The sequence below is a fragment of the Meriones unguiculatus genome, chromosome 20, assembly GCF_030254825.1.
Source record: "Meriones unguiculatus strain TT.TT164.6M chromosome 20, Bangor_MerUng_6.1, whole genome shotgun sequence".
In the NCBI taxonomy this organism is placed as follows: domain Eukaryota; kingdom Metazoa; phylum Chordata; class Mammalia; order Rodentia; family Muridae; genus Meriones; species Meriones unguiculatus.
In genome coordinates this window covers 17,177,453-17,321,631 of record NC_083367.1, presented here as the reverse complement: position 1 = coordinate 17,321,631, position 144,179 = coordinate 17,177,453, and positions in this window count along the sequence as shown.

Here is a 144,179-nt window from a genome sequence, read left to right as displayed (position 1 = left end):
AATTGGAGCAAATAGGGAAATCCAGTCTTCATAAAAGGTTAAAGGGATGCCTCCTAAAACATACAGGACTGTTGATTTGAATGACAGATAATTAGTGACATATCAGGCTCCAGGTAATATCTAGAGGATATTCTAAAGATTGATTCTGGATTCACAGACCAATCTTCCTTAATGAGAAAGCTGGTGCTGGAGAGAGAAGAAAGATGAAGGTAAACTACTATAGGATGTTTTTAAATAAGTTTACTTATAATGTTTTAAGAAAAGTGACAGCATATAAATAAATTGAAAAATATTTGAATTTTTATAATCACTTGAAAAGAGCACAAATGTCAAAGTAACATCAAAGGTTCTGAAGCATGCCGGAATTCTGCTTATTTTACTTTCCAAATTTTGGGTTCTTTGCAAAGAGTCTATATGACAAGCTGCATGACTATGGGAACGGTTTGCATTGGAACGATGACTTATTGAAGCCTTTAATTAGCTCAGGAGACTGCTAATGAGCCCTCTACACTAGGGCTGCCAAATATAAAGAAGCCACTTGATTTATATGTGCCTAAAAGACAAGGGATTATAACTGGTGCATTAACACAGACGGCAAGGTTGTAGCTTATTTCTCTAAACAATCAAGCACTGTGTCTTGGAGTTGGCTATCAGGCTGAAGGAAAGTTGCTGCAAATTGTCTGTTAATCAAAAGGCAGAAAATCTTCTGGGAAGCCAATGGCATCAGTCTCCACATCAGGACTTCAGTACTGTAGAAAAAAGGCATAATTGACTGACAGGCAGCCAATTACAATTAATAGCTCACTTATTAGGAAAAAAAAAAGTCTGTTATGGTTCCTGTTAATTGTTAACATCATACAGTTTAGAATTACTTAGCAGAAGGATATCCAGGCATGAGTGCTAACTTGGTCATGTTAGTTGAGAAAGGAAGATCCATTTTATTTAGGAAGATTCTCTGGGTTGAGAATGCCTGGCAGCACAAAGTAAAAGAAAGAGAGAGAGAGAGAGAAAAAAAAAAGAAAACTAAGATGAAGATTTGCACACACTGACTCCTTTCTGTTTCCTGAGTTGGGGCTGTGATGTGACTAGTTATTTCAAGCTCTTGCTGCCTTGACTTGCCCACCACAAACCATTGTGCCTTGAATTATTGGCTAAAATAAACTGTTTCTCCAGAAGATGGTTTGCTAGAGCATTTTATCACAGCAACCTGAAGAGAAACTAAGATACCATCTGAATCTAATGTCCTTCTTGCCACTCAGTGCGGTTCTGGTGGCTGCATAAATAAATGACTGCTTAGAACTAGTAAACGGGGCTTGCCCATGAAGAAATGGCATCTAGAGTGAGTTATGCCAGTCACTGAGAAAGCAGCATGTGTGCTTAGAAGAACTATAATCACTGGCCAACAATAAGCTGGTTCTGCAGTGGTATTTCCCCATAAAACTACTGGAGCATGTCCTTTACCTCAGAACTTTAGGTGAAAAGCCCAGAGTTAATGGAATAAGAAAAGAAGGGGAATTAATTACATACACAGATTCCGGTTTTACATTTCAATGGCCATCATAGGCACCATTCAGAAATAATAAAAGGAAACTATGCAGCTGACACCATGGCAACATTATAAAGAGAATCCCCAGCTGTCAGATATTCTCCCTGACTCTCTGAAAATTATTCCATCCTACTGAGAGGAAAACACATAGGAAGTGAAGAGAGAGAAAGGAAAGCAGATCCCATCCATCTTTTATTTCCAAGACTCTTTCACAGAAAAGAAAAACACAGATCAATCCATTTGTCAAAAAGGTAACTTTGGTGATTATTTAATTTGCACATCACCCAATTCATTGTTGAAAAAGTGAAGTGTTAAAATGACTTTTTGGAGTGGTGTAACTCTAAGTTAAAAGAAGTTTGCCATCAGTTAATAAAGTTGGATGTGCATTGCCAACAGAATAATATTCAGATAAAATTTGCAGTCCTCCTATAAGTATGCTAGCCCCTAACAGTGATGGGCATGGAAAGTGTTTTTTCTACTCTGTTTACCAGATTGAAGAAAGAGAAATTGTATGAACGAAGCAAAATTTTCATGAGAATGAAGAGAGTAATGTGTACTCTCTTGGTATCAGGAAGGTGGATTCTTGGCAGATGACATTGGCCCAACTACATATTATTGGAAACTTGACCGAGGGAAAAGAAATAACTTCATGACATGTCCAGAGCCACGTTTCAAGAAATGTTGATGGAATTCTTGGATAAAATAATGCTTGATTATGGAACAATTTTAGGTCATATTCCAGCTAAGTAGAGAAGATGTGTTATACATATCTTCTAGTGTGCAGATATTAATGTTTCTCTAAAGCCTGGATCATGAGAAGACTAACAGATAAGGGTCTGGCATCAATAGGTATCCCTCACAATCTCATGAAGAAATTATTTTCATAATTATTCTCCTCGTTTTATTACAGCTGAAAGTCTATCTATTTTTTTGTTGTTGTTGTATTTTGTTTTTTGTCTACTAAATAGTGTCTATTTTACGGATACTATTTATCAATTACATCTTAATGAAATGCATTTTAAAACTTAGTAAAACAGCTGTGAGTGTACTTTGCTAGTGAAATGGTTGCTTAATCCACCAAGAATTACAAAATATGCTGTTAACAAATTCAGAACTAACTGTTGCTCTCCTGTACTGTCCTTAGTGGTCCAAACACTCATTTCGTATAAGTAGGAAACTACTTTATGCTTTCATATAGCGAGACATAGCAGGCAACCTCCAATATGAAACAATTTATGGAGAAAAACCTCTGTGTCTAGACCTCCTGAAAAATGAAAGTGACCTATTTCAGGAATGGGACCTTTTGCTTCCTGCAGCTGAGAGAAAAAGGCTCCTCACTGGTAACCTTTTGTATTTCAAGGCATCAAAGCATCCTTCCTTTGTGTTTTAGCTACAGGTGACTTAGATAGGAAGCCAGTCCTGCTGAATAGTCTTCCAGTCTGCCTTACCTGTAACTTTAATCTAACAATGCTCAAAATTGTTCCTTCTATCATGTGAATTTTGAAAATATATACATATATATATATATATATATATATATATATATATATATATATTAACACAACTTAAGCATGTCAGCCATGTAGCTTCCTCGGTTTATCTTGATCTATGACATGAAAGTGAGTATGCTCAAAATGTATAAATAATGGATGATTTTCATAGCAGTGATTATGACTAAATGTCTTCGTCTATGAATACAGAAGCTCTCCACATAAAATCCCCGATTTTCATTTGTCCATTGAGGGCATATCTTTTTAAATGTCATCGAAGGCCAGTGACCTGTTTACACTGTCATAGGTATTGCATCTTTCTCCATACTTCTATCATCTGGTCATAGGAACTATATTTATACTCACCAAGAAGATATGTAATTATGATGGAGTATTGATTTATACTTTATTATACTTTTCGAATGTTTACAATGCATAAATTTGAATAATATGAATGGTTATATTTTAGTTTTTGACATTTTTGTCTTACATGTTTGTAAGTTTGTAGATTTCTGCATTTTGAGGTTCTTTTTGAAAGAGACAGAGAAAGGCATGATTTTGGAATAAAGTTTGGTGGGTAAAGGGACGTAGAGGATCTGGGAGGAGTTGTGGGAGTGAAAAGTATTATTAAAAATGTATGAAAACAACTAAAGAAACATAGGTTTTTTTTGTACTTCAGGTTGACTTGTCATGGATGCTCAGGATAGGTATTTCTGATTATGATTTTTATGATCTGATGATTTTTCTAGATGAGAACACTACTAGGATTGGTGGATTTGATCATGTAGTTTGTGTTCTCTGGTGTTAATGAGAGGCATTCACTCTACAGCGTTGTGGTAAATGTAAAGTAGACACTAATAACATTTATTATTATCTCTATAAGTATTATGGTGATATTATATAACCCAGTATTATAATCAATAAAGGGCAGAGATGTGTTGGCCTTTTATTGGTCAAACAGAAATACATTTTTAGGCAAGGTTACGAACATAATTTTGGGGTATGTGAGTGTCTGCTTGATTGGGCAGCAACCAGATTTTAGGGGTCAATAATCAGAATATATAGCAACAGACAAACCCCCTACACTACAGAGTCCCTAATTAGAAAAGAAAATAAAGAAATTTGCTGTTTGTTTCCTGACTGCTTTTCTGAACTTTCACAGGTCATCTTATCTTCATATCTCAACCTGGAATTAGCATTGACTGGTTTCCCTGAATCACAGAATCATAGGCATTTCTTTCTAAAACTAAATAAGGCCCATGTTTTTCTAAGGTTTCCTGTTTTCAGTTAGCAGACAGTGTGGCTTCTTTTTTAAATTTTTATTTTTTATGTTAATTACAGTGTGTTCACATTGTTTCCCAGCTATAGCCCCCCTCAGTCTCTCCCAACCTTACCTACTCCCCCATCTCCTCCCTGCCCCTCTTCTTGTCCACTGAGAGGGGAGGTCCTCCTCTACTTCCATCTGAATATAGCCTATTAAGTCTCATCAGGACTGGCATTGTCTTCCTCTGTGGCTTGGCAAGGCTGCTCCCCCCTCAGGGGAAGGAGATGATCAAAGAACCAGCTGCTGAGTTCATGCCAAAGACAGTCCTGTTTCCCTTACTCAGGTACACACTTGGATACTGAACTGCCATTTGCTACATGTGAGCAGGTGTTCTAGGTTACATTCATGAATGGTCCTTGGTTGGAGTAACAGTCTCAGAAAAGATCCCTGTGCCCAGATTTTTTGGTTCTGATGCTCTCCTGTAGTTTCTTGCATTCAACAATCATATGGACTAATTCTCGACTTTCTATGTAGTCTATATGGCATCATATTCCATTGATTTTTTTTTTCTGTTTAGAACATGACTAAGAAACTATTAGCAAAAAGCACATTCATTATTAAGCCATAAATAGGGGCTTTAATAAAGATTGATAACAAATCAATCATTTTTCTTCAGTCTCCCAAAAATAAAGAGATGAAGTTATAAACCATATTTCTGAAAATAAATTCTCCATGATTATAAGGTATGCTGTTTTTCAGAAACACAGACACATTAACAACTCCTTCATTGTGCATGTCATAACAAGATCAAAATCCTAACAATAAAATTTTAGATAGCTTTTCTCGTTTTAAAAACTACTTATTTTGATTCTAATCATACCAAACATGTATATATTAACATTTAATTCTAATTATACCAACCATAAAACCCTAAATTTCTTTGCTAAACAATTGGTTCTTTATATTCGAACAGTCTTTTTGATTTAGAAAACAGTTAATTAAAACAATATTTTAATTAAAACATGACTATAGATTCATAAGCGATCATAAAATTTAATACAGAGAAAGAAAAGACTGGCTTGTAGTAGTGGTACTGGTGGAGACAGAGGGCCATGGTATAGGCTGACATCAAACCCTAAGCAAAAGAGGATCACCTTGATCTTTGATGTTCCTGTCCTTAAATTTGTAGTTCTAGACTCACAGGTGTATAGCAGCAAACTCAGTTTATTTGGTACTGAAACTGAATTTAGGGCATCATACATACTAGGTAAATATTCTAGCATTCTGTCACTGAAAGCAATCCAACATCCCAGTCACAGGTATTTTTAACCAGTGTCCCTAGTGCATTGTCAATGCAGAGCATAGTATCACAACTAATTTTTGGTATTTATACGAGCCAAAAATTGTTCAGATTCTTGCAGTTTAATTTGAACTCACACATGTAAATTTATGTGTGGTTTCTGAGTTACATATTGTTCATAACAGTTTTCTTATTACTGGTATGAATAATGGAAACAATAGAGTGGACATCATGGACGAATAATATATTCCAGACAGCATTTAGTGTGGAAGTTAGGTGTGCTTTTTCTCATTTTTGGCCACTACTACATTCACCAGGACTTCCTTAATTTTTCTTGAATTTTTGAATTTTTATTTTTATATTAATTAGTTTATTCACTTTGTATCCTAGCTGTAGCTCCCTCCCTCCTCCCCTCCCAATTTCACCCTCCTTTCCTTATCTTTTCTTATGCACCTCTCTAAATCCACTGATAGGGGAGGTCCTTCTCCCCTTCCATCTGACCCTAGCTTATCCTAACTGGCTGAATTGTCCTTCTTTGTGGCTTGGCAAGGCTGCTCCCGGATCCTGTGGAGGTGGTCAAAGAGCTAGCCACTAAGTTCATGTCAGAGACAGTCTCTGTTCTCCTTACTAGGGAAGCCACTTGGAAAGTGAGCTGCCACAGGCTACATTTTTACTTGTAAGTTATTTCAAATTTTATGTTAAACTATGATTTTTCTCATCTACATTCAATATTCTTTAAATTTTGTGCATAACTAATAACATATATATTTAATGTGCAAAATTTTGAAATAGGATTGTATTTTCTCATATAACATCAAAGAATTAAATGGTTGGTATGATTACCAATACAATTTAAATAAAAATTCAAAGCTTATTTAATAATCAATCAATATCACTTAGAAATATTAGACAAGGTATTATGAATTTCTTCAAGATTACTACTTTTGTAAATTTTATTATGGTAGAATATAGAGGTACAATTAGAATTTCTTTTAAGTGGTTCATAGGCTGTTTTATCAAAGATAAAATGTCGATATAGCCAATCTTTAATAAATACTTAAAAAAAATTAAAAATAAGAAATTAAGAAAGTTTACAAATATATTATAAAATTTACCAAATGTTAGTATTTTATAAGCTATTGCATAGAATAATGCATGAGTGTGATTATAACAAATTCACCAAAACTGTTAGCTCAATTACTCTTTTATGGGGTCGAGTTTAATGTTTAGCGACCATAACATGGACATCAGAATCTCAAATAAGAGGAAAGACACTTTGATCAGTTTCTTGTAACATAAATAAACTGGAATAAAGAGTAACTAGAAAGTGTTGTGAAATAAGTTAAAGTAATAACCAGATTGAAATATTATATACATTGGGGAAAATGGAGAGATGTGTATGTGTTTTGTATATAATCCACTAACCTTGGAAATAGTGAAGGTGATTTTCACTAGCATCAGGTGCTCAGGGGATGTTTGAGAGAATTTCTATCTCCAAAGAGTGAGTGGTAGACACCTTTGCTCAGGGTGGTTACGCAGATCCTAAATAGAAATAGAACTTGGCAAAGTGAACTGATTCATTCAAAGCGATAAGAAAAAAAAAAAAAAAAAAAAAAAAAAAAAAGCTGCTCCTCCTGGAGAAGTATGATGAAAAAAACAGTTATTTTTTCAGTTTCTGGGGCAAAGTTATGGCCATGGAGAAATGAAACCTGTATCCTCTCTAGGGTGCTCTGAAGCCTGAAGGTTCCATGACACTAAGATTACTCAACCATTGGAATTTGGAAACCTCATTTTCTTTCTTCTATCATCAGCTAGGGAAATAACTATATTACCTGATAGATTATTTTGCCCTTCAAATTTGTTGTTTCCTAAATGGTTCTCAGGTTTTATTCAATATTAGTGTCTGAACTATTACAAGAATTTACCAGATATAAGGTTAAAATGATAAATTATTTGTTGACTCTAGTGTACATGAGATTTTATTTTTTAATAAGAAAAAGCAGAGAATGCATTTTACTTTGTTTCTTTCAATTTCCTTTTTGCTGTATACTTAAAAACCCTTAATGTTAATGTAAGTGCCATTTTAGACTGGTGTCCAGTTCAATTTCAAGGGGTTTTTAAATTAAGTTATCCATGCATTTGTTTAGGTTGCATAGTATTTACACATGTGTGCATGTGCATATGTCAGTGTGTACACAGTGTCTTGAGGAGGACACACTTGTCTTGGTCTATCAGTTTTATTCCTTTGAAACAGGATGTCTCTGTGAAACTGAGTGTAGGTTGGAATACAGTCAGCTATAGTGATCCAGGAATTGTTGTCCCCTCAATAGATAGTAGTCTTATACCTAACTCCAGTCACAGCTCTATACATTCGTGCTGTGATAGAAACACAGGTTCTCATGTTGGCAAGAAAGTGCTCTTACCCACAGCCAGCATGCATTTTATACTTACAATTCTGCACACATATATTTTGATCAGTAAAATACTTTCAATATATAATTTCCACTGCATAATATTTGATTGTCTGACATAAAATGTATAGACTAATTTTAACTTGCTTATGTCCATTTAATGAATCATATTTAAATTTTAAGCCAATAACTAAAGTTTGCATTCATCTCTAATGTTTTTCTTTATATAGATTTCACAAGAAAACTGTGACAAATGCTCTATAAGCTGTGCAACTAATAAGTGGGTAACAATGACAGCTTACTGCCTAGGGATGTGAGTCAACTTTACACAGTTAAAAGTTATTCTCACTTTTCAGAGGGGAGGGCAAGATGGCGGCGCCGGGAGGGCTCTCATTTTGACCAGCAACACAGCAGGATCAGCACAGTGACCAGCAATCAGAACTCTGGGCCATAAAACACAGACAATTGTGTTTCCCAGGTGAGAGGATACCCCACGGTGGGGGATTCAATCAGCTTTTAACTCACCGAGCTAAACCGCAGAAGAGATCCCGGTTCCGCCAGATTCTTGGCTGCCAGCCCAGAGCCATACATGAGTGTCTCTGGTCATGGTCCCGGACCGAACTGTGAGCACCACACTATCAGAGACTGTAATTTTCAGTTGAGAGATAACCCAACTGTACAGGAAACGATTGGGACCGACCTTAGGTCACCCAAACATCCCCTGGAAAAGACTTGGGTTCCTAGGGTGCCCCAGGAGCCAGCCCAGAGCCAGAGCCGGGGACCCAGGCGCCTGCACAGAGCCCTGCCTGCCTGTGCGCCTGATTCGCCGCCTCAGATAGAACTGTGGGCCCCAGGGCACCAGGGCACCAGGGCACCAGAGACTCAGTTTTACTGTCGGGTGCAAACCCACAGGGAGGGAAGCAGCTGGTCTGATCTGAGAGCAATCAGCCCAGCCGACACCCCCACATCGAAAAGGTCTCGGGGAAAATTACCCAGATTAGGCAGACGCCCAGGCTCCCCAGGCTTGTGTCTGTGGAAAGGCAGACACAAGCAGTTTCTGCAAGCCAGCTAGCTGGCAGAGACGGAGCCGTGTACCCCAGGGCAAAAAAAAAAAAAAGAGAGAGAGACTGGGAGTCCCTGTCTCCAATAATCCACAGGGAAGGAAGGAAGGAAACTGTATTGACTTAAATCACCTAGTCCTTCCCTAGAAAAAGTCTAGCAGACTGGTGGGCTGAGCCGCCATCACTCAGCTGTGCTCCAGACACAGGCACAAACAGTTGCTGCACGCCAGATGTCTAACTGGGTCACAGCAGCTGATCATTAAATTTACAGCAAGAAACCCAGAAAAAGGGCAGCTGTCTTCAGGACTTCCCTGGGTGAGAGGAGAACCCTCTCGACTAACAAAGACCACAGTTACCACTCAGGTCTCTATCCCTGAGGTGAGCAGCAGCAACTCCTGAAAAAACACCAGCCATCCAGCGACTATACCCAAAAAGCTGAGAAGACTTCCTTTAGGAAAAACTAGCTTTCTGCCAAGGGGATTCTCTCCACCACAGGATCCCCAGGAACCACCAGAAAATAACCCCAAACACCTAAGATAGCACAATAGGGTAGAGGCCAGCGTAAAAGCTCAAGCAACAAAAGACAGAGCAATATGGCATCTCCAGAACCCAGTTACCCAGGGGCAAGTAGCCCTGGACACCCCAGCATAACAGAAATCCAAGAAGATGACCTAACAACTATGCTCATGAAGATGATAACAGAGGAAACAAATAAGACACGTAAAGACATAGAGGAAGATAAACTCAAACAGAATATTGCCATCCATAAAGAAATAGAGGAAGTTGCAGCCAAACAGTTTATGGCCTTTAGAAAGGAAATGCTTTAAGCACTGAATGAAATAAAGGAAACAGAGTTGAAGGAACTAAAAGAAAAAAGAAAAACAGGAAAGTACAATCAGACAGGTGAAGGAAGTAAACAAAACAACTCAAGACCTGAAGATAGAATTGAAAAAATTAAAGAAAACACAAATGGAGGAAATAATGGAGAAGAAGAATCTAGGGAGGAAAACAGGAACTACAGAGGTAAGCAAAACCAACAGACTGCAAGAGATGGAAGAAAGAATCTCAGGTGTAGAAGATACAATGGAAGAAATCGATGTATCTGGCAAAGAAAACGTTAAATCCAAAAAACTCCTGACACAGAGAGTCCAAGAAAAACAAGACAACATGAAAAGACAAAACCTAAGAATAATAGGTATAGAGGAAAAAGAAGACTCCCTTCTCCAAGGCCCAGAAAATATTTTCAACAAAATCATTGAAGAAAATTTCCCCAAGTTAAAGGAGAGGCCAGTAAGAATACATGAAGCCTACAGAACACCCAACAAATTTGACCAGAAAAGAAAATCATCCTGCCACATAATAATCAAAACAGTAAGTATACAGAACAAAGAAAAAATATTAAAAGCTGCAAGGGAAAAAGGCCAAATAACATATAATGGCAAACCCATTAGAATCACACCTGACTTTTCAACAGAGACTACGAAAGCCAGAAGGGCCTGGTTAGATATCATGCAGACCCTAAGACAACACAGATGTCAGCCCAGGCTACTATACCCTGCAAAGCTTTCAGTCCTCATAGATGGAGAAAAGAAGATATTCAATGACGAAAACAAATTTCAACAATACCTACACACAAATCCAGCATTACAGAAGACACTGGAAGGGAAAATACAACCCCCAAAAAATTAGCGTCTTTCAAGAAAACACAGGAAATAATTAACCTTACTACAGTAAAAAAAAGCAACCAAGCACACAACCTTATGACCACAGCCAACATCAAAATCACGGGATCTAACAGCCACTGGTCATTAATCTCTCTCAACATCAATGGACTCAACTCTCCAATAAAAAGACAAAGATTAACAGAATGGATACATAAACAAAACCCAGCAATCTGTTGCATACAAGAAACACATGTAAGGCACAAAGATAGACATTACCTGAGGGTAAAGGGTTGGAAGATGACTTTCCAAGCAAATGGACCCAAGAAGCAAGCAGGAGTAGCCATTTTAATATCTGATAAAATAGACTTTCAACCAAAATTAATAAAAAGAGATGGGGAAGGACACTTCATACTCATCAAAGAAAAATTCCACCAGGAAGACATCACAATCCTGAACATCTATGCCCCAAATACAAGAGCACCCACATTTGTAAAAGAAACATTGATAAAATTTAAGCCATATATAGATCCCCACACATTAATAGTGGGAGATTTCAACACCCAGCTCTCAACAAAGGACAGGTCAACAAGACAGAAATTAAAGAAAGAAACAATGTCTCTAACAGAGGTCATGAATCAAATGGACCTAACAGACATTTACAGAACTCTACACCCAAACACAAAAAGAATTCACCTTCTCAGCACCTCATGGAACCTTCACCAAAATAGACCGTAGAGCTGGTCACAAAGCAAGCCTCAACAGATACAAGAAGATTGAAATAATCCCTTGTATCTTGTCTGATCACCATGGATTAAAGCTGGACCACAACAATAACAGAAATAGCAAAAAGCCTACACACACATGGAAACTGAACAGCTTGCTACTAAATGACAGCTTTGTCAGGGAAGAAATAAAGAAAGAAATTAAAGCAAAGGAAACTGTCATCAAAACAAAGTGACTTCCTACAGATTGGGAAAGAATCTTCACTAACCCTTTGTCTGACAGAGGACTCATATCCAGTATATATAAAGAACCAAATGAAGCTGAAAAGCAGCAAACCAAGTAATCCACTTAAAAAATGGGGAACAGAGCTAAACAGAGAATTATCTGTAGAGGAATATCGAATGGCAGAGAAGCATTTAAAGAAATGCTCAACCTCATTAGCCATTAGGGAAATGCAAACCAAAACAACCCTGAGATTTCACCTTAGACCCATCAGAATGGCCAAGATCAAAAACGCAAGTGACAACACATACTGGAGAGTTTGTGGAGAAAGGGGAACCCTTCTGCACTGCTGGTGGGAATGTAAACTTGTACAACCACTCTGGAAATCAATCTGGCGCTTTCTCAGACAACTAGGAATAGTGCTTCCCCATGATCCAGCCATACCACTCCTAGGCATATATCCAAAAGAGGCTCAAGTCCACAAAAAGGACATTTGCTCAACCATGTTTGTAGCAGCTTTATTTGAAATAGCCAGAAGCTAGTAACAGCCCAGATGCCCCTCAACTGAAGAATGGATGCAGAAATTGTGGTACATCTATACAATGGAGTATTACTCAGCAATGAAAAATAAGGAAATCATGAAATTTGCAGGTAAATGGTGGGACCTGGAAAGGATCTTCCTGAGCGAGTTTTCCCAGAAGCAAAAAGACACACGCACACACGGTATATGCTCACTCATATTAAACACATAACATAGGATAAACCCACTAAAAACGGTATATCTAAACTAAGCAAAAGAGAGGACCCTAACTAAAATGCTCAATCCCCATCCTGAAAGGCAGAGAGGATGGACATCAGAAGAAGAAGAAAATAGGAAACAACCTAGGAACCTGCTACAGAGGGCCTCTGCAAGCCAGAAGAAGAAAACAGGAAACAACCTAGGAACCTGCCACCAAGGGCCTCTGAAAGCTTCTGCCCTGCGGACTATCAAAGCAGATGCTGAGCCTGATGGCCAACTGTTGGGCAGAGTGAATGGAATTTTAAGTAAGAACTGGGAAATAGCAAGAGCTGGAGAGGACAGGAACTCCACAAGGAGAGCAACAGAACAAGAATTTCACAGGGAATTTCGCAGAGACTCATACTCCAACCAAGGACTATTCATAGAGATAACCTAGAACCCCTGCACAAATGTAGCCCATGGCAGTTCAGTGTCCAAGTGGGTTACCTAGTAATGGGAAGAGGGACTGACTCTGACATAATCTGATTGGCCTGCTCTTTGATTACCTCCCCCTGAGGGGGGAACAGCCTTACCAGGCCACAGAAGATGACAATGCAGCCACTTGTGATGAGAACTGATAGTCTAAGATCAGATAGAAGGAGAGGAAGACCTCCCCTATCAGTGGACTTGGGGAGGGGCATGCATGCAGAAAGGGGAGGAAGGCTGGACCAGGAGGGGAGGAGGGAGGGGCTTATGGGGAGATAAAAAATGAAGAAAGTGTAATTAATAATAATAAAAAAATGGAAAAAAGAAGTAAAAGGTAAAAGAAAGTTATTCTCAATAAACCAATAACCACACTATTTTACTAATTTAAAAATATAAATTTATATATCTTGTCATATTTTAGAATGAGTGTTACTGAATTAAATTTTTTGTGATTGACACATTTTTTAAATTTATTTATTTATTTTTGTACAGTACTTACATTTTATTTGCTTTGTATCCCAGCTGTAACCCTCACCCCCATGACTGACACCTTTTAAAAGTGAAAGTGTTCACTGTTTGGAAATACTAGCATGGTAGAACTATATACCACAGTTTATATATCAATGTAAAGTTGGACCTGAAAATCACCAGGCAAGTTTCTGAGAAATATGAAGAAGACTGACTTCCTATGAATGTATGAGAAATAGGAAGCAATAAAATCATATAAAATAGCACAATATAGTCACCATTATTATGATGAAAGATAAATATTTCAATTAAAAAGAGTGGAAAATGTAACCAACACAGAAGGTCCCTGTACTTCAAATGAAAGAGGATAAAGCATCCATTAAATATTGGCAGTCACCAGTCTTTATCTTTGCCTTCCCATAGGTCTTCTTTTACAAACACACATATATATTTACATATACCTGGTATATGTATACATACATGCATATATATATTTTATATATATACATATATATAAATAATTAGGCATATGTAAAAATTTTGTGTGCACATATAATACTCATATGATTGTTTTTAAAGACTTTTTGCATCAACAACTTTTTTTCAAACTTTGCATTAATTATAATTCTCAGATTAAAACATGTTCCCAAAGTTCCTTAGAAATCGTAAGCCATATTTGCCAGGCCAGGCATGCAAATTAATTTTATGAACTTTCCAATAAAAAAATATAGATATGAAGTTCCATTCATCCTTCAGTATGATTTTCTGGAATTCCATGCAGTTTTTATCACTGTTGCTCTATAGTACAGCTTGAAATGAGAAATGGAGATATCGGCAGAAGATCTGTTATAAAGGATTATTTTAGCAATTCTGTTTTTTTTCATTCGCCCTATGAAATTGAGAATTGTTTTTTCAAGGTCGGTAAAGAATTGTGTTGTTATTTTGATGGGAATTGCATTGAATCTGAAGATTGCTTTTGACACGATGGCCATTTTCACTATGTTAATACTACCAATCCATGAACTAGGGAGATCTTTCCATCTTCTGATATCCTCCTCAATTTCTTTCTTCAGAGATATGATTATTTTATTTTTTTCAAACAGGTCTTTCACATGCTTGGTTGGAGTCACACCAAGATATTTACGTTATTAGTGGCTATTGTGAAGGGTGTAGTTTCCCTAATTTCTTTCTCAGCCCTTTATTCTTTTGTATACAGGAAGACCACTGTTTGTTTTTTGTTTTTTTTTTTTGTTTGTTTGTTTTTTTTGTTTTTTTTTTTTTTTTTTTTTAGTTACTTATGTGTGCAGCCACTTTGCTGAAGGTATTTATCAGCTGACGGAATTCTCTGGTAATTTTTGCTGTCAATCATGTATATTATCATATCATCTGACAGAATCAGGAAATAACCCATATACCTATGGATACTTGATTTTTGAAAAAGAAGCCAAAGGGAAAAAATTAGCTTCTTCAACAAATGGTGCTGGTCTAACTGGATAAATCATTATTTATGACCCTGCATGAAACTGATGTCCAAGTGGATCAAAGACCTCAACATAAAACCAGACACAAAAACCTGTTAGAAGAAAAAGTGGAGAAGAACCTAGAACTTATTGGGATAGGACACAATTCCTGAATACAACATTAACAACTCAGGCTCTAAGGTCAACAATTAATAAATGGGACCTCATGAGAATGAAAAGTTTATAAAAAGCAAAGGACACTCTCATCAGAACAAATCTACAGCCTACAAATTGGGCAACGATCTTCATCAAACCTAAAACTGACAGAAGGATTATATCTAGAATAAATAAAGATCTGAAGAAGTTAAATCACAACAAACCAAGCAATCCAATTAAATATGGGGAACCAGATTGATTTCCAAAGTGGTTGTACAAGTTTACATTACCATCAGCAATGGAGGAGGGTTACTTCACACCCTCTCCAGCACGTGTTGTCACTTGAGTTTTTATCTTAGCCATTCTGATGGGTGTAAGGTGTTTTGATTTGCATCTCCCTAATGATTAAGGATATTGAGCATTTCTTTAAGTGTTTCTCTGTCATTCTATATTCCTCTATAGAGAATTCTCTGTTTTCCTCTGTACCCCATTTTTTGATTGGATTACATGAATTGTTGCTATTTAACTTCTTGAGCTCTTTATATATTCTGGATATTAGACCTCTGTCAATCTGGTGATTTTTCAGTCAATTAAGAATAGTGCTTCCTCAAGATCCAGCTATACCACCCCTAAGCTATATCCAAAATATGCTCAAGTACAAAACAAATACATTTATTCAACCATGTTTGTAGCAGCTTTATTTGTAATAGTCAGAAACAACCCAGATGCCCCTCAAAGGAGGAATGGATAAAGAAATTGCGGTACATTTACACAATGGAATATTACTCAGCAATTAAAAACAAGGAAATCGTGAAATTTGCAGTCACATTGTGGGACTTATAAAAGATCATCCTGAGTGAAGTATCCCAGAAAGACACACGCAGTATATACTCACTTAAAAGGGGATATTAGACATAAAATATAGGATAAACATACTAAAATCTGTATGCCTAAAAGCAAGAAGGAGATCCCTGGGTTATATGATCAATTCTCACCAGTGTACCAAAGCAGATGCTGAGACGCTTAACCAAACTTTTGGCAGAGTGCAGGGAATTCTATGAAAGAAGGGGGAGATAGTGGGAAGCGGAGAGGATAGGAGCTCCACAAGGAGAGCAACAGAATGAAAATATCTGAGCACAGGGGTCTTTTCTGAGACTGATACTCCAAACAAGGTTCATTCATGGTTATAACCTCGAACCTCTGCCCAGAGGTAGCTCATGGCAGCTCAGTATATAAGTGGGTTCCCTTGTAAGGGGAACAGGGACTGTCTTTGACATGAACTTAGTGGTAGGCTCTTTGACACCCCCTACTCCCGGATCGGGGAGCAGCCCTGCCAGGCAACAGAGGTGCAGCCAGTCCTGATCACACCTCACAAGCTAGGTTAAGATGGAAAGGGAGGAGGACCTCCCCTATCAGTGGACTGGGAGAGGGGAATGGGAAGAGATGTGAAGGAGTGGGAAGATGCGCGGGTGAAGGAGTGAAGGTGAGATTGGTAGGGAATGAGGGAGAGAGCTACAGCTGGAATACAAAGTGAATACATTGTAATTAATATAAACAATAAAAATTAAATTTAAAAAATGAGGAACTGAACTAAATGGAGAATTCTCAACAGAGCAATATCGAATGGCAGAGAAAAACATAAATAAATGCTCAAAATCTTAGTCATCAGGGAAATGCAAATGAAACAACCCTGAGCTATCACCTTACAATTATCAGACTGGTTAAGAGCAAAAACACAATGAAACACTACTCAGTTATTAAAAATAAAGAAATCATAAAATTTGCGGGCAAATAATGGGATCTAGAAAAGATCATCCTGAGTGAGGTATCCCAGAAGCAGGAAAACACACATGGTATCTACTTACTCATAAGTGGTTATGAGACGTAAAATACAAGTAAACATACTAATATCTATAGTCTTAAAGAAACTAAACAAGATGGAAGACCCTTGGGAAGATGCTCAATCCTCATTCAGAAGGGCAAATGGGATAGACCTTGGAACAGGGAATAGGACAGAAGTCTACAACAGAGGGCCTCTGAAAGACTAATAATGAATGTGGTATTGAAACAGAGGCTGAAACTCATAGTCAAACTTTGGGCAGAGTTCAGGGAATCCTATGAAAGAAGAGTGAGAGAGAAAGAAATGGAGAGGACAAGAGCTCCACAAGGAGACCAACAGAGCCGAAATACTGGGGCCAGGGAGCCCTGAAGAGACTGATGCCTCAACAAAGGACCATTCATGGAGAGGACTTAAAAACCCTTCTCAGATGTAGCCCATAAACTCAGTCTCCAAGTGGGTTTCCTAGTAAGGGGAACAAGGGCTGTCTCTGGCATAAACACAGTGGCAGGCTCTCTGATCACCTCCTTCTGGTGGGTTAAGCCTTGCCAGTCCACAGAGAAACACAGTGCACCCAGTCCTTATGAAGTCTGATAAGTTAGGGTCAGACAGAAAGGGAGGAGGACCTCCTGTATCAGTGGACTAGGGGAAGGGCATTAGGAGAGAGGAGGAAGAGAAGGAGCTTTTGGGAGGACACAAAGGAGGGGGCCATTGCCAAAATACAAAGTGAATAAATTGTAATAAATAATAAATAAGAGAAAGAAGAAATATTGACAGGAAAAATATTTCAATTGCAGATGTAGAAGTGTACATTATTTATATAGCACTAGAGGTGCTAGAGTTAGGAAGAACAAAAAATAATCACTGCAATGATCCACTTTCAGAGAGACAGTGCATAACTGACAAGAGGCTCTAGATATCAACTTTTAGTGCTAAGATTCTATTTATACACCAACAAATGATAAATGTCATTGATTATTTGTAATAGTAATCATAAATCTTGATTTCTATGAAGCATACATTAACATGTCAAAAGAGTTAAATGTATACCCCAGAAATAACTGAGCTTCTTTCTGACTGCTACCCCTCTAATCTCTTTCTATTTTCCACTCTTTTACTGTAACTCTAATAACTGCTGAAATAAGACAAAAAGTGTAAAACTGAGTTTACAGATTCAGTAAGACTCCCATATGCATTCCACTCAACTTTTATGTTACACTAAGAAATGCTTATAACACATTGGCTTATAAAGGGAAGTTATTTAGAGCTGACATTGGTTGCCAGCTTTATGATAACCTTAATGAAATGCTCTCTAGTATTTCCACATATAACGAATGCTTAAAATGTGAGATGGTGCTCAACATTTGAAGGCATACAACTGACAGGGGAGGGATGATGCAGTAATAAACAGTCTTCTTTTCCAGCATCACATCCACTTCTTTTTATGCTCTGGATAAACTATCTTACATAGTAGTGAATAACTAATAGCAGATCATATCCCAGCTGTGAACCATTTTGTGGCTGGCAAAATAAGGAGCAACAAGAGACTTTCTAACATAAATGGAACTTTGTATGACAAATGAAACTTCAGAAGGTTGTCCTAATATTCTAACAAGGAAGCAAGGGGCCATACATTTGGGGCTCAGTTGTTTACATATAATTTGGACATGTGTCTTGAGGCTCAGGAGTTATTAAATTATAAAAGTGTGCTAATGATTGACTTTATGAGTTTAGAAAAATTAAGTGACAACCAAATTGGTTATTACCTTTTACTCCTCCTGGTTACTCCTTAGAGTAGGTCTGGGGAATATTTTTGTATCTGAGAAATACATAAGCCCATGATTGTCTAAACTTGGCCATTGCTTTCTTCCCATGCCAGTTTCTGTGCCTTCTGTCAGAGTGGGAACCTCCAGAGACTCAGCTGAGGTATTCACCTCCTAGCTGCCTACACAGATTTATTAAGCAAAGCATTTTTTACTTTAGTTTTAAAACTTGATTAATCTTGATGAATTCTCAGTTTTTATCTTAAGCCCAGACATTTCTCATTCATGAGTGCTGGCTTGATTAATAATGGTGTCTTCATACTTAGCAACTCCTCCTCTTTCCATTGGTATCATCAACATCAATATCATGGAAAACTGACCTTGGAATCATCAGCAGTTCAAGACAATAATCAAATTCACACTGAGACAAGCACTAACATTGCTATCATCTACTTCAAAAAGCAAGTAGTCTAGTAGCAAAAGTCTCCCCTTTCTACCTTCAACCTAGCCCTGAGTAGTAGTAATGTGTATCTCTTTACCTTCTTACTTACAGTCCAGAGCATTCAACTAAATGGCTACAGTAAGTTTGTTATTATACTTCCCGCTTTTTGCTTACTGCACTGCCAGCCATCTCTCCCTGGCAATCACAGTGATTACTTTCCATTGCAAATGACATAAAGGTCTTTATTTGCTTGAGAGCATGAAGTAGGTGGTTATCCTGGCTGACATGGCTCCTCGAACTTTCTGACGTTAATCTCTGATCCTGTTTATTCTATTCTCACCCTATATTTCAAGGTGCTCAGCTGCTCAGCTGCTAGCTCAACCCTAAAAATTCTTGGGGAATACCATCCACTTTTGAAGTTTAGCATAAGGATTTTCCTTGGGATAGAAGAAACTTTTCCATCAACAGTAAAGGACAGGACTCAGTGTGTCATGTACAAGAGTCAAGCTTCCTTTCTACTTTTTCTTTTGTTGAACATACAAATTACCAAAGCATAAGTCATTTTCTAAACAAGAAAGTGGTGAGAGAAGTATACTGAAGACACTGCTAACTGTGAAGGTTTAGGAGAAATTCCTTATTGGCAGCACTGTAGCTATTGCAACACGTCTGTTTCCTTATACTATCATGGAACTAAGTGACTACAATAAACACTGCAATCGAAGAGCCTAATTATCTTTATTATTTATTTATTTATTTATTTATTATTTACTACAATTTATTCACTTTGTATCTTGGCTATGGCCACCTCCCTTGTGTCCTCCCAAAAGCTCATTCCTTTTCTCCTCTCCCCTTATGGCCCTCCCGTAGTCCACTGATACTGGAGATCCTCCTCCCTTTCTATCTGACCCTAGCTTATCAGGTCTCATCAGGACTGGGTGCATTGTCTTTCTCTGTGGACTGGCAAGACTGCACCACCAGGGGGAGGTGATCAGAGAGCCTGCCACTGAGTTCATGCCAGAAACAACCCCTGTTCCCTTTACTAAGGAACTCAAAGAAGACTGAGTTTATGGGCTACATCTAAGGAGGGGTTTTAGGTCCTCTTCATGTATGGTCCTTGGTTGGAGTATAAGTCTCTGCAGGGTTTCCCAGGGCCCAGTGTTTTGCTCTGTTGGTCTCTCTTTGGAGCTCCTGTCCCCTTCAGGTTTTTCTGTCTTTAACTTCTTTCATAAAATTCCATGCACTCTGCCCAAAGATGAATTACGAGTCTCAGCCTTTGCTGCTTCCTTACTTAGAAAATTCTAGAAAGAGTTTGCTTAGCATTCCATATAACCCGTGGGTAAACTAAGATTCTTGTGTGTGTGTGTGTGTGTGTGTGTGTGTTTTATGCATTTAAATTGACATAGTTCTAGCCAAATATCTCTGATATATCCTTGGAAAGTTAAAGAGTTCAATGTAGAAAAGTATTAAAACCTGAATACATATATAAGCATCATTATTGTTCCTGAGCACATTTGTAAATCCTGCAAATTGTACCTAAGAGGTTAAATGCATTTAAAATTTGATTTTGATAAATTAAACTCATCTAAGTTTTAGTTACAAAAAATGAAAATCTATGAACAAAAATGTAAAGGGAGATATATGAATAATGTAAGCTTTAGTCAATTGATAATTAATTATATTACAATAGCTCCTCAACACATTTTCTAAGAATTTACCCTCATACAAAACATCAAAAACACTACAGAAAATTAAGTAATAATGATATCAGGAGAAATAGTTTTACCCAGAGAACCACATATCAATTGGCTCTCCAATATAATTGAATAGCCCTGAAAAATACTAATACAAGGAACATAATACAGACATGAGACGTTGTAATTTGATATTTCAGATACATATGTATAAACATGTACATCATATACGTATGCATGTAACAATAATTAAAAGAAAAAGAGGCCATGAATTTGAAAGAATTATAAATATGTTCTAACCTCAAAAAATGAAATAAATATTTCAAATGGTAAATTTTTTGTACTAGAATATAAAGTAACATTAATGTCACAATATCAAATATGTAATTAATTACTCTGAATATTTAAATTTGAAATATGACTTCTAATATACAGATAGTGTCATAACATAAAAGAAGGTGTAATAAACAGAAAACTAAAGAATAAAATTTAATAAGAAATAATAGTAAAGAGTCAAGAGAAAATATGGGGTAGATAAGTTCAATTTGATTCCAAGAACTTTTATTTAAGATAATATTGAGCTGGATGAGATGGTGCATGTCTTTAATCCCAGCACTCTGAGAGGCAGAGGCAAGTAGATTTTTTTTTAAAGGCCAGCCTGGTCTACAAAGCAAGTCCAGGACATGCAAGGCTTCACAGAGAAACACTGTTTCAAAAAAAAAAAAAAAAATCAAGCAAACAAATGCACAAAAGATAAAACACGCTTTTTAAATTTATTTATTTATTTATTTATTTATTTATTTTATTTACTTATTTCTGCTCTCAGTCCCACTCACCCTCCCTCTTCTCCCCCTATGCTCTTTCCCTAGTACAATGATAGGGGAGGACCTCTTCCCCTTCTATCTGACCCTAGCTTATCGGGCCTCTTCAAAGTTGGCTGCATCGTCTTCCTCTGTGACCTAGAAAGGATGCATCTCCCAGAGGGAGGTGATCAAAGAGCCTGCCACTTAGTTCATGTCAGAGATAGCCCATGTACCCCTTACTAGAGAACTCACTTGGAAACAGAGCAGCCTATGGGTTTCCTCTGAACAGAGGGTCTAGGTCCTCTCCACACAAGGTCCTTGGTTGGTGTATTTGCCTCTGAAGGCCCCCGCAGGCCCAGGTTTTTTTGTTTGTTTCTTTGTTTTTGTTTTTGTTTTCTTGGCTCTGTTGCTCTCCTTGTGGAGTTCCTGTCCCGTCCAGGTCTCTCTATTTCCGTTTACCTCCATAAGGATTCTAGCTAGCATTCTGCCCAAAGTTAGGCTATGAGTCTCAGTATCTCCTTTGATACCCTGGTGGGAAGAGTCTTTCAGAGGTCTTCTGTGGAAAGTTCCTATCCTGTTCCTCATCTTCTCCTACTTCGAATGACTACACTATTTGCCCTTCTGAATGAGGATTAAGCATCTTCCCTAGGGTCCTCCTTCTTGTTTAGCTTCTTTAGGACTATAGATGTTAGTACGTTTATCGTATATTACATGGCTAATATCCACTTATAAGTGAGTATACATCATATGTGATTTTCTGCTTTTGGGTTACCTCACTCGAGATGATCTTTTGTAGTTCCTACCATTTGCCTGCAAATGTTATTGTTTCTTTTTTTTAATTGCTGAGTAGTAATCCATTGTGTCAGTGTACCACAATTTTATTTTGTATCCATTACTCCAATAAGGGACATCTAGGTTCTTTCCAGATTCTGGCTATTACAAATAAAGATGCTATGAACAAAGTTGTAAAATGTCCTTATTGAATGGTATGTCATCTTTTATAGACAGATGCCTAGGAGTGGTATAGCTAGATCTTGAGATAGCACTATTCCTAAATGTCTGAGAAAGCACCAGATTGTTTTACAAAGTGGTTGTACAGTTTACATTCCCACCAGCAATAAAGGAGGGTTCCCCTTTTCCCACTATGTCTCCATCATGCATTATCCCATGAGTTTTTGATCTTAGCCATTCTGATAATTGTGAGGTGAAATGTAAGGGTAATTTTCATTTTCATTTCCCAAATGACTAAAGATGTTGAGCATTTCTTTAAGTATTTCTCTGCCATTTGATATTCCTCTGATGAGAAATCTTTGTTTTGCTCTGTACCCTATTTTTTTTCATTGGATTACTTGGTTTGTTGCTGTTTAACTTCTTCACTTCTTTGTTTAGTCTGGATATTAGCCCTCTGTCTGATATTGGTAAATAGTTTTTCCCAGTCTGTAGGCTGCTGGTTTTCTTTGTTTGTTTTGTTTTGTTTTCTGATGACAGTGTCTTTTGCTTAACAGAAACTTTAAAGTTTCATGAGGTCCCATTTATTAATTGTTGATCTTAGACCTTATGCTGTTGGTGCTCTGTTCAGGAAGTTGTCTCCTGTGCCAATGAGGTCAAGGCTCTTCTCCAATTTTTATTTTAACAAATTTACCATGTCTGGTTTTATGTTGAGATATTTGATCTACTTGGACTTTAACTTTGTACACAGTGATAAATATGGATTTATTTGCATTTTTCTACATGTTGACTTCCAGATCTATCAGCACCATTTGTTAAAGATGGTGTCTTTTTCCATTGTATGGTTTTGGCTTCTCCATAGGTGGATGAATTTATTTCTGGGTCTTCTATTAGATTCCATTTATTCGCCAGCCTTTTTCTACACCAGTTCCATCCATTTTTTATTACTGTTGTTCTATAGTACAGCTTGACATCAGGGATGAAGATTCCTCCAGAACATCTTTTTTTTTCTTTTATTATAGACGTTTGTTTTAAAGATTCTGATTTTCTTTTTATTCCATATGAAGTTGCAAATATTTCTTTCAAGGTCTGTATAAAATTGTGTTGGTAATTTGATGTGAATTGTGTTGAATCTGAAGATTGCTTTTGGTAAGATGGCCATTTTTAGTCTGTTAATCCTACCAAGCCATGAGCATGGGAGATTTTTCCATCTTCTGATATCTTCTATTTCTTTCCTCAGAGACTGGAAGTTTTTACATACAAGTTTTGACTTGCTTGGTTAGAGTCACACCAAAGTACTTTATATTATTAGTGACTATTGTGAGAGGTGTTGTTTCCCTAATTTCTTTCTCAGCCTTTTTGTCTTTTGTATGCAGAAAGGCTACTGATTTTTTTTTGAGTTAATTTTTTGTCCAGCCACTTTGCTGAAGGTGTTTATCAGCTTTAGGAGTTTCCTGGTAGAATTTCTGTGTTCACTCATGTATACTATCATATCATTTGCAAATAGTTTTACTTTGACTTTTTCCTTTCCAAACTGAATCCCCTAGATCTGCTTCAATTGTCTTATTGCTCTAGCAAGGATTTCAAGAACTATGTTGAAGAGATATGGAAATACTGGGCAGCTTTGTCTTGTCCCTGATTTCAGTGGGATTTATGTAAGTTTCTCTCTGTTCAGTTTGATGTTGGCTATAGGCTTGTTGTGTGTTGTCTTTACTATGTTTAGGTAAGTACCTTATATCCCTGACCTTTCCAGGACTTTAAACATAAGCAAATGTTGGATTTAATCAGATGCTTTTTCAGCATCTAAGGAGATGATCATGTGGTTTTTCTTTCTTTCTATTTGTTTATATAGTAGATTACATTGACTTGACGAATTTCCATATAATGAACCACCGCTGCATACCTGGGATGAAGCCCAATTTGTCATAGTGGTTGATAGCTTTGATTTGTTCTTGGATTCTGTTTTCAAGTATTTTTTGAGTATTTTTGCATCAGTGTTCATAAGGGAGATTGGCCTGGAATTATCTTTCTTTGTTGGGTCTTTGTGAGGTTTAGGTATCAAGATGACTGTTGGTTTCAAAGAATGAGTTTGGTAATATTCTTTCTGTTTCTATTTTGTGGAATAATTTGAGGAATATTGGTGTTAGCTCTTATTTGAAGGTCTGGTAGAATTCTGTGCTGAAACCACCTGGCCCTGGGCTTTATTTGCATAGAAGACAAATGTGCTGAAAATATAATTATTTTTTAATAAAATCTTTATTTTTATATTAGTTACTGTTTCTTAACTTTGTATCACATTCTCTCCCTCATTCCCTCCAAATCCCACCCTCCCTCATCTCTTCCCTCCCCCTCTCTAAGTCCACTGATAGGGAAGGTCCTCCTCCCGTTCCATCTGACCCTACCTTATCAGGTCTCTTCAGGACTGACTGCAATGTCCTCTGCTGGGGTTTAGCAAGGCTGCTCCTCCCTCGGCGGTGGGAGGGGGGATCAAAGAGCCAGCCATTAAGTTCATATCAGGAATAGTACCTGTTCCCCTTACTAGCATACTTACTTAGTTACTGAGCTGAAATAGGCTACATCTGAGCAGGGCTTCTAGGTTATATGCATGGTCCTTGTATGGAGACACTGTCTCAAAAAAGACCGTTGTGACCTGGAGGGGAGAGGAGCTCTACAATTAATTCTTTCCCCTGTCCCACAGCATCCTCACATAGCAGTATGTAATAACTTCCTGCTTAATTTCAGAATTGGTACTCTTTTGTATATTGTTTCAAGGTCAGAATTTACTCTGTTGCTATAAAAAGAACATATTATTGAAATAGAATCATTATTGTCTTTCCAGTATGTTTGTTTAACAATGATTTAAAACACATTGTCTAACACTTTTATGAAATTTGTGCCTTTCCATACAAGTATGAACCAAGCCTTACCCTGCTTAGCTCAGATGAGTTCAGGTGCATTAGTATTATGAGGATATAAATTGGAAAGAGGCTGAGCAAAGTATCACTACTTGCAGATGATATGAAAATATTCATAAGTGATACTAAATATTCTATCAGTGAACTTTTACAACTAATATACAACTTCAGCAAAGTGGCTGGATACAATATTAACTAAAAAAAAAAGTAGCTCCCTATGTACACATGACAGAAGGACTTAAAATGAAATCAAGAAAACAACATCTTTCAAAATCACCACAGATAATATATCTTGGGGTAATTTTAACCAAGTAAATGAAAGAACTGTATGACAAGAACTTTAAAGTTTTAAAAAGAGAAATTGAGAAAGGTTTCAGATGATGGAAAGATCTATGCTCATGGATCGGTAAGATCAACATAGTAAATGCTCTTTGGGTGGATGACACCTAAATGAACATCGGTACAAAGTCCCAATTTATTTCTAATATCAGAGATCAGACCTCTACTCTTGCCTGATGCGTCTAAAACAAAAAGGGGGAACTGTAGAGAGCTGCGGAATGCTATGCCTTAAAGATGGAGCTGGTTTCCGCCTTCCACCTTCCCGATGGTGAGTGCTCTCTGTCACGAACAATTCCACATTTGGCTAAGGCTGAGGATCTGGCTTGCTTCCATGTATGTGGACCTATCTGCATTGCCCACGTGGCACGCCTGGGTTGGCTACCCAGAGGCTATTTAAGCTGTGGGCTGGCTTTCCCCAGGGTCCGAGGATTGTTCAAGGTTCCTGAATAAACTGCATTGAAAAAAAAATGGCCATTCTACTAAAAGTAGTGTACAGATTCAATGCAATTCCCAACAAAATTTCAACACGATTCTTTAGAGGTCTTGAAAGGACAATATTCAACTTTATATTATTAAAAAAATTCAAGGATAGCTAAAACAATCCTGTACAATAAAAGAATTTCTGGTGGCATCACCATTCCTGATTTCAAGCTCTACTACAGAGCTAAAGTAATAAAAACCACAGTTTGGGCATAAATCAGACAAGTTGATCAATGGAATTGAAGACCCAGATATAAATACACACAGACAAAGACATGAGATTTCTGATAAAGATGCCAGAAAGACACAAAGGAGAAAAGAAAGCATCTTCAATAATGGTGCTTGTCTAACTGGATGTTAGTTCTATAACACAAGTGACAGCTCATGACGGAAAGTAAGTGGAACAAGGAGAGCACTCCTCCTTTGGTGGTCTGAGTAAAACTTGTACAACTACTATGAAAATCAATATGGCAGTTCCCCTGAAAATTTGAAACTGATCTAACCCAATACCCAGGTAACTTCTGAACAAGTACCCAATGGATCCTCAATCCTACCACAAAAACGTTTATAGTAGCAACCTCTGTCTCTCAACCAAAAAAAAAAATAATAATAATAATAAAGAACCTGTGGTACATTTATACAATAGAATATGACTTCGCTGTTAAAAAAAAGTGATATCATGAAATTTACAATTAGATGAATGGAACTAGAAAAATCATCCTTTTTGATACAACCCAGACCTAGAGAGACAAACATGATATATGCTTACATAAAAGTAGACATTTGCTACTTTTATGATGATCATGCTACAGTCCACAGACACAGAGAGCCTATTTAGCAAGTACCTAAGATGCATGGATCTCCATGGGAATGGGAAAGAGAATGGATTTTGTAGGTGGATTGAGAGCAGATGCAAACAGAAATAGGAGAGATATACTGATGGGATGAAGGGAGAAATTGTGGAAAGAGATGAGTGGAACTGTTGGATATTTGGGAGGCAATATGGAAAGCTAGTGCAGTAGAAACTCAGGATTCTATGAGGGTGACCCTGGTGAAGTCTCCTACTAAGGGAGGATTTGGAACCTGAAATGACCATCCTTTATAGAAAAACAACTTACAGGGGTGGCATAGACACACCAACCTAAGTGCAAAACCTGCAAACTTCAATCTATCCTTTCTGAAAGATGTACTGGGGTAATGAGGGCACAGAACTTGTGAGAGTGCCTAACCAATGCCTGCTTTAAGCCACAAAAGGGAGGCAATACCCTATTCTGCCTAGGTGACCAGGAAGCAGAGGCTAGCTATACTCATAGATGGGTGCCTAGCGAAGTCATCATCAGAGAGACTTCCTCCTGCAGCAGATGGGATCAGATGCAGAGACCCACAGCCAATGATCAAATGGAGAGAGAGGCAAAGTTGGAGATATCCACCAGGTCCCTCCCCTTGGGTCTTCTGGATCTCCACAGAAGAGGGATAGGAAAAGTTGTGGAAGTTATAGGTGACAGGGAAATCAGGAGAACACAGCCCACAGCATCAATTAAAGAGGGCTCATGGGGACTCAGACTGAAGCAATAATCGTGGACTCCGTGTGAGTCTTAACTAGGTCTTCTGTGTATGTTATGGTTGTGTAGTTTGGTGTTCTTGTGGGATTCGTAACAGTGGGAGTGAAGGTGTCTCTGACTCTTTTGCTTAGTCTTGGGATTTCCTGATAATGAGTTGCCTTTTTCAACCTTGATATAAGGGTTTCTGCTTGGTCTTATTGTAACTTGGTATGCAGTTTTTATTTGGTATCCCCGGGAGGCCTGCTCTTTTGTGAAGGTACCTAGAGGAAGACTGGATCTAGGGAAGATGGGAACTGTTGGAGGGGAGCAGAAAGGAGTGTAGAGAGGGGAAACTGCAGTAAGGATGTATTGAATGAGAGAAGAAGAAGAAGAAAAAAAAAAAAGCCTGTGGGGTTGACAGTCCTGGTGGTCCTGACTTGGTAGTTGAGACTGGATGTGACTCTTTTATAACATTCCAAATTATTTGTTGTTATGGATTGAAATTTGATTTATATCCCAAAATATTAAGACTAACATAATGGCTAACTGTCTGTCTATGTGGCTGGGTTGAGTGTATCCAGGTTAACCGGTCAGATTTATCCAGTGTCTTAGATGCCAAATAGAACATGGAAGTTAGATGGCTTTATTTCCTTTGTCTGTTTGTTTCTCCGTCTCTCCCTATCACAGAATATTAAATTTCTCCACTTCTGGAAACAAGACTCAATATTATTTGTGAATTATTAAATAAATGATCCAAAGATCCAGAGGTCCAGATATTCAGATCTAGATAGGAATAATGAATTTATGATATGGTATTAGTTTATGATTAGAATGATTTGGTAATTCTGTAAGACATCTCTTTGGTGTATCAAGAAGTAGTTTGGAATGCTTCAGTTTCACACACTATTTTCCTATCATGCTAATAAAAGTCTATATAGATAATTTTGTATTAAAATGTATGACAAAATGAGTAACAATTCTGAAATTATAGGGCATATGAACCTATGTGTGTCACGTAGTAGACTTGTGTATGTGTACATTTTCCTATGAGTATCTTCAGTGTGAGAATGAGGCAAAGCTATAGATAAAAAGAGAAACTTTATATAAATAGTGAGGAGATAATAGAATATTAAAAGATAATATCAAATAGCTTCCATGAGTTTATTTAGAAAGGTTAAAAACAATCAACTATATGAAGGGTTACAGAACATCATCATTAAGGGATTATCAGATTATCGGCTATTTCTACAACCATTGAAAAATGTCATTTTTTTCATTTAGCATACTCATAAAATATAGATAAATTCAAGCTCAAACTTTAGACGTATGCTTCCACTAAAGTTACCTTATATATTATCTAGTGGCACACAAATAGAGGAACGCATGTAGCATCACTGTTCATGTGAAAATTGTGATAATATATCATAAAGATCATTACTATAACAATTATTATTTGATTTTCTAAAACTAAATTGCTATGAAAAAAGAATTTATTCAGGAAGTAGTAGCCAAAATAAAAAAAGCACATGGAAAATACTGATAATTATTATTTATACAACACTAAAGATGGAAATATATGGAATGCCAAGAAATACATACCTGTCATGTCTAGCAAGTATAATACCTAAGGATTGTTAACAGATTCTTTGTGAAAATAAATTTGGTGACACTGAAGGCTTACAATTGATTTTTTCTTTATATTTTTATTAATTAGTTTATTCACTTTGTTTCCCACCTGTAGCTCCCTTCCTTCTCCCTTTCAAGTCCCATCCTCCCTCCCTCTTCTCCACCCATTGCACTCCCCCAGTCCAATGATTAGGGAAGTCCTTCTACCCTTCTTTCTCATCCTAGTCTATCAAGTCTCATCAGGAGTGGCTGCATTGTCTTCCTCTGTGGCCTGGTAAGGCTGCTCCCCCCTCAGGGGGAGGTGATCAAAGAGCAGGCCAATCAGTTCATGTCAGAGACAGTCCCTGTTCCCATTACTATGGAATCCATTTAGACACTGAACTGCCATGGGCTACATCTGTGCAGGGGTTCTAGGTTATCTCCATGAATGGTCCTTGGTTGGAGTATCAGTCCCATAAAAGACCCCTGTGCCCAGATTTTTTGATTCTGTTGTTCCCCTTATAAAGCTCCTGTCCTTTCCAGGTCTTACCCACTTCTTTCTTAAGATTCCCTGTACTCTGCCCAAAGTTTGGCTATAAGTCTCAGCATCTGCTTTGATACCATTCAGGGTAGAGTCTTTCAGAGACCCTTTGTGGCAGTTGATTTTTACCTACAGGAAACAAAGTCAGCCTAAAAGCTGTAAAAAGAGTGAGCTATTAATTTCTTTTTCAATAAGACAGCATCAAGGCCAGAATTGGCTTTTTTTATAGCCTGAGTCATGTGCGGAAGAGCAGGTATTTAATGTTCCCTGGGGTGTTAATAGGTTCTTATGTTGGAAACCATAACACATAGGCATAGTCACATTTTTTCTCATAAAAAATCTATGTAAACATGAAGGAAGACAATCACCATGGTACCTCTGAAGACATGGCTTAATGATTCTTAGAAATATAAAATTATGTTCTTTTTTTTTTTGTGATGCATGTGCTTGACTGTCAAATTGACTACATCTGGAATTAACTAAAACGCAATGGGCTGAGTATACCCAGAGATTTTTCTTAATGGAATCGTTTGAGGTGGGAAGACCAACCCTAAATATTGATGTTTTCAGATTGGATGATTCACTATAAACTTGGGCTACGCTTTCTGGTGGAAGAAGAGAGATAGAAATAGGAAGATTTGGTCTTTGCCTCTTTGCCCTCACTCTCCCTTGCAAGTTCCTTCCTTCAGTGACATTCCATTTCATTCAGAAGACCAGCTGTGCCACACAGTCTTGTGGAATGAACCACTACAGGATTGTTGAACCTACTATTATGAAACAACCATTGTTGAACTAGCTGGACCATAGCCTGTCATTTACAGACCAAACACACACACACAAACACACAAGTATATGCTTTTTATATACCATATATATGGTGTATATATAATATGTCATATTTATGATATGTAATATATGTTCGCTCATTCTATCAGTTCTGCTCTTCCAGACAATGCTGAATAACACACCACTTGTCTCAAAATAAGCAGATTTATGCTCTGAAATTCTTGCCTTTGTTAAATTAGATTTCACTTCTTTGAGTTCTCATCATTCTAGACACTTCACAGGAGGTCACTATGCCACTTGGCATTGAATAAATTCTGCATATGGTGGATTGTTTTTCTCCAGTTGATCCTTGAAGACTTTCAATTGTATTTTCCATATGGCAAAAATGGATACATATTTTGTGAGCATCTGCAAGGCAATATTTAATACTTTTACACTCCTAAGAAATTACGTTCAAGCTGACACATGTTTTCATAGCCAGGGTAGCTAAAATGCGTCATGTCATTCTGTCCAAAGAAACTGTAAACCTACTGTCATCTTTGTTGATGCTCACTAATTCTCTTTGGGGAGAAAATGCATGTTAATTAATTTCTTTCAGCAAATTTATTTTACCATTCCATTTGTGTGTGTGTGCGTGTGTGGGTTTTCTATTTTATCCAAATGTTCATCAGAATAAAAGGAAGAAAGGAAGAGAAAAATTTAAAGTTTGATAGGCAAAAATAATAAACTACAATGCTTCAGATGACACCATCAACTTTATGTTTATAAATTCCCTTTGTGTCCAAATGGTGTTAAATTACTGGCTGTTGCAAATCTGGTATTTTCAACTTTTGCTATATATACAAAAATATACAAGTTTTCTTTATGCTTCTTTTGTTCAAAATATTGTAACTTCTTTTTAAATTTTTACATTACATTTTTACACGTGTGTATTCTTATTTATATAAAAATATTCTATTGCCAGTTTCCATACACATAGATAGTAACATATTGTCTGAAAAAACTAAGATGCTCCCAAGTTCAAACACACCATTAAATAAAAATGGGTTTTTATAGAAAGAGCCCTGCACTCACGAAGACATACATTGTTTCAGTGGTTTCAGCAAATTACTTGTATAGCTTTACATTCTTATATTATATTCGTTTATATCTATTATAGTATGTTATATATAATTAAATTACATATATATAATATTTACCCAAAGAAGGAGTTTGTGGTAAACAAAGTCAAAGTTGAAAATTGAAGTGAACAAAATTAGCATTACATTATAATAAAATATTAAATATATTAGTATTTTATTAAAAGTAAATAATAAAATATATATTCATCAATTTAGGTTATATAAATAATTACATAAACAAATGAATGAAGAAAATGGAAGAGTATCTCACAAACAGAAGAAGTCTAAGTCATCTACGCAGGTATGTCTAAACAGTACACAGATTTTTTTTTCTTTTCCTTTTTTTTTTTGATTTGCATTTATCCTTCCTTGTTATTTAAGAGTTCTTTTCATGAATCCATTTACATCCAGAGTATTTCACAGAAAGTGCATGAGGGACTCTTCCAGTGGAGAAACATGGGAGACACTACCTCTCAAGCAATTCAAGTTAGATTGACCAGTGTGGAGACAAGTAGCCAGACTGTTCTTGGCCAGAGTGTTCTCCTAACATGATGCTACACAAATGACTTGGGAACTAGAGAGACAGCTCAGTCAATGAATGTTTGCTGTTTTTCCAGAAGAAGACAAATTGGTTCTAGAACTCACACTGGGATATCACAAGAGCCTGTTCGCCCTAGAACCAAGGTCTTTACTTTCTTATTTTAACTCTATTAGTGCCCACTCAGAAACACACACATACACACAAATAAAAACATTTTTAAAATCTTAAAATAAATGGATTTTCCCTTTGTAATCTTCTCCCCAAAGCACTTACATATGCTTAATGCATACTCAGAACATTAGATATTGCATAGTTTATAAAGCTCTAACGTCTGATAAATTCTCAAATTGTTAATTTTTTTTTTCTTAAATAGAAGGGTCTGTCATTGCTGTGAAGATCCCAAGGAGATAGGAGCAGTAGATGAGATATGGCATCTTAGGTAATGTTCATGCAACAGAAAAAGGCATCAAGAACAAAACATGGGGTAGAAATTATTCTTAGTCCATTCATCATGCTGAATGTACCCTCCCTATGTAAGTTATTTATGCAAAAGAAACTTGGTCTAAGATATGTGGGAATCCCCTGCCATCTCTTTCATCCTTCTATATTTTTAAAATTATTCTGTAATAAAACTGTATATATCAAAATTCACTAGTCCTTTATTAGGGAACTCACTTGGAGACTGAGCTGTCATGGGCTACATCTGAGCAGGGGTTCTAGGTTATGTCCATGCATGGTCCTTGGTTGGAGTATCAGTCTCAGAAAAAAACCCCAGGGGTCAGATTTTTTATTCTATTGCTCTCCTTGTAGAGCTCCTGTCCCCTCCAAGTCTTTCATTTCCCCCTTCTATCATTCATTGCACTCTGCAGAAAGTGTGGCTATGAGTCTCAGAATCTGCTTCCATACCCAGCTGGGTAGAGTCTTTCAGAGGCCCTCTGTGGTAGACTCCAGTCCTGTTTTCCTTTGCCTTTCTGAATGAAGACTGATCACCTTATCCAGAGTTCTCTTTCTTGATTAGCTTCTTTAGGGCTGTCCCTGACATGAACTCAATGGCTGGCTCTTTGATCAACTCCTCCTGAGGGGGGAACAGCTTACATGGCCACAGAGGAAGAAGACAATGCAGCCAGTCCTGATGATACCTGATAGGCTAGGGTCAGGTAGGGTCAGGGGGAAGGAAAGGAGGACTTTCCCTATCAGTGGACTTAGGGATGGACATGAAAGGCAAAGAGGAAGGGAGGGTGGGATTGGGAGGGGACCAAGGAGGGTGCTGCAGTTGGGATACAAAGTGAATAAATTGTAATAAATAAATAAATAAAATTTAAAAATTCACTAGCTGACTCTCATGTCAACTTCCCTCTTACTAAATTGGATTGTGTGGATTTGTGGATTTGTGGGCCCCACAGTCACTCAGAGACGGGAATAGCGAGAGAAGGACATTGCAGCCAGTCCTGATGAGACCTTATAAGCTAGGGTTAGATGGAAGGGGAGGAGGACCTCCCTTTTGGGGTGGACTTTCAGAGGGGCAGGGAGGAGATTAGGGAGGGAGTGTGGGATTGGGAGGGAATGAAAGAGAGGGCTACAGTTGGGATACAAAGTAAATAAACTGTAATTAATATAAAAAATAAAAAATTAATTTAAAAATTCGGAGAGAACTACTACAAATATCGTTCAGTCTCCTATTCCTGCACATGTCACACTAACCCTGCACAAAAAGTCTAAAGTTTAAAACAGTTCAGGCTTTTTGTTTTATCTAAAGCCCAGTGATTGGTAGCTGAGAAGTATGAACTTAGAGGAAAATATCTAAACTTGTAAATGGCCTTTCATTTGCAGGGATGAGAGATTTCACTGAAATAAGATTTCATCTCTTGATTGTAATGCTGTTTACACATATTTATTTATTTTCATCTAAATCCATTAGCATTTCTGTAACTCTACAGTGATATGATTACATGATTAATAACCTTGTTCAACTCAGGCACAAGGTCATGCTGGAATATTAGCCTTAACCTCCTGTGGTGCCTTCTTTATTAAACTTGGAACAGAGATGGTGACTTGTAAAAATTTCACCTTAGTTTTAAATGAATCCTTAAAAGAAATGAGTTAGCCATGTCCCCTACACAAAGCTATTAGAGAATGAATAAAATATAAAAATGTTTCATATTTCTACTTGGTTTGTTAACTCCGCATTATGAAGTACCCAGTTTCAAACTATTCTGAAAACAAAATATAAGCTACTTCTACACTTCTTGCTAGATATAAAAAAAAAAAAACCTGAAGTTTAAAACCTCCATTGTACTTTATCATAAAAAATTGTTTTAAATTCTAATCATGAATGTATTACATGCACATATAAATATCATAATGTTTCAGTTCTTGACACATGTTTTAGAGGTTATTTTGCATTTCAGTTTCTATATTTGCTTTGTTTAAACTAAGCTTACATTTCTGAAAGGAAAGGGGGAACAGTGGATATGAGGAGGAAAGAAAGTGTGGGTGGGACTGGATAGAGGAACAGGAGAGGAACTGTGGTAGGATGTATTGTATGATAAAAGAATAAAAACAAAAGATAGCTGTTTTATTAAACATCATTTACCAAGACTTCATATTCTCTTTGTTTCTTTTTAAGCTTCTAATGCAGAGCTTTGCAACATAATTTTATTAGGTAATATATCTATGATGTCTAGAAATAATTGAGGTTTAAAATTATCATAGCAGGGAGTATCATTCATCATTTAAATTGACTTTTTAGATGTTTATGACAACCCATCTTCTATATACATATATATGCATTCTTTTGACTAAACTTCATTACAAATTAGTTGTTCTTATTGAGGTTTTACACACAATACTTTCCTGAGGACATTAAAATTGTGCAAATGTTTCCAGATCATTTTTAATATATAATGAATAATTCACTTTCTAAAGTATTTTGTAATATATAACCCTAAAGAAAGCATTAATCCTTGTTCTACTATTGCATCTAAATAGTAATGACTATCAGTATGAATGCCACAATTTGGCTAACACCATTGACTTTGTTTGGTAAAGACACCTGCCATTTGCCTATTTGCTCATAAAGGATTTTTTCCCCCAGTGAATTAATAACATTCTTAAATTTTATGAATGAAATATAGAAAATAATCAAATAAAAACACCATTTTCAAAAAAAAATAATGTGTGCTGTAGAAGAGGTTTGCAAAAGCTTGCCAATATAAAGCTGACTCAGTGAGGCAGGCATCACGTGACCAGTAAATGAAAACAATTTAAATTAGGGTGCCTGAAATCAGTCTACATGTCACTCGGTTTTACATCATTGAGAAAAAATGAAAATATCATTATCTCTAACTTTTTTAAAGAGGAGGGTTATGATCTTAACAAATAGTGATTCATCTGTTCTCTTGCATGAATACGGATATTTCTTCTGTGTCTTAGTAGCATGGTAATAATGTAGAAAACACACTGTAAATGGGATAGATATAATTTATCCAGGTAAGTCAACCAGGATTTTTCTCATTAACTTTGGTAGGCATTATACAGAGTATGAAGTAAACTTTAAAAGTACCATTGCAGTGAATAACTCCCAAATAGTGTCGTTTGCTTCTTACATGTCTTTAAGACTATTTTTCTAACCCAATTCTCATTTTTACAAAAATGCCTAGGTGTTGTCTGAGCTGCATATTTTCTCTAAGAAACAAAAAATAAAATTATAGATTGCCATTTTCTGTTGCTTAATTAGTGTATTTTTGGGGGAGTGAGCATAGTTTCCACCCAACATGTGGTACAAGATATCCCTCTGTAATGTACTCCCCTTCAGAAAATGTCTACAGAGGTTTCTTATTAAATAAACTAGCTATCTAGAAATTTTCCATTATTTTAGAAAGGTGCAATTTTTTAAAATTATGTAGGGATTATATGTTCTTAAAGGTACTTTGAAAATGACGTATTTTTTCAAAGGAAGTCTTAAAAGCAGTTGTAAAATTTCCCCAAAAACTGCTTTCAATGAATGGAAAAAAAAAAAACTTTGATGATTCTGTTAAATAGATAACCCAAAATATTCTCCACACAACTTCTGTAAGGAAAGCACCCTTTGCTTTACTTTTTCTTTTTTATTCCCATAATTTTCCTTCTTAAGATTATTATATGTAATGTGATTTTGATTGCTTTAATGGACTAGTTTATAGAAATTCAGAAAAATAATATATAAACAAGGAGAAAGGCCAACTTGAAAATTAACTACATTAGCAGATATCAATGAGTGTGGATTCAGGATTGGCATTAATGATGGAATCATACAAATAAACTCCAAAATATGCTCATCATCCTCATGGAACAAAACAACATACTGTTTTACAATTTCTAGAAATGTGAAATATATTTTGCCTTAGATATTTGTTGCATCAAACTAGTGACATAACTCAAGACCATAAAATTCTCAACATCATTAATTCAAGGAAAATAAAAGTGACTTAAAAGCCCCTGAGTCATATGTCTCTAAAGGAATAATCTAGGCATAGATTCATTAGACTTTCTCCTCCAAAGAGTCATCTCACTATATTTTATGAATGTTGACTCTAACTGAACATAGTAACAGCAATAAACGACTTTCAATTCTTTTTGCTCTTTGGTTGTTTTGTCTCATCAGATAGTGTCTTATGACATACCGAAGGCTAGTCTAAAACTGGCGCTCCTCCTGTGTCAGCCTCCACATACTGTAAATCATGATTTAGCTCATTTTGTGTGATTTTAAACTTTAAAATTTTATCAAGCAAGTTTATACCTTAACATTTTTCCAGCTATGCAACTGTTAATATAAAAGAATGACAATAAACAACCACCAACAACAAAACAGAGGGGATGCAAAGTAAATTATCAAACTATCCTTGAACCAAGAAGTGTTTTCTTACAAATAGAAGAGTAAACAATGAAGCTAGAAGCTGCCAGGTGGTTCTAACATTCACAGATGAATTAATATGAGAGATCCCTGCTACACACAGGAAGTTACTAATGTGTTGGGGTATTTTAGTGTATGTTTGAGGATTTAGAGATTTTTGTAATTTATTTATTTTTATTAATTACTGTTTATTCACTTTGTATTCCAGCTGTAGCCCCCTCCTTTGTCCCCTCCCAATGCCCTTTTCTTCCCTCTTCTTCTTCCATGCCTGTCCCCCAGTCCACTGATAGGTGTCTCCTCCCAATCACACCCTCCCTCCTTCTTATAACCCTATGCCCCTCCCCTAGTCCACTGATCGGTGAGGTCTTCCTTCCCTTCTATTTTACACTAACCTATCAGGTCTCATAAGGAGTGGTTGCCTTGTCTTACTCTGTGGCCTGGCAATGTTGCACCACATGAGGAGAGGGGGAGTGATCAGAGAGCCTGTAACTGAGTTCATGCCAGGGAAAGCCCCTGTTCCCCTTATTAGGGAACCCAATTGGAGGCTGAGTCTGTAGGCTATATCTGAGCTGGGGTTTTAGGTCCTCCCCATGCATTGTCCTTAGTTGGGGTATCAGTCTTTGCAGGGACAACCCTGAGAATTCACCTTACACCCATCAGAATGACTAAGATCAAAAACTCAAATGACAAAAAATGCTGGAGAGGATGTGGAGAAAGAGGAGCCCTCTTCCATTGCTGGTAGGAATGTAATTAATATTTATTAATTTTTTAACCCTGCTTTCACAGATGGAACCCAAACGATATACAACATTGCACCGTTCAGGTTTCAATGGAAGAATCACTATAAAACCTGCCATTTGTAGTGTACCAAATATGTACTGTAATGCAAAAGTTTTCTATTTATTCATTTGCTCCACTCTGGGAACAAGCCAAACCCAAGAACTTTAGCAATCGGGAAAGCTCTGGTAAGGTGAAGGACCAGAAGAAGTAGATTGGTTTTTTGTTTTGTTTTGTTTTATAAATAATTAGATAAGGAATATGATTTTTTAAAAATGTGCTTGTCTTACAATTCTCTCCCAACAAAAAGATGAAACTCAAAGACCATTAACTGACTGTTCAGTGAAAATGATCATCCCTGAAAACTATATTCAGGTAGCCTATTTAGAGGAATTTTCAACTAATATGATGACTGCTCTGATCACATCCAAAGATATTCCAGGTCTGTGTGATCCAGCCAAAAGGCAGACAGGCAACACATATGCATATAGAAGCATACCCTTAATACACATCTTTAATCACAAACAATGTATGCAGGTAAGGTTAATTAGTAGAAGGAGGGAGTCATGCTTGAAAGCGATGTCTATTTGAGAGGCAGACAAAAAGATGAGTGGGAGAAAGATTTGACAGAATAGATTATGCCCTATTCTCCTGAAAACAGAGAGGATAGAATAAATTTAAAAGAGAGAAGCACAAATAGAGAGAGAGACAGCAGTTTTACTGGGAGAGTTTTTCACAGATTGCCGAAGTAAGAACAAGATAAACACAGGGTGAAGACAAAACAAGCCAAAAGAATGAGGAGCCAGAAGAACAGAACAGACTGCTAGTGTTAGTTTGAGGTCTAGCAGAGCAATTCATTCAGAAGTTGAGAAGCCATTTGGAATCAGTCAATTTGGAGAAGAGTTTGAGCCAGAAGAGCTGAGTTGGACCAGTCAACCAGAGTTCAGAATGATCTAGAAGGGGGAGCTCATTCAGCAGTAAGTCTGAGGCTGAAGACATTCTAGAACTAGATTAGATTGTACATAAGCTAGAATCTTCTAGGATTAGGGCTAGGGTAACAAAGAGGGACAGTGAGCCTCTTAGACAACAATTACATCTGGAAAATAAAAGTTACCTTCACAGCATATACTGACCGAAGAACACTGCGTATATAGGAAAAATATGCATAGGTATATGCCTACAATAATAATTTTTAAAAAGTCATGAGACCATGACTTTGAAAGAGAGTGGAAATAGGTGTATGGAATCGTTTGGATGGACAAAAGGGAAAGATGAATTTTTGCAATTAAATTGGTGTGTGTGTGTGTGTGTGTGTGTGTGTACACATTCACTTTGTACCCCTGTTGTAGCACTGTCTTTCATCTCCTCCCTGTATCACCCTTCCTCTGCCATTCCCCCCCATCCCTTTCCCCCAGTCCACTGATAGGAAAAGTTCTCCTCTCCTACTCTCTGACCCTAGCCTATCAGTTCCCATTGGGACTGTCTGGATCCTCTCCCTTTGTGGGATGACTAGGTCCTCCCACCAGGGAGACGTGATCAAGGAGCAGACAACCGAGTTCATGTTAGGGACTGTCTCTTCTCCCTTCACTAGGGAACCAACATGGAGACTTAGCTGTCTATGGGCTACATCTGAGCAGAGGGTTTACGTCTGCTCTGCAGTCTCTTCTGCAGACATTTTTGCTTTTTTGGACTCCTTGTGGGGCTCCTGCCCCATCCTTGTCCTTCTTCCATAAGATTCCCTTTCCTCTGTCCAAAGTTTGGCTATGAGTCTCTGCATCTGCTTCGATCCCTGATGGATGGAGTCTTTTAGAGGACTTTTGTGGTAGGGCTCCAATTCTGTTCCCTGTCTTCTACTGTTTTAGGTGTCCATTCTGTTTTCTCTTTTGAACGAGAATTAAGCATCTTCTCTAGAGTCCTCCTTGTTGTTTAACTGATTTAGGTCTATAGATTTTTTTCATGTTTATCCTCCATTATATGGCTAATATCCACTTACAAGTGTGCATAAACTTTGCCTGTATTTCTGCTTTTAGGTTATGTCACGCAGGATGACCTTTTCTAGTTACATCCATTTCCCTGGAAATTGCATGATCTGGAAAGCTTCTGTAAAACAAAGGACATGGTCAACAGAACAAAATGACAGCCTACAGAATGGAAAAGATCTTCACCAACCATATATCTGATAGAGGGTTAATAACCAGAATGTAAAGAACTAATGAAATTAAAGACCAACAAGCCAAATAATCCAATTAAAAAATGGGTACAAGTGCTACCTCAAGATCCAGCTATACCACTCCATATTTTGGACATATGTCCAAACGTATACAACAAGGACATTTGTTCAACTATGTTTGTAGCAGCTCTATTCGTAATAGCCGGAATCCGGAAACAACCTAGATGTCATCAACATAAGGATGGATACTGAAATTGTGGTACATTCAGACATTGGAATACTACTCAGCTATTAAAGCAAGGAAATCATGAAATTTGCAGGCATATGTTGGGAACTAGAAAAGATCATTCTGAGTGAGGTATCACAAAAGCAGAAATACACACATAGTATATGCTCATTCATAAGTGGATATTAGCTATATAATATAGGATAAACATACTAAAATCTATACTCCTAAAGAAGCTAAACAACAAGGAAGACCCTAGGTAAGATGCTCAATTCTCATTCAGAAGGACAAATGCAATAGACATTAGAAGCAGGAAAAGACAGGAAATAAGACAGAAGCTTAACACAGAGAGCTTCTGGACGTCTCTACTGATCCAGGTATCAAGTCAGAGGCTGAGACTCAAAGCCAATCTTTGAGCAGAATGCAGGAAGTCTTATGAAAGAAGGAGGAGAAAGAAAGACCTGGAAGGGACATGAGCTTCAAAAGCAGACCAACAAAGCTGAACGAACTGAGCCCTGGGGACCCTGAAGAGACTAATACCTCAACCAAGAACAATGCATGGAGCAGACCTAAAACCCCAGCTCAGATGTAGCCCATAGACTCAGTCTCCACCTTTAGTCCCAATAAGGGGAGTAGGATCTGTCTCTGGCATTAACTGAGTTACAGGCTTTCTGATCACCTCCCCATGGGGGGAGCTGCCTTGCCAGGCCACAGAGTAAAACAATGTAACCAGTCCTGATGAGATATGATAAGCTAGAATAGAAGGAGAGGAGAACCTCTCCTATCAGTAAACTTACAGGAGGGACATAGGGGGAGAAGAGGAGGGAGGGTGGGATTGGATGAAGAGAAGGGAATCCAACTATTATTAAAACAGTTCTAAAATAAACATACAATTTCTTTAACCTTGATTCATCATGAGCTTTTCATTTTGGGCAATAGCTGTTTTTTATACACAAAAAGTTAATGTTTTGATGTACATATGACTATACAAAAATTTTAACATACCTATTTTCTCCTACTGTTCTTCCTTTCAAAGTTTGAAAAACATGTCATTTTTATGTTACTCAATCATGGTCTTATTATTATTGTTACAAACAAACTAAATGTTTTTGTAATTAAGTCAGATTAAGAATATTTGTATGAGAACACATTAGATAAACACCTGACAAAAATTTAAGACTAGAATAGTGTTGTTAAGTACAGAGAAAATATTCTATCATAATTTTCTGTCACAGTGACCCTAATATGGGTGATATATTGAAACACCTTTAGGTGATTAATCACCCAGCTCTACTTTATTTTCATTTCTTGTGTAAGCTGATCATATCTTCACTTATATCAACAAAGGTAAAGTCTAAGCTCACTCTAATCATCTTCACATGGTTTGAGATTATGTATCTTTTTTAAGTTTTATTTTATTTTTATTAATTACAGTTTATTCACTTTGTATCCCAGGTGTAGTTCCCTCCCCCGCCCCTTCCCTATACCACCCTCCCTTCCTCTTCTTCTCCTATGCTCCTCCCTCAGTCCAATGATAGGGGAGGTGCTCCTCCCCTTCCATCTGATCCTAGTCTATCAGGTCCCATCAGGACTGGCTGCATTGTCTTTCTCTGTGGACTGGTAATTCTGCTCCCTGCTCAGGTGGAGGTGATTACTGTCTCATAATGACATAAATGACATTTATGGAAAGCATGTGAGTGATCATGGACTTCAGTGTAACACTGAGGTATTAGAATCTCTGCCTGGCTTACTTCTTCAGAAACTCCCTGATTTATACTATGCAGTATAAAGCTTATATTATTTCCTTTTTAGTGAAAGCACAGAGGAAATCCCATACCGAAATTAAGAATTAAAATTTGATGGACATATGTTTATACCTATAGCACAGCACAATCCCATTTCTTTGAGTGTATCTCTGACATTCTATATTCCTCTACAGAGAATTCTCTGTTTAGCTCTGAACCCCGTTTTTTGATTGGATTGCTTGATTTATTGCTTTTAAACTTCTTTAATTTTTTTATATATGCTGAATATCAGCCCTCTGTCAGATATAGGGTTGGTAAAGATTCTTTCCAAGTCTGTAGGCTGTTGTTTTGTTCTGATGACAGTGTCTTTTGCTTTACTGAATCTTTTCAGTTTTTCATGAGGTCACATTTATTGACTGTTGATCTTAGAGCCTGTGCTGTTGGTGTTCTCTTCAGGAAGTTGTCTCCTGTATGAATGATTTCTAGGCTCTTCCCCACCTTTTCTTCTAAACAATTTAGTGTGTCTGGTTTTACATTGAGGTCTTTGATCCACTTGGACCTTAGTTTTGTGCAGGGTGATAAATATGAATCTATTTTCATTTCTCTGCATGTACACATCCAGTTGGACCAGAACAATTTGTTGAAGACACTCTGTTTTCCATTGAATGGTTTTGGCTTCATTGTCAAAAAAGTCAATATTCACAGGTGTGTGGATTTATTTCTTGGTCTTCTGTTTGGTTCCACTGATCTTCCTTTCTGTTTCTATGCTAATACCCTGCCGTTTTTATTACTATTGCTCTGTAGTACAGCTACAGATCAGGGATGGAGATACCTCCAGGTGATCTGTTGTTGTACAGGATCATTTGGAAATTCTGGGTTATTTGTTTCTCCATATGAAGCTGAGAATTTTTCTTTCAAGGTGTTGGTACTTTGTCGCGTGCAATCCTTCGCCGATAAGGAAGACGCGGCAACCGAAGATTTGTCCAGCAGAATCTTTATTGTAGAGCTCTTGTAGGTAGATGGAGAAGGACCCCAAACCCCAAGCGCGCTCTGCTTAAATAGCCTGCAGGGCGCGTGCTCGTCTGTGATTGGTGCTCCGCACAATACCCAATTAGCATGTGTTCTCTGATAGGGAGAGCACTCAAATCCGTATTAGCATCATGTGGCGCATGCGCCGCTGTAAGGCGAGTTCTAGCAAGAAGAACCAGGAAGCAGGAAGCCAGCGCCATCTCGTAATGGCGAATGCGGCTCCCGACAGTACTTTGATGGGAAATGCATTAAGTCTGCAGATGGCTTTTGGCAGGATGGCCATTTTCGCTATGTTAATCCTACCAATCCATGAGCATGGAAGATCTTTCCAGCTTCTGATATCTTCTTCAATTTCTTTCTTCAGAGAGTTGAAGTTTTCTTCAAACAAGTCTTTCACTTCCTTGGTTAGAGTCATATCAAGGTGCTTTATGTTATTAGTGGCTATTGTGAAGGGTGTTGTTGCACTGATTTCTTTCTCGGCCCTTTTTGTTTTTAGTATACAGGAGGGCTACTGATTTTTGTTTTTTGAGGTGATTTTTCTATCCAGCCACTTTGCTGAAGGTGTTTATCAGCTGAAGGAGTTTTCTGGTTGAATTTTGGGCATCACTCATCTATAATATATCATCTGCAAATATTGAAACTTTGACCTCTTTGTTTCCTATTTGTATCCCCTTGATCTCCTTCAGTTGTCTTATTGCTTTAGCTAGGACTACAAGTACTATGTTGAAGAGATATGGAGAGAGTGGGAAGCCTTGACTTTTCCCTGATTTTAATGGGATTGATTAATTATCTCTCCATTGAGTTTGATGTTGGCTATAGGCTTGCTATATTTTGCCTTTAATATGTTTAGGTATGTGACTTTTATCTCTAATCTCTCCAAAACTTTAAACATGAATGGATGTTGGATTTTGTCAAATGCTTTTTCAGCATCTAAGGAGATGATCATGTGGTTTTTCTCCTTCAGTTTGTTTATGTGATGGATCACATTGATGGATTTTCGTGCGTTGAACTACCCCTGCATGCCTGGGATGATGCCTACTTGGTCATGGTGGATGATATCTTTTATGTGTTCTTGGATTGAGTTTGCAAGTATTTTATTGAGTATTTTTACATCAATGTTCATAAGAGAGATAAGTCTGAGGTTCTCTTTTTTTTTTTTGTTGGGTCTATGTGTGGTTTAGGTATCAAGGTGACTGTGGCTTCATAGAGTGAGTTTGGTAATGTTCTTTCTGTTTCTATTTTGTGGACAGTTTGGAGAGAAATGGAGTTAGCACTTCTTTGAAGGTCTGGTAAAATTCTGTGCTGAATCCATCTGGCCCAGGGCCTTTTTACAAAGGGAGATTATTGATGACTGCTTCTATTTCCTTGGGTGATATAGCAGTATTCAATCTTTCTACCTGATTTTGACTTAATTTTGCTAGATGGAATCTATCAAGAAAATTGTCCATTTCTTTTAGATTTTCAAACTTGGGGCATATAAGTTTCTGTAGTATGACTTAATGATTGTTTGGATTTCCCGAGTGTCTGTATTTATATCCCTCTATTCATTTCTGATCTTGCTGATTTGCACAGTTTCTCTCTGCCTTTTAGTTAGTTTGGCTAAAGGTTTGTCTATTTTGTTGATTTCTCAAAGAACCAGCTCTTGGTTTCATTGATTCTTTTAATAGTTTTGTTTCTAATTGATTGATTTCAGCCCTTATTTTGATTATTTCCAGCGGTCTTCTCTTCTTGGGTGTATTTACTTCTTTTTTTCTTTCTTTTTTTTTTTTTTCTCTACAGCTTTCAGTTGGGCCATTAAGTTGTTTGTATGAGATGTTTCAAATTTTTTCTTGAAGGCACTTAGTGCTATGAATTTTCCTCTGAGCACTGCTTTCATTGTGTCCCATAAGTTAGGGTATGTTGTACCTTAGTTTTCATTGAATTCTAGTAATTCTTCAATATATTTCTTTCTTTCTTCCATAACTCAGCTGTCATCGAGCAGCATTTTGTTCAGTTTCCATGTGTGTGAAGGCTTTTTGCTATTTCTATTTTTGTTGAGGTGCAGCTTTAGTCCATGGTGGTCAGATAGAATACAGGAGATTATTTCAATCTTCTTGTATCTGTTGAGGTTTGCTTTGTGACCAACTGTATGGTCTGTTTTGGAGAAGGTTCCAGGAGTTGCTGAAAAGAAGGTATACTCTTTTGAGTTTGGGTGAAAAGTTCTGTAGACATCTATTTGGTCTATTTGAGTTAGGGCCTCTGTAAGTGCCTTTATTTCCCTCTTTGGTTTCTGTCTAGATGATCTGTCCCTTTGTGAGAATGGGGTGTTGAAGTCACTCAGTATTAAGGTGTTGGGATCGATGTGTGACTTAAGCTTTAATGTTTCATTTACGAATGTAGGCACTCTTGTATTGGGGGCATAGATGTTCAGAATTGTGATGTCCTCTTGGTGGATATCCTTGATGAGAATGTAGTACCCCTCCTCATCTTTTTTGAATAATTTTGGGTGAAATTTTATTTTAGATATTAGGATAGCTACCCCAGCTTGTTTTCTGGGTCCATTTGCTTGAAAACATTTTTCCAGCCCTTTACTCTGAGAGAATGTTTACCTTTATTGCATAGGTGTGTTTCTTGGATGCAGCAGAATGTCGGATCCTGTTTCTACACCCTAATTTGTTAGTCTGTGTCTCTTTATTGGAGAGTTGAGTCCACTGATGTTGATAGATAGTAGTGACCAATGAACATTAGTTCCTTTTATTGTAGAGTTGGTGGTATTACTGTTACTCATTGCTTGTTTTCTTTTCATTTTTGTTGGGAAATTACATGTATCCTATGTTTTCTTTGATATAGTTATTTTTGTTGGATTGGAGTTTTCCTTACAGTGTCTTCTGTAGGGCTGGTTTGCTGTTTAGATATTGCTTAAATTTAGGTTTGTCATGGAATATTTTTTCCATCTATGTTGATTGAAAGCTTTGCTGAGTATAATAGTCTGGGTTGGCATCTATGGTCCCTTAAAGTCCGCATGACATCTGCCCAGGCCCTTCTCACTTTCAGAGTTTCTGATGAGAAGTCTGGTGTGATTCTGATAGGGCACCATTCTATTTTACTTAGCACTTTTCCCTTGCTGCTTTTAATATCTTTTCTTTGTTCTGTGTATTTAGTGTTTCAACAATGGTGTGACGTGAGGGTTTTCTTTTCTGGTCTAGTCTATTTGGTGTTCTGTAGGCCTCTTGAATGTTTATGGACATCACTTTCTTAAAGTTGGGAAAATTTTCTTCTATGATTTTCTTGAAGATATTTTCTGGACCATGGGCACTGGAATCTTCTTTTTCATCAATTTCTATTATTCTTAGATTTTGTCTTTTCATGGTGTCCTTGATTTCTTGGATATTTTGTTTAGGAATTTTCTGATTTTATTTTTTCTTTGAGATAAGTATCAATTTCTGCGAGTGTGTCTTCAGCACCAGAGATTCTGTCTACCATCTCTTGTATTCTTTCTATTGGTGATGATTACCTTTGTGGCTCCTGATCTTTTCTCTAGGTTCTCGAGCTCCAGGGTTTTCTCAGTTTGTGTTTTCATTATTGATTCTAATTCTATTTTCATGCCTTGCACCATTTCCTTCATCTGTTTGAATGTGGATTCCTGTCTATGAGGGTCTCTTTTTTTATTTTTTTATTTTATTTTTTTATCAGTTACATTTTATTAACTCTGTATCCCAGCAGTGTCCCGATCCCTCATTCCCTCCCAGTCCCTGCCTCCCTCCCTCATCTCCACCGTGCCCCTTTCCAAGTCCACTGATAGGGGAGACCTCCTCCTCATTCATCTGATCCTGTTTTATCAGGTATCTTCAGGACTGGCTGCAAAGCCCTCCTCTGTGGCCTAACAGGACTGCTCCTCCCTTCGGGGGTGGGGAGACCAAAGAGCCAGTCATTGAGTTCCTGTTAGAAATAGTCCCTGTTCCCCTCACTTTGGGAAACCAATTGGTTACTGAGCTACCACAGGCTACATCTGAGTGGAGGTTCTGGGTTATATCCATACATGGTCCTTGGTTGAATGTCAGTCTCAGAAAAGACCCTGTGCCCAGATATATTTGGTCCTTGTGGAGCTCCTATCCTTTCCCCATCAGACTAACTCCCCTTCTTTCTTATGATTCCCTGTACTCTGCCAAAGGTTTGGTCATGAGTCTTTGCTTTGAAAACACTGCTAGTTAGAGTCTTTCAGATGCGCTCAGTAGACTCCTGTCATGCGTTCAATGCACATCCCATCTGTCTTTCTAAATGAGGATTGATCATCTTACCCCATGTCCCCTCAATTGATTATCTTTTTTAGGTGTATAGATTTCATTATGTTTATCATATCTTATAGGTCTATATAAGTGAGTATATCCCATGTTTGTCTTTCTCCTTCTGGGATATTTCACTCAGAATGATCTTTTCTAGATCCCACCATTTGCCTGCAAATTTCATGATTTCCTCCTTTTTGATTGCTGAGTAGTATTCCATTGTATAAAAATACCACAATTTCTGTACCCATTCCACCGTTGATGGACATCTGGGTTGTTTCCAGGTTCTGGCTATTACAAATAGAGCTGCTATAAACATGGTTGAGCAAGTGTCCTTTTTGTGTACTTGAACAAAATTTGGGTATATACCTAGCAGTGGTATAGCTGGGTCTGGAGGAAGCACTATTCCTATTTGTCTTAGAAAGCACCAGATAGCTTTCCAGAGTGGTTGTACCAGTTTACATTCCCACCAGCAGTGGAGGAGGGTTCCCCTTTCTCCACAACCTCTCCAGCATGTGTTATAGCTTGAGTTTTTCATCTTGGCCATTCTGATGGGTGTAAGGTGATATCTCAGGGTCGTTTTGATTTGCATTTCCCTGATGGCTAATGAGGATGAGCTTTTCTTTAAGTGTTTTTCTGCCATTCGATATTCCTCTGTCGAGAATTCTCTGTTTAGCTCTGTTCCCCATTTTTTAATTGGATTACTTGGATTGCTGCTTTTCAGCTTCTTTAGTTCTTTGTATATACTTGATATTAGTCCTCTGTCAGATAAAGGGTTAGTGAAGATTCTTTCCCAATTTGTAGGCAGTCGTTTTGTTTTGATGACGGTATCCTTTGCTTTACAGAAACTTTTCTGCTTCATGAGATCCCATTTATTGATTGTTGCTCTTAGAGCCTGTGCTGTTGGTGTTCTGTTCAGGAAGTTGTCTCCTGTGCCAATGAGTTCTAGGCTGTTCCCCACTTTTTTTTCCAATTGATTTAGGGTATCTGGTTTTATGTTGAGGTCCCTTGATCCACTTTGACTTTAGTTTTGTGCAGGGTGATAAATATGGATCTATTTTCATTTTTCTGCATGTAGACATCCAGTTGGTCCAGCACCATTTGTTGAAGATGCTGTCTTTTTTCCATTGAATAGATTTGGCTTCTTTGTCAAATATCGAGTATTCATATTTGACAAAGGATTTATTTCTGGGTCTTCTATGCGGTTCCATTGATCCTCCTTTCTGTTTCTATGCCAATACCATGCAGTTTTTATTACTGTTGCCCTGTAGTACAGCTTGAGATCAGGAATGGAGATACCTCCAGATGATCTGTTGTTGTACAGGATCGTTTTGGAGATTCTGGGTTTTTTTGTTTCTCCATATGAAGCTGAGAATCTTTTTTTCAAGGTCTGTAAAGAATTGAGTTGGTATTTTGGTGGGAATTGCATTGAATCTGTAGATTGCTTTTGGCAGTATGACCATTTTCACAATGTTAATCCTACCAATCTATGAGCACGGGAGATCTTTCCATCTTCTGATATCTTCTTCGATTTCTTTTTTCAGAGACTTGAAGTTTTTCTCAAACAGGTCTTTCACTTGCTTGGTTAGAGTCACACCAAGGTACTTTATGTTATTTGTGGCTATTGTGAAGGGGGTTGTTTCCCTAATTTCTTTCTCAGCCTTTTTGTCTTTGGTATATAAGAGGGCTTCTGATTTTTTTGAGTTGATTTTGTATCCTGCCACTTTGCTGAAGGTGTTTATCAGTTGAAGGAGTTCTCTGGTTGAATTTTTGGGGTTGCTCATGTATACTATCATATCATCTGCAAATAGTGACACTTTGGAGGGTCTCTATTTTTTTGTTTTTTTCCTCCCTATATGCCACTGATTGTATCTCTACTTGTTCCTCTATTTGTTTGGCTCTGTTTGCCCATTTATCTTTGAGAACTTTGTTTATTTCCTCTTTCTTTGTCTCCACTTGGCTGGCCAATTCTTTGAAAGATTTGTTCATTTCCTCTTTAAATGTCTGGATTTGTATGGCTATTTTCTATGAGAGATTTGTTTGTTTCCTCCTTATATGCCTCAAATAACTGGATATGCATAGCTTTAAAGACATTTTCCTGTGTTTCTGATGAATTGGAGTATCCATTAATTTTGGGGGTTGCTGTTGAAGCCACAATGTCCTGTTTCATGTTCGATGTGTTCTTTCGCCAACCCCTGGCCATTTACTTTTCCGTTGCCTTCACTGTTGTTTCTACAGTTCAGTTCTACAGTTCAGACTGGCACCATCTTTCTCTGGTATCTGGAGAATTCTTCAGGGAGATTAGAGAGTTCCAGTGGTTTCAGTATGTCCTTTGTTGTTTCAGCTGTACCTGTGAGAGAAAGACAAATGCAGGTGAGTGTGTGCATGTGTGTGTGTGTGTGCATGTGCATGTGCGTGGAAATGTGCCTTGAGGGATAGGATGTTAGAGAATGTAGAACCCTTGGTGTGTGGGAGGGGCTCTGCCTTGCAGTCATTGAAGAGGTTACTTGCACTTTCACTGTAAATGTAGCAGGTGCTGGTGATAATTGTGGCACAATTTCATTATGCAAATTCCCTGAATACTTTAGTGGCCTACAGGGTACTGGTATTCTGTTCTGTGTGAGCTCCCAGTGTCATTTGCCTGAACTCCACTGTTGGACCTACAGAGCAGGGGCTTCAATGTCTCAAGAGGCCCTTTTTCCCATACTGGGTGTGTGGGTGTGAGGGGCCTGATATCTGGCTGCTAGTTTAGGAGGAACCTGGAACTGGGGCTCTGCAAGCTCTTGAGGATGCACTCACTCTCCAGCATGTAGCATAGGCAAGGATCGGGGTATCTGGGCTCTGTACTCTCTGGTTTGGACCTGTTGAGCCTTGTGCAGGAGGACTGATGAGCTCTGCCAGCTTGGTGGCACTAGAGCCACCACATTAGGGAGTCCATCTATTGCTGCAGACTGGGATGCCTGTCCAGATGCCTTCTGGGAAGTCCTGGGGGCCCACAACAAGGGTCCACAGATCTGAATGGCCTGGAACCTGGTGTGCCTAGTTTGTTTGGCAGGTCGGCTGGATTTTGGTGGCTGTATAGCCTACTATCTGCCATTGAGGGGTTGGGCAGGCCTTACAGACACTGGCTGAGAGGTCCTGCTGAGTCTGTATGGCTTCTGGCAGATGTGGGACCCAAGGAAGTTGGTACCTTGGAACTGTAACTAGGAATGATGGTACAGCTGTCTGCCACCACTGAGGAGCTAGGAGCCTTGCCTTTACTGTTGTAGTCTCCAGGCAGTGAGTTCCCTGCTGAGAATTTCAGTGAGCTGGCTGTGCTGAGGAGAAGGGAACCAGAAAAAGGAGAGTGCAGGGGGATCACATTATCATTTCTCTCCTTCCCCAAAGAAATCAGAAGTTGATCTGAGACTAAAGGTTTCGTGTGATATTCCTTCTTTTTCAGAAAGCCTCATGGCTGTTTCCCTGGCTTTAGTTGTCCCTTCAATCACCACCTCCAACACTTCAGCTCCTCTGCCTCTCAGAAACTCTGCATGCTGGTCACTGCCATCTTGGATAATTGAAAAACAAATTTTCTAATAAAGTTTTTACTTGTTCTTGTTTGAACTTTAATCAACTATCCAACTGTCATTTTCCATAGTGCTCACCTGTGATGTATATGCAACTAAAGAAAAAAAGCTTAGATTCTTATCATTCACAATCCTTGCTATCTTTTAAAATTAGACTACAAATGAAACAAGTAACAAACTTTTGCATAAAAGCAATGCCTACAACCTATCAGAGGTTTACTATAAAATTACCTGCAAGTTTCATGATTATTGTATTTTCCTTTTTAATTTAATTTAACTTTTTTATTAATTACACTTTATTCACTTTGTATCCCCCCATAAGCCACTTCCTCCTCCCCTCCCGATCTCACCCTCCCTCCCCCTTCTTCACACATGCCTCTCCCCAAATCCACTGATAGGGGAGGTCCTCCTTTACTTCTTTCTGATCTTAGTCTATCAGATCACATCAGGAGTGGCTGCATTGTTATCTTCTGTGGCCTAGTAAGGCTGCTCCCCCAGCAGGGGAGGGGGGGGAGTGATCAAACAGCAGGCCAATCAGATTATGTGAGGCCGTCCCTCTTCCCATTACTATGTATATATACCACTTGGGAACTGAACTTCCAGGGGCTACTTCTGTGCAGAAGTTCTAGGTTGTCTCCATGAATAGTCCTTGGTTGGAGTATGAGTCTCTGGGAAGACCCCTGTGTTCAAATTTTCTGGTTCTGTTCCTCTCCTTGTGGGGATCCTATCTTCTCCAGCAATTACTTTTCTTACATCTTACATAAGATTTCATGCACTCTGCCCAACAGTTGGCCATAAGTCTCAGCATCTGCTTTGAGAGTCTGCAGGGCAGAGGCTTTCAGAGGCTCTCCGTGGCAGGTTCCTAGGTTGTTTCCTGTTTTCTTCTTCTTCTGATGTTCATCCTCTGTTTTTCAGGATGGGGATACAGTATTTTAGTCAGGGTCCTCTCTCTTGATTAGTTTCTTTAGAGGTACAGATATTACTAGGTTTCTCCTATGTAATATGTCTATATGAGTGAGTATATACCATGGGTGTCTTTCTGCTTATGGGACAGCTCACTCAGGATGATCCTTTCAAGGTCTCACCATTTACCTGCAAATTTCATGATTTCCCTAATTTCATTGTTGAGTAATACTTCATTGTGTAGATGTACCACAATTTCTGCTTCCATTATTCAGTTGAGGGGCATATGGTTTGTTTCCAGCTTCTGGCTATTACAAATAAAGCTGCTACAAACATGGGTGAGCAAATGTCCTTATTGTGTACTTGAGCCTCTTTTGGATATATGCCTAGGAGTGGTATGGCTGGATCTTGAGGCCATGCCATTCCTAGTTGTCTGAGAAAGCATCAAATTAATTTCCAGAGTGGTTGTACAAGTTGACATTCCCACCAGCATTGGAGAGGGTTCCCCTTTCTCTGCAACCTCTCCAGCACGTGTTGTCACTTGAGTTTTTGATCTTCGCCATTCTTATGGGTGTAAGGTGAAATCACAGGGTTGTTTTGGTTTGCATTTCCCTGATGGCTAATGACTTTGACAATTTCCGTAAGTGTTTCTCTGCCATTCCATATTCCTCTACAGAAAGTTCTCTGTTTAGCTCTGTTCCCCATTTTTTAATTGGATTACTTGATTTGCTGCTTTTCAGCTTCTTTAGTTCTTTATATATACTGGATATTAGCCCTCTGTCAGAAAAAGGGTTGGTGAAGATTCTTTCCCAATCTGTAGGCAGTTGTTTTGTTTTGATGACGGTGTCCTTTGCTTTACAGAAGCTTTTCAGTTTCATGAAGTCCCATTTATTGATTGTTGCTCTTAGAGCCTGTGCTGTTGGTGTTCTCTTCAGGAAGTTGTCTCCTGTACTAATGAGCTCTAGGGTCTTCCCCATTTTTTCTTCTAACCACTTTAATTTGTCTGGTTTTATGTTGAGGTCTTTGATCCACTTGGACTTGAGTTTTGTGCAGGGTGATAAGTATGGATCTATTTACATTTTTCTACATGTAGACATCTGGTTAGACCAACACCATTTGTTGATGATGCTATCTTTTTTCCATTGTATGTTTTTGGTATCTTTGTCAAAAATCAGTTGTCCATAAGTGTGTGGGTTTATTTCTTGGTCTTCTGTTTACTTCCATTGATCCACCATTCTTTTTCTATGCCAGTATCATGAATTTTTTTTATAACTGTTGCTCTATAGTACAGCTTGAGATCAGGGATGGAGATACCTCCAGAACATCTTTTATTGTAGAGGATTGTTTTAGCAATTCTGGGTTTCTTGTTTTTCCATATGAAGTGGAGAAATTTTCTTTCCAGGTCTGCAAAGAATTGTTTGTAATTTGATGGGAATTGCATTGAATTTGTAGATTGCTTTTGGAAAGATGGCCATTTTTACTATGTTAATCCTGCCAAGCCATGAGCATAGGAGCTCTTTCCACCTCCTTATATCTTCTTCTAATTTTTTCTTCAGAGACTTGAAAACTTTTTCCATACAAGTCTTTGACTTGCTTGGTTAGGGTTACTCCAAGTTATTTTATGTCATTTATGGCTATTGTGAAGGATGTTGTTTCCCTAATTTCTTTTTCAGTCCTTTTGTCTTTTGTATCCAGGAGGGCTACTGATTTTTTTTTTTGAATTAATTTTTTATCTGGCGACTTTGCTGAAGGTGTTTATCAGCTGTAGGAGTTCCCTGGTAGAGTTTTTGGGGTCACTCACATATACAATCATATCATCTGCAAATAGTGATAATTTGACTTCTTCCTTTTCAATTTGTATCCTTTTGATGTTCTTCAACTGTCTAATTGCTGTAGCAAGGACTTCCAGAATTATGTTGAAAAGATATGGGCAGCCTTGTCTTGTCCCTGATTTCAGTGGGATTGCGTGTAGTTTCTCTCCATTCAGTTTGATGTTGGCTATAAATTTGCTGTATATCGCCTTTACTATGTTTAGATATGTGTCTTGGATCCATGGTCTCTCCAATACTTTAAACATGAATGGATGTTGGATTTTGTCAAATGCTTTTTCAGCATCTAGGGAGATTATTATGTGATTTTTTTTTTTCAAATTGTTAATATGGTGGATCACATTGATGGATTTCCGTATATTGAACCACCCCTGCATACCTGGGATGAAACCTACTTGGTCATAGTGGATGATATCTTTGATGTGTTCTTGTATGCGGTTTGCAAGTATTTGGTTGAGAATTTTTGCATCAATGTTCATAAGAGAGATTGACCTGAAATTCTTTCTTTGTTGGGTCTTTGTGTGGTTTAGGTACCAAGGTGACTGTGGCTTCATAGAATGAGTTTGGCAATGTTCTTTCTGTTTCTATTTTGTGGAATAGTTTGAAGAGAATTGGAGTTATTTCTTCATTGAAGGTCTGGTAGAATTCTGCACTGAAGCCATCTGGTCCTGGGATTTTTTTGGATGGGAGACTTTCAATGACTGCTTCTATTTCTTTGGGAGATATAGGACTATTTACTTGATTTACCTTGTCCTGATTCAGCTTTGGTAAGTCAAATCAATCAAGAAAATTGTCCATTTCATTTAGATTTTCAAATTTTGTGGCATATAGACTTTTGAAGTAAGTCCTAATGATTGTTTGGATTTCCTCAGTATCCATGGTTATGTCCTCCTTTTCATTTCTGATTTTGTTGATTTGGATGTGTCTCTCTTTCTTTTAGTTAGGGTGGCTAAGGGTTTGTCGATCTTGTTGATTTTCTCAAAGAACCAGCTTTTGGTTTCATTGATTCTTTGAATTAATTTATGTATTTCCAATTGATAGATTTCAGCCCTGAGTTTGATTATTTCTAGTCATCTACTCTTTTTTGGTGTGTCTGCTTCTTCTTTTTCTAGGGTTCATGGAGCCATTAAGTTGCTTGAATGAGTTGTCTTGATTTCTTCTTCTTTTTTTTTTTTCAATGTAGTTTATTCAGGAACCTTGAACAATCATCTGACCCTGGGGAAAGCCAGCCCACAGCTTAAATAGCCTTTGGGTAGCCAACCCAGGCGTTCCACGTGGGCAATGCAGATTTCTTCTTGAAGGCACGTAGTGCTATGAACTTTCCTGTTAGAACTGCTTTCATTGTGTCCCACAAGTTTGAGTATGTTGTGTCTTCATTTTCATTAAGTTCTAGGAAGACTTTAATTTCTTTCTAGATTTCTTCCCTAACCCAGCTGTCATTTAGTAGTTGTTCAGTTTCCATCTGTGGGTAGGCTTTTTTGCTATTTCTGTTGTTGTTGAGGTCCAGCTTTATTCCATCATGATCAGACAGGATACAAGGGATTATTTCAATCTTCTTGTATCTGTTGAGGCTCGCTTTGTGACCAATGGTATGGTCTATTTTGGAGAGGTTCCATGAGGTGCTGAGAAGAAGGTAAATTCTTTTGTGTTTGGGTGTAAGGTTCTGTAAATGTCTATTAGATCCATTTGATACATGATCTCTGTTAGAGACATTGTTTGTTTGTTTAATTTCTGTTTAGTTGACCTGTCCTTTGTTGAGAGTGGGGTGTTGAAGTCTCCCACTATTAATGTGTGGGGATATATGTGTGGTTTAAGGTTTATCAATGTTTCTTTTACAAATGTGGGTGCCCTTGTATTTGGGGCATAGATGTTCAAGATTGTGATGTCTTCTTGGTGGAATTTTCCCTTGATGAGTATGAAGTGTCCTTCCCCATCTCTTTTTAGGTTGAAAGTCTATTTTATCAGATAATAGAATGGCTACTCCTGCTTGCTTCTTGGGTCCATTTGCTTGGAAAGCCATCTTCCAAACCTTTACCCTCAGGTAATGTCTACCTTTGTGACTTAGGTGTTTTTCTTAAGACTCTTTTTTTTTAATTTTATGTGCATTGGTGTGAAAGTATCAGATCCCTTGGAACTGACATTACAGATAGTTGTAAGCTGCCATGTGGGTGCTGGGAATTGAACCCAGGTCCTTTGAAAGAGCAGACTGTGTTCTTAACCACTGAGCCATCTCTCCAGCCCCAGTGTTTTTCTTGTATGCAACAGATTGCTGGGTTTTGTTTACACATCCATTCTGTGAGTCTGTGTCTTTTTATTAGAGAATCGAGTCCATTGGTGTTGAGAGAGATTAATGACCAATGGCTATTAGATCCTTTGATTTTAATGCTGGCTGTGGTCATAAGTTTGTGTGTTTGGTTGCTTTTTGTTTTACTGTAGTGAGGTTATTATTTCCTGTGTTTTCTTGAAAGTAGCTAGTTTTCTTGGGTTGTATTTTCCCTTCTAGTGTCTTTTGTAATGCTGGATTTGTGTGTAGATATTGTTGAAATTTGTTTTTGTCATTGAATATCTTGTTTTATCCTTTTATGAGGACTGAGAGTTTTGCGGGGTACAGTAGCCTGGGCTGACATCTGTGTTCTCTTAGGTTCTGCATGATATCCATTCAGGCCCTTCTGGCTTTCATAGTTTCTGTTGAAAAATCAGGTGTGATTCTAATTATTTTGCCATTATATGTTACTTGGCCTTTTTCCCTTACAGCTTTTAGTATTTTTTCTTTGTTCTGTATACTTACTGTTTTGATTATTATGTGGTAGGAGGATTTTCTTTTCTGGTCTAATTTATTGGATGTTTTGTAGGCTTCTTGTATTCTTATAGGCCTCTCCTTTAAGTTGGGGAAATTGTTTTCTAATGATTTTATTGAAAATATTTTCTGGGGATTGGACCAGGGAATCTTCTTTTTCCTCAACTTTATTATTCTTAGGTTTTGTTTTTTTATGTTGTCTTGGATTTCTTGGAAGGTCTGTGTCAGGTATTTTTTAGATTTAACATTTTCTTTGACAGATACATGTATTTCTTCCATTGTATCTTCCACACCTGAGATTCTTTCTTCCATCTCATGTAGTCTATTGGTTATGCTAACCTCTGTAGTTCCTGTTTTCTTCTCTAAATTCTTTCTCTCCACAATTTCCTCCATTTGTGTTTTCTTTAATTTTTCCAGTTCTTTCTTCTGACCTTGAGCTATTTTGTTGATTTCCTTCACCTGTCTGACTGTATTTTCCTGTTTTTACATCAATTCCTTTAGCTGTTTGTTTGAATAATCCTCTGTTTCTTTTATTTCATTCAGTGATTTAAGCATTTCCTCTCTATAGGCCACAAACTGTTTGGCTGCAACTTCCTCTATTTCTTTATGGATGGCCATAATCTGTTTGTTTTTATCTTCCTCAATTTCTTTACGCATTTTATTTGTTTCCTCTGTTATCCTCTTCATGATCATAGATGTCTTGAATTTCAATTATGCTGGGATGTCTAGGGCTACTTGCCCCTGGATAACTGGGTTCTGAAGATGCCATGTTGCTCTTTCTTTTGTTGGTTGAACTTTTTACGCTGGCTTCTACCAATTGGGCTATCTTCGGTGTTTGGAGTTGGTTCCTGGTGGTTCATCGAATCCTGTGGTGGAGAGAATCCTTTTGGCAGGAAGACGGTTTTTCCTGAAAGAAGCCTTGTCAGCTTTTTGTGTATAGTCACTGGATGGCTGGTGTTTTTCAGGAGTTGCCGCTGCTCACCTCAGGCATAGAGACCTGAATGGTAACTGTGGTCCTTGTTAGTCGAGAGGGCTCTCCTCTTACTGGGAGCAGTACTGAAGACAGCTGTCCTGCTTCTGGATTTCTTGCTGTGAATTTAGTGATCTGCTGCTGTAACCTGTGTGTCCCGTGGTTTGCTCAGGTTTGTTAGGGATACCTGGTTGCCCTTTGGAGTAGTATCTGGGGGTTGATCTGCGGGATCCCTGGCTTTTGTAGGTCTGAGGTAAGGGCTCTGTGCCCCAGTACCCAAGCAGTAATCTGTGGCTGGTGAGTACTGCTCTCCTGGTAACAGCAGGCTATCTGGTGCACAGCAGGTCCCTGGTTTGTGTCAGTCTGCGGGACCTTTTCTGGGAATATACTGGGTAGTCTAAGTCCATCCCCTTTTCTTCATTCCCTGTGAGGATTTCTCCAGACATTGACTCTAAGTTTCTGGTGTTCTGGGTCGCACAGTTCTGCCTGTGAGGAATAGTTGGTACAAAGCATGTCTCTGGGCTGGCAGTGCGCCCAACTGCCCGATAGTCTGCGGGAGCTGGGAGCCCAACAACTCTCTGTGCTTCCAGCTTGCGGCCATATCAGTGATGGCAGCTTTTAACAACCAGTCTGCGAGACCTTCCCCAGACAAAGCCTGGGTGGCCCCAGTCAGCACTGTTTCCTTCCTTCCCTGTGGGGCCCTCTGCTGACAGAGACTCCCAGATTCTGTTGCACTGTGGCGTGCAGCTCCATCTGTACCAGAGAGTTGGGTAAGCAGCCACTCTCTGAGCTGGAGGCTTGAGCTCAGTTCAGTGATAGTGGCTCATATCAGCAGGTTTGCAAGAGAATTTCCTCAGGCAAAGTCAGGGTGGCCCAAGTCAGCACTGTTTCGTTCCTTCCCTGTGGGGCCTTCTCCTGACAGGGACTCCCAGATTCTGTAGCACTGGGGCGCACAGCTCCATCTGTGCCTGAGAGGTGGGCACGCAACCCTTCTCTGTGCTGGCGGCTTGAGACCAGTTCAGTGATGGCAGCTCATACGCGCTGGTCTGTGAGACTTTTTCCAGAGAAAGACTGGGTGACCTGTGGCCAGTCCTGCTACTTTCCTTCCCTGTGGGTTTTTTCCCGACTAGAACTCGCAGTCTCTGGTGTTTTTGGGCCCACCGATCAGCCTGGGAAGGTGATTGGGACACGCAGGCATGTGGCTCTGGTCCTACAACCTAGTGCCTGTGCGACCCATGATCTCTTCCTGATTTATGTATTTTTCATTGCAGAGTAATACTCCATTGTGTAGATGTACCACAATTTCTGCATCCATTCTTCAGTTGAGGGGCATCTGAACTGTTTCCAGCTTCTGGCTATTACAAATAAAGCTGCTACAAACATGCTTGAGCAAATGTCCTTATTGTGTACTTGAGCCTCTTTTGGATATATGCCTAGGACTGGTATGGCTGGATCTTAAGGAAGCATTATTCTTACTTGTCTGAGAAAGCGCCAGATTGATTTCCAAAGTGGTTGTACAAGTTTACATTCCCACCAGCAGTGGAGGAGGGTTCCCCTTTCTACACAAATTCTCCAGCATGTGTTGTCGCTTGAGTTTTTCATCTTGGCCATTCTGATGGGTGTAAGGTGAAATCTCAGCTTCGTTTTGGTTTGCATTTCCCTAATGGCTAATGAGGTTGAGCATTTCTTTAAGTGTTTCTCTGCCATTCGATATTCCTCTACAGAGAGTTCTCTGTTTAGCTCTGTTCCCCTTTTTTTAAATTTGACCTGGAAAGGATCATCCTTAGTGAGCTGTTCCAGAAGCAGAAAGAGACAGATGGTATATACTCACTCATATAGACATATAACATAGGATAAACCTACTGAAATCTGTACATCTAAAGAAACTAATTAAGAGAAAGGACCCTGACTAAAACGCTCAATCCCCATCCTGAAAGGCAAAGGGGATGAACATCAGTAGAAGAAAACAGGAAACAACCTACTAACCTGCCACAGAGGACCTCTGAAAGCCTCTGCCCTGCAGATTATCAAAGTAGATGCTGAGACTTATGGCCAACTGTTGGGCAGAGTGCATGGAATCTTATGTAAGAAGTAGGAAATAGTAAGATCTGAAGAGGACAGGAACCCCACAAGGAGAGCAACAGAACCAGAAATTTTGAACACTGGGATCTTCCCAGAGACTCATACTCCAACCAAGGACTATTCATGGAGATAACCTAGAACACCTGCACAGATGTAGCCCATGGCAGTTTAGTGTCCAAGTTGGTTACAAAGTAATGGGAAGAGGGACTGCCTCTGACATAATCTGATTAGCATGTTCTTTGATCACTTACCAGGCCACAGAAGATTTATATGCAGCCACTCCTGATAAGATCTTATAGAGTATGATCAGAAGGAAGGAGAGAAGGACCTCCCCTATCAATGGACTTGGAGAGGGGCATTTGTGAAGAAGGGAGAGGGAGGGTGGGACAGGCAGGGGAGGATGGAGTGGCTTATGGGGGATACAAAGCGAATAAAGTGTAATTAATAAAATAAAACAAAATTTAAAAAAATATAAAAATGGCACGTTTCTTTGCTGGATTGTGAGGTGTGTCAGTTGGCTGAGTGCATGTCTAGCTTGCAGAACCTCAGCCTCCACATAAACCGTGTGGGATGGCTCAAGCCTGTTTTCTAAACACTGAGAAGGTGGAAGAAGGAGTTCAGTATCAGCCTCAGCTACATAAATTGTTTGAGTACACCCAGGGCTATAGAAAAACCTGTATTTAACATAGTAAAATAATAATAAAAATCAAGCATGCTAGTATTTTTATTCATTTGTTGAATGACCTTCCATTTTTATGAAAAGCATTCCATCCTTCAGCCTTATAAGAGATATCTACAAATTTGCAACAAAGTCTAAACCTCTTGTAGATGTTTGGTAGGTACATAGAGTATCACCATGTGAATATATTTCAAAAGAATATGTTGGTGAGTGCTCTCTGTCACGAACAATTCCACATTTGGCTAAGGCTGAGGATCTGGCTTGCTTCCATGTATGTGGACCTATCTGCATTGCCCACGTGGCACGCCTGGGTTGGCTACCCAGAGGCTATTTAAGCTGTGGGCTGGCTTTCCCCAGGGTCCGAGGATTGTTCAAGGTTCCTGAATAAACTGCATTGAAAAAAAAAAAGAAAAGAAACTAATCAAGAGAGAGGACCTTGACTAAAACTTCAATCCCCATCCCGAAAGGCAAAGAGGATGGACATCAGAAGAAGAACCTAGGATCCTGCCACAGAGGGCCTCTGAAAGGCTCTGCCCTGTAGACTATCAAAGCAGATCCTGAGACTTATGCTAACTGTTGGGCAGAGTGCATAGAATCTTATGAAAGAAGTGGGAAATAGTAAGATCTGGAGAGGACAGGAACTCCACAAGAGAGCAACAGAACCAGAAATTTGAATACAGGGTCTTCCCAGAGACTCCTACTCCAACTAAGTACCATGCATGGAGATAACCTAGAACCCATGCACAGATGTAGCCCATGGCAGTTCAGTGTCCAAGTGGGTTACATAGTAATGGGAAGAGGGACTGCCTCTGACATAATCTGATTGGCCTGCTCTTTGATCACCTCCCCCTGAAGGGGGAGCAGCCTTACCAGGCCACAGAAGATGACAATGCAGCCACTCTTGATGAGATTTGACAGACTAAGATCAGAAGGAAGGAGAGGAGGACCTCCCCTATCAGTAGACTTGGGGTGGGGCATGCGTGAAGAAGGGGAAGGGAGGTGGAACCAAGGGGAGGAGGGAGGGGCTTATGGGGGGATACAAAGTGAATAAAGTGTAATTATAAAATAAAATTAAATTTAAAAAAGAAAAAAAAAGAATATGTTTTCATCTATGTTTTATCACAGAATACTCAATGTTCAAAGTAACATTTTAGTAATTAAAAGAACGTTAGTTCTAGGTTTGACCTATTTTAACCGAGATTTGTGGCATTTTTCAAATTCAATGAAATGTCTGGAATTTTGCCAGTGTTCTCAGTTCTAAGGTGATTTTAGCCTAAGGATAATCCTGGCTTAATCCTTATGAATGCCTTATATATTATATATTCAAATAGGATTCCATTGGCCTCCATTTTGATACTAGTGCCTGGTGCAATAGATTATTTGTAACTATTCCTTTCCATTATCTATACCTGGTTCTTCTTTTAACCTAACAATAGCCTGAAGAACTGAAGGATGAGCTCTCCTCACATTCTCTCATTTTCTCTCTCCTCTGTTTTTTTTCCAGTTTTTATAGGTTTATATTTTTAAAATAGTCTGATCTGAAACTAGCTATGTAGTTCATAGCTAGTTTGAACTAGCTATGTAGTTCATAGCTAGGGTGGCTATGTAGTTCACCCTAACCCTAAATTCCTGCTCCTTTTGTTTCAGCCTTCCAAGAAATAGAGGTGCATGGACCTGCCACCACACCCACTCCCTTGGAGATTTCTATTTTTATTAATTTATTTTTATTAATTACAGTTAATTAACTTTGTATCCAAGCTGTAGCACCCTCCCTCATCTGTTTACAATCACATCCTCTTTCCCTCTTGTCCTCCCATGCCCCTCCACCCATCAACTGATTAGGGAGGTCCACTTCCCTTTCCATCTGATCCTAGTCTATCAGGTGTCATGAGAACTCACTGCATTGTCTTCCTTTGTGGCCTAGTAAGGCTACCCCCTTTCCCCCGACCCTCAGAGAGAGGAGATTAGAGAGCATGCCACTGAGTTCATGTCAGAGACAGTCCCTGTTCCCATTATTAGGGAACTCACTTAGTCACTGAGCTGCCAGGGACTAGATTCATGCAGGCATTCTAGGTTATCTCCATGTAATGTACTTGGTTGGAGTATATATTTTTTTCCTTGTGGAGCTCCTGTTACCTCCAGGTCTTTCTATATCTCCCTTCTTTCATAAGGATCCCTGCACTCTGCCCAAATTTGGCTATGAGTCTCAGCCTTTGCTTAGATACCCTGCAGGTTAGAGTCTTTCACAGTCCCTCTGTGGTAGGCTCCTGTCCTGTTGCCTGTTTTCTCCCTCTTTCTATATCCGTCCCATTTGCCTTTCCGAATGAAAATTGAGCTTCTTACCCAGAATCCTCCTTCTTGATTAGTTTCTTTAGGTATATAGATTTGATTATGATTATCCTATATTATAAGTCTAATGTATACTTATAAGTGAGTATATACCATGTGTGTTTTTCTGCTTCTGGGACACCTCACTCAAGATGATCATTTCTAGATCACACAATTTGCCTGCAAATATCATGATTTCCTTGTTTTTAATTGCTGAGTAGTATTCCACTGTGTAAATGCACCACGATTTCTGTATCCATTCCTCTGTTTGGGACATCTGGGTTTTTTGAAGATGCTGGATATTACAAATGAAGCTGCTGCAAACATGGTTGAACAAAAGCCCTTGTTGTATACTTGAACATCTCTTGGATAAATGCCTAAGAATGGTGTAGCTGGATCTTGATGTAGCACAATTCTTAATAGCCTGGAAAAGCACCTGATTGGTGTCCAAAGAGGTTGTACGAGGTTAAATTCCCACCAGGCTCCCTTTTCTCCACATCTTCTCCAGCATGTTATCACTTGAAGTTTTATTTTGTTTTTGTTTTTTGTTTATTTATTTGTTTTTACCCTTATGGGAAATTATTTTTATTAAAATAGGGAAAATATTTGAAAGTAAAAATGAATATTGTTACTAGGTACCTATAAATCTTCCTAGTTTTTTTTAATACTTTATTTTTATATAAATTACAGTTTATTCAATTTGTATCACAGCTGTAGTAGCCCAATCCCTTATTCTCTCCCATTCCCACCTTTCCTTTATCATCTCCTCCGAAGCCCTTCTCCAAGTACAATGATAGGGGCGTTCCTCCTCCCCTTCCATCTGACCCTAGATTATCAGGTCTCATCAGGACTGGCTGCATTGTCTTCCTCTGTGACCTGGCAAGGCTGCTCCCCCTCAGGAAGAGGTGATCAAAGAGCCACCCACTGAGTTCATGTGAAAGGCACTGCATGTTCCCATTACTATGGTACTCATTTGGATATCAAGATGTTATGGGCTATACCTGAGCAGGGGTTCAAGGTTATATTCATCAATGGTCCTTGGTTGGAGTAACAGTCTCAGAAAAGATACCTGTGCCAAGATATATTTTCTTACTCTTGCTCTCCTTGTGGAGCTCATATCCTCTCCTTGTTTTACTATCTCCCCATTCTTTCATAAGATTCCCTGCACTTGTCCCAAAGATTGGTTGAGTCTCAGCATCTACTTTGATGCACTGCTGGGTAGAGCTTTTCAGAGGAACTCTGTTATAAGCTCTTGTCCTGTTTCCTGTTTTCTCCTTCTTCAAATGTCCATCCCATTTGTCTTTCTGAGTAAGGAATGATCACTCAGGGTCCTCTTTCTTGCTAGGCTTCTTTAAGTGTACAGATTTTTGTAGGTTTATCTTATATTATATGTCTAATATCCACGTATGATTGCGTATATACCCTGTGTGTCTTTCTGCTTCTGGTATACCTCACTCAGGATAATCTTTTCTAGATCTCACCATTTGCCTGCAAATTTCATAATTTCTTTGTTTTTAATTGTTGAGTAGTATTCCATTATGTAAATGTGCCACAATTTCTGTACTCATTCCTCCATTGAGTGATATCTGGGTTGTTTGCAGATGCTGGATATTACAAATGAAGCTGCTGCAAACAGGGTTGAACAAAAGCCCTTGTTGTGTACTTGAACATCTCTTGGATAAATGCCTAAGAATGGTGTAGCTGGATCTTGATGTAGCACAATTCTCAATAGCCTGGAAAAGCACCTGATTGGTTTCCAAAGAGGTTGTACAAGTTTACATTCCCACCAGCAATGGAGGAGAGTTCTCCTTTCTCCACATCCTCTATATCATGCATTGTCACTTGAGTTGTTGATGGGCATTGTGATGGGTTTAATGTGAAATCTCACTGTCTTTTTAATATGCATTTCCCTGAATGCTAAGATGTTGAACATTTCTTTGTTTCTCTGCCTTTTGATTTTCTTCTATTGAGAATTCTGTTTAGTTCTCTATGCCATTTTTTTTTTCAATGCAGTTTATTCAGGAACCTTGAACAATCATCTGACCCTGGAGAAAGCCAGCCTACAGCTTAAATAACCTCTGGGTAGCCAACCCCAGCGTGCCACGTGGGCAATGCAGATAGGTCCACATACATGGAAGCAAGCCAGATCCTCAGCCTTAGCCAAATATGGAGTTGTTTGTGACAGAGAGCACTCACCATCGGGAAGGTGGAAGGCGGAAACCAGCTCCATCTTTAAGGCACGGTATTAAGCATCTCTCTGCAGTTCCCCCTTTTTGTTTTAGATGCATCAGGCAAGAGTAGAGGTCTGATCTCTGATATTAGAAATAAATTGGGACTTTGTACTGATGTTCATTTAGGTGTCATCCACCCAAAGAGCATCAGACCCGTCCAATACCTTTTTCTCAGAGGCAGGACCTGGGGCATCAACCCGCATGCAATCAGACATGCTCTTCTCTGGGTCGAAAGCAGCTGACCCTGCGTGCAGTGCTTAGCCTCGCATCCTGAGCGTAACATTTTAGCTTTTTATGGTAGCCAACAATGCTTGAGGAGACTGTCCTGCTTCAATGGCTGTAAAGGCCTGAATGATCATGGCTGCATTACGCTGTTGTGAGACTCTAATCTTGCATATACACCACAGGAAGGAGAGGAGAACCTCCCCTATCAGTGGACTTGGGGAGTGGCAGGCACGCAGAGGGAGGTGGGAGGGTGAGATTGGGAGGGGAGGAGGGAGGGGCTTATGGGGGGATGCAGAATGAATAAAGTGTAATTGATGAAAAATTAAAAAAAAAGATAATTTAAGAACCTTAAATGACTTTCAAAAGTGGAGGAAAACATGGAGTTAGTCAATTTACATGGAGCATGTCTCGCCTCTGGGGGCAATGGTCTCCTGAACCTACTCAGACCTCGGACACCACCACTGCTAGTTCTAGAACTGAGGCAGGATGTTCCAACGAGGGGGTTAAGGCTTCTCATAATATTTCCTATAAGCCCACACCTGTTTGTTTATATCCCCCATTTTTATTCATTGTTAGCCAGATAGTGCCAAGTAATTGTGGTAAAGATACTTGCTTTTTTATCCAATGCTGGAATGCTAGTGAATTTAGGTATGCCCTGATTACTCGCATGCCTCACTGGGTGCCTGTGCCCGTTGATGCCCCTCACGCTATGACTCTCTTCAGACAGAAAAGGGATCTTGGAATTACAGCCACCATTGTCACTGCCATCTCATTGGCGGCTGTTGGAGCTACCACCGGGGCATTAGCCATGAGTCATACTGTGCAGACTGCTCAGACCCTGAATAATCTTTTAGCCAATGTAGCTCATGCCTTAGATGTACAAAAAGAAATTAACTAAAAGAAGGCTTGATGGTGTTCAATCAGAGGATTGACCTCGTGCAGGAGCAAATTGATACCCTATGGCAAATTGCTCAACTTGGCTGTCAATGAAAGTATGCTGGACTTTGTGTCACTAGCATACAATATGAGAATTTTTCCTGTGCTGCAAATCTGTCTAAACAATTGTCTAGCTATATTTTAGGTAATTGGACTGGAGAATTCTATACTACGATGGAGCAGCTGAGAGTGGCCATTGTCATGCTAAATTCTGCCAGAGTAGACACAGGACTAGCCACAGGATTATCATCATGGATTGCTGCAGCCATGAATCATCTGAAGGAATGGGCGGGCATGGGAGCGTTAGCAGGCCTTCTGGTGTTGGTCTCCTTGGTTTGCCTGTATACCATTTTTTAATTGGAGTACTTGATTTGTTCCCTTTTGAATTGTTGAGTTCTTTATATATACTGGATATTAGCTCTCTTTCAGACATAGGTTTGGTGAAATACTTTTTCTAGGACTTTCATGTGCACCATTAATTTCTGTTTCAAATTTCTTCTTAAAGGCACTTCACTTAGTACTATGAACTTTCCTCTTAGCACTGCTTTCATTGTGCCCCATAAGTTTGGGTATGTTGTGCCTTCAATTTCATTGAATTCTAGGAAGTCTTTAATTTCTTTCTTTATTTCTTTCCTTACTCAGTTGTCATTGAGTAGTGAGTTCTTTATTTTCCATGTATGTGTAGGCTTTTTGCGATTTCTTTTGTTGTTGAAGTCCAGCTTTATTCCATGGTGGTCAGGTAGGATGCAAGGGTTTATTTCAATATCCTTGTATCTGTTGAAACTTGCTATGTGACCAACTATATGGTCTGTTTTGGAGAAGGTTCTATGAGGTACTGAGAAGAAGGTAAACTCTTTTGTGTTTAGGTGAAAGTTTTGTAGATGTCTGTTAGGACCATTTTATTCATGACTTCTCTTAGAGTCATTATTTTCTTGTTTAATTTCTGTTTTGTTGACCTGTCCTTCTTTGAGAGTGGGGTGTTGAAGTCTCCCACTATTAATGTGTGGGGATCTATGTGTGGTTTAAGTTTTATTAATGTTTCTTTTACAAATGTGTGTGCCTTTCTATTTGGGATATAGATTGCAGAATTGTGATGTGGTGGACTTTTCCTTTGATGAGTATGAAATGTCATTTCCCTGTATCTTATGATTAATTATGGTTGAAAGTTTATTTTATTAGATATTACAATGGCTACTCCTATTTGCTTCATGGGTCCATTTGCTTGGGAAACTGTCTTCCATCCCTTTACTCTCAGGAAACATCTATCTTTGTGACTTAGGTGTGTTTCTTGTATACAGCAGACAGTTGAGTCCTCTTTGTGCCTCCATTCTGTTAGTCTGTGCCTTCTTATTGGAGAGATGAGTCCATTGATGTTGAAAGAGTTTAATGACCAGTTGCTGTTAGATCCTTTGATTTTGATGTTGGTTGTGGTAGTGTGTTTGTGTGCTTGGCTCTTTTTAGTTTTGCTGTAGTGAGGTTATTTATTTTCTGTGTTTTTTCTTTGTTCTATATACTTACTATTTTGATTATTATGTGGCAGGAGGATTCTTTTCTGGTCTAATTTATTGGGTGTTCTGTAGGCTTCTTGTATTCTTATTGGCCTTGTATTCTTATGTTGGGGAAATTTTCTTCTAATGATTTTGTTGAAAATATTTTCTGGGCTGTGGACACAGGAATCTTCATTTTCTTTGTTCCTATTATTCTTAGGTTTTGTCTTTTCATGTTGCCGTGGACTTCTTGGATGTTTGTCTTGGATGGAATTTTTTAGATTTATTATTTTCTGTGACAGGTATGTCGATTTTTTCCATTGTATTTTCCACACTTGAGATTCTTTCTTCTTTCTCTTGTGGTCTGTTGGTTATGCTTATGTCTGTAGTTCCCTGTTTTCTTCCCTAAGTTCTTCCTCTTGGTGATTTCCTCTTTTTTTTTCCTTGTTATGAAATAGTTTTAATCTCCTAGTTTATTTTTTTCCATAATTTTATTAGTTTTCCATAATCTCATTAGTTACATTTTGCTAATTCTGTATCCCAGCTGTATCCCTTATTCCCTCCCCAATCCCACCCTCCCTCCCTCATCTCCTCCCTGCCCCTTTCCAAGTCCACTAATAGGGGAGGACCTCCTCCCCTTTCATATGACTCCCTTTTGTCAGGTATTTTCAAGACTGGCTGCAAAGTCCTCCTCTGTGGCCTAACAGTACTGCTCCTCCCTTGGGAGGTGGGGAGGTCAAAGAGCCAGTCATTGAGTTCCTGTTAGAAATAGTCCTTGTTCCCCTTACTATGGGAAACCAATTGATTACTGAGCTATCACATGTCACATCCGAGCAGAGGTTCTAGGTTTTATCCTCTCATGGACTTTGGTTGAGTGTCCATCTCAGAAAAGACCCTGTGCCCAGATATGTTTGGTCGGTGATTTCCTCTTTTTGTGTTTCCTTTATTTTTTCTAATTCTATCTTCAGTTCTTGAACTATTTTGTTGATTTCCTTCACCTGTCTGACTCTATTTTCCTGTATTTCCTTCAATTTCTTCACTTATTTGAACATTCCTCTGATTCTTTTATTTTTTTCAATGATTTAATCATTTCCTCTTTGAAGGCCACAAACTGTGTGGCTGCATCTTCCTTTATTTATTTATGTATGGTCATACTCTCTTTGACTTTATCTTCCTCTATTTTTTTTTATGCATTTTATTTGTTTCCTCCATTATGTACTTCATAAGCTTAGACATAAGGTCATTTTCTTGAATTTCACTTATGTTAGGGTGTCCAGGGCTACTTGCCCCTGGATAAGTGGGTTCTGGAGACGTTATATTGTTTTGTCTTTTTTTGGTTGTGCTTTTACTCTGACCTTTCCCCATCTGTCCATCTCAGGTGGTAGCGGTTAGTTTCTGGTGCCTGCTGGAATCTCACGGTGGGGTGAATCTATTTGGCAGAAAGATGGTTGTTCCTGAAGGAGCCCTCCTCATCTTTTTGCTTATGGTCAACTGAATTGCATTGCTTCTCAGGAATTGCCACAGCTCACCTTAGTCATATGGACCTTGGTGCTAACTCTGGTTTTTGGTAGTCAGGGGGTCTGTCCTCTCACTATGTGAAGTCCTGGAGACAGCTGTCCTGTCACTGGGTTTCTTCCTCTGAATTTAGTGAAGTGTTTCTGCTGCTCTTATATTGTGTTTGCTGGGCACAACCCTCTTAAAGAACCATAGAACCTTGTGGTTTGGTCAGTTTAGCTAATACTAACATGAATATTATGAAAGTAAAACATGTAATTTTGATTGGACATAAGGCCAACTCCAAGAGATGACACCAGATATTGATGCAGTTATTAGGGGACAAGAACCTGTTGTTGCATAGGCCCTAGAGGAGAACCTAAAATTCATTCTACCTACAGAACTTAGTGCTCAACTAACTCCTAATTAGGTAGTTCTATATCCACAGACCAGTGCATCTCTCAACCCTCATTAAACAAATTCATTTTGGCAATAGATGACTAGTAACACAGAGATAGTCAACTGTAACTGTGTTATTGCTGACAGAGAAAATGAAGAGACTGTGGAGTGGTCAGCCTTAAATTGATGCACATATTAAGCCACCATGGTCTAAAACTAGACCTCAACAATAATAGAAATAACAAAAAGCCTTCACACGCATGGAAACTAAGTGACTTCTTACTTCTATCAAACAAATTCAAGCTTTAGTACTGCTCAAAATTTATACCTTGTTTTTGCTCACTTTATTTTCTAATAGTCTAAAAAGAACATTTAATAAATAAACTCATGAAAGGTGGAAAACCCAAAATGACAACAAAATAAATATCAATACATCTACACATTAAGACTTAGCAATTCACCTTCATATCTTTCTCACTAACGATCCTTTTCTTGCTTTTGGATTCTACGGGAACTTCAGTTTAAACAAAGAAAACTAAGATTCCATGCTAGACTCACATATTAGTTAGGATATGTGACATCTGTCTTTCTGGACCTGGATTATCTCACTCAGTATAATGATTTCCACTCTAACCTATTTTTCTAAATTTTTGATAATCTCATTTTCAAATAAATGCGGAAAATAATCCCTCTTCTAAATAGGTAAAACATAGGACATATTAAATATCCAAGAAACTTAAGTAAGAGCAAAAAATGTCTGAACATTGAAACTATAGATCACTGTTCAAAGACACTGCAGAACACTCATGTAAATGGAAAGGTGTTGTGTGTTTATGGACTGAAGGTTTAATACTGATAAAATGTGAAATCAACTCAACCAACAGGCTCAGTAAAGTACTGAATGAAGTTCCACAGAAATATTTGGTGTAAACATACAAGAAGCATAACATTCACATAAAAAAAATGAATGGCTACAAGTTAACATAGCAATTTTGAACATAATGTACAAAGATGGATGATGTATTCTTCCTATCTTTAATATCTTCTGCAAATTTATAGGAGTCATAGTAACATATTATTAGTTTATTGGCAGATACATAACTATGTAAATCTCAATTTTGAAGCCAAAAATAAAAAATTATCCTCTCTAAACAGTGAACCCTCAGGTTAATTTAGTAAATTATGAAAGTCAGCTGACTCAACTATTGTGTGACAATATGCTGAGGAGATTTACTCTTTTGCCTGCTCTTGGGACTATTTTTCTTCTATTGAGTTGCCTTATCCAGCCTTGATAAGAGGACCTTTACCTTGTCTTATTGAATTCTTTTTTTTTTTTTTTCATGTTTCGTTGTTGCCTCTCAGATGTATGCGTTTATCTGAAGAGTAAATGGAGGAGGAATGGATCTCAGAGACACAGGAGATGGGGGTGTCTGGAAGTAGAGGGACAGGAAACTGTGGTCAAAATGTATTGTATGGGTGGAGTATCTATTTTTTTTCTCTTTTTTAAAAAAATAATTATTTATTTTTAATCCTGATTGCAGCTTTCCCATCTCTTTTCTCCTTCCAGTCCCTTCCTGAAAATCAATTTTCAATAAAAAAAAAGATTTACTTCACATTGATTAAATATACATTTTATATTATGCGAAATCCATTTGAACATTTTCATATATTGGGAAAGGAAGACTTCATTGTCCTGTTGGAAGCTGTAAGAACTATACCCAGTGATATCAGCAGATTACAAACCAACCCCATTATGATTATTTACTGATTACTATGAGTCCATCTGAGCAGTTACTAGAGAGTCAAACCTATAATCTGAAATTGTTTTTCAGAAACAATTTTTGAAAGGCACATAATCATGAAAGTAATATGTAATAGTTAATCATTTTTATTTTCTTTTGTAAAGTTAGCATTTTTTTCTTTTAACCTTTGAGTGAAAAGACATCTCTAACATAACATCTGGGAAAAAATCATTAAATATGAGCTTTAATGGAGCTTATATTGAATCTGTAGATTAATTTGTTAGGTTGCCCATTTTCACCCAATTAATCCTACCATTCATGAGCACAGTATATGTTTTATCTTAAATCTTTCTCAATTTTCTTCTTCATGGCTTAATGTTTTCATTGTACAAGACTTTCCCTTCCTTGGTTAGATTTACACTTCAAATAAAAATGTTCTAGCAAGTGTTTTTAAATCTTTCACAGACTCTTAGAAAAGCTGGAGAATAGTCAACCCTTGTTATTGACTAGAAAAACACATTCAAATACATAAATATTGTTAAACAACAAATTATAATGTTACAAAATAAGTTATTACATTATAAAAATATAATTATAATTTAATCACTTATTAATATGTAAGCAAATTAAACCTAATATTTTGGGTGTTTATATGGTGCTGGAGATAAAACTCAGGCTCCATACATATATGCTCCATGACAGAGGTGCAGCCACAGCCTTATATTTTATGTTTCCGTGGGATACCTACATGAAATTGTCTGTTATTTGTTGTTAATGTGTCCATATATCTAATAACAGGCAAAAATCTTTTTAAGAAAGCTAAAAAAAAGTCCCCACATGAATTTCTGTATTCTGAACAGGAAATAATATTTAGTATTCACATGCAACTCTCTTAATTACTTTTAATTACTTTTCTAATTTGGTAATAAAACCCCATGACCAAAGGAACTTATATAGGAAAAGGTTTATTTGGCTTAAGGTTCCAAATGTGTAAAATTACATGTTGTAATCTGTAGCAGAAGCTGAGAGCAAACACCTCAATAGCAAACAGGAAGCAGAGAAATGCCAGCAAATATTTTGAAAGCTAGGGGCCCATCCACACAGTGACATATTTCCTCTGCAAGGTCATATCTCCTTCTTCTTGCTAGTCAACCACCAACTGGGACCAAATACTCAAATTTCTGAGATTTATGAACACATCTCATTTGAAGCAGCACTGTAACATAGCTATTTATGTCACTATCATTGTAAAAGAGTATCAAGACTTAGTTGTTATACGACTAATAGGAGGGGGTGTTGACATATACAGATTCATTTATTATCTGGTATTTGGTCTGACAGACAATACAATCTCAAGTTAGTTATAAAAAAATAGCCAAAAAACATAACTAGCTGTGTTTGTAATACCTCCTAATTCACTATTATTTTGAAGACTCTATGTTCAGCCATCTATATTCATAAGGAAGTTTGGAAAAATGTTCAATTTATTTGCTTGTGGTCATGAAGAAAAGTATATTCCCTGTCCTCCTTGTTCACGGGACTGATATTTTTGGCTCAGTATGCAAATTATTCTGGAAATTCTTGAGACATCCAAGAACATGGTCTGAGTAACAAAAAATGAAATGGAATAAAAAAGAAAGAATAGAAGCATATTCATATCTTATGCTGTATTATGTAATGAATTATTATAATATTTATTTAATTTGTTTATTGAACTATCAATGGTGCTTTAAATTTGTTAGGGTATCAACACTTTTATTCATTATTATTGACACATGTTGAACACTGGAAGTACAAAGTCTGTAAAGAATAAAATATGCTAATATTAAGTCAAAGTTCCAGCTTAAATGATCAAAATTTTTATTTCGACCTTACTAGGAAATCAATTTGCAAAGACTAGCTAAATCATTGTTTTGAGAGTGCTTATAATCTATAAAAAGACCATCTTGATTTGCTCTACTTGCTTCCAAGTCTTTCCTTGTGGTTTGACTACAAATATCCTCCTATAGACTCAGGTGTTTTAGTGCTTGGCCCATAGATGTGAGTGGCATGATTAAGAAGTGTGGCCTTGTTGGAGTAGGTGTGGCCTTGTTGGAGAAAGTGTGGCACTGTGTCTGGTGCCCTTTGAAGTCTCCCATGCTCAAGATTACAGTGTGGCTTACAGTCACTTCTGCTGCCTGATATGACTGTAAGATACAGAATCCCCAGCTCCTTCTCCAGCCCCATGTCTGCCTGTATGCTGCGATGTTTCCCAGGATGAAAATATCAGAGATCAGACCTCTACTCTTGCCTGATGCATCTAAAACAAAAAGGGGGAACTGTAGAAAGCTGCGTAATGCCGTGCCTTAAAGATGGAGCTGGTTTCCACCTTCCACCTTGCCGATGGTGAGTGCTCTCTGTCACAAACAACCCCATATTTGGCTAAGGCTGAGGATCTGGCTTGCTTCCCTGTATGTGGACCTATCTGCATTGCCCACGAGGCATGCTAGGGTTGGCTACCCAGAGGCTATGTAAGCTGTGGGCTGGCTTTCCCCAGGGTCAGAAGATTGTTCAAGGTTCCTGAATAAACTGCATTGAGAAGAACAACAAACAAAAAAAAATCAGAAAGAAGGAGAGGAGGACCTCTCCTATCAGTGGACTTGGGGAGAGGCATGCATGCAGAAAGGGGGGGAGGGTGGGACCGGAAGGGGAGGAGGGAGGGGCTTATGAGGGGATACAAAAGGAATAAAGTGTAATTAATAAAAGTTAAATAAAAAATTAAAAAATAATAATAAAAAAAGAAGAAGAAAAGAAAAAGAATCAAGTCACTTCTCACTAAACAACAACAGCCCAAATTCTTCCTTACTTTTTCATTGTTTCGATCTGAACTTCCAGTTCAGTTTTTTCTATCGCGATTTTCTCATAATGACTTTTCCAGGTATTGGAAGCTGAAACTGTTTCAGACAACTTGGCTTCCTAAAAATACAAAAACATTCATCTTGTAAAAAAAAAAAAAAAAGAAAATAATGAACTAAACCTCTGAAACTGTAAGTCAGTCTCAATTAAATGTTGCCTTTATGAAAGCTATTGTGGTCACCTTGTCTTTAGAAAGCAGTAGAAACCATAAGATATCTTTGAAAAGAATGAGTCTTTGGCTATGGTGACAGAATCACTGAGGACTTATCAAGGGACCTAGGACAGGAAGAGAGATTTCAGGGTTACCAATAATACTGTTCATGACAGATGATGGGATATAATCAGATTAACTGAGAGTAGTTTATATTGTGGGCAAGGTCTAATTTCAATGAAATACCAAAAATACCAGTTGCATACTACACTAAAAAGAAAAATACCACAATTTCCAGGAAAAGCAGGCCATCTCCACAGGTAGGAAGCCCATATCATACTTGTTTAGCTTCTTTAGGAGTTCAGATTTTAGTATGTTTATTCTATATTATATGTTTAATATCTACTATCCCTGGGTAAGATGATCAGTCCTCACCCTGAAAGGCAAATAGGATGGACATAGGAAGAAAGGGAAGACAGGAAACAGGACAGGAGCTTACCACAGAGGGCCTCGGAAAGACTCTACCCAATAGGGTATCAAAGCAGATGCTGAGACTCATAGCCAAATTTTGGGCAGAGTGAAGGGAATCTTAGGAAAGAAGCGGGAGTGGAAAGACCTGGAGGGGACAGGAACTCCACAAAAAGAGGACAAAACCAAAAAAATTTGGGCACAGTGGTCTTTTGCGAGACTGATACTCCAACTAAGGACCATGCATGGAGATAAACTAGACCCCCTGCACAGATGTAGCCCATGGTAGAGCAGTCTCCAAGTTGGTTCCCTAGGAATGGGAACTGTCTCTGACATGAACTCAGAGGCAGGCCCTCTGATCACCTCCCCCTGAGTGGGGAGCAACCTTACCAAACCACAGAGAAGATAGTGTAGCCAGTTTTGATGAGACCTGATAGATTAGGGTCAGAGGGAAGGGGAGGAGGACCTCCCCTCTCAGTGGACTTGGGGAGGGGAATGGGAGGAGATGAGGAAGGGAGTATGAGATTGTGAGGGGGCTACAGCTGAAATACAAAGTGAACAAATTTAATTAATATAAATTTTTATTTTTTTTATTTTTTTTTCAGAAGAATTTCAAGTTTATTGTTATTGCAAAATTCATACAGATGATGTATATTTTGTTTCACTGTACTTCTATAAATGATTCAGACTGATTATTGAAGATTAAAAATTTTTACCTGAAAAGAATTGATGTCCCTATTCTTTATTTTTTCTGATTTTTTTTTATTTTTATTTTTTTTATTTTTTATCAGTTACATTTTATTAACTCTGTATCCCAGCCATGTCCAGATCCCTCATTCCCTCCCAGTCCCTCCCTCCCTCCCTCATCTCCACCGTGCCCCTTTCCAAGTCCACTGATAGGGGGGACCTCCTCCCCATTCATCTGATCCTGTTTTATCAGGTATCTTCAGGACTGGCTGCAAAGCTCTCCTCTGTGGCCTAACAAAATTTTTAAAAAGTAGCACATATCGTAAAAGAAGATTTTCCAAAACATTCAAGGTCTAATTATTTTTCACAGTTTCACAAACAGAGCTCTATGAAAGAGAGTAAATGATGGTTATTAGTGACTGCCTTTGCTCACAGTTACTGACATAAGAAAAAATAGTATTGGCAGAAGTAGAATTGTACATGTGAATTGTGCACACTGTAAAGTTCCAGGATGAAGAGTCAAGCTTCATCAACAACAGAGCACAGAAGAGCACAGAACAGAGTCCTGGAGATGTGTGGCTCAGAATGACTTGACTGTAATAGCCAGTACAATGGCTTTGTTTTAATGCCATGCTGCAAGTGGTGTAGAATCTCAGGAAGAATATCTCAGCTGAGTCTAATGGCATTTTAGATTTTTAAGGACGATGGAACCATTTCCACTTTAGACAAATGTATCTTTGTAGTAGATCATTTTGCCTAAGAGTTTTCCTTTTTTTCTTGTTTTAATATATATTAGATGGGGTAATTTTAGATGAATTACTTTTAATTACTAACATGCATTTCAGTGGATTATTCAGTAAATTTTATTAAATACCATCTATTGACAAGGATGTATGTTAACCTACTATTTGCAATTTGTACCTGTTGGGGAAGGAGAAAAATCAGGTTTTTTTTTTTTTTTTAAATGGTATACTTCTGGACATACCAACATTCTAGCGAAGGTCCCCTCCTAAGAGTATTTGAGCAGCACAATTATGTACTAAGTGTTGTGTGTAATTTTGCTTAACTTTTTTGTCATTTATTTCTTCCTTTCTCCATCTCTCTTTCTCTTTTTAGATATGTTTTTCGGTTTTGACTTTTATTTTTTTGTTGTTGTTGTTTCTTTTCTTCTTTGAGGAAGCAAGAACATAAAGTTGGGAGTGGTGAGGAGAATCTGGAAGGTGTTGGTGATAGCAAATAATATATTCAGAAATATATTGTATGAAAAAATTAACATTCTTTTAAAAGAACAAAAACAAGTGGACTATTAATTTTTATTTAAAAAAAAAAAACTTTAAGGCTTAAATTAGTCAGTGCTAATTTTTAAAGAGAGTGTACCTAAGTGATTAAGTTTAGAGTCACAAAGCTTTCCAGACTAGGATCAAAAGTAGTGATCACGTGACAATTTAAACATGTAAGCATAACTTCTCATGGACATAAAGCTAGAACTTTCTTTCAGTGACTTAGGAATAGTATGAAAATCTTAGCAATGTTAAAGCCTTCCTTAAATAAAAGCAGAGAAAATTTTAAGGTCTTAGCACTCTGATCCATTTCTATCAACAGTGCAGTATGGTGGGTATTGTCATTCTGTTCCTTTCTCAACACAGCTTTGTTTGAAGAGCATAACAACACTGACCTCTGTAACTTACAAAAAAACTGAAAAGGAGATATCAGATATCCTCTCTAATTATGTTTGATACACTTACATTAGAGAAATATTTGGTTTACAGATGAACGTTACATGATGTCATAAACACTTCCTTCAGATTGTGTACTGTGTATATATTTTTAATTAATTTTTATTTTTATATTAATTATGGTTTATTCACTCTGTATCCCAGCTGTAGCCCCTTCCCTCATTTCCTCCCAATCCTACCCTCCCTCTCTCATCTCCTCCCATGTCCCTCTCCAAGTCCAGAGATAGCGGAGGTCCTCCTCTGCTTTCCTTTAAACCTAGTCTATCAGGTCTCATCAGGACTAGCTGTATTGTGTTCCTCTGTGACCTGGTAAGGCTGTCATCCCTCAGGGGGAGGTGAGCAAAGAGTCAGCCACTGACTTCATGTCAGAGACAGTCCATCATCCTCTTACTAGGGAACCCACTTGGAGACTGAGATGCCATGGCCTACATCTGAGCAGGGGTTCTAGGTTACATTCACGAATGGGCCTTGGTTGGTGTATCAGTCTCAAAAAAGACCCCTGAGTCCAGATATTTTGGTTCTGTTGCTTGTGTTTACTGCGTATATTTTGCATTTAAAATTTCACAATATTAATATTAATCTCATCAATTGAATAGTTGCATGACTAGAGAGAAAACATTAAGTGGTTGGTAGAGAACCAGGAAGAAGTCCACAGATAATGACTTTCCTCTTTTACTTTAGGAACAGAAAATATGTTCTTTACACAATTCAAGCCAGACTGCCCATAAATAAATGAAGACAATAAGACAGTAATCATACAGGGCGCTTTTTAATGCATATATATTTATTGATTGAGATGCATATTGTTGATAATTATAATTTCTGCCAGTTGCCTTTGAAGACGCACTAATTACAGTTGTACAGTTTTTATCTATTATTGTACTCTATCTATACGCCATTTAGAACATCACTTCCTTGATGCCATGCTGCTGAACACTGATTTATTAATTAGAACTATTGATATTTAGAGATTTTTTTGATTGATTTGTATCTTTCATTTCTACACCTCAGCTCTAAAGACTCTTTTTTTTTCCTTTTATGAAAAATCATTTAGACAAGTTATTATTCTAGGATTATTGAATTAGCTAAAAATGTCCACTTTTTATTTTGTTTACTGTGGAAAGACTGTATTTGAGAATAATTAATTTATAGTAGTTAGAAAAGGGTACAAAATACAGATAGATTATAAACATACATGATAGCTAGACAGTGATAGATGATAGGTAGATAGATAGATAGATAGATAGATAGATAGATAGATAGATAATTGATAAATAATAGGTTGGTAGATGTATTATGGGTACATATATACGTAGATAGATGCTAGATATTGAGGGAGATATACAATCATTTGTGTTCAGAAAATCTCTGAACTATTGGCACTAATACATTAATTGTTGCTGCCTTCCTAAAAGCATGATGAATTAATAAAAAATACAGGATTAAATGCATGGACTATGATCATCTGAGGTTGGGAAGTATATCAGTTAGTTCATTTTGGAAGAAATAACATAAAACTTAAATTTTTACATTAACTGAAGTGTTATTTATATTCCATGGGATAGTTGCTGGCTAAGCCTCACACAAAAGTGTAAGCATTCTCCCTGCACAAAGGTGTTCATTCAGGTAAATGGAGTGTTTATATTCTGTTGATGCAAGTTGTATGGTACAAAGAGTAAACATTACATTTTTAACTATGTTGTAACATAGTGTCAATTTCATGTATATTTTATACATTGAAAATTATGTTCATTTTATGATTTTTCATTTCATGATTTTTTTCTCAGACAATAGAATTTAAATGGAAACTCAGCTAAAAGTTAAAATATATCCAGAAGCAATACTTTTCTAAAAGCTACTAAGTTGATGGGGTCTTCTTCTTAATGATTTTTTAATTTAATTTAATGTGTTAGTTAATTTAATTATTAGTTACATTTTATTAGCTCTGTATCCCAGCTGTATCCCACTCCCTCATTCCCTCCCAATCCCACCCTCCCTCCCTCATCTCCTCCCTGCCCCTTTCCAAGTCCACTGATTGGGGAGGACCTCCTCCTCTTTCATCTGACCCTGTTTTATCAGGTATTTTCAAGACTGGCTGAAAAACCCTCCTCTGTGGCCTAGCTGGACTGCTCCTCCCTTGCGGGGTAGGGAGGTCAAAGAGCCTGCCATTGAGTTCCTGTCAGAAAATAGTCCTTGTTCTCCTCACTATGGGAAACCAATTGGTTACTGAGCTACCACGGGCTACATCTGAGCAGAGGTTCTAGGTTATATCCATACATGGTCCTTGGTAGAGAGTCAGTCTCAGAAAAGACCCCTGTACCCAGATATATTTGGTCCTTGTGGAGCTTCTATCCTTTTCACGTCATACTATTTCCCCTTCTTTCATATGATTCCTTGCACTCTGCCGAAGGTTTGGATATTTGTCTTAGTGATTAATAACAAGATAAAGACATCTTAGATAACGGCCATATTATTAATTTACAGTAACATTAATTTTTCACAACATGCTTAATACTTACTGAAGAAAACAATTAAATGTTAACTTTCCATAACTGAAGTAGAAATTTTGTACTTTAACAGTACTAAATTTGATTTTAGTACTTTAATTTTAATGGCCAAGAGGAGTTTACAATATGTTCCTGCTTTGTCCTCTTTGTGAATGCCACTCCTCAGGTGTCATGTAGAATACTTTCTTAATGGAGAGGGTAGAGAGTGACCGCTTGTGCTTTCCTAGACAGAGATGTAAGCCAGAGTAAGTGGTTGGATAAGTATCTGCTGTTGCTCACCACAGCGCTCCAGACTGCTTGTTGCTCTGCTCTGACGTTCATTTACACAGTCAGACTTCCAAAATGATTCCTCTCCATATAAAAGGAAAACAACACTGTAATAATACAGTTTTGCCATTCACTTTTTTTCCTGCTTACTCAATAAATATATGTGATGTGTCAGTCTATGCACTGGATTATCAGAGATCTAAAGGAAAAGAAATGTGGCTTGCCCTGGAGTAATCTACATTGAGAGAAACACAAACAAAAGCATTACTTCAAATTACAGGTGTTATTTGAAAAGAAGAGAAAAGGGTTAGATAATAGCAAGGGCTAAGAAAGTTACATGGTGTAGGTAGAAACCATGTACCACTTCCCCAGCGTCCCCAAAGCCAGTGATTGGGTATCGAGTACTGGAAAATATATTGGAAATTTCAGCCATCACTGAAATGGATTTTGTCAAAGAATGCTGTTTTGGCGACCTTTGTTAAAATAAAATCAGTCCTAAAATGTTTATGGATAGAGGGCCAAAGCCTTCACCATCCTCTACTGCCTCCAATAGCAAAAACTCACATAAAGACATGTCTCAAATCCATGCATGGTGTACAGAATACCTGGCTGAGAATTTTAATCACAAAGTTTGGGATTAAACTGTATAAAGTTACACAGTAGAAAAGTTTAAATGAAGGGAAATGAAATGCTTAGATCACAAATGTAGATGGAGTTCAAAGTAAGAAAGAATTTGCTAATGTGACAAAGGATGCATGACAGGAACTAGGATAAAGATACTGGGAGAATATTCCAATATGTATGCCCTACCAAGAATAATAGTGAAGATTTTAATTTATAGGACACAAGTAATACTGGGAAGAATAATAATTTTTCTGATGGAATATTACTTAGCAATAAAAACAAGGAAATTATGTAATTTGCAGGCAAATGGTAGGAACTGGAAAAGATCATCCTGAGTGAGGTATCCCAGAAGCAGAAAGACACACAGGGTATACACTCACTCATAAGTGGATATTAAACATATAGAATAAACATACTAAAATCTGTACACCTAAAGAAACAAACAAAAAAGGAGGACTCTGGCTAAGAAGCTCAGTCCTCTTTCAGAAAGGCAAAAAGGATGGACATCAGAAGAAGAAGAAAACAGGGAACAGGACAGGAGCCTGCCACAGAGGGCCTCTGAAAGGCTCTATCTACTCTGCAGGGTATCAGAGCAGATGCTGAGACTTATAACCAAACTTTGGGCAGAGTACAGGGAATCTTATGAAAGACAGGGCAGTTAGTAAGAGCTGGAGGGACAGGAGCTCCACAAGGAGAGCAACAGAACCAAAATAATCTGGGCACAGGGGTCTTTTCTGTGACTGATACTCCAATCAAGCACCATTTGTGGAGAAAATTGAGAACCCCTGCTCATATGTAGCCATGACGGTTCAGTGTCCAAGTGGATTCCATTGTAATGGGAACAAGAACTGTCTCTGACATGAAATGATTGGCCTGCTGGCCAAAGAGGAAGACAATGCAGATAGTCCTGATAAACCTGATAGAGTAGGATCATAAGGAAAGGGAGGAAGACCACCCCTATCAGTGGACTGGGGGAGGGGCATAGGTGGAGAAAAGGGAAGGAGGGTGGGATTGGGAGGTACAGGGAGATACAAAGTGAATAAACTGTAATTAATAAAAATAAAAATAAGTTTTAAGAAGTGTGTACTAAGGCCATATCTTAATTTCATCAAGATAATACTGTAATACAGGCCATAAAATAATTAACTTTTCCAGATTATTAGATTTAGAGACGAACTTACTAATTTGGATAAACTCACACATGTACCTATTGACAGTAGTGAAGGAAGATAGTACATGAACTAGATGTTACTTAAAGAAAAACGATATAGATTTGGATCTCAGAATGGAGAAAAGAAGAGAAAAAAATTAGAATGTGATACAGAACAATGTTTCATAGTGCATTGTGGTGGAATTGTTGATAAAAGCAAAGAACTTGCAGATAAAGATGTTATGAGTTAGTTGAAAATAAAAAGTTTTGCATAGTGAATCCTCATGTGCCTAAACCTTCATTTTGCTTTGAGAAATTGATGAACATATTCATATTGTAGAATTTGAATATTGATTATATCAGTTGTAAACACCATCTTACACATAATAAAAAAATAACTTCTGCAAGACTACATTTTGAGAGGTCATTTAAAAATGGTGAGCCCTTCCAGACATATCATCCTAAGGTGTTTGATGGAAGGATGGTAAAAAATTGGGAAAGAATCTTCACCAACCCTTCATCTGATAGACGGTTAATATCCAGTATATATAAAGAACTAAAGAAGCTGAAAAGCGACAAACCAAGTAAACCACTTAAAAAATGGGGAACAGAGCTAAACAGAGAATTCTCGACAGAGGAATATTGAATGGCAGAGAAACACTTAAAGAAATGCTCAACCTCATTAGCCATTAGGGAAATGCAAATCAAAACAACCCTGAGATTTCACCTTACACCCATCAGAATGGCCGAGATGAAAAACTCAAGTGACAACACATGCTGGAGAGGTTGTGGAGAAAGGGGAACCCTCCTCCATTGCTGGTGGGAATGTAAACTGGTACAACCACTTTGGAAGTCAATCTGGTGCTTTCTCCAACAATTAGGAATAGTGCTTCCTCAAGACCCAGCTCTACCACTGCTAGGCATATACCCAAAATTTGCTCAAGTACACAATAAGGACATTTGCTCAACCATGTTTGTAGCAGCTTTAATTGTAATAGCCAGAACCTGGAAACAACCCAGATGTCCATCAATGGAGGAATGGGTACAGAAATTGTGTTATTTTTACACAATGGCATACTACTCAGCAATCAAAAAAGAGGAAATCATGAAATTTGCAGGCATATGGTGGGATCTAGAAAAGATCACTCTGAGTGAAGTATCCCAGAAGGAGAAGGACAAACATGGAATATACTTGCTTATATAGACCTAAAGGATATGATAAACATAATGAAATCTATACACCTAAAGAAGATAATCAAGAAAGCAGACATGGGGTATGATGATCAATCCTCATTTAGAAAGACAAATGGGATATGCATTGAATGTATGACAGGAGTCTACCGCAGATAGCATCGGAAAGACTCTACCTCGTAGTGTTCCAAAGTAGATACTAAGATTCATAACCAAACCTTCGGCAGAGTGCAGGGAATCATATGAAAGAAGGGGAGTTTGATGTGGAAAGGATAGGAGCTCCACAAGGAACAAACATATCCGGGCACAGGGTCTTTTCTGAGATGGACACTCAACCAAAGACCATGAGAGGATAAAACCTAGAACCTCTGCTCGGATGTGACCCGTGATAGCTCAGTAATCAATTGGTTTCCCATAGTAAGGGGAACAAGGACTATTTCTAACAGGAACTCAATGGTGGGCTCTTTGACCTCCCCACCCCCAAGGGAGGAGCAGCACTGTTAGGCCACAGAGGAGGACTTTGCAGTCAGTCCTGAAAATACCTGACAAAACGGAGTCATATGAAAGGGGAGGAGGTCCTCCCCTATCAGTGGACTTGGAAAGGGGCAAGGTGGAGATGAGGGAGGTAGGGTGGGATTGGGGAGGGAATGAGGGATACAGCTGGGATACAGAATTAACAAAATGTAACTAATAAGAAAAATAAAATTAAAAAAAAACATTAAATACAAGAATGACTCAAAGACATGTTAGCATTCCAAAGAGCTCAACCCTTAGAGCCTCAGTTAGCGTTGCGTTTCAGCTAAGGAACAGCCAGCTTAATTTCTCCAGGTCTGAACAGCCCGTCAGAGAGCATGAGGTCTACGAAGTGTAATCCTTTTGTCTAGAAGGAGATGTTTGACCTTTGAGAGATCAATTTCAGTAGAAGTGAAGAATGAGATTCTCCTAAGCGCAGAGTATTGAAGTAGAAAAGTTATTGACAAAGTTGGAAAAGCTTAACAATCAAAAGAAACAAGCAAATAGAGCAATTATTTAAGAAAACTGTTTCATATTTAAAAATAATCTTGATTGAGGATGAGCTTTTTTTCTCTTTATATATTTTGGGACATTGTTAATTTAAGGAAATGCTAATATCAACATGTTTCGTTAAGTATTCTGCAATACTTTAGTAAATATTTGGCACATGTCATTCATGACTTCCTTTTGAAAAGAGATCTAATGAGACAAGAGGGACAGAGCGAAAAGAACAGAGGTTATGAGTTCTGAGAGGTGAATTAGCTTAACTAGGGTCATAAATATGAATATGTTAAAACAATCGGCTTGCTAATGACTTTTTTCCTCATATTATTGGGATTGCTTTTTTAGTTATAGAGTCAGTGCTATTGAAGTGAAATAAATTTCAGAGGAAAGCAACCTCATATTCAAGTTTGTTGCTTCCCTGCATGTATTTGGACTTCCTGGTTTGTGCTATCTGATATTCTTTAAAAGGCAGTCCTTATTGATTTATAATACTGGGATCACTGTTGATATTGGTTTCCAGTATTTTATGTTCAGTGTTTCTCCTCTGATTACTATTTCTAAGTTCCTATTATCACTTATTTTAGAATTAATTAAAACATCAAGTATATATTAGACTTTTATTTCTGCTGCTGTGATAGAATAACATGAACAAAAATAACTTGTAGAAGAAAGTTTATCTTGGTTTGCGATTCTGGAGGGACAAGAGTCCATCCTGGCTGGTTGTTGTGATTCCAGAAGCAGAAAGCCAAGAACTTACACCCTAAATTTTATCACAAGCATAGAACAGAAAGAATAAACAGGAAGTATAGCAAGGCTACAAACTTTCAAATTCTGCGGTAATGACATCTTTCTCCATCAAAGCCTAGACCTCCCAAACAGCACTGTCAACTGGGGACCAAGTATTCAAATGCCTAAGACTCTAGGGACATTTCTTATTGAAAAAAGTGCAGTGTTGGATTATAACTTTTATGTTTTCATTGTTAGTGATGTTATTATGCTTTAATTGCTAAAGCCAAAAATCATTTCCTTCTCTCTTATACAAATCTGCATTCTGGTCATAGTCAGATAAATTATGCAAAGTACACTTCTTGATTCAGTTTACAATAAAACATTAACTGCTGCCTTGTTTTCAAATAAGGAAACCTAATGACACTTTTGCACTGTTATTATCAACTATCTTTCAGATAAATTAAAAGAAGTATATTTATATGTTATTATAAAACTATTAATGAAGGTAGACATTTCTTCTGGTATTCATTTTTGTTTCACTGTCTCTTTTTCTAAGTGCATCATGCCTTATGCATAAACTGAGTTACTTCAGGAAAAAATGTTTCTCCATACTTCCCTAAAAGTCCGATTGAGACTCCACTAACTTTCCTAGTTTTTACTAACTTTACAAATTAATATTAAAAAGTATTTCCCCTGTGTTTTAAAATAATACTTTCAGAGGATACTGAATAAAAGTAGTTCGCACATAAACATGAATGCAAGATTTTGCTAGCATAGTTGGTTAAATATCAGCTTTTTACAATGGTTCAAATTTCCATTATTCTGGCATATGAACAAAAATATCATAAAGTATAAACTTTATTGCTATCAGTTCACAAATGAGTATATAACAGGAGTACATTCTGGTTATTGATAATCACATCATTCATCACCTATTTATTTGATGATTGATTACTGTGTAGTTCTCTGTTCAGATACCAAAATTAAAGCAAGTAGTTTTTATTTTTTGCCTCTATTAAATGCTAAGATATTATGCCAAAATTGTTTTTAAAATATGAGTCAATCCATTCCCTTTGTTGAGGGACATCTAGGTTGTTTCTCCATTCTGGCTTTTACAAATAGAGCTTCTGTGAACATGGTTGAGCAAATGTCCTTGTTGTAGAGTTGAGCATCTTTTGGATATATGCTTAGGAGTGGTATAGCTGGATTTTGGGGTAGCACTATTCCCAATTTTCTAAGAAAACACCACACTGATTTCCAAGTTGGCTGTGCAAGCTTATAATCCTACTAGTTATAGAGGAGGCTTTGCCTTTCTCCATATCCTCTCCAGCGTGTGTTGTCACTTGAGTTTTTGATCCAGCCATTGTGGTACATTTACATAATGGAATACTATTCAGCTATTAAAAACAAGAAAATCTAGTCCATGGTAGCTCAGTATCCAAGTGGGTTCCCCAGTAAAGGAGACAGGAATTGATTCTGACGTGAACTTATGAGCTTCCCCTCCCCTCTGAGGGAGGAGGAGCATTGCTAGGCCACAGATAAGGACATTACAACCATCCTGAAGATACCTGATAAGCTAGGGCCAGACAGAAGGAGAGGAGGACACCCCCTTTCAGTGGACTCGGAAGGGGGCAGGGAGGAGATGAGGGAGGGAGGGGAGGATTGGGAGGGAAAGAGAGAGAGGGCTACAGATGGGATACAAGTGAGTGTATGAAATTATTTAAAAATAAAAACATACTAAACAAAACAAAACAAACAAACAAACAAACAAAAACAACAAGGAAATTGTGACATTTGCAGGCAAATGGTGAGTACTAGAAAAGATCATCTTGCGTGAGGCAACCCAGAAGCAGAAAGACAATGTGGTACAACCTCACTCATAAGTGGATATTAGACATATACTATAGAATGAACATACTAAAATCTATACTCCTAAAGAGGCTAAACAGCAAGGAAGGCTATAGGGAAGATGTTCAATCCTCATTCAGAAGGGCAAATGAGATAGACATCAGAAACAGGAGAAGACAGGGGAAAGGACAGGAGTCTACCACAGAGGGCCTCTGAAAGACTCTACTGATGGAGGTATCAAAGCAGAGGCTGAGACTCATAGCCAAGCTTTGAGCAGAGGGTATGGAATATTTGAAAAAAGGGGGAGATAGAAAGACCTGTAGGGAATAGGAGCTCCAAAAGGAAACTAACAGAGGTGAAAAAACTGGGTCCTGTTGGCCCTGTAGAGACTGATACCCCAACCAAGGACCATTTATAGAGAACACCTAAAACCCAGGCTCAGGGGTAGTCCATAGACTCAGTCTCCAATTGAGTTTCCTAGTAAGGGTAGCAGGGGCTTTCTCTGGTATGAGCTCTCTGATCACCTCTGCTGGGGAGTGCAGTCTTGCCAGGCCATAGAGGAAGACAATGCAGCCAGTCCTTATGAGACCTGATAGGCTAGGGTCTAATAGAAGGTTCTCCTTCTTATCAGTGGACTTGGGAAGGGCCATGGCAGGGGAGAAGAAAGCAATTTCCAGTTTAGTTACAAGTTGTAAATAATCAGTTTTCAGCTCTACTGTGTGTGTTTTTAAGATGTAGATCATATTTTACTGTGCAAAAAATGCTTAAAGACTAATGGGGTGTCTGGAAAATACACATACTGTAATATTTACGCAATTAATCTATTATAACAAAAGTAAAAACAAAAGGAATAACAGGGTTGAAAATATATTTTATTATTCATTATGCTATTTAAAATATAGTTCCAACAATGCAACTTTTCTCCAAGAAACATAAATATTCACACACTAAATTATGACAAGGTTTAAGCTATTACAGAAATGTGGATTATTCACACATAAAATTATTATTTACTTAATATACATTTGCCATGAATGTGGTATTTATGCTTCTAAATAAGGTTCTTTAATCCAGTGCAAACGTCCATCTGCTTCAAACATCTTTATGCTTGTTAGCTACCTGAAGCTTCTTGGGAAACTTGGGTAAAAGAATGTGAAAATACTGGTCTCTCATACTCACTTATAAGTGGATATTATACTTATAATATAGGATAACCTTACCAAAATCTGTACATCTAAGGACACTAATCAAGAAGGAGGACCCTGGGTAAGATTTTCAATCTTCATTCAGAAAGGCAAATAAGACAGACATTGGAAGAGGGAGAAAACAGGGAACTTGACAGGAGCCTATCACAGAGGGCCTCTGAAAGACTCTATCCAGCAGGGTATCAAGGCATTTGCTGAGATACATAGCCAAGCTTTTGGCAGAGCACAGGGAATTTTATGAAAGAAAGGGGAAATAGAAAGACCTGGAGGGAATAGGAGCTCCACAAGGGAGCAACAGAACCAAAAAAATCTGGGCACAGGGGTCTTTTCTGAGACTGATACTCCAAACAAGGACCATGCATGGAGATAACTTAGAACCCCTACACAGAAGTATCCCAAGGAGGCTTAGTATCCAAGAGGGTTCCCCATTAATAGGACCAGGGACCATCTTTGACATGAACTCATGGGCTGGTTCTTTAATCACCTCCACCTGAGGTGGGAGCAGCCTTACCAGTCCACAGAGGAAGACGAAGAAACAAGTCCTGATGAGACCTGATAGACTAGAGTCAGATGGAAGGGGAGGAGGACCTCCCATATCACTGGACTGGGGGAGGGCATAGGAGAAAAAGAGGGAGAGAGTGTGAGATTGGGAGGGGATGGAGGAAGGGGCTACAGCTGGGATACAAAGTGAATAAACTGTACCTAAAAAATTAAATTAAAAAAAACATAGGATGCATAATTTCATTTTGTATTAATAAAAGTTACCATTTATTTAAGTTGGTAAACATAATTTAAATGTGCTCTACAACTTGCTGTAATAATGTAGTTTCTAGTCTAAGTAATGAGATCTTGCTTTAAAATGACTGACACCATCACATTGTGTAGTATTTGCTTTATTCTAGAATGCTCACTTAAATTCCACCTCTCCACAACCATCCACTGGCATTGTGGAGAATACATAGACTAGAATGATTTATGCTACCTTTTAAATTGTTAAAGTCAGAGAGATGTTTTGTTTTGCTTTTTGTTTTGTTTTTTTTTCCAGTTAGTGCCTTTAAAAAAAAACAGTAAACTTCCCTTAAATACCAACAAGTGGTAACAATGAACTCAGCAGCCAGGGTTTCCCAACTGCACTATTTCTCAGTTCTTAACCTACCTGAGCAAATAAAATATGCTTCTCTCCATGACATGCATACCATTAGTCATGGACTGAAATGCTGTTGAAAATATCATGGAGCACACAATTTGTACACTAATATGATTTGAAAGTCTTTCCTCATTACATGATTCCCATCATATTGAATTATCATCATATCTCAGTTAGTTCTTGTTTTCCCTAATGGGAATGTATTTGTTGTAATTAAACCTCTGCTTCATGTTCGTGAAAACGGATATAATTTGACTAGATATTACCTTCCATGAAATGACTTAAAAGGACTAATGAAGAAGAGTTCACAGGATATTTTCTTCAATTTTCCTAGGTACTTATGTGCACAGAATGTGTGTATGTATTTTAATAGATATGAAAGGTATGTAAAGATAGCAATATAAATTTTCTCAGTGATTACATTTTATTCATGAACAAACACATACTTATATTTAGTTCTTCATGTATGTACAAATATGCACTATTGAATGTGATAAATTTGAAAAAATGTATACTAACACATATGTATGTAATTTATAGTGTTGATTTCTTTTTCAGATAAGTAGGAAATAAACTATGTTTGAGGGTTAATAAAATCTATGAGTATAACATACACACTTTTAAGTAATAAATTTCATATTTCTATTTTATGCTTTTGTTTATTAAAACCGTTCTTTGACATCTTCTTTCAAGAACAAAATACATTCTATTTATTTTCCCTATACCTTAACTTGTTTTCCTTGAGCTATGTCTGCCCTGCACTTCACTACAAGAAACTTTTCCATATTCATGTGTTTTCGTGGAACTTCTATGGATTTTTTCTTTGGTGATGTTATACATAAACATAATGAATTCTGAATCCCCTCACTACCTTCACTCCTCCATGCTTCCCACCTGCCAACTCCTCTCTCTGTCTTTGCAGATCTCTTTCTCACATTCATTGTTTTCTGTTTTGTCTTGTGACCCACTGAGATTTACCATGGTTTTCTGTGTGACCATGGGTTTTGAATTATCCATTGCAGTTTGGTGGGCTCACCTGTTGGTACACGAGTAAAAACAATGACTACCCCTCTGGCAGAACCTGCCATTATACAATAGTTCAGCAAGGTGGAATACAGTCCATCTCTGCCCAATGCTTAACTAACAGCACTCCCGGGCTTATGTACACACGGTATAAGTAAACATAAGAGCTCTGACTACAGTGGCTGCGCCACGTTCAGAATCTGAAATTTTGCAGCCCTTCTTATTTTACAGTCCTTATGTTTTTTTTTAACCCCAAATATATAATGTTCTCTGAGCCACAAAGGTAGTGACATAAGTGTCCAGTTTAGGGATGAGCCCTCAACCATTACATTTCATAAAACCGTTAGCATCAATTGCATGTGCATTCTCCACAATTCAAGGCAAAGGGAAGCTTTTCTATATAAGGCTGGGGTAGAATTTGTCTGTGAATACCCACATAACTATTTAAAAGGTAGTTCGTCATTACACCTTTCTAGCTAAACATCTGGCATATGTTTACCTTAGGGAAGGTGTTTGCATCCTTTCTAACGATGCAGCCATTTAATACAGTTCCTCATGTTGTGGTGAATCACAACCATTATATTTTTTTTGTTGCTACATAACAACCGTAATTTTGATACTATTATAAATAATAATGTAAATATCCAATATGCAGAGTATCTGATATGCAATGGTCAAAAGGGTTGTGACCCACAGTTTGAGAATCCTTGCCTTGGGAAATAAAACCTGTTCACCTGTAGGTTTTGATTGGAAATCATTGCAAAACATTAATTCCCTTCTGTGGAGTGGGCCTTAAATATATTCAGTGAGTGAATTATTGTCAGTTGTGAATTATTGACAATCACACAATTGTCAATAAGTCTTGTATAGTCACATGACGATAGTATCTGTAGGCATGTGTTGCCTTATGGGTTGAGAGTATGCTTCAGAAGGTTCATAGTTGTGTGACATCAGTGATGCCTTTTCTGATTTGGCATCCTGCATTGTACCTTTTGATGTTATGAGAGCTATCTAAGAAGGAATATTTCCATGTTGCCTATCTTACATCAACACATTTGATGACTTTAGGAATAAGATCATATAAGCCAACTCTGGTGGTAAGCAAGAAGAATGGCAAAAACAGATATTGTTTGGGAGGGCTGTGGGACTTCCTTGAAATAATCTATATAGTACTCCTATAGCAATAGTGGTATTTTTATACTCTAGTAATATATGGCTTTCAGGAAAACATTACCCAGCTTGTGTGCTATCTCCCTTCTAAATAATTTTAATATCTTTCTAATTATTTTAAAATATAATAGATTTCCAAAAGGCCCCTTCAGACCCCCTTCAAGATGATTAAGCCTTTTGTGACTGCACATCTTCATTCCTCTACCTCAGTATATTCTAGAATATCTCAATCACCAGTAATTTCCCTCTCTGTATTCATATCTCCCATGTTCTACTCTCCCCTGCCTTAAGACTTTTCCCTCCTGGAACTGTTCGTTTTTGGTTTTTTGGCTTCTCCACATATTCCAAATTAAACTCGCATAGTCAAGCTTTCAAACTAGAATCCATATTTGAGAGATAATACATGTCATTTGTGTCTTTCTCTGTCTGGGTCCCCTCATACTGTGTAATATTTCCACTTCCATTGACTTACCCGTTAATTTCCTAATTTCATTTTTTTACAGCAGGATAAAATTCCACTGTGCTACATTTTCTTTATTCATTCAGCAGTGGTGTATATTCACATTATTCCCATTTCTAACCTATTATAAGCAGAGCATTAGTGAACCTGGATAAAAAAAGAATTTCTGTCTCAAGACCAAGTTCCCATTGAGACCCAATAAAAGTTCCATATTTTATTATATTGTAGTTTTGATTCTAAGAAGTTGTTCATCATTTAACATGTTTTTCAATTTTGTTATTTCACACAATCAACTGTAAATAGAATTTATAGCTCATGTGAATGCTTAGAATTTTTTCTTTTTTTTCTTTTTTTTTATTAATTACACTTTATTCATTTTGTATCCCCCCATAAGCCCCTTCCTCCCCTCCTCCCGATCCCACCCCCCTCCCCTTTCTGCAAGCATGCCACTCCACAAGTCCACTGATAGGGGAGGTTCTCCTCTCCTTTCTGATCTTAGTCTATCAGTTCTCATCAAAAGTGGCTGCATTGTCCTCTACTGTGGCCTGGTAAGGCTGCTCCCCCTTCAGGGGAAGGTAATCAAAGAGCTGGCCAATCAGATTGTGTCGGAGACCATCCCTCTTCCCATTACTATGTAACCCACTTGGACACTGAACTGCCATGGGCTACATCTGTGCAGGGGTTCTAGGTTATCTCCATGAATAGTCCTTGGTTGGAGTATGAGTCTCTGGGAAGTTCCCTGTGTTCAAATTTTCTTATTCTGTTGCTCTCCTTGTGGAGACCCTGTCCTCTCCAGCTCTTACTATTTCCCCCTTCTTACATAAAATTCCATTCACTCTGCCCGACACTTGGCCATAAGTCTCAGCATCTACTTTGATAGTCTGCAGGGCAGAGACTTTCAGAGGCCCTCTGTGGTAAGTTCCTAGTTTGTTTCCTGTCTTCTTCTTCTGGCTTTCAGAGGCCCTCTGTAAAAGGTTCCTAGTTTGTTTCCTGTTTTCTTCTTCTTCTGATGTCCATCCTCTTTGCCTTTCAGGATGCGGATTGAGTGTTTTAGTTAGGGTCCTCTCTCTTGCTTAGTTTCTTTAGATGCACAGATTTTAGTGGGTTTGTCCTATGTTGTATGTCTATATGAGTGAGTATATACCGTGTGTGTCTTTTTGCTTCTGGGACAACTCACTCAGGATGATCCTTTCCAGGTCCCACCATTTACCTGCAAATTTCATGATTTCCTTATTTTTCATTGCAGAGTAATATTCCATTGTATAGATGTACCACAATTTCTGCATCCATTCTTCAGTTGAGGGGCATCTGAGTTGTTTCCAGCTTCTGGCTATTACAAATAAAGCTGCTACAAACATGGTTGAGCAAATGTCCATTTTATGTACTTGAGCCTCTTTTGAATATATGCCTAGGAGTGGTATGGCTGGATCTTGGGGAAGCGCTATTCCTAGTTGTCTGAGAAAGCACCAGATTGATTTCCAGAGTGGTTGTACAAGTTTACATTCCCACCAGCAGTGGAGAAGTGTTTCCCTTTCTCCACAACCTCTCCAGCATGTGTTGTCACTTGAGTTTTTGATCTTGGCCATTCTCATAGGGGTAAGGTGAAATCTCAGGGTTGTTTTGATTTGCATTTCCCTAATGGCTAATGGGGTTGAGCATTTCTTTAAGTGCTTCTCTGCCATTCTATATTCCTCTACAGAGAAATCTGTTTAGCTCTGTTCCCCATTTTTTAAGTGGATTACTTGGTTTGCTGCTTTTCAACTTCTTTAGTTCTTTATATATACTGGATATGAGTCCTCTGTCACATAAAGGGTTGGTGAAAATTCTTTCCCAATCGGTAGGCAGTAGCTTTTTTTTTTATGTTAGTGTCCTTTGCTTTACAGAAGCTTTTGAGTTTCATGAGGTCCCATTTATTGATTGTTGCTCCTAGAGCCTATGCTGTTGGTGTTCTGTTCAAGATGTTGTCTCCTGTACCAATGAGTTCTAGGGTATTTCCCACTTTTTTTTCTAGCTGATTTAATGTGTCTGGTTTTATGTTGAGGTCTTTGATCCACTTGGACTTCAGTTTTGTGCAGGGTGATAAGTATGGATCTATTTTCATTTTTCTACATGTAGACATCCAGTTGGACCAGCACCATTTGTTGAAGATGCTATCTTTTTTCCATTGTATGGTTTTGGCATCTTTGTCAAAGATCAGGTGTCCATAAGTGTGTGGGTTTATTTCTGGGTCCTATGTTCGGTTCCATTGATCCACCATTCTGTTTCTATGCCAGTACCATGCAGTTTTTAAAACTGTTGCTCTATAGTACAACTTAAGATCAGGGATGGGGATACCTCCAGAAGATCTTTTATTGTAGAGGATCGTTTTAGCAATTCTCGGTTTCTTGTTATTCCATATGAAGTTAAGAATTTTTCTTTCCAGGTCTGTAAAGAATTGTGTTCGTAATTTGATGGGAATTGCATTGAATCTGTAGATTGCTTTTGGTAAGATGTCCATTTTTACTATGATAAGCCTGCCAAGCCATGAGCATGGAAGCTCTTTCCATATTCTGATATCTTCTTCTATCTTTCTTCAGAGACTTGAAAATTTTTCCATACAAGTCTTTGACTTGCTTGGGTAGGGTTACTCCAAGGTACTTTTGTGGCTATTGTGAAGGGTGCTGTTTCTCTAATTTCTTTCTCAGTGCTTTTGTCTTTTGTATGCAAGAGGGTTACTGATTTTTTTGAGTTAATTTTGTATCTGGCCACTTTGCTGAAGGTGTTTATCAGCTGTAGGAGTTCCCTGGTAGAGTTTTTGGGGTCACTCACGTATACTATCATATCATCTGCAAATAGTGATAATTTGACTTCTTCCTTTCCAAACTGTATCCCCTTCATCTCCTTCAACTGTCTTATTGCTCTAGCAAGGACTTCTAGAACTATGTTGAAGAGATATGGAGAGAGTGAGCAGCCTTGTCTTGTCCCTGATTTCAGTGGGATTGCTTTAAGTTTCTCTCAGTTCAGTTTGATGTTGGCTATAGGTTTGCTGTATATCGCCTTTACTATGTTTAGATATTTGCCTTGTATCCCTGATCTCTCCAATACTTTGAACATGAATGGATGTTGGATTTTGTCAAATGCTTTTTCAGCATCTAGGGAGATTGTCATGTGGTTTTTTTCTTTCAGTTTTTTAATATGGTGGATCACATTGATGGATTTCTGTATATTGAACCACCCTGCATAAGTTTTACTTATTAATTTTCCCAATATTCAAGTAATAATCAAAATTCATCACAGATTTATATAAATAAAATGAATCAAAATGTGAAGTTGCAATGAAAGAATTTGCCTCTGATAAAGAGGAAGTTGACAGAAAACAACTACCTGAAACAAAAGAAACACTATTTGACATTGAATAGAATTTTGTCTTTCTTGCTAATGCATCTTTCTGTCTACTGATACTTAGAATATTCCAGTAACATTTTTAGTAAACCTTATATCTCATAGTGTGGCATTAAAGAACTTTTTTTTATTGTACTTTAAAATAGCTTTTTCTTAATTTTAATTCCAGCACTCAATATCTGATAGTATATGTGCAGCCTTTGTTTTGTAGATTATCACACAATGGTTTATTTTTGTTTATATTATTATACTATGAGTAAAATAATTTAAATTATTATTCAAATTTATGTAAGTACTTCATATTGCTTTTCGTGTAAGTAAAACTTATTTCTTATAATTAAACTATAAAGTCTTTTATGTTATTACACAGTTATACTTTATATAATTATGTTTAATTCAGTGTATATGTGCTTATCTAAATCTTCATAATGGAAATTTAACATTGTTTTTTTTAATTAATTTATCTTATTACATATGTATATATGTCTGACTGTATGCTTGTGTACCCCTTGTGTGCAGGCATCCACAGAGGAGAGAAAATGCTGTAGCATCTCCTGGAACTGGAGTTTTAAACCTGTGTAAGGCACTCGATGTTGATGCTGGGAATTTAATGTTAATCTTCTGCAAGAATGGCAAGCGCTGTTAAGGACTAAGCCATATCCGCAGTATACATGCATACATAGGCATATGTAGGTGTTAGTTATCTTATAGTAGGAAAACAATGCTTCCACTAAACCAGATTCTAACATATTAGAAGCCCATTACTAGAAATGGGTTACTTTTTATGGAGGTGTAAGACAATGGATGTACATTAGTATTCACTCTCGGACAATAGAACTTAAGATAGAACAGACCATTGCCATGACTCCTGGTTACTCTTCCAGAACCTGACAAGAAGGCCCTGTACTTGAAGAGAACACATACTTGAATTAAAAAAGTACTGGCTGGACCTGAGAGTTTTACTGCTAATGTCTAGCTATTATGGTGATGGTACCTACTATGATTGTTACTTGACAAGATATATTTTTCTATATAATAAAGATTTATTTTATAGATTAATTTAATTTGCATCTCAGTCATAGGTCTTTCCTGCTTTTCCTCTCAGTCCCACACACCCTCCCGCATCCTCCATCTCCTTATTTCCTCAGAATAGGGGAACACCCCCTATCGAGACACCCCAGCTCATCTATTCAAATGAGGACTGAACTCCTTTTCCTCCCCTGTTGCTTGTAGGGCAGTCACATCAGGGGAAAGTGATCCAAAAGCAGACAACAGAGTCCTTGTCAGAGACATCCCCTATTCCCCTGATTTAGGCAACATGAAGCCTAAGATGTCCATTGCATATTTATAAGTTGAGGACCTAGGTACAGACAATGTAGTGTTTCATTGGTGCTTTAGACTCCATAGGCCCCACTGGGTCCTAGTTGACTGGCTCTGATGGACCTTACTCCCACTCTTCCACCATTACCTCTGTCTCTTCTTTTTCACCTTCTGATTGAGATTTACACGTCCTCCTTAGGGTCTTCCTTGTTTACTTATCATCATGTGGTCTGTACATTGTAGTATGTCTAGCCCATACTATATGGCTTAAATCCATTTATAAATGAATACAAACTATGTACCAGTATCTACAATTAATAAATGGGACATCTTGAAACTGAACAGCTTCTGTAAAGCAAAGGACACTATCAATAGAATGAAAAGGCAGTTTACTGACTGGTGAAAGATGTCTGCCAACCCTACATATGAAAGAGGGCTAATATCCAGAATACATAACAAAATCAAGAAGTTAAACACCAATTAGTCTGATTAAAATATGGGGCAAAGAGCTAAACAGTTCTCAATAGAGGAATATCAAATAGAGAAACACTTAAAGAAATTCTCAGTGTCTTTAGTTATCAGGGAAATGCAAATCAAAATGACCCTAAGATTTCACTTTACAACCTTCAGAATGGCTAAGATCAAAACTCAAGTGACAACACAGGCTGTAGAGGATGTGGAGAAAGGGGAACCCTTCTCCATTGCTAGTAGGAATGTAACTTGCACAACCACTTTGGAAATCAATCTGTTACTTTCTCAGAAAACTGGGAATAGTGCTACCTTAAGATCCAGCTATACCACTCCTGGGCACACACCCAAAAGATGTTCCACCATGCCACAAGGACCTTTACTCAAGTATGTTCATAGCAGCTTTATTTATAATAGCTAGAGTCTGGAAACAACCTAGATGTCTCTCAACCAAAGAATGGATACAGAAATTGTGGTACATTTACACAATTGAATACTATTTAGCCACTAAAAATAAAGATATTGTGAAATTTGCAGGCACATGGATGAACTAGAAAAGATTATTCTGAGTGTGGTAACATAGACCCAGAAAACAAGCAAACAAAAAACAGGAATGAGCGCTGTGAACTACAATGACCAGGTAGGCAAGATATGCCCAGCAGTACCAATGCTCTTCTAACTGGATTTTAAAGTCTTTCTCCAGAATATGAAATACATGATTGGAATTAAAGAGTCAGGAACCTATGGTTCTACAGAACGTAAGCTAGAAAATGCTAAATATGTATAGTATTATAATCCTAAATATATATAGTATTGAACTGATTACTAATGACTTATTGTTATATCTCTAGATCGATGCATCTTTCAATATTTATTTGAAACATTATTTTCAATGGATGGTGATCAATGAAGACCATATCAATCTATCTGTCTGTCTATCAATCAATCTATCAATCTATCAATCAATCAATCTATCTATCTATCTAACTATATATCACACTAAAACTTAGGGATCACTGCAGATAATGAGACAAAAGAAGAGCAATATATGACTACAAAGAAATGTATAAATGCATCTGAGAACCTGCATCTGTAAATGTACAGCAATTATAAAGTCGCATACAAGACCACTGCAAGCCCAAGCCAGACCAAGTGTCAGGATGGAAGAGGGAGTTGGGCACATAACACTACCCTCAGCCATAAATAGTAATTATTAGTTGCTGAGAAAGGGAGGTTCTCTTTTTTCTAAAGGTGTACTCCTGATAAATGAACCAGAGAAAGATTTCACATCCAAAATTATTTGGACAGCACACACATTGGTCCTAATGTTTTTTGTTTGTTCGTTTGTTTGTTTTGGTTTTTATGAGGATACAGAATTAGGCAAATAGTTGAGGGAGGAGTTGTCCTAGTTAGGTTTCTGTGACATTATTAAATGCCAAGGCTAAAAGCTGCTAACTGTAGAAAAAGTTTTGTTTCTTCTTACACTTCCAGGAAACAATCTGTTGCTCAGAGAAGCCTAAGCAGAAAGTCAAGGCAGGAATGTGGAGGCAGGAACTGAAACAGAGACCTGGGGAGAATATATCTTACTTTTGCCTCCTCCGGATTGCTCATTTTACTTCCTAATCATTTCATGACAACCTGTCAAGGAGTGGTACCATCCACAGAAGACTAGATTCAGCCACATCAATCATTAAACAAGAAAAGTTCAACTGGTTCACTTACATATAGGAATCTCATAGAGGCCTTTGTTCATTTGTGCATTATAGTTCCATATAGCTCCAGTTTGTGTCAAATTAATTAAATCAAAACAAACAAACAAAAAAACAAACAGAAACCCCCAAACAATTGACCCGTTCAACTTGGTACAAACAACACTATTCAACTGTAACTTTCCCTTTTGTTCATCCTCAGGATCTCATATTAATATTAGTATCACTATATGAAACACAAATACCTTTAAAAATTGCAAAATCTTTAAATGCTCAAAAACTTATAAAAAGCAATATCTAGAGTTTCATAACAAGTTTAAAGTCTCTCCAAAATACCCATAGTCTCATAATTGTTGCTTCATGCAAAATTTAAAAAAAAATAATAAGTTAAATACTTTCTTCTTCCAAGAGTGAAGAACGAGGGGATAACTATATTCAAATCAAAGCAAAACCAAAGTCAACAATGCAAATTTCAAATATAAAACTATGTAATTGATGAGCTTCGGGGCTAAAAATGGCTTGAGCAGTTCTACTTCTCTGTCTCTAATTCACAGACTTGCAGCGCACATAATGCATCTCCTATGTTTAGGAGTTGCTGATGCTGTTGGTGATGATCACATGAGGATAGAATCTCTAAAATCCTGGGGTCTCTGCTGCAAGAGGGCTATGCCTCTACCAAAAGCTTTTCTTGGGCTTTCTTCTGGAACTCTGACCCTGCCATAGCATACAAAGTCTCATCTTTTCCCATGGTGCCTTCAATCCTGGGACTTGTTCTCCAAATGAGGCTCTGCCTTTATGAGTAGCTTTTCCCGACCTTTCAAAGCTTAGCTGCTTTCCCGTCCACTCCTTCAAAATCAGTACCACTTGGGAAACTCTTACACATTACAAACTTTGGATGCCATCATGAGATACAACATGGCTCACCTCTGGACCAAACCTTCTGTGTGCTGACCTTGAAGAAACATTTCCCCAAAGATTTTTACCTCAATAATGATGTTTTATTCTTAATCATGTATCAATTTTTCTAGTATCTGGTATCTTATTATTCACAGCCATCTTTTCAGCCCCAAATGACCAGGATCACAGATTCTAAATTAAAAAGTTGAATAGACACAAAACAATCTTTGCTTTCCTCTTAAACTCCAGAAACAAAGACTCCATCACCAGTACTTCTCCCAACGTTCTTACATTCTAAATTCCCACAGCCCATTAATTTCTGAGCAGCAACTGGCTTTCCCATGTCAAAGTTTTGAAATCATTCCACAGTGATGCCAAAAACAAGATAGATAGGTCTTGCACAGTAATATCTCATGAATCAGGTACGAACTGAAGTCCTAGTTAGGTTTTTATTTTTTGAAAACACAGGAGGACGAAAAGCAACTTGGGAAAGAAAGGATTTACTTCATTTTGTACTTTCCAGTAACACATCATCATTACGGTATGTCAGAAGAGGCATGCAAAAAGTAGGCCCACTGTCAAACGTTTGCTTGAAATCTCAGGTTTTTCTCTTGTTCTTGATGGTATAATATGTCTATATAAGTATAATAGGTCTAGTATCAAATGACATGGATATACTTCATTTACATTTTAGCTATTTTATTGATATCTTAGTTCTGTTTCATCTGGTTTTCCTTTTCTCATGTAGCTCAGGTTGCTCTTTGTTGAAGGCAATCATTTAGAATAATTTCAGTAATTATATCTATTACTATCATAACAACCTATAATTTCTACTTATTTTCTTAATTTTAATTTCTGAATCCATCTTGAATTTGTTCTAACTGCCATTCAAGTAGTTATCTTGCCAGAAATATCACAATAGTGTTTACTGTTTTATGAGAGTTGACTGTTGTGGGGACATTATCTAAATAAGATGTAAAACTATCCTTCCTGAAATATTGTTGTATATTACTATATATTGTTTATTTTTACTTGATATTTTTCTGTTATAAAAATGCTGTTATAGTACTTCTTTATATGTTACTTAATTGTACCAGGAGAAGTTTCAAAATAACATAAAAAAGTCATAGCTTTTTTTTTTTAAATATACTCTTCTGCTGGATCAACTATTCTTTACAGAGACCTGTATATTTGAACAGGCTTCATATTTGTATTTACATCATACCTGTTTTTCTCCAGAATTCTTTATGAGTTCTCCAATGCTAGCCTCTCATTCATAGTTCATTTTTTCAACTGTGTTTTATTTAAAATTTATTTAAGTTTTTGGATCATTAGATTCTTTTGACTTTTTTTTACTTATTTTTCTCTAAAAGTGACTTATTTTCACTCTCAAATTTATGCTGCCATTTGTTTCTAATACATATAGTTAAAAATCTTTGCAAACACCTCATAAAATTAAAATCAAGTGGAAGATTTGCTTACTATAGATATTACAATTTATGTATACATTCATTTTTCTGCATTAAACTGTTTTTAATTTTTTTTTTTACTGTGGATAGTGAATAATAAGTGTAGACTTCTGGTTATATTAGGATTGTAGTCCACTCATCTCGCTCTATCTCTGTCTCTGCCTTTGTCTCTCTGTCTGTTTATCTGTCTGTGTGTGTGTGCATGTGTGTGTGTCTAATACTGCCCTGCATTTTCAGATTTAGGTCTGGTCTGGTTTCTTATTATTCGAACTAGTTATTTTTTTTTTTTAGTTTTATGTGAGTAATGTTGTTCAGGGTTGCCACTTCATATGAGAGAGTGTGTCCTGGCTACAGAAGCTGAATGTCTGGAAATACTGATTTCTCTTGGATTGTACCTGCTGCTGCACCCCACCTTGTTGCTTTGTGCTTTTATTCTATTTTGGGTACACAGATAAATTTATCTCTTATTTTGTCTCAGCAGTACCTTTTAGAATTTTCTTTTAAATATTTTATCAAATGTTATTATGTGTTTAGAACAGAGAGGGTGATCAAAGCACAGAATTCCTACTTATATTTGACCTGAATGCCAGTGGCATTGATTCTCACAGAACTCTGAAGCTGCTTTGTAGAATATTAGACCTAACAGTGCTTCAAGCAGTTCATATTGACCAGAACCATGAAGGCTCAGTAATAAATTATGCACCATACAGAAATGTAGAAGAAATGTAATGCTTCTACCCAGAAAAATGTATTATGTGGTATTGGGTTTGATTTTTTTCCCAATATGTACAGATTATTATGCAGCTTCAGTTATAGCTGTTGAGATTTAAGAAACTCTCTAGGGTACTCTTTGTTGTTTATCTTCTTTAGGTCTGTAGATTTTAGGATGGCTATCTTATGTTACACAGCTAATATCCGCATATAAGTAAATGTATACTATGTGTGTGTTTCTATTTCTGGGTTACCTCCCTCAGGATGATGTTTTTTTTAGTTCCTGGCAAACAGAATAGACACCAGAAGTGGTAGAAGAGAGGGAAAAGAAGGAGAACCTACTATAGAGGGTACTCTGAAAGGCTCTACCCAGCAGGGGATCTAAGCAGATGCTGAGACTCACAGCCAAACTTTGGGCAGAGGTAAGGGAGTCTCATGGAAGTGGGAAGGAGAAAAGGACATGGAGGGGACAGGAGACAGGACCTTAACAGCGTAAAAAAAACCTGAGCCCAGGAGGTTCTACAGAGACTGATGTACTAACCAAGGACCATGTGAACAGGACCTAGACCTCTGAAAAGATGTAACCGATTGACAACTCAGTCTCCCTATGGTTCCAGAGTAAGGAGATCAGGGGCTGCATCTATCATGAACTCAGTTGATTGCTCTCTGATCACTTACCCCTGGCCATGTGGCCTTGCCAGGCCACAGAGGAAGAAGAGGATCCAGGCAGTCCTGTTGAGACTTAACAAGCTATGGGCCAGATGGCAATAGTGGAGAACTCCCTCTTTCAGTGGACTAGGGGAAAGGGATGGAGGGGGAGGGGGAGAAAGTGAAAACTGGGAAGAGTGGAGGGAGAGAGCTTCAATAGGGATATATAATGAATAAATTATAAGAAAAACAATTACAGTTGTTGACATATCCATACACATTAAAATATACTATCATTGGTTTTCATAAATATGTCTACTCTTTCTGGCACTTGACAATATATTTTGACATATAGTAAAGTACAATCTCATAATTTTAATACAGAACTTGGCATTTCTATTTAATCATGGAAAAGACCAGCTCAAAGCATAAAGCTTTACACCTACAGATATATTTTCAAGGCCTTACATTTGTTCTTAGAATTTTGTTTCACATATTTGGCTTTACATTATAAAGAATCTGAAAACATTTTTTCAGATTCTCACTGTAAAACATAAAACAGTGCTGTTTAGGTTACACTGCATAATTTAATTTTAGTATTGTATTTCTCTTTAGTAAAAATACTGGTTATTTATTTTCTGTAAGTTTGGTGTAAAATAAATTTTTACCTTTTAATTTATATTTAACTGTTATTAGATGCATATTCTAACACATATGACTATGCCTGACTGTATATGCATATTTTGTATATGAATAAATATGTGTATATATATCATTACAGTTTAATGTGGTCATAATTTTGAGCCCTTGTTTACAAAGCCATTGAAATCTAACATCACATATCTAAATGTAGAGGCAAATCACAGATTTTACTCTGAATTTTAAAATGACTGTTAACATGCTAGGCCCTTTTGGAAAATTGGATATAAGAGCAGAACAACTTAATCTTTGCATGTTCTAAGCATTACTTTATTAACTCTTGAGAATTTCATTCAAAGTATTTGATAATATTAAATTCTACTCTCCCACCTCATCACAGATCTACCTCTCTACCTCTCTCTCCCTATGCACTTAACTTCCTTTTCTTCTTTCCTTTCTTTGCTCTTCTCCTACTCCTCCTTCTCCTCCTACTCCTCCCCTTCGTCTGCCTTCTTTCACTTCCTCCTCTTCCTCTTCCTTTCCACTGAGTGCAGTTTGAGTTTCACAAATGCCTTTATGGTTGGGTCCTGCATTGGAGTGTGCTTGACCTCCAAGGAGTCAAATCACTGAAGAAAACTGACTGTCCCTCACCCTAGTAGTTTTCAAGAGTTAACAGATACTCATTTTTCATTAATTTTTTTATAGCTAATTTCTTTATAGTTTAATTAGAGTATTTTTTTTCATCAATTACACTTTATTCATTCTGCATCCCCCCATAAGCCCCTCCCTCCTCCAGTCCCAATCCCACCCTCCCTCCTCCCTCTGCTTGCATGCCACTCCCCAAGTCCACTAATAGGGGAGGTTCTCCTCTCCTTTCTGATCTTAGTCTGTCAGTTCACATCAAAAGTGGCTGCATTGTCCTCTACTATGGCCTGGTAAGGCTGCTCCCCCTCAGGGGGAGGTGATCCAAGAGCAGGCCAATCAGATTATGTCAGAGGCAGTCCCTCTTCACATTACTATGTAACCCAATTGGACTCTGAACTGCCCTGGGCTACATCTGTGCAGGGGTTCTGGGTTATCTCCATGAATAGTCCTTGGTTGGAGTATGAGTCTCTGGGAAGTTCCCTGTGTTCAAATTTTCTTGTTCTGTTGCTCTCCTTGTGGAGACCCTGTCCTCTCCAGCTCTTACTATTTCCCAGTTCTTACCTAAAATTCCATTCACTCTGCCCAACAGTTGCCCATCAGGCTCAGGATCTGCTTTAATTTTTATTTTATTTTTTAAAAATTCTGTACTAATTACACTTTATTCACTTTGTATCCCCCCTGTGGTTCCCTCCCTTCCCCTGTCCCAATCTCTCCCTTCCTCCAGCCTCTGCATGCATGCCCCTCCCCAAGTCCACTGATAGGGGACGTCTTATTTTCCTTCCTTCTGATCCTAGTCAATTAGGTCTCATCAGGAGTGACTGCATTGTCTTCTTCTGTGGCCTGGTAATGCTGCTTCCCCCTCAGGGGGAGGTAATTAAAGAGCAGACCAATCCATGTCAGGGACAGTCCCTGTTCCTATTACAATGGAACCCACTTGGATACTGAATTGCCATGGACTACATCTGTGCAGGGGTCTTAGATTATCTCCATGCATAGTTCTTGGTTGGAATATCAGTCTCAGGAAAGACTCCTGTGCTCAGATTTTTTGGTTCTGTTGTTCTCATTGTGGAGTTCCTGTCCTCTCCAGATCTTACTGTTTCCCACTTATTTCATAAGATTCCCTGCACTCTGCCCAAAGGTTGCCCATAAGTCTAAGAATCTGCATTGATAGTCTGCAGGGCAGAGCTTTTCAGGCTCCTGGCTTGTTCCCTCTTTTCTCCTTCTTCCGATGTCCATGCTCTTTGCCTTTCTAAGATCAAAACCTCAAGTGACAACACGTGCTGGAGAGGTTGTGGAGAAAGGAAAATCCTCCTCCATAGCTGGTGGGAATGCAAACTTGTACAATCACTCTGGAAAGCAATCTGGCGCTTTCTCAGACAACTAGGATGGTGCTTCCTCAAGATCCAGCTATAACACTCCTAGGCATATATCCAAAAGAGGCTCAAGTACACAATAAGGATTTTTGCTCAGCCATGTTTGTAGCAGCTTTATTTTTAATAGCCAGAAGCTGGAAACAGACCAAATACTCCTCAGTGGAAGAATGGATACAGAAATTGTGGTATATCTACCCAATGGAATATTACTCAGCAATAAAAAACAAGGAAATCATGAAATTTGCAGGTAAATGGTGGGATATGGAAAAGATCATCCTGAATGAGCTATCCCAGAAGCACAAAGACACACATGGTATATACTCACTCATATGGACATATAATATAGGATAAACCTACTAAAATATGTATACCTAAAGAAACTAATGAAGAGGGAGGACTCTTGCTAAAATGTGCAATTCCTGTACAGAAAGGCAAAGAAGATGGTCATCAAATTTTTATTTTTTTAATATTAGCTACAGTTTATTGACTTTGTATCCCAGCAGTATCCTGCTCCCTCATTCTCTCCCAATCCCCCCTTCCCTCCCTCCCTCATCTTCTCCCTGCCTCTTTCCAAGTCCACTGGTAAGGGAGGACCTCCTCCCCTTTCATCTGACCCTGGTTTATCAGGTATCTTCAGGACTGGCTGCAAAGTCCTCTTCTGCAGCCCTGCTAGGCAACAGATACTCATTTAGAAATAGACTTTTGTGCCCAACTTCACCATTGTATGGTGGGTTTAGTCTGGTATAATGTGAGGTATTTTACACTATGTTAATTAGTCTGACTTAAAGAATTTTTAAATTACATTTTAAAACTTAGGGTCATAAACACCTACTGTATTCACACCATTTGCATTCCTCCATCTCTCCCATTGAATTCCTCTCATGTACCTCTACTCCATTTCAAATCCATGGCTTCTCCTTTAATTATTATTACTTTAAAATATGTGTGTTTATAAATATACACATATTTACACATATGAATATGTTGTTTGTACATATATACATTATATTCATATATCTATATATTATACATACTTCTTTTAATTGTGAAAAAAGTGTTTGTATGTGCATGTGTGTGCCCATATGTATATATAATGCTGAACATTTAGGATTTGATAACCTAAATTAGGATGCATCCATAGAGAAGACTGATTGTCTTTTTTTCACCACCCCATGCCTACCTGTAGCTTTTGCTCCAGGTTAGTGAGCTATTTGATATTTCACTTATCCACATGGGCATGTCAACAGGTCTGGCAATTATGCATGTCTTGTTATACAGCTATATTATTGATATTCAGGGGTGCAATTTCTCTCTCAAGTCTACAAAATATTACCAATCAGCATTCATCTTTGTCCTCTTATTTTATAATCTCTCAACGCAGTTATTCACAGTGTTTTTTATTAAATTTCAATTTTTCATAATAATCAGAGTTTATTTACTTTGTATCCCAGCTGTAGCACCCTTCTTCATTCCCTCCCAATACCACCCTCCTTCCCACATCTTTTCCTATACCCCTCTCTAAGTCCACTGATAAGGCAGGTCCTCCTCCCCTTACATCTGATGATAGCTTATCTGGTCTCATCGGGACTGGCTTCAGTGTCCTCCTCTGTGGCCAAGCAAGGGTGCTCTTCCATTGGGGGGTGGAGGGATAGGTCAAAGAGCCAGGCACTGAGTTCATGTCAGGGACAGTCCATGTTCCTCTTAATAGGGAAGCCACTTCCATAAGGAGCTAACATGGACTACATCTGAGCAGGAGTTCTATGTTATATCCATGCGTAGGCCTTAGTTGGAGAAACAGTCTCAGAAAAGGACCCTGTGGACAGATATATGTAGTCCTTGTGGAGCTCCTGTCCTCTCCATATCTTACAACTCCCCCTTCTTTCATATGATTCTCTGCACTCTGCCCAAAGTTTGGTGAAGAGTTTCAGCATCAGCTTTGATACACTGCTAGAAAGACACTTTCAGAGGCACTATATGGTAGGCTCCTGTCCTGTTTCGTGTTTTCTCCTACTTCCAATGTCCATCTCAATTGTCTGTCTAAATGAGGATTGATCATCTTACCCTAGGTCCTCCTCCTTGATTAGCATCTTTTGAAACAAAAACCATTCAGTGCAAAAAAGACAGCATCTTCAACAAATGCTGCTGGTCCAACTGGATGTCTACATGTAGAAAAATGAAAATAGATCCATAGTTATCATCATGCACAAAACTAAAGTCCAAGTGGATCAAAGACCTCAACATAAATCCAGACACTCTAAATCGATTAGAAGAAAAGTGGGGAAGAACCTAGAACTCATTGACACAAGAAACAACTTTCTGAACAGAACAGCAACAGCACAGGCTCTAAGAGCCACAATCAATAAATGGGACCTCATGAAACTGAAAAGCTTCTGTAAAGCAAACTATACTGTTGCAGAACAAAATGACAGCCTACAGACTGAAAGGATCTTCACCAACCCTATATCTGACAGATACTGATATCCAGAATATATAAAGACCTCAAGAAGTTAAAAAGAAACAAGTCAAGTAATTCAATTTAAAAAATGGGTTATGGAGCTAAACAGAGAGTTCTAAATAGGGGATTATCCAATGGCAGAGAAACACATAAAGGAAATGTTCAACATCCTTAGTCATCAGGGAAATGCAAATGAAAAGAACCCTGAGATTTTACTTTACACCCTTCAGAATGGTGAAGGTCAAAAACTCAAGTGACAACACATGCTGGAGAGGTTGTGGAGAAAGGGGAACCTTCTTCCTCTGCTGGTGGGAATGGAAATTTGTATAATGACTTTGGAAATCAATCTGGCATTTTTTTCAGACAACTAGGAATAGCGATTCCTCAAGATCCAGCTATACCACTCCTAAGTATATTTCCAAAAGATGCTCAAGTATACAATAAGGAAATTTGCTCAAATATGTTTGCAGCAGCTTTATTTGTAATAACCAGAAACTGGAAACAGCCCACATGCCCCTTAGTTGAGGGATGGATGCAGAAATTGTGGTATAGCTACACAATAGAATATTTCTCAGCAATAAAAATCAAGGAAATCATGAAATTTTTAGGCAAATAGTGGGAACTGGAAAATATCATCTTGAGTAAGGTATCCCAGAAGCAGAAAGACTCACAGGGTATATACTCACTCATAAGTGGATATTAGACATATAATATAGGATAAACATATTAAAATCTGTACACCTAAAGAAACTATAATCAAGGAGGTCTCTGACTAAGATGCTCAATTCCCATTCACAAAGGCAAAGAGGATGGACATCAGAGGAGGAAGAAAACAGGGACCAGGACAGGAGGCTACCACAGAGGGCCTTTGAAAAGCTTTACACCTGCGGGGTATTGAGGCAGATGTTGAGACTCATAGCCAAACTTTGGGCAGAGTGAAGGGAATCTTATGAAAGAAATGGGAGATTGTAAGACATGGAGAGGACAGGAGCTCCACAAGGAGAGCAACAGATCTAAAAAGTTTCGGCACAGTGGTCGTTTTTGAGACTGATACTCAAGCCAAGGGCCACTCATGGAGATGGCCTGGAACCTCTGAATGGAGGTAGCCCATGGCAGTTCAGTGTCCAAGTGGGTTCCATAATAATGGGGAAAGGGACTGTCTCTGACAGGAACTTTTTGGCCTGCTCTTGATCACCTCCCCCTGAGGGGGGAGCAGCCTTTCCAGGCCACAGAGGAAGACAATGCAGCCACTCTTGATGAGACCTGATAGACTAGGATCAGAGGGAAGGGGAGAAGGACCTCCATCATCAGAGGACTGTGCAAGGGGTACGGGTGGGGAAGAGAAAGGGAGGATGGGATTGGGAGGGGAAGAGGAAGGAAGGAATAGGGGGAGATAAAGTGAATAAACTGTAATTAATAAAATTTAAGATTAAAATAAAAAAAAAGAAAAGAAAACTCAAGTGACAACACATCCTGAAGAGGTTGCAGACAAGGGGAACCCTCCTCCTTTGGCTATTGAAAATGTAAACTTGTATAACCATTTTGGAAATCAATCTGGCACTTTCTCAGACAATTAGAAATAATCCTCCCTCAATATCCAGCTATACCACTCCTAAGCATATATCCAAAATATGCTCAAGTACACAAGGACAATTGTTCAACCATGTTCATAGCAGCTTTATTTGTAATAGCCAGAATCTGGAAACAGCCCAAATGTCCCTCAAAGGAGGAATGGATAAAGAAATTGTAGTACATTGGACATTGATGATTTCTTTAAGTGCTTCTCTGCTATTCTATATTCCTCTGCAGAGAATTCTCTGTTTAGCTCTGTACCCCTTTTTTTAATTGGATTGCTTGATTTATTGCTTTTTAGCTTCTTTCATTCTTTATATATTCTGGATATCAGCCCTCTATCAGATATAGGGTTGGTGAAGATCCTTTCCCAGTCCGAAGGCAGTTGTTCTGATGACAGTATTTTTTACTTTACAGAAGCTTTTCAGTTTCATGAGGTCCCATTTATTGATTGTTGCTCTTAGAGCCTGTGCTGTTGCTGTTCTGTTCAAGAAGTTGTTTCCTGTGTGAATGAGTTCTAGACTCATCCCCACTTTTTCTTCAAACCGATTTATGTTGAGGTCTTTGATCCACTTGGACTTTAGCATTGTGCATGATGATAAATATGGATCTATTTTCATTTTCCTGCATGTAGACATCCAGTTGCACCAGCACCATTTGTTGAAAATACTGTCATTTTTTTCCATTGAATGATTTTGGCTTCTTTGTCAAAAATCAATTATTTGTAGATGTTTTGGTTTATTTCTGGGTCTTCTATTCAGTTCCATTGATCCACCATTCTGTTTCTATGACAATATCATGCAGTTTTTATTACTATTGCTCTGTATTATCACTTGAGATCAAGGATAGAAATGCCTCCAGACCATCTCTTGTTGCATAGAATAATTCTGGAAATTCTGGTTTTTTGTTTCTCTAATTGAAGTTGAGAAATTTCTCTCAAGGTCTTTAAAAAATTGTGTTGGAATCTTGATGGGAATTGCATTGCATCTGTAGATTACTTTCCACAGAATAGCCATTTTCACTGTTAATCCTACCGATGCATGAGCACGGGAGATCTTTCTGTTTTCTGATATCTTCTTCAATTTCTTTCTTCAGAGACTTGAAGTTTTTTTTCAAAAAGGTCTTTCACTTGCTTGGTTAGAGTCATTTCAAAATATTTTATGTTATTAGTGGGTTTTGTGAAGGGTTTTGTTGCCCTGATTTCTTTCTGGGCCCTTTTATCTTTGGTATGCAGGAGGGCTTCTGATTTTTTACGTGTTGATTTTGCTGAAGGTATTTATCAGGTGAAGGAGTTCACTGGTTGAATTTTTGGGGTCATGTATTCTATCATATCATCTGCAAATAGTGAAATTTTGACCGCTTCCTTTCCAATTTGTATCCTCTTGATCTCCTTTAGTTTTCTTATTTCTTTAGCTAAGACTTCAAGTACTAAATTGAAGTGATGTGGAGAGAGTGGGCAGCCTTGACTTGTCCCTGATTTCAGTGGGATTGATTTGAGTTTCTCTCCATTGAGCTTGATGTTGGCTATAGGCTTGCTGTATATTGCCTTTACTATGTTAAGGAATGTGCCTTGTATCCTGATCTCTCCAAGACTTTAAACATGAATGGGTGTTGGATTTTACCAAATGCTTTTTTGGCATCTAGGGAGATTATCATGTGGTTTTTCTCCTTCAGTTTGTTTATATGGCGAATTACACTGATGGATTTCCATATATTGAACCACCCTTGCAGGCCTGGGATGAAGCCTACTTGGTCATGGTGGATGATATCTTTTATTTGTTCTGGGATTCTGTTTGTCAGTATTTTATTGAGTATTTTAGCATCAATGTTCCTAAGAGAGATAGATCTGAAGTTCTCTCTTTTTATCAGGTCTTTGTGTGGTTTAGTTATCAAAGTGACTGTGGCTTCATAGAATGAGTTTGGTAATGTTCCTTCTGTTTCTACTTTGTAGAATAGTTTGAGGAGGATTGTAGTTAGCACTTTTCTGAAAGTCTGGTAGAATTCTGCACTGAAACCATTTGGCCCAGGGCTTTTTTAGGAGGTCAATTTCCTTGTGGGATATACGACTATTCAGTGTTTTTATCTGATCTTGACTTAATTTAGATAGATGAAGTCTACCAAGAAAATTGTCCATTTCATTTATATTTTTTTATTTTATTATTATTTTTTATCAGTTACATTTTATTAACTCTGTATCCCAGCCATGTCCCGATCCCTCATTCCCTCCCAGTCCCTCCCTACCTCCCTCCCTCATCTCCACCGTGCCCCTTTCCAAGTCCACTGATAGGGGGGAACTCCTCCCCATACATCTGATCCTGTTTTATCAGGTATCTTCAGGACTGGCTGCAAAGCCCTCCTCTGTGGCCTAACAGGACTGCTCCTCCCTTCGGGGGTGGGGAGACCAAAGAGCCAGTCATTGAGTTCCTGTTAGAAATAGTCTTTGTTCCCCTCACTTTGGGAAAAAAAATTGGTTACTGAGCTACCACAGGCTACATCTGAGTAGAGGTTCTAGGTTATATCCATACATGGTCCTTGGTTGAATGTCAGTCTCAGAAAAGACCCTGTGCCCAGATATATTTGGTCCTTGTGGAGCTCCTATCCTTTCCCCATCAGACTAACTCCCCTTCTTTCTTATGATTCCCTGTACTCTACCAAAGGTTTGGTCATGAGTCTTTGCTTTCAAAACACTGCTAGTCTTTCAGATGCGCTCAGTAGACTCCTGTCATACGTTCAATGCACATCCCATCTGTCTTTCTAAACGAGGATTGATCATCTCACCCCATGTCCGCTCAATTGATTATCTTTTTTAGGTGTATAGATTTCATTATGTTTATGATATCTTATAGGTCTATATAAGTGAGTATATTCCGTGTTTGTCTTTCTCCTTTTGGGATATTTCACTCAGAATGATCTTTTCTAGATCCCACCATTTGCCTGCAAATTTCATGATTTCCTCCTTTTTGATTGCTGAGTAGTATTCCATTGTGTGCTAGGTATATACCCAAAGTTCGTTCAAGTACACAAAAGGGATACTTGCTCAACCATGTTTATAGCAGCTTTATTTGTAATAGCCAGAACCTGGAAACAACCCAGATGTCCATCAACGGAGGAATGGGTACAGAAATTGTGGTATTTTTACACAATGAAATACTATTCATTTAGATTTTTAAGATCTATTTGTTTTTAATTGCCTCTCTTGGTCTGTGAGTTTTAGTTTTGGCAAATTGCCTTAGTAAACCTTCTTTGCATATCAGGAAATGATGCTTTTCAATGTCCAAGTTATCTTTACTTTTTTATCACAATCTAGCACTTGTTATTGAATATAAGTCATGCTTAAATTAATAATATTGGTGACAATAAATCAATATTTCAATATTTGAAATAGGAGCAAGATTCAGAGTATTAAACCTGTTTTTCTTTCTTAAAACTATAGCAATTTTCTATTTTCTCTAAACATTCTTCTTCCTACAAATCTACCACATTTCTGTTTGTGTTATTTGTATTGAGATAATTCATTGTTTTTCTTATATAAATTACCATTTCTCAAACAGCCTCTTGCATTGTATTCTGCTACTTGAATTGGCGTATTTTTTCTGGGCATTTTCATGCCTGTTTTATGCCTTTTGTTCGGTTCTTAATGGTAGAATATGACCATCTTTCTTTTTCTTCCTTCCCTTCAACAGGCACAGCTATACAAGACTGCCTTATTTGAAAGCCTCCAGCAGCTAGTTCTCTTCCATTTACACCTCGAGCAAGCTGTTATAAAAGCAATTAACTCCAATTACAACAGGAACTACTTTTGAGCAATACCTTTCATACTATGAATGTATTCATCAATGTAGAACTGCATTTCATAAGAACAAAAAAAATATCCAGGAAGAAAAAAAAAAAGAACATGAATGCTCAGAAAGAGCAAGTATATTCTTTTCTGACTAGGTAAGCATGAACACGATGAAAATGTCGTGTATTTGGGTTCTTATCACCATATAAGCACTCCAGTGCATGTCTTAATGTTGCAGACATAAATGTTCAGGGTTTTAAAGTTTCAAAAATGATAACCCTAGGAAACCTAATAGGAATGTAAGTATTATACTCCTAATATAGGATAGAGCAATAACATTTAATATTTTTATCCCAGTGTACTTAAATAATTGAAATTAATCATTCCACATATTATTATGTTTGCAAGTGCCTTACATTTATGCGTGCTTAATTAATACCATTCAAGGCAAAAACTATAGAAAGATCATATAGGAAAATGGCATAATATAATAGAACAAACCAACAAAATCATTGCACTCAAAATCATAGCACTCAATTATTGCCAAAGCTCCCAGGAAATAAGGAATACTGGAAATTAACTACACTTAACAAATTGTTTTTCATAAACTTCCTAAATAAAATGACACTTAGTTCTGAGAATCAAGGTGATTTACCTTGCTGCTGAGAACAAAGCAATCTCCACCATTATGGTGATGAAGTACACAAGGCTAGAAATCATGACTAATATAATATGAAAAGAGAAGAAAAGTGAGTCATTTGAAAACAGACAAAACTAATTTTTTTTCACAGAAATTATTTCCTACATAGAAACATCAAAGAAGTTCAAAATAATATTCCTAAAGTATTAAGCAAGTAAAACCAAGCTGATACTTAAATTGTAAATCAATAATATTCACCTATAGAAACAATTATATAATCATATTTTGAAAGAGAGAGATAAAGAGACAGAGAAATTCTGAGGAAATAGAGACCACCAATGAAAATGATAATATAGATTAGAAAACATTGTTAGATTTATTGCATTAATTTTTCTTACAATAAATGTGGTCATTCCACATTAGCATACCAAAAAAAGCAATTTTAAACAATCCATTTTTAGGGCTTACTCTTTTAGAGCACATGCTGTAGGTCAAATGCAGAAAAGCAGGTTACATTCACACAGTGTTTCACTGTAGTATGAATACAGTTACACAAAAGTCTATAGACTCCAGTACAGCATGAGAGGTGAGTCTAGTTTATTATTGTATAGATCTTTAAAACAATCTCTACTCTATGACTTGGATAATCTTGTTATGACTAGAAAAATTAGCTGTTCCTAAATTTAATTTGGATCCAATTACTGTTATGATTTTAAATCTTCTATATTGATCTGTACAGCACTCAGTTCAACACAAAATTAGAGACCATTTCTCTGAGAAAAATTTCAAACTTATTGTAAAATTTAGATTTTAAATCAAAAGGAAAAAAAGTAAAGAAGACAGAATAAAAAAAGAAAAAAGAGAAAACAAAATTCCCTAAATAAAGTTGAAGAAAAGTCCAATAAAGGAAGTCTACACTCATAGTAGCTGAATTTGAACTGTTACTATGATGCTACAAAAAATTAAGAATATATGACATTAGGGAAAAAAAATGAAAGGAGAGGCCAATTGATTCCACAAAAGAGAAAATTAGAAGTAGATACATATAATAAATCTCTTAATATTTGGCAGTTGGACTACAATAAAATGTCAGTTTGAAATCAAAATCAATATAGACACAGGCTTTTGTATTGTTCCCAAAGACTAGCTTAAAATATGAAAATGTATAAGCTATATAGTGGAATATTAAGAGAAAAATCAGGTGACTGGATTTGATGGTGAACTTTAAGCACAACATAAAAAGCACAATTTATGAAAAGGAAGGTTATGACACTTTCGTTATTAAAATTGAAAGGCCTTGCAGAGAATTTGTTTAGAAAATAAAGAAAAAACTTGCAGACTATTATTAAATCACCACAAAACACAGATCTAATAAAAAATTGCTGCCCCAAATAACCAAAACACCATTAGTTTTCAGCAATAAAAAGCAAATAAACCAGTTTTAGACATTCATAAAAGATTATAGCAAAATTCATCAAATACACATGTAAATATGCGTGTGACTATGTATAAATAAAAGGTCTTAAGTCTAAAGTAATATTGAGGTAGGTATTTACTCTAATGGCAAAATCTAAAATAGTAACAGTATAAAAAGTTGTTAAATATGTAAGAACTTTCATTCGTTGTTTATGCAATGACATCAAGTCATCTTGCAATAACTTTTCAGTGTCTTGCAAATCTAAAAGACAATCACTCTTTCTGCTCCATTGTTTTTCTCCCTTGCTTTTGTGTCATAGATAGAAGCAGTGGATAAATGGGGTAACATGGAGAAGAACAAAAACACTGAAGTTCTTCTCAAAAACTTAAAAGAAAAAATACCACTACAAAAGCTATCAAAATCATGAACTATACATATAAGTCATAGAACATGGAGAAACCAATGTGGGACTGAATGGGAAGCTTTATCCCTAATAGTGTTCAGAGTGCTTTGTAAGGAAAAAAGGCTTATTGGTTATCTTACTATGACAAAAGAACAAAAAATCAACATAAGGAAGGCTGGATTTATCTTGGCTTATAGGCTGAGGCTATATATAGTCAATATAGACAAAGACAGCATGGCAGCAGAAACATGCACCCACATTGGCTGCTCAACATTGCATAGACATAGAAAGAAGAGAGATGAATGCTGGTGCTCAGTTTGCTTTCTTCTACACACCAGCACCTAGAGTGGTGCTGCTCACTCTTAAAATTAATCTTTCCACTCAAAATAATTCATCTAGAAAGTGTTTTATAAGATGCTTAGACAATGTTGATAATATTAATCATCACAGATAGTTTACAAAATCAGTGAATTTGAAGATTTACTTGGTAGGAAAATAGAAAAGGATATATATGTAGAGCAGAGGAAAAAATATTATTGAAAGCAAGCAAGTCAAGGTGGTTTGTTGAAATGTGATCCCAGCTAAAATGCACACATACTCTGGAATAAAGTATGATGTGGTTATTATGAGAGGTTACTGAAGAGCAGCACAGAGAGAGAGGAGTGGTGTTTTACCAAGAGTTGATTACCATGACAGGTTTACAGTCATTTATATCTAGAGGTCAGCACAGCTGGAAGGAAAAAATCTAACATGACTGGAGAAGACAAAGCCCAACAGCATTGCTGAAAGCAGAGGATATATGATAGAAATGTTGCAAAGGACAGGAGTCATCTGACAGAAAGCCACAGAGGAGAAATTCACCTGGGATCATCTCCAGAAGAAGCATTAGTTCTTAAAGTTCAGTTGGAAATCCAAAGAGACTCCAGAATCTCTGGAGCTAGAGGAGCCTTAGAGACAGTAAATCATGTAAGCTACCTCAAAAGGTAATTTTAATTATACAGACAGGCGTTTTTTGGATTAAAAAAATGGGAAAATTCATTTCAGATCTCTTAAAAGCTTTATTTGTAATAACCAGAACCTGGAAACATCTACTTGATGGAGTAGAATTATTGCTTTAAAAACATCCCAGTATTTACTGCAACTGTGACCAACAGAAATGAAAGACACCTTCTTTCCTTTAATTTCAAACTTTATATATCTAATCTTTAAAAAGATTGAAAAGATAACTGTACAACAAGAAAAATTAGTGTACAGCAAGAAAAATTAACTCTGATAGTACAAAATCTTGACCAACACCTAAAGAAACTAATCAAGAAGGACGACTGGCTAAAATGCTCAATCCCCATTCAGAAAGGTAAAGAGGATGGTCATCAGAAGAAGGAAAAAACAGGGAACAGGACAGGAGCCTGCCACAGAGGGCCTCTGAAAGGCTCTGAAAGGTATCAAAGCAGATGCTGAGACTGATGGCCAACCTTTGGGCAGAGTACAGGGAATCTTATGAAAGAAGTAAGTAGTAGTTAGACATGGAGAGGACAGGAGCTTCACAAGGAGAGCAACAGAACCAACAAGTCTGGGCACAGGGGTCTTTTCTGAGACTGATATTCCAACCAAGGACCATTCATGGAGATAACTTTGATCCCCTGCTCAGATGTAGCCCATTGCAATACAGTGTTCAAGTGAATTCCATAGTAATGAGAAAAGAGAATGTCTCTGACATGAACTCAGTGGTTTGCTCTTTGATGACCTCCCCCTGAGGGGGGATCAGCCTTACCAGGCCACATAGGAAGAAAATGCAACCACTCCTGATGAGACCTGATAAGCTAGGGTCAGAAGGAAGGGGACCTATCAGTGTACTGGGGGTGGGCATGACTAAAGAAGGGCTAAAGAAGGTGAGATTGGGTGGAAAAGAGAGAGGGAGCTATTGGGGGGATAGGAAATAAATAAACTATAATTAAACGACAGCCTGCAGACTGGGAAAGGATCTTTACAAACCCTATATCTGACAAAGGGCTGATATCCAGAATATATAAAGAACTAAAGAAGTTAAAAAGCAACAAACCAAGTAATCCAATTAAAAAATGGGGTACAAAGTTAAACAGAGAATTTTCTGTAGAGGAATATAGAATGGCAGAGCAACACTTAAAGAGATGCCCAACATCCTTAGCCAGCAGAGAGATGCAAATTAAAATGACCCTGAGATTTCACCTTACACCCATCAAAATGGCTAAAATCAAAAATTCAAATAACAACATATGCTGGAGAGATTGTGGAGAAAGAGGAACCCTCCTTTATTTCTGGTGGGAATGTAAACTTATACAACCACTTTGGAAATCAATCTGGTGCTTTCTCAGACAATTAGGAATAGTGCTTCCTCAAGGCCCAGCTATACCACTAGTAGATGTATATCCAAAAGTTGCTCAAGTACACAAGAAGGACATTTGCTCAACTATGTTTGTAGAAGCTTTATTTGTAATAACCAGAACCTGGAAACAACCCAGTTGTCCATCAACAGAGGAATGTATACAGAAATTGTGGTACTTTTACACAATGGAATACTACTCAGCATTCAAAAACGAGGAAATCATGAAATTTGCAGGCAAATGGTGGGATCTAGAAAAGATCATACTGTGCGAGGTATTACAGAAGGAGAAAGACACACATGGTATATACTCACTTATATAGACCCATAAGATATGATAAACATAATGAAATCTATACACCTAAAAAAAGAAACAAGAAAGAAGACCCAGGGTAAGATGATCAATCCTCATGTAGAAAGACAAATGGGATTGGCATTGGATGTAGGAGAAGACAAGTAACAGGACAGGAGCCTACCACAGAGGGCCTCTGAAAGACTCTACCTTTCATTGTGTCAAACCAGATACTAAGACTCATAACTACTTTTGGCGGAGTGCAGGGAATCATATAAAAGAAGGAGGAGTTATGATGTGGAAAGGATAGGAGCTCCACAAGGACCAAATATATCTGGACACAGGGGTATTTTCTGAGACTGACTCTCCACCAAGGACCATGTATGGATATAACCTAGAACCTCTTCTTGGATGAAGCCCATGGTAGCTCAGTAACCAATTGGTTTTCCTACTAAGGGGAACAGGGACTATTTCTGACATGAACTCAATGGCAAGCTCTTTGACCTCCCTCCCCCCAAAGGGAGGAGCAGTCCTGCTAGGCCACAGAGGAAGACTTTGTAGCCAGTTCTGAAGATACCTGATAAAACAGGGTCAGAAGAAAGGGGAGGGAAGAGGTAGTCCCCAATCAATGGACTTAGAAAGGGGCAGGGAGGAGATGAGTGAGGCAGGGTAGGATTAGGAGGGAATGAGGGAGCAGGATACAGCTGGGATACAGAGTTAATAAAAATGTAACTAATAATAAAAATAAAAAATTTATAAAAGAAATTAAAAAATATATAAAAAAACGAAGCTTGACCCAAAAGAACAGGAAATTCTTGTGAACCTATGTTTCCTAATGAGATTGAGGATCAAGGTAGAAAGCCCAATATCCTTCTCTGTGGCCTATACCTGACAAGCTAAGGTCATATGGAAGGGGAGGAGGTCCTCCCCTATCAATGGACTTGAAAAGGGGTAGGAAGGAGATAAGGGAAGGAGGGTGGGATTGGGAGGGATTAAGGGAGGGCACTAAGGCTGAGATACAAAGTAAATAACCTGTGATTAATATAAAAAAATAAAATTTGTAAGAAGTGGGAAATAATAGGTTATAGAGAGGAAAGGAACCCCACAAGGAGAGCAACAGAACTAAAAGATTTGAACACAGGGGTCTTCCAAGAGACCCATACTCCAACCAAGTGCCAGACATGGAGATAACCTAGAACCCCTGCGCAGATGTAATCCATAGCAGTTTAGTGTCTAAGTGGGTTACATAGTAATGGGAAGAGGGACTGCCTCCAACACAGTCTGATAGGCCTGCTTTTTGATCACTAGATTAGAGTCCTGTTAAAATATGAAGTGTTTGGTAAGTGTAGGTATTGACTAATAATATTATATATGCAAGAATGTTTAGTAAGGGCAAGCTTTGTACCAATGAATGCAGCTCAGCAAGAAGTATCTCAGGTAATCCCTTATCAATTGGAAACTCCCTATGAGATAATCCTTTCAATATGGAAACTCCCTCAGTAAAAAACAACATGAGCCAAGTTGTTTCTGTCAGTAATCTACAGAGAAACAAATTGCTGACAACTAAATTAGGTATTACAGAAGGCTACCCTGCACTGGCCTTAGCCACAAGTACCTCATCAATCAAGGACAGATCACTTTCACTAGATAGAAAAGAAAGACCATATAAAACAATCTACAAATCCTTGTAATTCTCCTGGATGTGTCATTAGAATGAAACCTGGTAACTGGAGAATTTTGACTGACTTAAGGGGTATAAATAAAATGATCCAACTTATAGGTCTATTACAGGCTAGAATTCCCTTAATTTCTTTTTTACTGAAAAGATAGTCTATAACAATAATTGATTCAAGAGACTGCTTCTTTACTATTCTCCTGCAAGAGAATGATAGTTAAAATAAAATTATTTTTACAGTACCTACTTATAACAATGCTCAACCTATGAGAAAATACCAATGGAAAGTTCTTCCTCAAGGAATGTTAAATAGTCCAACTTTGTGTCAGTGTTTCATACAATAACCACTAGACATAATAATTAACAATTTCTTCAATCCATAATTTACCATTATATTGATGATATTTTGTTGGCCAATTCTGAGGCAAATACATTAGAGAGAGTGATTAATGAAGCAAAAAAGATTTTACCTATTTTGGTTGACAGATGCTCCTAAAAAAAAAACACAGAGAGGAGATTCTATCAACTACCTAGAATTCAAATTAAGTCAACAAAAGTTTCAACCACAAAAAATACAAATCAGAAGAGATAGGTACAAACCCTTAATGACTTTCAAAAACTATTAGATATTAACTGGTTACAGCCTACTATTGTGCTAACTGTGCAAAAGTTGAGGAATTTGTTTCAAACTTTACAAGGTGATTCAAACTTAAATAATCCTAGACAATTAACAGATAATGCAGAGAAAGAATTGACTCAAATAGAGCAAAAATTACAGAACACACATGGGAACCACCTAGATGCCAAACTTACCTTTAATTTAGTTATCTTGCCTTCTACTCATTCCCATACTGGACTCATACTGCAGAGAGAAGACAACATTTTAGAATAGATCTCAGCACATAAACAGAGTAAACAACTTAAAACTTATGTTGAAAAGTTTTCTCGTGTAATTATAAAACAATGAATAAGACTTTCAAACAGATCTAGCAGAAAACATAATACCTTATTCTAATACTGAAATTACCTCATTATGGGTAATTAATGATGATTAACAAAGAGATTATAGCAATTATTTTGGAGAAATTAATAACTGTTCCCAAAAGAAAGAACTCCAGTTCATAAAAGGAACTAATTGGATTCTCCCCACATAGTAGAAAGGACACCAATTCATGAAGCTCCTACATTTTATACTGATGAAATAAGTCAGGAATGACAGGTTATAAGTCAGGAAATATAAGTAAAGTAATTCAAAGCCCAATACTTTGGTCCAAAAATCAGAGCTATATGAAAGTCTTATGGCTTTCTTAGATTTTTCTGAAACTATCAATGTAATTACTGACTCACAATTTGTAGAGAGGGTTGTGTTACATATAGAAACTGCTTAAATTATTCTTAACATTCAGAATTAACATCATTATTTTCTTTTTTATTATTATTTTTTAAATTATGTGCTTTGGTGTTTTGCCTGCATATATGAATGGGAAAGGTGTCAGATGCCTTGGAACTGTGTTGACAGACAGCTTCGAGCTACCATTTGACTGCTGAAAATTGAACCCATGGTCCCCAGTATTCTCAGCTGCTGAACCATCTCTCCAGCTCCTTAATGTTATTATTTATATAACAGTGACAGACTATTTGAAACAGAATTTATCCATTGTTTTCATCATACATAGTTGATCTCATATAGGATTGCCTGACCCACTGGCACAAGAAGATGAAGATATTGACCAACTATTAATAGGAAATATGCTCGAAGCTTCAGAATTTCATTAAAAACATCGCTTTAACAGAAAAGGTTTAGAGAATAATTATTCTAAACTTGGCAAAAAGCTAAAGAAATTGTAAATAAAATAAAAATCAGTGGACTTGGGCAGAGGAATAGAAAAAGAAGAAGGAGGAAGTGTGTGATTGAGAGGGGATACAGGAGAGGGCTATAGCTGGGATAAAAAGTGAATAAATTGTAATAAGTAAAAATAAATAAATAAATAAATAAATAAATAAATAAATAAATAAAAATGGAAAAAGATATCTCTCTTGTTCTTTATATAACCAAGTTCCATTAGCTGCTGAAATTAATGATAAGAGTAACCAAGGAAATGAAATTTATCAGATATACGTGTTTCACTTTGCAGGATTTGGGAAACTAAAATTTGTACATCATATAAATTAATATATAATCAGGATTTCAATGGGCATTTGCTTGTAGTTCTGAAATGGCTGATTCTGCAGTTGAACATTTTCTGGAAGTGATGGCTATCATGGGGATACTCTTAATTGCCAAGAACCAATGTGGTTTCCATTGAAATGAAACCCTTTTTGCATATTATAACAGAACATATTACATGTATACCATATATTCCAAGAGGTCAAGCCATGACAGAAAAATCTAATCACACCTAAAATGGAATGCTTAATGAACAGAAAGGAGGAATAAGAACTCCCAGGGATATACTGAATAATGCTTCATCAACTTTAAATTATTTGAATGTCAATGAGGCAAGAAAAACTGTTGCTGAATGACACTGGATTATAGAAAAGAAGAAAAAAAAAAACCTACTGAATTACATCAACCTGAAGGCTTGGATTTTTTAAACACCTAGTTTATTTAATGTTCTTCAACACCTCTACCTCCTTTCCCATTTAGGTGGGAGACTGGTAGGGAAAGAGGCTATCGACCTCTTTCAGCTACTTCCTGCTGATTAGGGTCATTGGGTTCTTTGGGGATATACCAGTCTCTGTCATCAGGATACTAGCAGTCAGGCCAAACAGCAAAGTAGCAACCCACAGCAGCAACAGCAAACAGCAAGTAACAGCAACAGATGTGGTACACTCAGCAAAAACAGGAAAACCCTACCCAAACTGCATGAAGCCAGTTTGAATCAGTCAGATTGGAGAGTAATTTAGGTCAGAACAGCTGAGTTGAATCAACCACCCAGTGTTCAAAAAGAGTTAGTATCAAGTTATTGGTGTGTTTAGGTTTTTAAATAGACAAGAATAATTTATTTGTGGCCTGCAGAGCGTGAACAATTTGCCACTCTTATGACATTATTCTAGTTGGCTGCCTAAGAAATGGAGAGACCTCAGGAATTCCACCAGTATTTTTTCACAAGACAAAGAGGAACCCAAGTTAAGAAAAACGGTCAAGGCAAACTCACATGATAAAATGTATAGGTATATTCCCAGATGGTAGATGCTGTAGTTTGAAGAAAAAAAAAAACAACAAAAAAAAAAACAAAAAACAAACAACAACAAAAAAAACCATTGAAGTCTAAAAACAGTAAAACCAGGTTCCAGAAACAGAACAAGTGAGAAAAAATGATTTGTCATTAGATAAGTCAGAGTTTCTAAGAGAAGAATGTGGTTATTTTATTTAAAAAGCTCAATGTTTTATACAGGACCAGGAGAAAAAAAAGAAAAACAACTGAACAGACACTTTGTAAGCACAGATATGAAGATGGATAAAGTTGGTTTATACCTGGTGCCTCTGAGAACAGTTATTTACCAGACCAGGTGTACCACAGTTCATTTTATTTTAAAGTATGTAATATCTGTCCTCAAGAAACAGAAACAAGATTGATAGACCACAATGTTATGTACAGAGTTCTGCTACAAGGAACTTTGAATCCTTAGAAATGTTCTAGTCACATAAATGTCTTAGGCAAATGGAATGATTTCCCCCATATTAAGCATGGAATTAGGATTTCTTTTCACTAATTGCTTAAATAGGTAGAATGATTATTGGTTCCTTACTCTTGTCATTATTCTGTAGTTTATCTTGATTGTTTACATATTGTCTGTTCATTACTTAAGCCTGATGTGACAGGGCTAGAAAGATGGCTAAATGTTCAACAGCACTAGCTAATCTTGCAAAAGATCAGAGATCAAATTCTAGTATTCACATGGTGGCTCATAACCAGCTTCTAGCTCAAGTTCCAGGGTATTGAACAACATCTTCTAACCTTTGTGGATAAGAACCATGCTGATGATACACATATATACAGGTGGACAAAATCCCATACATGTAAAATAATATTTTTTTAAAAAATTATATGCCCTCAAATGAAACAACTTACTTCAGTTTTGGTAACTTAACAGGTCAAGAAGTTAATAGGTCAAGTCTACTTGGCAGAAATTTGATGTCTAACACATTTGTTGACACTACTTTTGTGGAGTAGATCTTTCCTCATTAGAGAGAATGCAATAGAGGCCTTAGTATTTCGTTTATGGGATGTGGGTTTTAATTGAAAGTCAATTTAATAAATAGTTTTTGAAATTCCAGAGAACATTTGAAAAGAATCTCATGTTGAAATTATGTCAAAACCAGATCCTATGACATGAGCTAGCCATAGTAGCACACAAGAAGCTAAGGTTTTAGAATCAAAAATTTAAAGTAGTATAGGATATGTAACATGACCTTGTCTCCAAAAAACACAAAAAGCTAAAAATCACACAGAGAGCCTAATTTGCACATGATCTTTGCAAAATAAACCATAGTAGTCACTTTGGAGTTATGTTGCATATTATCAATTAACCAAGTTTAGATGATTTTGCTTTAAAAACATGACTATAATCCTCATTTCTTATTGTCTCTTGGTATATGTGGCTTTCCTAGTTGCCCACCAAGGATGTAGCCTTGTAATCCATGTTAGAATTACGACTTACATTGAGGCAGAGGTGGCACAGCAAAGTTACGCTGGCCTCTGAGGCTGACAAATCTGTCTGTTTCAGGAAGTACTTGGTTTCCGGGCACTGCTGCTCTGAGATTGCTCTCTGTCTTCTGCTGCTAAGCAGTGAGAACCTGAGCCACTTCAATGGAATGTAACACTTCAGTCTATTTATTTTGACCAGACACTCATGTGGAAGACTCATCAGCAACAACATCCCAGAGTCACATAAAAGTTCCCCTCTTGTTCGGTTCTTTTCCTGAATTCATACACATGTTAAAGGGGAGTAAACTTTCTTTTCCTCTCCCTGTTCAAATTCTTGATTCTATAATTAGGTAACTGAATACAGGATTTTGTTTTATACTATGCTCTGGCAGTTTGATTTGCAGAAAACAATAATTTGATTCAGTTTGCTATCTGAACATTGAAAATCATAAAAAACTAACAAACAAACAAACAAACAAAAAACTAATACTGAATGGGGACTTGATCACAGGCAGAAACCCAGGATGGTTTGACAGGACTGAGAGAAAGAGAATCAGCAAGAAGAAAGTTGACACTTCTTATATATTGGAACAAAGTTTGACAAGATTGTTATGTATAGTAACATGGAATATAAATACATATCTGTTAAAACAGAAGAATTCACTATAAACTGCCTTGATGAATTTCAAAAATACGAAGAGATGTATTTAAGTGTATAAGGCGTAAGATGAAAGGGGAAGATCAGTTTTAAAAGAGATTTTTAAAAATAAGCAATTTAACTTAAACTAGGATATATGGGAAAAGGCAAACTGTTAACATTTTGAAATAAAAATGTTTCTTTTTTTTATACTGCTCAAAATGGGTAAGACATTCAAAATTGTAAAGGGACCCAGAAACCCAGCTTCATTCTGTTGTTGGAAGACTATGACCTCATGAAAAATGAAGGTAAAGTACAATGGAAAAATATCTGTCTGAAATCTTCCTGGAAATAGGAAGGTATTATTCATGAACTTGTTCAAACAAGCACAGAAACCTCTAGGGTTGTTGAGTGTGTGCTTCTGGGCCACTCATTGTAGAAGCATCAATTTCTAATAACTTCAGAGATTCTGGCCCACTTCTGCTTAAGAATACCCAGTACGAAGTAGATTGTCACAAAGAGATTTGTGAATGTGACCTACATTTTATAGAAAAGACTATAAACTGATATATAAGAAACCTTGCATTAAAGGGAATGTGTCAGGTTTTACTAAAGATGACAAGAGCAATATAAAATAAAAATTTCTTTGAGACTAGTAAGGTCCATAGATAAACTCCACAGTTCTTAAGAATAAAGAGTAGACTTCCCATTTCAGCTTTCTATATGAATATTGACTATGGAGATTCCATATTTGAATTATCCTTATATGTGAGTTTGTTGAAGTATGGTAACTTTTTAATCTATAAGCATTAACATGAATACAAGTAGCAAAGGAAAAATTGAACCAGAAAAGAGTCCTGATTATAACTGTGAAATCTCATTTTGCAATCTAAGTGTTATATAAAATTAGACTTTTTCGGTCTTCTGAGGAGTTGAGTAGCTAGATATTGTGACTGGAAGCCTTCCTGGGGCAAACTGTATTTTCCTTTTTTTTTTTTAATCTGTAAATAAATTTTTTTAATTTTAATTTTTATTTTTTATACAATTTTATTTCTTTCTTATCAGTTACATTTCATTAACTCTGTATCCCAGCTGTATACCACTCCCTCATTCCCTCCCATTCCCACCCTCCCTCCCTCATCACCTCCCTGCCCCTTTCAAAATCCACTGATGGGAAGAACCTCCTCCCCGTTCATCTGATCCTGTTTTATCAGGTATCTTCAGGACTGGCTGCAAAGTCCTCCTCTGTGGCCTAACAGGACTGCTACTCCCTTGGGGGTGGGGAGATCAAAGAGCCAGCCATTCATTTCCTGTTAGAAATAGGCCTTGTTCCCCTTACTATGGGAAAACAATTGGTTACTGAGCTAACATGGGCTTCATCCGAGCAGAGATTCTAGGTTATATCCATACATGGTCCTTGGTTGAATATCAGTCTCAGAAAAGACCCTGTGTCCAGATGTATTTGGTCCATGTGGAGCTCCTATCCTTTCCCCATCAGACTAACTCCCCTTCTTTCATATGATTCCCTATACTCTGCCAAAGGTGTGGTTATAAGTCTTTGTATCTGCTTTGAAAACACTGCTAGTTAGAGTCTTTCAGATGCCTTCAGTAGACTCCTGTCATACATTCAATGCACATCCCATCTGTCTTTCTAAATGAGGATTGATCATCTTACCCCATGTCTGATCTGTTGATTATCATTTTTAGGTGTATAGATTTCGTTGTTTATCATATCATATAGGTCTATATAAGCGAGTATATCCCATGTTTGTCTTTCTCCTTCTGGGATATTTCACTCAGAATGATCTTTTCTAGATCCCATCATTTGCCTGCAAATTTCATGATTTCCTCCTTTTTGATTGCTGAGTAGTATTCCATTGTGTACAAATACCACAATTTATGTACCCATTCCTCTGTTGATGGACATCTGGGTTGTTTCCAGGTTCTGGCTATTACAAATAAAGCTGCTATAAACATGGATGAGCAAATATCTCTTTGGTGTACGTGAGCTAAGTTTAGGTATATACCTAGCAGTGGTATAGCTGGGTCTTGAGGAAGCACTACTCATAATTGTCTGAGAAAGTGCCAGATAGATTTCCAAAGTGGTTGTACCAGTTTACAATCCCACCAGCAGTGGAGGAGGGTTCCCCTTTCTCCACAACCTCTCCAGCATGTGTTGTCACTTGAGTTTTCGATCTTTGCCATTCTCATGGGTGTAAGGTGAAATCTCAAGGTTGTTTTGATGTGCATTTCCCTGATGGCTAATGAGATTGAGCATTTCTTTAATTGTTTCTCTGCCATTCGATATTCCTCTGTCAAAAATTCTCTGTTTAGATCTGTTCCCCATTTTTTAATTGGATTACATGGTTTGCTGCTTTTCAGCTTCTTTGTTCTTTGTATATACTGGATATTAGTCCTCTGTCAGATAAAGGGTTAGTGAAGATTCTTTCCCAATCTGTAGGCAGTCGTTTTGTTTTGATGACGGTGTCCTTTGCTTTACAGAAGATTTGCAGTTTCAGGAAGTCCCATTTATTGATTGTTGCTCTTAGAGCCTGTGCTGTTGGACTTCTGTTCAGGAAGTTGTCTCCTGTGCCAATGAGTTCTAGGCTGTTCCCCACTATTTCTTCTAACAGATTTAGAGTATCTGGTTTTATGTCCAGGTCTTTGATCCACTTGGACTTTAGCTTTGTGCAGGGTGATAAATATGGATCTATTTTCATTTTTCTGCATGTAGACATCCAGTTGGTCCAGCCCCGTTTGTTGACGATGTTGTCTTCTTTCCATTGAATGGTTTTGGCTTCTTTGTCAAATATCGAGTATTCATAGGTGTGTGGATTTATTTCTGGGTCTTCTATATGGTTCCATTGATCCTCCTTTCTGTTTTTATGCCAATACCATGCAGTTTTTATTACTATTGCTCTGTAGTACAGCTTGACATCAGGAATGGAGATACCTCCAGATGCTCTGTTGTTCTACAGGATTGTTTTTGAGATTCTGGGCTTTTTGTTTCTCCATATGAAGCTGAGAATCTTCTTTGCAAGGTCTGTAAAGAATTGAGTTGGTATTTTGATGGGGATTGCATTAAATCTGTAGATTGCTTTTGGCAGGATGGCCATTTTCACAATGTTAATCCTACCAATCCATGAGCACAGGAGATCTTTCCATCTTCTGATATCTTCTTCGATTTCTTTCTTCAGAGACTTGAAGTTTTTCTCAAACAGGTCTTTCACTTGCTTGGTTAGTGTCACCCAAGATACTTTATGTTAATAGTGGCTATTGTGAAGGGTGTTGTTTCCCTAATTTCTTTCTTGGCCCTTTTGTCTTTGGTATACAGGAGGGCTTCTGATTTTTTTGTGTTGATTTTGTATCCTGCCACTTTGCTGAAGGTGTTTATCAGCTAGAGAAGTTCTCTGGTTGAATTTTTGGGGTTGCTCATATATACTATCATATCATCTGTGAATAGTGACACTTTGACCTCTTCCTTTCCGATTTGTATCCCCTTAATCTCCTTTAGTTGTATTATTACTCTGGCTAGGACTTCAAGTACTATGTTGAAGAGGTATGGAGAGAGTGGGCAGCCTTGTCTTGTCCCTGATTTCAGTGGGATTGATTTAAGTTTCTTTCCATTGAGTTTGATGTTAGATATAGGCTTGCTGTATATTGCCTTTACTATGTTTAGATATGTGCCTTGTATCCCTGATCTCTCCAAGACTTTAAACATGAATGGGTGTTGGACTTTGTCAAACGCTTTCTCAGCATCTAAGGAGATGATCATGTGGTTTTCTCCTTCAGTTTGTTTATGTGGTGGATTACATTGATGGTTTCTGTATGTTGAACCACCCTTGCATGCCTGGGATGAAGCCTACTTGATCATGGTGGATGATATCTTTGATGTGTTCTTGGATTCGGTGTGCAAGTATTTTACTGAGTATTTTTGCATCAATGTTCATAAGAGAGATAGGTCTGAAGTTCTCATTTTTTGTTGGGTCTTTGTGTGGTTTAGATATCAGGGTGACTGTCCCTTCATAGAATGAGTTTGGTAATGTACCTTCTGTTTCTATTTTGTGGAATAGTTTGAGGAGAATTGGTGTTAGCACTTCTTTGAAGGTCTGGTAGAATTCCACGCTGAAACCATCTGGCCCAGGACTTTTTTTGGAGGGGAGACTGTGAATGCCTGCTTCAATTTCTTTGGGGGATATAGGGCTATTCAGTCTTTCTACCTGATCTTGACTTAATGTTGGAAGATGAAATCTATCAAGAAAATTGTCCATTTCATTTAGGTTTTCAAATTTTGTGGCATATAGGCTTTTGTAGTGTGACCTAATGATTGTTTGAATTTCCTCAGTGTCTGTAGTTATGTCACCCTTTTCATCTCTGATTTTGTTGATTTGGATAGATTCTCTCTGCTTTTTAGTTAGTTTGGCTAAGGGTTTGTCTATCTTGTTGATTTTCTCAAAGAACCAGCTTTTTGTTTCATTGATTCTTTGGATAGTTTTATTTGTTTCTAATTGATTGATTTCAGCTCTTAGTTTGATTATTTCCAGCCGTCTGCTCCTCTTGGGTGTATCTGCTTCTTTTTTTTTCTAGGTTTTTCAGTTGGGTCATTACGTTGTTTGTATGTGATGTTACGAATTTCTTCTTGCAGGCACTTAGTGCTATAAATTTTCCTCTGAGCACTGCTTTCAATGTGTCCCATAAATTTGGGTATGTTGGGCCATCATTTTCATTGAATTCTAGGAAGTCTTTAATTTCTTCCTTAACCCAGTTGTCATTGAGTAGCAAGTTGTTCAGTTTCCATGTGCGTGTCGGCTTTTTGTTGTTTCTGTTGTTGTTGAGGTCCAGCTTTAGTCCTTGGTGGTCAGATAAAATACAAGGGATTATTTCAATCTTTTTGTATCTGTTGAGGCTTGCTTTATGACCAACTATATGGTCTATTTTGGAGAAGGTTCCATGCGGTGCTTAAAAGAAGGTATGCTCTTTTGAGTTTGGATGAAAAGATCTGTAGATGTCTATTAGGTCCATTTGATTTAGGGACTCTGTAAGTGTTTTTATTTCCCTATTTGTTTCTGTCTAGTTGATCTGTCCCATGGTGAGAGTGGAGTGCTGAAATCTCCCACTATTAAAGTATTAGGATCAATATGTGATTTAAGCTTTAATATTGTTTCCTTTATGAATGTAGGTGCTCTTGTATTTGGGGCATAGATATTCAAAATTGTGATGTCCTCTTGGTGGATTTTTCCTTTGATGAGAATATAGTGGCCCTCCTTATCTTTTTTTTATTAACTTGGGTTGAAAGTCTATTTTATTAGATATTAGGATGGCTACTCCAGCTTGTTTTATGGAACCATTTACTTGAAAAACATTTTTCCAGCCCTTTACTCTGAGTTAGTGTTTATCTTTGTTGCATAGGTGTGTTTATTGGATGCAACAGAATGTTGGATCCTGTTTCTGCAACCATTCTCTTAGTTTGTTTCTTTTATTGGGGAGTTGAGTCCCTTGATGTTGATAGATACTAGTGACCAACAATTGTTACTTACTTTTGATGTGGGGTTGGTGGTGTCACTGAGTTTCATTGCTTGTATTCTTTTGGGTTTTTTTGTTGTTGTTGTTGTGTAGTTATCTATTTCCTCTGTTTCCTTAGATGTAGTTGTTTTCTTTGGTTTGGAGTTTCCCTTTAGTAACTTCTGTAGAGCTGGGTTACTATGTAGATATTGTTTAAATTTGGTTTTGTCATGGAATATTTTGAATTTTCTGTCTATGTTGATTGAAAGTTTTGCTTTCAATAGTAGGATATTGAAATAGGGTATAGTAGTCTGGGTTGGAATCTGTGGTCCCTTAAGAACTGTATGATTTCTGTCCAGGACCTTCTGGCTTTCATAGTTTTTGTTGAGAAATCTGGTGTGATTCTGATAGGTCTACCTTCACATGTTACTTGGCCTTTTTCCCTTGCTGCTTTTAGAATTTTTTCTTTGTTCTGTAGGTTCAGTGTTTTGACTATGATATGACGTGAAGAATTTCTTTTTTGGTCTAGTCTACTTGGTGTCCTGTAGGCCTCTTGTATATTTATGGACATCTCTTTCTTTAAGTTGGGATTTTCTTCTATAATTTTCTTTTTTTTTAAGGCAAGGCAAAAGCCTTTTAATATCAATTTACTATTTAATTTTCCTGAAAATATTTTCTGGAACTCTGAGCCTGATGTCTTCTTTTTCTTCTACTCCTAATATTCTTAGGTTTTGTCTTTTCATAGCATCCTTGATTTCTTCGATGTTTTGTGTTTGGAACTTTTCTGATTTTATTTTTTGTTTGAGAGACGTGTCAATTTCCACAAGTGTATCTTCGGCTCCTGAGATTCTTTCTTCCATCTCTTGTATTCTGTTGGTGATGCTTACCTTTGTAGTTCCTGATCTTTTCTCTATGTTCTCCAGCTCCAGGTTTTTCTCTATTTGTGTTTTCTTTATTGATTCTAATTCTGTTTTTATGTCTTGCACCATTTTCTTCATCTGCTTTTCAATGATGGCTTCTATTTTTTTGTTTGTTTCCTCTCTATATATCACTAATTGTGCCTCTCCTTCTTTGGTTATAATTGCCTGTATTTTTAGGAGAGCTTTGTTTGTTTCTTCTTCATTTGCCTTCGTTTGTGTGGACATTTCTTTGAGAGCTTTGTGCATTTCTTCTTTGTTTGCCTCAATTTTCATGGTCATTTCTCTGAAAGCATGATTTGTTTCCTCTTGGTTAGTCTTGATTTCTTTGGCTATTTCTCTGAGGGCCTTGTTCATTTCATCTTTATGGGCCTCTAATAGCTGGAGAAACATAATTTTGAGGTCGTTTTCTTGTATATCTAGTGAATTGAAGTGTCCTTTGGTTTGTGGTGTTGCTGGTGAGGTCATTATGTCCTGATTTTTGTTGGGTGTGTTCTTATGTCTGCCTCTCGCCATCTGGGTTATTTATAACCCTGACTGTTTGTTCCTTGAGTTTGTAGTTCGGGCTTTGATCGTCTCTTTCTGTTTTCTGGACTGTTTTTTTCAGGAAGATGAGAGAGGTTCACTGGTTTGGGAGTGTGCGTTGTGATTTCAGTTTTGCCTAAGTAAGGACTGTGACTCTGGCACTATTCGCATGCACTTTTAGCGGGCACAGTGTGCATGCGCAGATTCTCTGACTATTACAGTGGCCTATAGGCCACTATTATGCAGTTCTGTCTGAGATCCAGGGATTATTTGACTGGATTACACTGGTGGACCCATAAGGCAGAGGCTTCAACGTTGGGGTCGCTATCCCAAGAATGCCTATGATGCTCATGCTAGGGGTATGGGTGGCAGTGATCTCGTCTAGTTGCTTGTGTGGAGAGGCCCTGGGTCTGGGGCAAACTCTCCCTGGAAGGCTCACTCACTCTCTTGCAGGACCAGTTGGAATGCACAGGGGTTCCCCTTGCTCTCTACTCTCTGATTTAGTCCTGCTGCAGAAAATGCATGGGTAGGCTAATAGTCAGCTCTGTGGCACTGTGTCAGCAGGACTCGGTGTCCACCTTTCCTGTGTGCTGCCTCTCTGTCCTTTCCCTCTGCCAAGAGAGGTTATGTTGACTGATCCCAGGGTAGAACGGGAAAGAGTTGGGTTGAGTGTTCTCAATCCCAGATCCCGGGCCCAGATCTCTCTGCCAGAAGCAGCCTGACAGTAGAACCTGTTTGCTGATTCCGAGAGAGTACCAGGTATGGTTGATTGTCCTCAGATCCAGAACTTGGGTTTCTCTGCCAGGGGCCGCTGGGTGAGCTGGAGAGGGGGTGCTGTGTCCTGTGGCAGGCTGCCTCTCTGTCCTTCCCCCTCTGAGCTTCCCCTCTGCTAGGGCAAGCTTATGGCGGAGGTCTCAGGGGCGTGCCAGAAGGGGTTGGGATTTCTCAGACCTGATCCTGAGCAGGGGTTTCTCAGCCAGGGGCCGGGTGGCGGCCAGTGTTAGGACTTGGTGCTAGTTCTTATTGTGCTGGACCCGGAATAATCTCAGGATGTGTTGAATGACCACAGTCCCAGATCCTGAGCTGAAGATTGTTCACTAGGAGCAGCCAGCAGCAAAGCCGCTGTATGCCTCTCTAACCCTCTGCTCTGCCGCAGTGGGGTTATGGTGGTGTTCTGGATTTCATTGCGCTGGGAGAGTCTTGGGGCGTGTTGAATGACCACAGTCTCTGATCCTGAGCTGAAGTTTGTTCCCTAGGAGCAGCCGGCAGCTCTGGGGACTGGGCGATGTGAAGTTGCTGTGCACCTCTCTACCCTTCCGCTCTGCCGCGGCAGGGTTAAGGCAGCCTTTGGGCACTCGGGGAAGTGCTCGAAAGGATTGGGTTTTCTCAGCCCCGATCTCGGGAGCTGCAGCTCTTGCTGGGGCTGGGGTACAGACAGTGTGGTCTGTGGCAGATCCTGCTGGACGCCTCCTGCTCCCTCTGAAGAGGAGTAGGGTTTTGGGTGCCGGGAAGTGCCTGGGGATCACCTCTCGGGGTGTCTCCTCCCGGAGGAGTCTGCTGTGACCTGATTCTAGAAGGACTCAGATCATGGTTAGTCTCTTTCTTCTTGGAAGTCTAGATAACTCTGTTCTGGCTTGATCAGCCCCTTCACTCACCAATTTCCGCGTTGCGGTCCTCTCCCCTTCAGCTAAGCTGCACACTAGCAGCTGCCATCTTGGAACTCTCTCAAACTGTATTTTTCAAATGTCATACAAGCAAACCCACTGGTCTTCCCTTTCATCAAGAGCAGAATGCAATAACCTAGTACTGGTACCTGAAGTTGTCTTGCAAACTTAATTTTAATCAATGGTATGTTCCTAAAGTGGTCTTGCAGGTCTTCTGAGGACAGGTCAGAAAATATCAGAAAAAAATTGCTCAGCTTCTGCTTTCTTTCTTCTCTTTTTGGATTTAAAGGAGGATGCATAAGTCTCTCTTGGAAGGGGAAACAGAATATAAAGACGTCGTAGTTGAAGAGAGGGAACCAGGTATGAGAAGGGGCATAGAGAGTTAAGAGGGTAGAGATTAGATCTGAAGAGAGAAAAAGAGAGAAGGAAAAAGAGAGACAGAGACAGACAGAGAGAAGGGGAGAGGCAAAAAGAGAGAAGAGAAAAGAGAAACAGAGGGTGGAAGAATCTCTGGGACAAGCTGGAGACCTAAGTCAGGGTGGGCTCCTGGGAGAATATGAGGGGGACTCAAGCAGAGACTCCTAGTAGCACAGGCCACGGGAACTGAAGAGGACACTCTCTAAGTAGACTAGTCTAGTAGAGGGAGGGGGACACCAACCCAGCCACAAAAACTTTGACCCTAAATTTACCCTGCCTGCATGACATGCAGGGATAAAGATAAAGCAGAGATTGATGAAATACCCAACCAACATCTGAAACAAGTAAAGGCACACCCAATTGGAGAATACCAACCCCTGATGATATTTTTTTCTATATTTCTATGCATTCTATCTTTTAGAACTCAGCCACTAGGCTCTGAAGAACTTAAGGCATAACTACAGTTCACACTCTGACTGTCTTTTGAATTCTCCCAACCAGTGCTCAACAAAACACCAAAAGAGCTTCTGAATATTTTTAGCAAATTAACAACCCAAGTCATCTCAGATATTAAAGTTCTCCCAGAAGAGGTATTAGGAATCATGGATCAGAGGATCATTGCCCTCTCCTATGCATATTACTACAGAAATCTCACCCTCGGCATTCATGTACTTGACTAAATGCTTATTGTAGCATGCCTTAAATTTAGAGATTATTTACAACATAGCAATTGAAAATTAAAGAGATAGAAAGTGATGCTGGATGTTTTTAAAGGAATACTCTTACTCAACTTCTGTGGTAACTCCTTTTTTCATTCATCTGAGGATCGATTATTCCAAGTGAAGAATGACTTGAAACTGAGCACTGACAAACTAATGCTAACAGATGACAAGAAAGAACCTCATAGGCCATCATAAAAGAAAAACTGGAGTTGACAAAAATATAGTTGCACCACAGGAATATATAGATTAGGGCTTAGCAGAGCAGTGCAAGCTGCCTTCAAATATGTGAAAGGCTGTCATGTGGAAGACAGATTAGACTTGTACTGTTGTACTGCAGAGCTCTCGAGAGCAGAACTAATACTTCCTGTTGGTTGGTCTAGGGGAAGAGATTTCATACCTAATAAAAGGAGACACTTTCCTAAAATCACCGTAATAAAAACCGCTTCTACACGAAGTGCTTCTGTGATTTTTTTCTTTTATAGAAAGCATGAGTATCATAAGGAAGCAATTTTTAAAATCTCTAATAAAGAACATTAGAGTTGGGGTCCAAATATATTCTATGCATAAGTTTTTAAGTTTGTTGCAATTTATTAAGCAGCTATATTTTTTATAATATTATATAAGCAATTATTTGGTTTGTGGGCCAGAGGAAAGAGGAATAAAATATTTCTATATTACATTTAAATGATTTGACATTCAAAGTTATATCCTATTCCCACCAGCAGTGGAGGAGGGTTCCCCTTTCTTCACAGCCTCTCCAGCATGTGTTATTACTTGAGTTTTTCATCTTGGCCATTCTGATGGGTGTACAGTGAAATCTCAGGGTCGTTTTAATTTTCATTTCCCTAATGGCTAATGATGTTGAGCATTTCTTTAAGTGTTTCTCTGCCATTCAATATTCCTCTACAGAGAGTTCTCTGTTTAGCTCTGTTCCCCATTTTTTAATTGGATTACTTGTTTTGCTGCTTTTCTAGCTTCTTTAGTTCTTTACACATACTGGATATTAGCCCTCTGTCAGATAAAGGGTTGGTGAAGATTCTTTCCCAATCTGTAGGCTGTCTTTTTGTTTTGATGACAAGTGTCCTTCCTTTGCTTTACAGAAGCTTTTCAGTTTCATGAGGTCCCATGTATTGATTGTTGCTCTTAGAGCCGGTGCTGGTTGGTGTTCTGTTCAGGAAGTTGTCTCCTGTACCAATGAGTTCTAGGGTCTTCCCCGCTTTTTTTTCTAACCGATTTAATGTGTCTGGTTTTATGTTGAGGTCTTATGGCCAACTGTTAGGCAGAGTGCATGAAATCTTATGTAAGATGTGGGAAATAGTAATAGCTGGAGAGGACAGGAACCCCACAAGGAGAGAAACAGAACCAGAAAATTTGAACACAGCAGTCTTCCCAGAGACTCATACTCCAACCAAGTACCAGGCATGGAAATAACCTAGAACCCCTGCACAGATGTAGCCCATGGCAGTTTAGTGTCCAAGTGGGTTCCATAGTAATGGGAAGAGGGACTGCCTCTGACATAATCTGATTGGCCTGCTCTTTGATCACCTCCCCCTAAGGGGGGAACAGCCTTACTAGGCAACAGAAGATGACAATGCAGACACTCTTGATGTGATCTGATAGACTAAGATCAGAAGGAAGGAGAGGAGGACCTCCCATATCAGTGGACTTGGGGAGGGGCATGCATGAAGAAGGGGAGGGAAGGTGGGACTGGGAAGAGAGGAGGGAGGGGCTTATGGGGAGATACAAAGTGAATAAAGTGTAATTAATAAAAAAATTCAAGACAAAAAACGAAAAAAAAAAACTTATATCCTACATTTAAAATACTGTATAACTACCTGTAACTCAACAAACTAAAATAAATCACATGGAAGTTGTAGTAAAACATTTAGGTGCACAGACTTGTCAGAGTGTCAGCTGTAAAACTGTCATATTGCCTATATCTACCCCTATTAATTGTAAGCATTTTTGTGTAAAAAAATAGGTATCTCTGTGTATCTCTGTACTAGGTGTCCTGTCACTACCTTGGCTAGCTGTTTATGCATACAAATAATAAACTAAGAAGAATATCAGTAAAATGTGATTTAATAAATCACAGTAAGGAATCACAGGAAATATACTATGCAGATGTTTGTAACTTAAGATAGTTTCATGTTGTGTTTTTTTTTATTATTATTATTGCTTCTCTATAGTGTAGCTGTAGATCAGGGAGGACGATACAACCAGAAAATCTATTATTGTACATGATTGTTTTAGGTATTCTGATTTTGTTGTTGTTTCATATGAAGTTGAGAATTGTTCCTTCAAGGACTATAGCTATTATTCCTTAGAGTGCATTGAATCTGTATATTGCCTTGGTAAGATGGCCATTTTTTACTATGCTAATCCTACTGACCCATGAGCATGGGAGATCTTTCCATCTTATGATATCTTTTTCAGTTTCTTTCTTCAGAAACTTGACATACTGGTGGATCGAAGGAATTGAACTGAAAACATAGAAATAAACCCACATCCCTATGGGTAATTGTATGTTTGTTTGTTTCTAACAAAAGAGCCAAAACCATACACTGGATAAAAGATAGCCTCTTCAACAATGGTACCTTCTTAACTGTATGTGCCCATGTAGGAAAAAGTAAATAGATCCATATTTATCATCCTGAAAAAACTAAAGTCCAAGTGGATCAAAGACCTCAAAATAAACCAGACACACTAAATCTATTAGAAGAAAAAGTTGGGAATAGCCTTGAACTCACTGACACAGGAGATAACTTCCTGAACAGAAAATCAACACAGGCTCTAAGGTCAACAACTGATAAATGAGACCTCATAGAAGTAACAACCTTCTGTAAAGAAAAGAACCTTGTCAACAAAACAAAACAACAGCCTACAGACTAAGAAAAGATCTTTGCCATCGTTGAATCCAACAGATGGCTAATATTCAAAATATATGAAAAACTTAATAAATTAAACACCAAGAAACTAAATAATCCAGTTAAAAAATAGGTTACAGGTTTGGTGAAGATCCTTTCCCAGTCTGTAGGCTGCGTTTATTTCTGATTATAGTGTCCTTTGTTCTACAGAAGCATTTCAGTTTCATGAGGTCCCATATATTGATTGTTGATCTTAGAGACTGTATTGTTGGTGTTCTGTTCAAGAAATTGTCTCCTGTGCCAATGAGTTCAAGGATCTTTCCCACTTTTCCTTCTAACATATTTATTATGTCTGGTTTTGTGTTGATGTCTTTGATCCACTTGGAATTTAGTTTTGTGCAAGGTGATAAATATGGATCTATTTGTGTGTTTTTCTACATGTAGATATCCAGTTAGAGCAGCACCATTTGTTTTAAGATGCTGTCTTTCTTTCCAATGGATGGTTTTGGCATCTTTGTCAAAAATCAAGTGTCCTTGGGTGTGTGGGTTTATTTCTGGTCTTTTATTTGATTCCCTTGATTCACCATTCTATTTCTATGCCAGTACCATGCAATTTTTATTAATATTGCTCTGTAGTACAGCTTGAGTTCAGGGACAGGAGAGCTAAGATCCAGAATATATCAAGAACTCAAGAAGTTAAAAAAGCAACAAATCAAGTAATCCATTTAAAAAATGGAGTACAGAGCTCAACAGAGAATTATCAAATGAGGAATATTGAATGACAGAGTACATTTAAAGAAATGCTCAACATCTCTAGTCATCTAAGTCATCAGGGAGATACAAATCAAAACAACTCTGGGGTTTCACCATATACCCATCAGAATGGCTAAGATCAAAAACTAAAGTGAGTATACATGCTGGAAAAGATATGGAGAAAGGGAAACCTTCCTCTATTGCTAGTGGGAATGTAAGCTAGTACAACCACTTTGAAAATAAATCTGGTGCTTTCTCAGAAAATTAGGAATAGTGATACCCCAAGATCCAGCTATACCTAGGCATAAATCTAAAATATACTCAAGTATATAACAAGGACATTTGCTCAATCATGTTTGTAGCAGCTTTATTCATGACAACCAGAATCTGGAAGCAATCCAGCTGTATCTCAAATGAGGATGCAGAAATTGTGCTACATTTACACAGTGGAATATTACTCAGCAATTAAAAACAAGGAAATCATTAAATTTTCAGGCAAATAGTGGGAAATATAAAAGATCATGCTGAGTGAGATATCCCAGAAGCAGAAAGACATACATGAAATATAATCACTTATAAGTGGATATTAGAAATATAATATAGAATAACCATACTAAAATCTGTACACCAAAAGAACCTAAGCAAGAAGGAGGACCCTGGGTATTCTGATGATGAATCCTCATTCATAAAGGCAAAGAGAATGGTCAAAGGAAGAGCGAGAAAATAGGTTACAGGATAGGAACCTACCACAGAGGACCTCTGAAATACTCTACATAGCAGGGTATTAAAGCAGATGCTAAGTTCATGGCCAAACTTTGGGCAGAGTGCAGGGAATCTTACAAAAGAAGGGGGAGATGAAAGACCTGGAGGATAAAGGAGGTCTACAAGGAAAGCAATAGAACCAAAATATCTGGACACACGAGTCTTTTCTGAGACTGATACTCCAACCATCAACCACACATGGCGATAACGTAGAACCCTTGCACAGATTTAGCCCATGGTAGCTCAGTCTCCAAGTGGGTACCCTTGTAATGGGAACAGGAACTGTCTCTGACATGAATTCAGTGGCTGGCTCTTTGATCACCTCCCCCTGAGGAGGAAGCATCCTTACCAGGCCACAGAGGAAAACAGTGCAGCCTGTTGTGATGAGACAGAATGGCTAGTTCAAATGGAAGGGGAGGAGGCCTGGGGGAAGGACAGGGGAGGAGAGAGAATAAGGGTTGAATTAGCAGGGGATGAGGGAGGGGACTACAGCTGGGAGATAAAATGAATAAATTGTAATTAATAAAAATAAATTAATTTTAAAGTTAGGATACAGAGCTAAACAGAGAATTAGCAACAGAAGAATCTTGAATGGCTGAGAAACAAATAAAAATGCTCAGTTTGCTTTGAAACGCAAACACAACAATGCTGAGATTCCATCATACACATCAGAATGGCTAAGATCAAAATCTCAAGTGACAACAAATTCTCCAAGGATGTGGAGAAGAATATTTTTCCACTGCTGGTGGGAATGTAAACTTGTACAACCACTTTGGAAATTAATCTGGTGCTTTCTCAGAAAACTAGGAATAGTTTTACCTCAAGACCCAGCTATACAACTTCTGGGCATATACCCAAAAGATGTTCTACCATACAACAAGGACATATATGCAAATATGTTCATAGCAACTTTATTTGTAATAGTCAGAATCTGAAAAAAAAAAAAACTATATTTCACTCAATGGAGAAAAGGATAAAGAAAAAAGAAACTATGGTACATTTATGCAACAGAATACTATTCCGCTATTAAAAACAAGGATATCATGTTTTTAATAGCTGAATATCATGCGGGCAAATGGACAAAACTAGAAAAGATCACCATGAGTGAAGTAACCCAGACCCAGAAGGACACACATGGTATATTTCTGGAGCTAACAGGTTTCCATTGGAGATGGCTATCAGTAGGAACTGTAGCACCTGGTTTATTCCATAAACCCTTTTCTTTAGTCAGAGCAAAACACCTCAATACAATGAAGGGGTTCATGGAGAAGTCAAACAAGTTTACCTCAACCACCTTTCCATGTGATCCTCACACAAACAAAAGGAAGGAACTTGGCAAAACATCTTGATCATTTCTGTCTCCAGGTGAAGGTCAGGGTGAAAACATGTTTTTTTGCTGAAAACTCAATAACAATACAGCCTGACAAACAAGCTGCTCTCCAGAGTATACACTCACTTACAAGCAGGTATTAGCCATATAATATAGGATAACCATATTACAACTCACAGATCCAAAGAAGTTAAGTAACCAGAAGGGCCCAAGAGAAGTCCTCCTTGAATCTCACTCAGATTGAGACAACAGAAACAGTCTAAAATATTAAAACTGAAAAATGTCTATTTTTCATTTGGTTATATACCAAAAGAATTTTTTATCACATATTACCTAGGGTTACAATGAAGTCAATGATAGATAAATAAACTTAAAGGACTCTGATAAACACATTTTCAAGAGTGGAGCTAAGATTTAAAATCACTTGTTTATTCAGGGTCTGAGCAGTCTGCCCAGTATGACTCATGGCTAATGCCCTGGTGGTAGCTCCAACAGCCGTCAATGAGATGGTAGTAACAATGGTGGCTGTAGTTCCAAGATCCCTTTTCTGTCTGAAGAGAGTCATAGCGTGAGGGGCATCAATGGGCACAGGCACCCAGTGAGGCATGCGAGTAACCAGGGCATACCTAAATTTACTAGCATTCCAGCATTGGGCAAAAAAGCAAGTATCATTACCACAATTACTTGGCTCTATCTGGCTAATAATGAATAAAAATGGGGGATATAGACAAACAGGTGTGGGCTTATAGGAAATATTATGAGAAGCCTTAACCCCTCGTTGGAACATCCTGCGTCAGATCTAGAACTAGCAGTGGTGGTGTCCGAGGTCTGAGTAGGTTCAGGAGACCATTGCCCCCAGGGGCGAGATGTGCTCCATGCCAATTGACTAACTCCATGTTTTCCTCCAATTTTGAAAGTCATTTAAGGTTCTTAAATTATTTTTTTCCCTTTTTTCTTAAATTTTTCATCAATTACACTTTATTCATTCTGCATCCCCCCATAAGCCCCTCCCTCCTCTCCTCCCAATCCCACCCTCCTTCCTCCCTCTGCTTGCATGCCACTCCCCAAGTCCACTAATAGGGGAGGTTCTCCTCTCCTTTCTGATCTTAGTCTGTCAGTTCACATCAAAAGTGGCTGTATTGTCCTCTACTGTGGCCTGGTAAGGCTGCTCCCCCCCCCCCCCCAGAGGGAGGTGATCAAAGAGCAGGCCAATCAGATTATGTCAGAGGCAGTCCCTCTTCACATTACTATGTAACCCAATTGGACTCTGAACTGCCCTGGGCTACATCTGTGCAGGGGTTCTAGGTTATCTCCATGAATAATCATTTAGTCAATGTAGCTCATGCCTTAGTTGTACATAAAGGAATTAATGCTCAACTAAAAGGAAGCTTGATGGTGTTCAATCAGAGGATTGACCTCTTGCAGGAAAATTGATACCCTATGGCAATTCGCTCAACCTGGCTGTCAATGAAAGTATGCTGGACTTTGTGTCACTAGCATACAACATGAGAATTTTTCCTGTGCTGCAAATCTGTCTAAACAATTGTCGAGCTATTTTTTAGGTAATTGGACTGGTGAATTCGATACTACGATGGAGCAGCTGAGAGTGGCCATTATCACAGTAAATTCTACCGGAGTGGACGCAGGACTAGCCACAGGATTATCAACATGGATTGCTGCAGCCATGAATCATCTGAAGGAATGGGCGGGCATGGGAGTGTTAGCAGGCCTTCTGGTGTTGGTCTCCTTGGTTTGCCTGTGGTATATATGCAAGATTAGAGTCTCACAACAGTGTGATGCAGCCATGATCATTCAGGCCTTTACAGCCATTGAAGCAGGACATTCTCCCCAAGCATGGTTGGATACCATAAAAAGCTAAAATGATACGCTCAGGATGCGAGGCTAAGCACTGCACTCAGGGTCAGCCGCTTTGGACCCAGAGAAGAGCATGTCTGATTGCATGCGGGTTGATGCCCCAGGTCCTGCCTCTGAGAAAAAGGTATTGGACGGGTCTGATGCTCTTTGGGTGGATGACACCTAAATGAACATCTGTACAAAGTCCCAATTTATTTCTAATATCAGAGATCAGACCTCTACTCTTGCCTGATGCGTCTAAAACAAAAAGGGGGAACTGTAGAGAGCTGCGGAATGCTATGCCTTAAAGATGGAGCTGGTTTCCGCCTTCCACCTTCCCGATGGTGAGTGCTCTCTGTCACGAACAACTCCACATTTGGCTAAGGCCGAGGATCTGGCTTGCTTCCATGTATGTGGACCTATCTGCATTGCCCCCGTGGCACGCCTGGGTTGGCTACCCAGAGACTATTTAAGCTGTGGGCTGGCTTTCCCCGGGGTCCGAGGAGGATTGTTCAATGTTCCTGAATAAACTGCATTGAAAATAAAATAAAATAAAATAAAATCACTTGTTTGTCTCTTGTTTTATTTCTTTTACAATTCCTGAATAAAATTGTGCTTTACACAAAATTCCTCACTCAAGCCCTCATGAAGAATTGTTCCAAGTTGTTGTTGCCTTAGCTTATATATATATATATATATGAACAAATACTAACATAGTTGTAAACAAGTAAAGGGTAAAATATTTTGATGACCCTCACCATTTCTAAAGTGTCTACAAAAGAAAACTCAAGGTTGTCTAAGAATGTATTTTTGTTTCTCATGACATAGTTGCTCTTTATTTCAGTCTCTGATGAAAAAGAAAACACCAGATAGACAAGCCCAGATGGCAAGATGACCTTTGAATTCCTGACTCCCACCTCGCTTTCTCCTTTCCTTTTAAGGTATATTTTCACTTTTACAGCAAAGCAATCTTCATTTCAGCATTTTTCCCTGAAAACCAGGAATTATTATCGATTAAAAAACTGTCTTTATAATTTTAACTGTTTTCCAATCTAATTTTTGCATCAACTCTTCCATTGTTCACTGACATGTTTGCATAATATGTACATCTCCGCTTGTAGTGTAGTTATAAATTCTAGGATATCATAAGTATTAAAAAAATTCTTCCATTCAAACAAATGATTGATTTTTTATTAAGGAATTGCTATTTCTATGCTTTATACTACTTTCATTCCATCATTTTCTTGCCTACTGCCCAGTATAATTTTTAATAGATTTACTATTGACATCTACCATATTGCCAATAGGGAGAAATGAATCAATAAAACTATTTTTAAAATTTTTCTTATTTCCCACTTCTGTGGATTGAATCCCATACAGAATAGGGGCACACTCATCCTCCCCACACACATCAGGATCATGATTGTCTGAGACTCATTATTTATTCTGGGAAAAGAATGGCTCTCCTCGTCTCCGAAGAATTCATCACTGGATCTCTGGGTGTGATTGGGGTCAGTCAGCCATGTGCTGCTGATTGTCACAGCTTTCTCCATTCATTGGTAAATGAGCAATGCTTGCTCCTGCTGCCTTTCAAGCTGCTCTGCCCACCACAGTGCTCATGTGTGGAAGGGTGTGGTCAGCTGTTCCCAAAGTAGCCACTGACTCTCCCAAGTCTGCTGGACCCTTATTGCTGCTGCCTGGTTAGGATTCTGGAGCCCTGAGTTCCCTGCTGCTGCTGGGCCCAGTGCAGGCAGCTAAGCAAAAGGAGCAGTGGCACTTGCTGAGGAGAAATTTTTTCTCCCACACCTCCAGCTGAACTGGAGATCTTCCAGCAAGGGGCTCGGTTCCTTGTTCCACCCTTCTAGACCTGGAGAACAGCACTCCAGGGACAAGCAGAACCTTTGACCCGAGCTTCATCTTTCTCTGCAGGGAAGCTAACAGCACTCAGACTTTCTCATGAGAAACAGCAGTAGGAAACAAGGAACCAATACATACACACATGCACACATAAACACACTTACACACACATCATATACACACACACAAACACACACACATATACATATCGTACACATACACACACATACACATATACATACACACACACACACACACACACACACATATATATATATATATATATATATACCATACACAGGCACATATAAATACATATATACACACATACACATAATACACATATATACACATTTACATAGACATACATATACACACATACACATATACATATACACATACACACATATACACAAAGACACACACAGACATACATACACACAGTTTTTGTTCTTTTAAAACCACATCTATAACTACGTTCTTCTCCAGCTCCACTCAGGC